The following is a 109,859-nucleotide window of genomic DNA, read 5'->3' on the forward strand; positions in this document are numbered from 1 at the left end:
AATTAGCTTGAGTATGCATTTGCCTATAAAACAATGTACAGAAGTGAGACAAAAAGTGATTGGATCATGAAAATACTAATTTGTCAATAGTCCGTAGATCTCAGATAGCTAATCTAAATAGTTAAAATATTTTTGTAATTATGCACCAAGAAAAATAACTCCAAACTTTTCTTGCTTTTTTCCTTCAGAAAATTATGTATTTTATAACGACATCGGTTATCAATAGAAACAGTCCAAAATTTTGTCCTCAAAAAGAAAAGCTTCCACCTATGAGCACACCTCCTCAGATGAAAGGGACTACTGTAGTCTATAGGGTTACCCATTTGACAGAGGAACAGGCTTTTACAGCTCCCTCTAGAGTCATTAAACTGGTTATGTCAAAAAGTTGGTTTCTATTTTCTTAATTAAAAGGAAAAAAAATCACGTCTGAGCAAAGGTAGAAACAAAAAATTAAATATATTCTCTCAACAAAAAAATTGCACCCAAAGCATTACTTCTCCATCACGTTGAAATTGAAAAATTTGTTGTACCGGGTTTTACAGTCTCATTAACTAGTTGCTTCAATATTTATAAATTCAAATATGTGAAGGACTATAAAGCACTAAGTTTTATTTTGTAAGGTGCCTGTAGCGGGGGGTTACCGGGTAGTAGAAAGCAGCAAGGAAAAGGCTCTGTTAGCCAGGGGCACGAGTGGGAGCTCTCGGTCTCCAGCTGCAGGACACGGAGCCCTGGTGAGCGCTCAGCTGAGCGGCACCAGCTCCTGAAAGGGAGGATGCACGCTCCTGCAAACCTCCTCCGGGACTTCACCCGCGGGGAACCAAAGTTCGGGACTGGAGCCTCGGAGCTCGGAGGAGGCGTGTGCGCCCCGCACCGCTGCCGGGACAATGCGCTGCAGGGCAGGAGCTGAGCGAGGCGCTGCCACCGCCACGTGCTGAACCCTCACAGCTGAGCCAACGGGGAAAGAGCCGGGGGAAATGAGGGAAAGGGGAATAAGAGGACCAGAAAGAAAAAAGGTGCTATCCGGAGCTCCTGGGGGTCCACAGACAGCTGTGCTCCGGCCGGCTGAGCCCACTGCCCCGGCTGAGGGACCCCGGCCAGGCCGCCCCGCCCGCACCTTCCCCGGGCCCCGAGGCACCCGCCTCCGGCCCGCGCCTGCCGCCGCCGATTGGCGGCCAGGGGCGCTGTAAAGCGGCCGACGATTGGCAGCGGTGAGGGCCGCGCTGTAAGGCGGCCGGCGATTGGCAGGCGGGCGGGCCCGTGCGGGCGCTGCCCGGCTTTGTACACGCGCGGCCCTTTAACAATGGGCGCGGCGCGCGGCGCCGCGTGATGGCGGCGGAGCCCCGGGGCCGCCGCGCCGCGCTCGGGTGTCCCGGGCCGCGCCCCGCCGCCTCCCCCGCGGCCGCCGCCACCACCTCCGCGACCCCCTCGGCCGGCCGTGCCCCGCGGCGGGAGGGGGCGGCTTAACGAGCCGCACTTGTGCCCCGCATGGCGGCCAGCTGGGCTGGGGGGCCGGGGGTGCCCCGCGGCAGCTGATCGCGGTTAGCCGGGGGCGAGCCAGAAAGGGGCGAGGGTGGCGCTGCCTGTCCCGCCCTCAGCGAGTGCCGCTTCCTCCCCGGTGCCTGGGCCCGGGCGCCGCGCCGCGCCGCCGATGGAGCTGGAGGCGCAGTGGTGGACAGGACAGCTGGCGGCCGACATCCACCAAGCGCTTCGATACAAGGTACCGCGGGGGGAGCCGGGCTGGGGGCGGCCCCGGCGTCTTTGTGAGGCAGCGGGCGGAGGGCGCGCCTGGGGCGGCCGCGCTCGGCGGAATTGGCTTTGTGAACTCGGAGCTCGCCGAGTCGTCCCGCCGTGGGCGCCGGGGCCGTCTGTCCGTCTGTCCGCGGCCGTGACAGCTGATCCGAGCGGCCGGACTGTGCTCCCGCTGCTCCCCGGATACGGCAAGGGCTCACGGTGCACCCGGTGCCGGTCTTGAGACGTTTGCAAGGTTTAAACTGGGCAGAAAGCATTGTGGTGTTATTGGAGAAAAAAAAAAAAAAAAAAAAAAACCAAAAAACCTACTAGCCAAACAAAAACCCAGCGAAAGAAACGCTGGCAGCGTTAACAGTAGAGGGTTAAGGTAATTGCTTAGAAGTTGCTTCGATTGTTTCGGAGTTGTTCTTCGGGAGTGTTTTGATAAAGCACCTCTTAACACCTGGGCTAAAAACCGTTTACAATGACCGAACCTGCTAAAACAGCGCTTTTGTTGCTTGATGATACTCGATGAGCGGGTTACTTTTCCCGGAGTCTGATTGCTTTACTCTTTTTCCGGTGATGGAGGGAAATAAAGGAAGGACAGGATCATTTATTTGCTACCAGATTATCTTTACTGAAGCTAAGTTGGTGCTGTGAGAAGTGAATTATAAAGCTTAGTAGGTGAGAAGTTTGTTTGTGGGCTTTTGTTTCACTTCAATAGCCCGTTTCATAACTTTGGATTTAAATTAAAACTTTGAAAAATTTGTGACTCCATTGCAGCTTGATGTCATTAAGTGAAGTTAATCAAGATAATTTTCGCTGGAAATGTTCTCCAAATCCTACTTGAACACAGCGTGTGGGTGCACAGTCCATATCGTAAATTTATTCATAATAAAGGGGACAGAGTACAGCACTGCTGTTCTGCTGCATACATGAAGAGGTACTGGCTACTCGGCAGGAGCCTGGTCGGTTTTTTTTTTTACCAGTCCAAATTTTGTATTCAAAATAGATCATGGCACAGATTTTCTCAAATGTGGTGTTTCTAGGACCTTTGTTTTGAGGGGTCCTCCCCCCAAGTCTGAGACCCTGTGAGCTGAGGTGCCTTAGAGCACTGCAGGCAGTGTCAGTGTGCCATCGGTCACATCGGGTCAGTGCTTTAACGTGCTCGAGGCCAGTGTTGGTTCAGGCACACCCGCTCCCCTTCCTGAGCTTCAGCTGGCTGTTAGTGGTCCTTCCCTGGAGGCATCGGCAGGAGATTTGGCAGCTCTAGAACATGCAAACACTTAAGTGCAAAGTCTGGTTGCCCAGATCGAGCCGTAGCAAGAGAGGGGTTGAGTTAACTATTGAACTTTGCATTGAAGCAGCTGAGGAATACTTGCATGCCCTTCCCTTGTACAGCCTTTGCGGCAGAGACAATACAACAGACATGGTAAAAGCTGAGGTCACTCTGGCTGACTGCCCAAATGAAAGATGTTAAATTTTAGTTTGTTAATATTGTGCAGAAATAAAGTATTTTTTAGTTGTTCTGTAATACAACAAATAGATTTTTTTTTGCTGAAAAGGAATTCTGAAATTATGAGAACAGAGGGAAGAAGGGAGAAATCCTTTGAAACTTCTGTTATAAATATTAAAATATCAGCTGTATTAATCTCATACCACTTCAAACTAAATCATGATTTTAATCAAAGTACCTGCTGCTGTTCACCTAGGAGCTAAAGCTGCCCTCTTACAAAGGCCAGTCTCCCCAGTTACACCTGAGAAGATACTTTGCAGACCTGATTGCCATTGTGAGCAACCGCTTCAGGCTGTGTCCTGCTGCGCGCCACCTGGCTGTGTACCTGCTGGACCTCTTCATGGACCGCTACGACATCTCCACACAGCAGCTGCACGTGGTTGCTCTGTCCTGTTTACTTTTGGCAAGTAAGTATGTGGTACCAAACTTTAACTGGACTGATCGATTCTACTGCCAAATGCAGAGCGTGTCTGGGTGGGATGGAGCAGGTGGAGGAAACCAAGTGGTTATATAAATGATATAAAGTGGATATATAAATGATAAGCAGTGCATATCGGTTTGGCCCAGTTGGTAGAACATTTCTTTAGACTTGTTTTGATTTCTGTTGGCACCTGATGAAACTGAGGGTGGGAAAAAACAAGCTGAGATTAAAAACGAATGTTTATATTTGTAAACAAATTATTCTAATGTGAACTTAAGACATGTGTTGTAGAAACAGAAACCCCTAGAAAGACAGTCTGCCTCAAAATAAGTCTGTCCTGTGCTGGAAATGAGAAATTTGCCTATCTGTGATAAAGAAAGAAATTAAATAAACCATGTGTAGACTGCACTGCATTCTTCTGATTGTGCTGTGTAGTTCTAGAATACTCCAGATTTTTGTAAATGGCAATGTTAATTATAAACAGTGCTGCTTATATTGACATCAGATTCTTGTGGTGTGTATCCACCTTTCAACATTCGGGGACCCCTTTTCAGTATCCCTGAAAAAATAAGGGTGCCCTTTGCTGGGAAACCTGCTGGCACTTGGTCACAGGCAAATAGAAGTCAGAGAAAATGGTCCTGGCAGCAGAACTAACTGCTGGTTCAGTTTCTGCTGATCTGTTTCTCTGAATCTCTTCTCATTTTTCCCAGTAAGGGCTCTAGGCCCTCTTTGCTACAAAACTGGAGTGCGGTGGTATTGGACAGATTTCATCTTTCACTGCATCCCAAGTCCACCAATACAGCTATTCAGCAGAGCAGTTAAACCAGAAAAGGGTTATTCCATGTTCTTCTGAGGGCAGACTTTGACTAGGTGCCACCAGCTAGTAATCTTCTCTTGGCAAAGGGTGTCGTGCTGAGTCTGAAAACATTGCCTCAGAAACCACTGTAATCCATTTAGGAAAATGGATTGGCTTTGAACTAATGCCGGATTTTCAAATTAAATTCATGTTCTGAAGAGAATTTTTTTTTTTGGTTTTAAAAAAACCTCTGCCATAGCTCATGGCAAGCTGCAAGTAGAGATCTAAAAGCCTGGAGAAGCTGTGTATGGATTGGTTGAGAGAGAAGCAAAATGCTGTTTTAAACTTTTGCCCTGTGTGGCTCAAACAAGCAGTTTAATCAGTGGTGTAATAAGTTATAACACTGTGATATATCTGATAAGGTTAAAGAAGTAATAAGAGGAATTATTATGTGACTCCTGAAGTTTTATTTCTGTAATTACTGGAGTATGGGAAACAAAAACTAACACACTGGCACCAGTATTGGATTAAGTCCTATATAAGTACCTCCACTATTGAAAAAAGTAAATGTTCATGTATGTTCACTCCTGCAAAACTCAAAGAATTTGCATTTACAACCTATCACGTAGCACTGAATAGAGAGTGTAAGATGGAAAGAATTTGCAATGAAATTGAAACAGCACAACCATATGGCAAACTGTATGGAAATGTGACACTTGTTTCTCTTATTAATGGGTTTTCTACATACACAGTTTTGCTTTAGGCTAAAACATACAGGCCTGACAAGTTGAAAGTCCAAGGAAGGTTGCAACAGTTTACGTGGCAGAGGAGGTTTTCAGATGCATGTTGCTGAACTCCACTTGTTTGCCAGATCTCAAGTACAAAACTGCACCTACCATTGCAGGCATTAAAAGCAGCCAGGTTGGCTGGAGCTCTAGCTATGCTCTAATGAGTTTTAGACATAAAAAGGGTGTGCAGGGGTGGGAGGGTGATTAAAGCCAAATGCTCTTGTGGTGTGTTTGCCAAGTCACATCAAAGTGGTATTTCATTGATGGTGGGGACACATTATACAATAATTGGGTGACAAAAACTTGCATATGTAGTGTCAGTGATGTCCTAATATTCTGCTCTTGGCAGCTGGCTTCTGTGTGCCAGCATGGGAAAATCAACAGGAAACATGGCACTGCACTATATCCTACACAGTGTTTGACATTATCTGCTGAAATTTAGCCCATTTTAGTACATACCCCTTTTTGTCTCTAATAACATAGTCTATTCGAGCTTTGCATCTGCAGGAAAGTCTCAAGCTTGTTTGACATAGTAGAATTGAAATATGACCAACAAGACATTAGCTGTAATCCATTTTATAGTGAATATTTTTTTTTTCCCTCCTCTTTCTGTTCACCTGAAGGTAAATTTGAAGAAAAGGAAGACAGTGTTCCCAAACTTGAACAGCTGAACAGCTTGGGTTGTATGACTAACATGAATTTGGTACTCACAAAACAGAATTTGCTTCATATGGAGTTGTTGTTGCTGGAAACATTTCAGTGGAATCTGTGCCTTCCAACTGCTGCTCATTTCATCGACTATTATCTTTCTATTGCTGTCCATGAGACTGATCTTCATGATGGCTGGCCAATGGTTTGCTTAGAGAAGACTAAGTTATACATGGCAAAATATGCTGATTACTTTCTGGAAGTATCATTGCAAGGTGAGTTACAGATTTCAGATAATGACTTCTTTGTTGTCTTGACAGACAATATCAAACTGCAATTATTTTTTTTTCTTATTCTTTCTTTCTAGATCATGAATTTTTAAATTATGCCCCTTCTTTAGTTGCTACTGCATGTGTAGCTTCTTCAAGGATTATCCTGCGTCTGTCACCCGCGTGGCCCACGCGGCTGCATCACCTCACTGCCTACTCCTGGGACTTCCTGGTGCCGTGTATTGAGCGACTCCTAATGTGAGTGAACACCAGTGGCTTTTTTAAGCCCATCTCTGTATCTGTTGTTATGCTTAATTGCTGCCAGCAGTGCAATTATATTTCTTTAAAAATTTCCGTTCCTCTGTTCTAAAAATACTTGTGTATAAGTTTGGTACATATTTTTAGGCAATAACTGTTTTGCTCTTTCCAAAAGAGAAAACTTTATCAGATCTAATCTCTTTCTTGATCTTTTAACAAATAAACTTCTGCCTTGCATTTCCACTGAACATCTGGGATGCTTTGAGCATCTTCAATAGCTTGTTCCCAATCTCTGTAGTCTGATCTGAGAGCAAAGAGATAGTGAAGAGTGCCAAAGGCAAAGGAGCCTATGACTGTATGCCTTGGAAGTTCAAGGCATGCTCCAAAGAGATGATAGATCAAACCTGCAGACTGTTTGGGTGACCAGCTTTGGCAGGAGGAGGTAACCACGAGTTTGTATCTATTCTTGCTGTATCCATTTTTGCATTACAGCTGACATAAGATAAAAATTCCAATGAATGCCAAATGAACCTTCCCGGGTAGCCATGTTACACAATCTGCTTTCGCTCTACAGAAATTTGCTGTTACCCAAGTCTAACATAGCTGTGATCAGAAGATGCACAGCTGTATCTGTAAGAACCACATCAGCCTTAGAAATGTGACACTATCACCCTTGATGACCTCTGTTGGCTTCACTTATGTGTATAATGAAAGGAGTAGTACCTAAGCATGCAAGTGCTGTTGCAAAAGTATTTTCAGTATTGCTCTGGAACAGAGGGAGGGCACCATCAGAAAGTTAGTAATGAAATGTGTAGGTGGCATCTGCTTAACCTCAGCATAGAATTGAGAAAGAGAGTATGTCTAGATACATTTCAGACAGTTGTAAATCAAAGGGAATTCAGATGAGCCATACTGGATAGGGTAGAAAAAAGGTGAGACAAAGGAAAAAAAATGAAGTGGTTTTGCTCTCTAGAACAGGATCTAATACTATATGAATATGATCTTTAAGTACTGTAATGTAGATACTGCAAATCTTTCTGGTATCTTTCCTTTAGGAACCTTATACTCAGTTTAATTTAAATTAGGTAGAAGCAGCCAGTTCAGGTTCTGGTAATCCAGCAATTTGTTGGCCAATGTAAGTACAATAGCAAACTTCACTGCACTGTGATTCTAGATCCCACTCTCTTGCCTGTATTGTACTTGGCTTTTATCTGTGTTTTTTATTGCTGTACAATGAAGTGAAATGCTGGAAAGAGAGTGTACCCTAACCACATTTTGAAACCTTAGGTGATTTTAAAGGGTAGCTAAAACTAATTTTTTTTTTTTAAGTTTTGGAAGCTGTCAGATACTTGCATCATTTTTTAGAGTGCTCTTAAAGTTAACTCAAAGGAGTTAAAATTAGATGAATATCTATTTTGATGTATTTTGTCTTTTGTTTTAGTGCGCATGATAACGACGTGAAGGAAGCAAACAAGCAGAAAGGACAACAGGCTCAGTCTGCCCAGCACGCCGTGTTTCAGCCCCCAGCTCCCAGTGGCCAGCAGGCCAATGCTCAGCAGCACCAGCACGTCCCACAGTACCTGCAGGCTCACCAGTCCTCCTTGCAGTTCCACCACCCAGCAGCACAGCAGCAGAGCTGCCAGCAGATACTGTCATCCACTCACACAGGCTCCTACGCGCTGCAGAGCTGCCCTGCTGCCCTGCAGAGCAGCGCTCAGGCCCGAGGCCACGCGCACGCGGGCGCTGCCGTGTCCCTGGCTGTGCCGCTGGACGTGAAGCCGTGCATAAGTGTCTCCTACAACCGCACGTACCAAGTGAACGGACGATATTCCTGCATTACTCCCTGCTTTGAGAGGTGATAAGTACAAATTGCTTTTGTGCTTGTTTGTTTTTTTGGGGCAGAGAGTTGTGTGGAAAACGGTTTCATTTTGTTAAACCTCAAAGTTGGAGGGCAAAAAATTGAATTAAAAAAGGTGTCTTCCCAGGAAAGAAAGCAACTGGACTGGCAACCGGTACCACAGCTCAAATAACAGCCTGCAAAAAGTTAGCACACAGACCATCCTCTGAAAAAGAATCTGTATGCTTGGGGATAATGCCTTCTTCCTCTGACACTCAGAATATTCTGCTTCTAATGTGTGTCTGTGAAATACTACTCAAAAAAAAACCAGCTGTGGACTAACTACAGACTTATCTTTTAATGAAGGAGATATGCAGTATTATTTTGAAGACATTTATGTCATCCCACCGTACAGTATTAACACTTACTTTATACTTACTGAAACTTAAGAATCCACTGAATGCCAGACTTCTACAGGTACATGGAGATCACAGGAAGAAACAAATCTCATGTGGCCAACTCCATCATCTTGCCCCTTTTTCACCACTGGTGTTGGTTATTAGGCTAACACACGTGAATTAACTGGTATTTTGGCTAGTTTTTTCAGTTTTGTACCTTACAGGACAGACAGTATATTTTTGCCTCTTTTATCCTCCCTATCTTTTTTGTGTTTAAAGTAACTCTTTCATACTAACTCAGGGACTTTTCTACTCGTTACTCTGTGCTGCTGGTTTGTACACTAATTGGATTTAACTCGGGGAAGGAAGGCAGAGGGGGAAGAGACTATAGCAAGTGGAGTGGCTTTTCTTCAGGGCATCTATGCAGAGTACCAAAGGGATATGTTAGTGTTCACAGAATGTAGATGTGAACTACTGCCCAGCAGTGTGATAATTGAAGAAAAGAGAAAGTTTCAACTGAACTTGTACTGTACCAGAACTACTACAGTGGCTGTGATTCCTCTTTGTACACACACACAAACACAGGAATACTATTAACCAACAGAAAGCATCCTCCAGTTGTACTGACAGTACCATCCCTACAGAAAAAGTACACTTAAATGCTGATAGAAATCCAGTTCTGTCACGTTTATAGTGGAGGGAAATTCTCAGGTAATAAAGGGGCAACTTTTTCTTCTACTATTTGGGAGTTCCAGAAGAAGATGTAGAGATTTGCTCTTCCAAGTGGGTGGATCAAAAATATTTAGCAGAGTGAACTCCTTCAGCACAAGTAAGGTGCTAATAATATGACTTTATGGAATTACACTGTCTCCTGTGGAGTGGATAGTCTGAGGGCAGAAAGCTTCACTCGTCCACCTCTTGGATGAAAATTATGGTAGAGATATTAACAGAGATGGTTTTTGGGGTCCTTTTGTGTGTTTGTTGGGTTTTTTTTTACGGGGGTGTTTTGTTTTTTTCTTTAAATACAAGAAGATATCAGACTTTCTCCTGTGGTAGAATGTGGGAGGAAGTGGTATGAATAACAGGATTCTTACTGCTTTGAAATATCTTTATAGTATGTGGGCTTAAGGCTTTTTTTGGTAGTTTCATTTGTTTTTTCACCATCTTCTTCCCTGTCTTAGTGGCAGCACTTAAAGTTGTGTTCCATCAAATGACACTGAATTATTGTGAATCTTACAGAAACTGTTTTGAAAGCAGGGGCAATTAAATTACATTATCAATATGAAGATGAAAGCTTTATCACCACAATGTTCAGAATGGAGGAGGACAGCTGTGTTCATTCTTTCTAGAGCTAAATTTTAACATGCTACAAAAAACCTATTTATTGCTGAGGAGAAGAAATCCTGTTTCTCTTGTTTTGTCTTAAATTCCAATTTCTGTTGTGGGCTTTTGTAGCATAGATGTGCAAGTCAAGAAGAATAGGAGGATGAATGGGAAAGATGACCCTCTCCCTTTTATCTTAGAGAATCAACTTTGAAATAGGCATAGTGTGGTCAATTCCTTATTAAAATGAAAGTTGGTTTGGTTTTTTCATCTCCTCTCTTCATCTCTTAATGAATATTTCCCTGTGTCTGAGAGTAGTGTTAAGTAGAGACTTTCCACCTTATGAGATGCCATGCTTTTCACTCAGCACTGTTACCCATTTTAGAGGGAAATGGACTTCTTTCTGCTGGTTTCATTTTGTTGCAATGCTGTATCCAAGTCCTCAGTGTTCTAACTACCTCTGATGCTATGAATGTACAGTCTTGTAATAGACCATGACTTGAAATAACAGCAGATGCCTGTAGCAATTTTTTTCTGTAAAATCTTCAAATCCTTTAACTTGTCATCTTTTTTTTGTGACACAGCAGTATAGGCTCTTCTTTTTTGGGGTATTAGTAAATTTATCCCATAGGCATTTGATATATAAAAATTTAACTAATACTTAACACTGGAATTATAATGGGTGGGGGGCTTTTTCACTTAGTTAATACCACAGCTTTACATTTAATAGGGTATTTTTTATTTGACTATTTTAAGACATTAGGTCAATTGTAAAAAGATCCACTACATACTGTTTTAATTTATTACTTAGTCTGAGTTTTTTTTCTGACACTACAGCTGCATCATGACTACAGAGAAAATGTACACTGAACAGTTTCAATCTATATTATTTAAAAGGGCTTTATCAGTGTACATTAAAATACACTGTTCTTACTATCAGAACCAAAATGTGTTTTTTATGGCATAAATAAGAATGGTGCTTCTAAATGCAAAATGTCCAAAACAATGGAATCTTTGTGAGTGCTATGCATTCAACTTATTTTTTAAAATAAAACTAGTTTTGAGTAAGAAGGCTCCAGTGATTGTGATGCTTTGTATTGTGTTTTATAAAAGCATGTAAACTGTCTTGCCCTGTGTAGCTGGCTGAAGCTGTAAGGACTTTTTCTCTCCCTCCCCCCTTGTTTTCTGTGACATATCATAAGCTTCACGAACACTCAGGCTTCACAATTGAAAAAAAAGTAGGAAGGAAATCGTGCAGGAAGGAGCTTTAAAACTAATTGCAGCCACAGCATATGCTAAATATTGTACACTTCAACAATGAGTCTAGTACACAGCTGTAACAAAGAAATAAAGAACAAAAGAACTCGAGTAGCTCAAGAGCCAGCGGGGGGAATTCATTTTGTTCTCATGCAAAAAAGCAACCATTAATGCTGGCAATCTCAGATTTCTAATACTAGAAATCATTTAGGAGATGTGGCAATAGCCTCTTGTCAAGAGCCACAAGCACTTGTGTTATTTACAATAGCTGTGAAGGGTCAGTCACGCTGCAGGCACTGTAGAATCACATGATGTATCCTAGCACAGATATTTTTGATTGTTTTGAACTTCTGATAACTGCTGCTTGCTAGAAATAGTTCTGTTTCTTTCTAACACTGTGCACACTGTATATTTGTAGCAAGGCTGACTCAGAAAAATTAATAAGCTTGCTTAAAATCTAATTTGTCTAAAGTTAAAAAATGAAATTATAAGGCCTCTTAACTTTTACCCATCCATTTAGGAATAAACCACTGATAGTGAAAACATTTCTGGAGGATCTAGGGCCAGAGGGAGAGCAAGCTGTACTCCATCCCTGTAAGGAACAAAGGCAATGCTCTAATACAATGATAGCATGCATATTACATGGATACTTTGATCTGGGAAGTTTTGTCCTCACTCTCAAGGCAGCAGAAGTCAAGTCTGTCTAGACTGTGGCCTTGAAATCTCAAATTTTTTTTTTTTTTTTTTTTACTGTAATTACAAAATAGGAACTACCCGTGACATTTCTGAGTCTCCTAACAACTACAAGGATTGCCAAATACTTTTCAACATTTCAGTAGAAGTCTCAGCTTCAGATTTGAAATTGCAAGTCCAGCTATTTTTGTGTTTGTACGTAACAAGAAAAGCCTTATCTCTGCTTCCCATGACCCAGGTTCATTATTTACTTTAAATGTGAGGCTATTTACGGTCTTCCAGCATTGCAAATTTAGCTTAAAATCTGAATTTTAAAGTCAACATTTTAGTGACTGACACATCACCAGAAATAAAAACTTTTTCCAACTCTAATACTGTGGTTAAAAATATATATAAGCCAGAAAGTAATGTAGCATATTCCTGCAATAATTTATTGACTCTGCATTCTGAATGTTCACAGGAACAAAACTCTTGTGAGTAGATAAGGCCTTATCTGAGTGAGTGCAAGTGCCCAGTTGGTCATCCTGTATTAAAAGATGGTCAACAGCAATTTTTTGAAACAGCAAGTAAAGCAGCAATAACAAAACACACACTGTTTTTAGTCTCCATCTCAATGATAGTTTAGAAGTTAGGGCACAAGTACAATTGTGAAGCTTACTTTAGACTGTTTGCTCTTTCCTGGAATTAAAGGTAATGTAAGAAATTTCTCTAACTTCAATAAACAAGGCATGCATTCTGACAAAGGAAAGCATTGGCTACTGGACATTGAAAAGAAAAACCCCAAACCAAACAATGTGTAACTGCATAATTATTTTCTCCTTAAACTCCTCCTTCTATGCACCCTCAGGTATCTAGATATCTTTATCATCTTGAAGAAAACAAAGAAAATACGTAAAGCATTGCCTAGAAACTTAGAAAATTAAAACATAAAATTGAATAGAAGTAATTGAAAATTATTGTATGCACAGTTACACTATGGGTATTTCAGTACTCGAGCTCACCAGACTGGGAACTTCAACACTTGCCCTCCCTTCAGTCTGACCTACAGATTTATTAATGAGACTCCATGCAGAGGAGGACAGATTGTCAATCTGCCTGTTGTTAACATGATGTCATGAAAGATTTTGCCAAATGGTGTTCTGCTTTACCCTCTCCAACAACTATCAGATATGTTACTTAGAGTTCTCTATTGATTTGTTTATTTTAAGAACACAAAGAGCAGCAAGGCTTTGCTAAGTGCTTCTGTATGCTTGGATGGACAGATTTTGCAGGAGGATGGATGACACTCCAGACAGCACTGCTGCAGATCTCCAGAGGTGTAGAAATTCTTCAGAAATACCACAAAGCCTGAGTTTCCAGGCCAAGTGCCTGTATTTTGGAGAGCAGTTCTGTGCTCCTGACTTGCATCCCATCTCAGCCCTTATCTTAGCTCCTGTTTGCTGTGGTGCAGTAAGGACAATCTCCCAAGGGCTTCAATATTCCATTCTCTTTTAGCAGAGATTATGAATACCTTGAAGACTATCTGCACTGACAGATGAAGGAGTAGGTGTGTGGCCACACATCCAAAAACAGCTGAATGGCAAATGGGAAAACTGGATAAGGCCCTACTGGGCAATGGGTTCTCTAACTGGTAGGAAAGTCCCCTTCAGACTTCTGTGCCTGGGTTTGGGTTATGTGCTCCAAAGGGATCCTCCCACTACGCAGAGGTGGTTGTAAGACTCCTTTGGGAGTTCCTTGTAAAGTATCCTCAGGCTTGGGAGAGCTGGTTGCTAAAAAGGCAGCAAGTATGCAGCACTACACCTACAAGAGACCATCAAGAATTTTTTCCACTTCCTTGATCAGCCAGACTGTGACAACACAAAACTAGCTTGGCAGCACTTCCATTGCCACTTTCTCCTGGAAAAAACTGCCTGTTTTGTTTGTTTCCATAAGCCATCCCTGTTTATATGTTCCTGTTTATACTTGATATTAGTACATGCCTTGGGTTTTTTTAACAGGAAACCATCCTATCACCACATTCTTAAATTCTCCCCATTCACAATGCAGTCAGTATTCTGGAGAGGATAAAAAAGTATCAAACTGCTCATAACATCCCCTTGCAATACAGCCCCACTAAGAGATTCCAAAAGAATTTTTCTGGAGTTAGTACAAATGCAATTTTCCCTCCTATATCAACACAAAATGGGTAACAGAAATTATGTATACTTCCATGAGAAAAGAAATTAAAAACACTATTTAGCTTCCTTACATACTTGCAGTAATATAAAACAGATTTAAAGAAGCATTTTCTTCTACAACCTTTTGCAAGTTGTTCTCTTTCCTTTGGAAAAAAGGTGCAGGACAACTCTGAATAAATCTAAGTCTTTCATATGTCAAAAGAATAATTACAGCAAAAATCATAGCTGTCTCAAATATTCCTTTAGGTTGAAAAAACAGGATTAAAGACATTAACTACCATAAGTATTTCATTTTACCTCACTTACAATTGCAGTGACTGCATTGACAAATTGAAAAAAGTGGTATTGTTTAAAAGAAGATTCTAAGACTAAACAGCAGAGGGATGCAAAATAATAAAATAAAGAAAAAAATTGTGTTCTTATTCATCTTGTCATTATTATTAAAAAAAAAAAGCCAAGATGATTAACTAGAACTGAAAGGCTATATATTTAAATCAAAATTAACTAGAACAAATTATCACAGCTTTCAATGAGGGCAAGAGCTTAGCAGGATTTTCAAGAGATTAAGCCCTTACATAGCTAATGAAATCATTCAGGATTTAAGCCAAATACTAATGGAGGTAAGGAAGAAATATCTCTTAATGCAAATTAGTCAATAGGGTCTATGATGGGATTTCTTGCACCTTCCACTCAGTAAATCTGATTAAATGCAGAAAGAAGAGCACTTTCCTAGACTTGATACAGTTACTTTTCAGTACAACTTTGTGGTATAATAGATGTGTATGCTCAGTTCTGCTGAGCCCTGCATGTGCTGTATGCTTTCCCAGGCACAGAAATAAAGATGTGCAAACATTTATTGAATTAAAGACTTAGCTCTAAAACACAAAAGCACATATCCTTGAAAAAACACCTTTAGGAATTGTGATAAAATTACATTTTACTGGTTCAGCTTCCACAGCCACTACTAGCAAGTTGTCAATTACAGTATTAAATTGTCAGTCAAAGAGTGGGACTTGATCCTTGTGGGTTCCTTCCAGCTCAGAATGTTTGGGGAATCTGTGAAATTCACAAATTCTGCTTTTTTTACTGGATGCTGAAATAACTTATTTTAGACCAACATTCAATAGCTCTTGTGGCACATTCAACACTTTTAATACAGTTCATGACTAAAACTCTTTCCTCCTTTGTTAAACCACAAGTTATTATTTACTCTATTTGGAAATTGTGCTTTACATTTCTTTTAGAAATACATCTTCTTTGAAGAACTATTTCTTTCAGTATCCTATGAACTAGAACAGACAAATTACTTTGATTTGTAACTTCAAAGCCTAACTACAGAGGAAAATTATGTAGGTAAATAATATTACATGCTCCAAGGCATTAGGAAATAAATGTCTAATTCAAGGTGTATCCAAGTAAAACTTGTGCTATAGTCACATAAAATCCACTACAATTAGTTATTTATATCTTCCTCAAAGGATTCTACTTGCTAAGTTCTGTAAAAGGACACCAACACTTGACAAGAAGAGCAGTAGTGGACTTTTCCCAGGAGGACAAATTATCTTGGGAAACACTCTTCTAGTCTCAGAGAAGTGGAACAGGTACCTTGGAATGATGCACTTAAACACTGACAATCTCAGGAACTTGTAAAATGAAATGGAATTGGCAGTCTTTTCCAACCTACACCATTCTATGGTTCTATTCTATTATGTTAAGACATTTAGTATTCTGCAATTCACTTTCCATGCCCCTATTCAAGTTGAAAAAGTTATTTAAAACTTATTTCAATAAAAGGATTCTAAAACAGCCTATTAAACATTTTATTTCAAACAGCCATATGCTAAAAACCCCTTAAATAATTTTTTTATTCCCAACTTCCTACTGTGTATGTGCTCAAGACAGTCATCAGCTGTGGCTGAACACAGAGTCTGGAGCTTGAATAGACTAAAATCCAAATATTGTGACTGAACTTTATATTCTTGGAATTCCTTGTGTTGCTCAGACAAACTTAATTTCAGTTCCTCCTTGAGCCTCCATGAGGGAAATATGCCAGCACCTTTCACTGTAGTCACAAATCAGACAAAGAAATGCTTCTTAAAAAGGTTTTGGGAAGAGCCTTTTTTGGAATCATGCTAGAAAAGTAGGGAGCTGTCTTCATACCAGCTCCAAGGCATCCAGGGACACCAAGAGTTCTCACAAATTATAATACAGTGGAGCTGCTGTTATAATATGTACTACTGGACTCTGCAGAGTGTCATCCCTCTGAAAACCTTATCACCTTACTTTTATAACAACAAAAGCTCCTACAGAGTTTTACAAATACCACAGAAATATTTTATATTTAAGTTTGCATTACTTTCAATTGCTCCAGAGGAGCTGAGAACAGACTGATAACTGATCCAATCCAGTTCTTTCTCATATGAGTGGCCAATGTGAAACTGAAACACATTCTAACAAAAGCAAAGATGATATAACTGTGAACACAAAGCTAAAACTATTTGTTGGCAGATTGAACAAGAACCAACAGTGCTGCTGGTACAGATAGCAGAACTGGTTTCTCATATGCTAGCTTGGATCTAGCCAGTTTCCTTAGCTCAAGATGGAGCACAGAGTTGATGCAGTCATATCATTTCCAAAGCCCACAGAAGTCTGCCATGATTTTCATATATTACTGTACTTTGAAGTAAACACTGCTGGATCCAAAATGATGCTGTGCAGATCAAAGACTCAAGAGTCCTAAGCTCAGAGTTCACCTTTTCAAACTGATACAAAAATGACATCTAGCAAAAAAAAAAAAAAAAAAAAAATCAAAACCACAGAAGAGCAAAATAAGTATTCCAAATGATGGCTGCAGTATCCTAGAGCAATTTTGGTATCAGTTCAAGGGTTCTTAGTGTTGAGAACACTTTCTCATTTCACCACCCCTCAAACTTCCCTTCTCATGGAAAGAGAAGCTGTCTGCTTCACATCAAAGCATCTGGAAAATTCCCTCTGATGACAGATTTGAACTATTTGAAGAACAGTAACACAGCACTAGGCTGTCATAACTGAAAACATGGAAACAGAAGTCTTGCAAAGGGGTCTGGAGCTCAGCACAGGGAAAGATGAAAACTTTAAAATATTATAAAGGCAGAGATGTCAGGTGCTGGTTACACAGGTAAAGCCACAATACCAGTGTTTTTCTGCCACCTACTGATACCTTCCAACTCCCTTTGTACCTGGCAGTTCACTCATAGGATGTTCTATAGATGAATAGGTAACTCAGCTGCTTCTGACATCTGCTCATGCAACTATAATTTCTTTGGAATTACCAGAATTTTTTAATCTACACCTCTTCAAATAAGCATGTGATGAACAGCCCTGTGTACAGCTGCCACTGACAGCACTCATGTGGACACATCTGTTTACAAGAAGGGTATAAAATAATTTTATAATATCTATAAAGATAACAACTGCATCATTAGTCAGGAAGGGATTTTTTTCAAGGTTGCCATGCTACAAAGGGTTTGAGAATTGAGATAGTAGATACTTCAAACTATCAGTCTATGTGTCAGTTGTTTGTATCAAACATCACAGGTTTTATTTCCATTTATGTTCTCTGTATGGTTTGGGAACTCACACAGTTTTTTCAGGCCTCATCAGCAGCTATCAAGAAAAGCATAAACACTGGCAGGAAACTATAAAAAAATCTCTATAAAAATAGACCTCAAAAACTAGTAACTCCCAGAATATACCCATCCTTTGCATGAAAACACTTTAAAAGCCATTAATTTCATAGCTAATCTTGCCATAAAGACTGAGCACTATGAAAATATTTATTACCAAAAAAAATATCCCTAATTTATTAGTTCAATGAATGGGAAAGCTTCAGAAAGAGTTGCAAGAAACATTTACAAGAAAACTTGCATTCTAGAGACAGAGTGAAGAAAGTCAATTTAACTTCCCAAACACAGAGTGCCACCAAGAGCCTATCAGCTCTGCACAAGAAGAACATATCGAGTATGGGATCCTGAACTAGCAGATATGGGCACACCACAAAGGAGTCCAGGAAGCTGATTCATTGTAAATTGAAACTGGAGTACATGACAGAAATAAAGCATTGTGATATCTAAGTATTAGGACAACTCTTCTAGGGGTGTGATAGATATATTCTCATGATATCCAATTTTTGAAACAACTAATTGAAAGAGGAGCAATAAGAATTTTTAATGAAGGAAAAGACAGAAGTTCATACCAGTTGGCTTTTTGAAAAAAAATTTCCAGCATTTCAACTGCAAAAATATTTCAGAGGATGTCAGAGTCCTTTGGAAATTTCTAAATGTAGCTGAAGAGTTCACACTTTAGAGAACCCAGAAATTTTCCCAAACCATTAGAAAGGAATAATGCCCATACTGCTGTAATGCCACTGCCTTTGCTGACTCTTGCTCTGCCTCAGAGCTCCAGCTCATGATAAATTGTGGCAGCTCCATGTGAGGGGTCACAAAGTTTCATAAATATACAATCCCACCAGTCAAGAATGTGAAGGATTGCAGTCTACAAAAATCAGCATGCCAGATGCAGTTATCTAATCAAAATGTTGGGTATTAACTACATTTTAAAGTTTTTACCCAGAGCTTCACTTTGCGAATATTTGAGAGAAAAATTGTGAATTTTCTTCAAAGTACCATAGCATTTCAATATGTATCTAATACCTATAAGTAACATTTTGCAAGCTATAATAAAATTCTTACTGGATTTTTAATTTGTACTCTTAACTAATATATCTAATATGCTCGTAATTACAGTAAATCCAAATGTGTTGAAAGTATAGATAGCTCTAACTTGGCATTTAGGTTGATAATGAACAAAATTCTCTGCTACATAAACATATAAAAGAACAGGAAAGATTGACTCAGAAAATATTAAAAAATCAGAGATTAAATGTAACACAACTTATCAAATATAAGTTTAAAACAAAGACTGTATCTGAAACACCAAATTCCTGAAATACTGTATGCTGTATCTCCCTATAAACACAAGTTTTACTACTGCAACAGCTGGAAGCATTTAGACTTTTTAATATCTTTTTCAGTAACAAAGTTAAATTCTTCTTGCAGCTGTTCAAAAGTATTTTGGAATGTTTTGTTCCCTGGATCCTGCATACTGTGAAAGAATGTAAGGGCAAAGCTGGAGGGTTTTTACAAATTGCCTCAATTTCAAAATAACTTTTTCCTTAATTAACCTTTACAGACTTTACACAAACTTCTTCAAGACTTCTGATATATCTTTCTGACTAGCAGCAGTAGCATAAGCATATGCCAGAACATGGCTTATCTGAGCCAGAATTATTTATCAGGTCTAATTGCAATGTCTTTTAGTTTTAAACAAGTTCATACTTTTTTTGTTGAAGTGAATTTCTGAAAAGTAGAAAAATATGTATATTTTTACTTTAAATTGTACATAAATATTTCTCTGCATTACAAAAATTTTTAAAACGTCTTTTTCTAAGAAGTAGTATTGCAAATGAAAGATGTTTCTTACAAAACAATTTAATTTGTTTTGTCTCTTTTCACTGGATTATCAGATATTACTGCTAATAACCTGTGAGTCACGAGGTGCATCAGACACAGGGAGCACAGGCAGCTGCACAGGACACACAAATATCCAGCACAGCCCTCAGAACTGAGGCCTGAGCTCCCCAGGGCTCATCTGAGCTCATGCAATAAACCCACTGTGCTCAGAGCATCCCAGAGCTACTGAGTGCTCACAGGACATCTGGGGGTCCTGGAGAGGACAGGACCTTTATCCCAGGCACACAAGTGACCCCTCTGCCACTGCAGCAGGAGATACAGCTTCCTCTGTTGGGCTATTCTGGGATGAGACCTAATCTCAGGCAACAGTTCTGCTCTGGGGTTTTAAATAACTGTGATAACTGCTTCAGTTTGTTCCCATGCTTTTATCTGTTAGACTTTCTAAAAACACAACAAGCCTTAACTTGGTCCCTGTTATTTGTAATCTTGAAGCCAAAGAACTTGCATGAAAAATATTAAGAGTATCTACAATTACCCTGTAATACTCCTACTGCAGTATGGACAATATGTATTTCATTTTAAAAAACGTGTGAAGATGGACTATCAAAATCTGCTAAACATTACCATAATCAATTCCATCATATATGGATTCCCTCATACATGAATACTTAGGATATTTGGGATCAAACTCAACTGCTTGAGCCTATTTGATAAATTTGCCTGTGAGTGAGCCATCAAATTCCAGTAGCTATTTCTGCATTGATATTTCTTGGCACATTAAAATAAAGCCATCTATCATTAATTGCAGAACATTTAAAGGAACAAATGGCAACAGAAATTTCTTATAACGTAGGCAATTTTTAGAACACATTTCAAATTCTGACAGATTAATCAGGTCACCTGGTTTAACATTATAGCTATTTAAAAAAATCAACTAGGAAGCACTAAGAAACCCTAAACCAACTGACAAACAGTTCCCACAGATCTAAGCATGAAATTCTAACAGATGAGAACGCTGATAAAACTTAAAAATATACAATTCATTACCAGCTGCATCAAGCAGAATTTATCACCTGTGAAACAGGAGCTACAGGAAAGCACTTCCTTCATCAGGTGCCCGTGATAAAGCATGCATGAGTTTGCCATCAGAGGATGTCATTTCTTCTTCATCTAGAAAGAAAGGTACATCTAAATCAAAATTTATTGACAGAATAGAAAAAGCCACTCAATATGATTGTGTGTGGATATATATATATTCAATATATTTGAAAAGTCACCTTCTCTGCCCCTCCAAATAAAGTAAAACTTCCACTTGATTTTAATGGACCACAAACAAAATTTATACTTTTCTGCCTCACAGCCATAGCAACTCACCTGCATTCTAACATCTGAATTGCTGATGAGCTTGTATTTCCCTGAAGGAGGATGCTTTCTTGAATTTAGAGTTAATGGAGGAGAAAAAAATGAATTCTCTAAAACCTTCAGAAAACATGCTCCACAAACAAATACTTGACAAAACAGTTGGAGGTCAGTATCAACAGCCTGTCAGATCAGAGTTCAAAGGGACTCTTTTTGGTGAGGAAATACCATATTCCTTGGTGTCTCCTTTCAGGATAAGAACATGGTGTTCCAAACCCAGCCCAGACTTCATCTGGTTTTTTTGAGCTGTCACTTACTGTAGCTGTAACAGAAATTATTACAGCAAGAGTACAGTCAGGGGCTTGGGCACTATTAGTACAAAGCATGCTACGTTCACTTCAAATCATTTTACAAACTATATTTAAAAAAAAAAGTAAACTGGCCCACCTTGACTGGTGTAATTTTAAAACCACCTGAGCACCTCACAACCTTCCCTGTGGCTATTCCAGTAACACTTCATCAGTTAATGAAGTGCCACTCACCATTTCTACAAAAGAGCAGAAAGATGCTCCTGTAAGAGCATTAGCTGCTTTTATTCAGGCATTAGTCATTTGACATCTAAATTATTTTCAAAGTGACTATGAAGAACAATTATACTTTGTAGACATACTCCCCATTTTTTAAGTAACAATGACTTTTTAATGGCTACAAATGCAAATTTTCATAACTGAGTCATTAAGAGATCTGCACCATTATGTATGAGTGCCTCCTTCCAGCAGCAGATTTTTCTCAGCAATTATTTTAGATAATTTTCAGGTAAGTGGGAGGAAAAATACTCAAATTTCAGATTATTAAAAATAATGAGCTGTGGATTCCCCATCCTGGAAGTGTTCAAGGCTAGGTTTGATGGGGCTCTGAATGACATGATCTAGTGGAAGGTGTCCCTGTCCATGCAGGGGCTCTGGAACCACATAATCTTTAAACCCAAACCATTCTATGACTCTGTGATTATATGATCCAGACTTACTACTGATGTCACAAAAGGTGCTTCTGTGTGATAACAGTTTATCCATCTGGTGACAGTTACATTAAGGTCTAATTTTTATCCAAATTTTCATATGCTTAATATATCATTACTGATACTACACATGATAATTCTTCCTGTACTATTATCTGATACTAACACATTAGTAGTCTTAAAAGATATTTAATTAAATTTATCAGCTAGGTTTGTAATTTAAGTGATTTTTAAAGTAAGATTTATATCAGCTGAATAATCATATTCTGTCATTCAGTCATCGATACAATCTCTTATGTTTTCAGTCCTTGAGGGTTGATGTCAACCCTCCTACAAGCAATAGTATTTCTCTGAACCTTATTACATCAGGACCATGCAAAGCAGAGATATTCACAGTGTGAGTAAATTAGATAACTGTATTTTGGGATTAAGATCAATTTGGTACCCAAATGCTAAGCATTTGATGAATATCTGATATTGATCAGATAGCACTTTAAGAAAAGCAGTGATGTTCTGAAGACATGCTTGCAATTTTAAAATATTTTTATAAAATATTTGTAGAATTTCCAGTTTATCTGTGTTCCAGCATGTGGTTTACAATCCACAGGTGCTAGAGAAGAAACAAAAGGAAGCTATTTAGTCAGGAAACAGAAACAAATCACCACAAGATAAATGAAGAATGTGTGGACAGAGGGGAAGAAAGTCAATTGGAAATTGCAGAAGACTGAATTTAGTTCTGGTCCCCGCTTTCAGGCAGGCAGATGTGCCCAACCTGACCTGAGTGAAAAAAGCACAGCAGCTGTAGCAGGCACTGTCATCCTGGACTTGCTCCAAGAGCTGGAGGATTGTGAAGAGAGGTTGTTTGTGAACATAAACTTAGAGACACTTAAATGGGGTCACAGGCAGCTCCAGCAGGACCGAGACATGAGGTTGTCTTAGTAAGTTCCACACACTTCCTCCAACTACTAACACAATACAAGTGAGCAGCCATTTGTATACTTATTTTCTTCTCATAATATGTTTAATAATATACCTGAATACATATACAGGTTTCCTTACTGATCTCAGTAAAATAAATACTTACATGTCCTTACATGTCCTTACATGAAAACTTGTTCTACCAGATGCTCCATTCACAGTGGTTCCATTAAGTGTAGATCAAGGTACAGAACTGTCACTCTAAATGCACCTCATGTATGCTAGACCAGATTTTCCAGTTAATAGCAGTGCAATTTGCCTTATGACACAGCGTAAATAGCAGAGAAGCTACAGAAAAAAAAAAATTAATGGGTCAGATTACAGGTCTGTCTAGGCACTATTCAGTCCCCAATAAAGACAATACAATGGATCTGCAGAACAAGTAAATGATACTTTCTTTAAGTACTCTTCCAACATTAGGCAGTCTGTATTTTGCATACTGCCATACCAGCATTGCTCAGGTAGGTGCAAAGTTGAGGCTGAGGTGATGAGGATGGCCAAGACAGCAGCACAGGTTCCTCATTTAGGGCAGTGAAAGTATTTACAGAGGTTTGGGAGAATCCCTCCCCAGCAGAAAGACCTCACACAGCATCTGCAGTCACTACTGCTGCTGCTGAGAGAATGAGAAAACTAAACCCAGAAACCTCTACCTTAAACCACGGGAAATGCCACCAAGTTCAATGGGACTGTTCAATGTAAGCACGTAAAAATAAAATTAATACATTCCTAACAGACTCGTTAAGTTTTGCTGCACAATAGCAGGAAATATGTAAATAAGTATTTTTATTGTACTACCTTCCTGCAGGTTCTGTTTTACAAGCCATTCTATTTGTCGTCTACCAACATCCTCAGTACAAGCTTCCAGCGGAGCATAACCCCAGATATATTTTTCCCTACACACTAACTGCTTGACCAGCGGCTGTCCCGCTTTCCCAGGCGAGGTTGGCGCGGGTGTGAAGGGGCTGCAAGGCCCGGCCGCTCCGCCCTGGGGTGCCCGCTCCCTCACGGCCGGCTCCGGGCCGCGCCCAGCGCCGAGCCCGGGGCACCGGCGCCCCCTGGCGGCGGCGGGCAGGGCCGCGCCCGGAGCGCCCCGCTCAGACTCGCCCCCACATAGAAGAAAGTAAATTAATGACTTTATTTAATCTACTTTGCTTCTGGGTATTACTGCGTTCTTTCAAAAACCAGTGTAAAGCGATTTCGGTGAAATGCTGTAAAGAATCTACCACATTCAAACCTTTATTTAACATTTATTGGATGAGAAGTATTGGGTAGTGTCACACTGTACTGCTGAACAGAAAACACAGATGTTGTTCAGAGGGCTGTTTTAACTTTTTTCTGAAAGTCAAGATCGCCTTTCCAAGATCTTTGGTTTACAGGCACGGCTCAGCCACGATTACTTCGTCTTCCTTCAATCTATCAATATAACCAAACTGCTTACGAGCATCCCTCAAAAAAACACAAATATTTATTTGTAAAAAGTCCAAGCCAAATCACTTGATGCAAGTTTTCCCTTTTCAAAAAGGACTCCGCTCTCAGCTATGGTTATGCAAATCCACACATTCAAAACCAAGAGCTATTCCTGATCTATAGCAGCATTGTTATTAACAAAATGTTCTCTCTTGTCCTTTTCAGTTTCTACTGACATCCCAAAGGCTCAGATTAAAATGAACTTCAATGAATGATTCAATTAAAAATATAAGTGCTGATGTTTAGTGATTATGCAGGAAATTTTAAAAAATGGTCAAAGGTTAAATAATACTGAAAGAAATGAAGAGGCATGATCTATCTGTTTATACTGAGCACCAAGAGACTCATCCAATACATCCAATGCATCATGAGCAGCATATAGAAAGGGGATTTGTAAATTCCATAAATGAGGCACCTCAGAACTGCTGCCCCAAAGAACTTACTGAAGACTGAAGGACGTCTTTGAGGAAAAGAGATACCACAGAGCAAAGAAAAACACAAAAAAAGATAGGCCAAGAATATTTAATGTACTTGCTCCATGAGCTGTGGTAAAGGATTCCGTATCAAGCAGAAATAAAAACATATTAACAAAAAAATTCTGACGAGCAACACTGTTACTCGTGAAACAGCTGTTTCACAGTAAATCATGGTTTAACTTTTCAGAACGTGCTTCTGATACTGACAACCATCCCGGCTGCCTCCCACAGACACCACCTCAGAGCGGCGTGCAGGAGCACACGGCAATAACAAATGTCAAGAACTTTTAAAACTGGCTTAAGCAACAAAGATGATTAGCTGCTTTTTAAATCGACATCACTTGCACATCCTTGACTACCGGAGGTGGTGTACCTCCACACATCCAGCGGAACAAACCCGCACCAGCATTCCCGGGGATGCGGCGCTCCCGGGGCCCGGCCCGGCCTCTCCGCGCCCCGCCCCGCGCACGCGCGGAGCCGCCACCGCCCCTCGCCCCATTGGCCGCGCTCCCCGCGCTCCCCGCCCCGCCCCGCCGCCGCCGCGCAGGCGCAGTCGAGGCCCTTTCGGGAAGGTTCTGTGTCGCACCAGCCTTTCCTTCCTCCGCCAGGGAAATCCTGTCCGGGTACGGGCCGCCCGCAGCCCCGCTCCTCTCCGCCCCGCCCCGCCGCCGCACGGGCTCTTCCCCGTCACCGTGTGCAGCCCGCGCCCTTCCCCTCACAGCCCGCCCGCCTCCCTCCACAGCCGCCTGCCCGCCCCCGCAGCCGGGCCGCGACTTCCCCCGCCCCGGTCTCTTGTTTGTCCCTGCCCCGAGCTCAGCCGCTCTCGAGCCCTGGGCCGGCCCCGCAGCCGGTCCTGCCCCGGGGACATGCGGCTGTGAGGGGCAGCCTCATCAGCATCATCCGTGCAGCGGGGCCATGGGGGCCGCTCCCCTCGCCCCCCTCCCAGCCCGGGCCCCCCAAGGTCGGCGGGCGCCCGGCGTCCAGCGGGGCCGGACCGCTGTAGGTTAGGGGGGAGCAGGTGATGGTCCTTCCATTGCTGAGGTGCCGGCCTCGCTTCTTGCAGCTACCTGGAGGTTCTTCTCCTTGAGACGGGTTCTAACTGGGAGCGCAAGGGCGGAATAGACGGCTCCGAGCCGCAGAGTGGGGGACTGCCGGGAAGATCTTCGTGCCTGCAGCGCTGCTGCCAGAGTTACAGAGAAACCTGCCGCCTCTCCTCTCTCTTTCTTGTGATCACCTGGAGAGGAGAGGTGAGTTGTCTTTCCCTCTTGTCGCGCAGTAGCAGTGGAGAAGTAGGCTAGCTTGCAAGGTGCAGAACTTGTTCAGGACGGCTTCAAGCCCCAGCTGGCTGCTTGGTTTGTTTTACTTGAGACTCAGCCCTATACAAAGGCCCGCTGATGGAGAAAGAGATTAGCACCGTGTTAACCGCGCGGTTCTCTCTCCTTTGCTGCAGTGCCCACTTTCACCGCTGCCTCCTGCTCTGCCTGCTCCTGCTTTCAGCATGGTAAAGAAGAACACTATCCCTGATGGGTAAGTATCCCTCACACTAAGCAAGAGGCAGGAGCGGGCATCTCACAGAGAGGGGCACTGACTGCCCCAGGCGCTTTCTTGCCTCAAGCGTCTTCACCACCTACAGACAGACAGGTTAAGGTAGGTATCTTCTCCAAGACAGGAGCAGCCCAGCCATTCATTCCCCAGGTGAGTATAATGCTCCAGCCTGTCTGTAAACACTTCTCCTTCACCGGCCGCACACAGTCCTTCTTCCTAATCTTTTTACCCCCAAGGGTATGTTTACTTGGGAAATGGGAGAGTAGTCCATACTCCTGGCTACTCGTGTTTGCTACTAGGAATGGCCGAAGAGTTGATAAGATGGGAGCAGGTGGTTGCATGCACAAGATCAAGGAATATTTTTGTGAATTCAGATCCAGAAACATCTCGTGGTTTTGTTTCTAACAAGAGTACGACAGAAATGTTGTATCAGCAAAAATAATCCCAAATTATTCCAAATGCACTCTACAGGCCTTGTGATGACTTGATTGGAGTGCATATATGGACCACAGAATGATGTCAATTAAAACAGATACAATTCTATTCTTCAGCTCTAATAAAGCACAAGAAAAGAAGTCCAAATTAAGAGTTTTAACCCATGTGTTCTTGATGGCATCTGTACAAACTTTTGGATAGGAGGGTATGCTGAGATAACAGCACACTGTAGTGGAGCAATAACTTGCAGTTTATACATTATTTGAGGAAAGAATTACATTATGCTGGTTTCAGGGGGAGTATTAAGTAGGTTTATTAAGAGCATTCTTAGGAGGAGCAATAAGATACAGAAAACGTGCTCCTGTAATATTTGTTGGGCCAAAAACCAGTAAATAGAAACAAAAGATGAACAGAATTTAAAAAATAAAGAAGCGGAAGAGTTTGCATGGCTGACAAGCTCAAGGATTAAAATTAGAATAAACCTTCAAAAAAGCTGTTAAAACGTGTTTCTCTGAAAATTTCTATGAAATTTCAGTTACATGTTAGATGTGAGCTAATTTGGTTTAGTTTTTAAGCAGCGATTCAGAAATTGGAAAACAATTAGTTGTCCTTGCTTTCTTCATCCTTGAAAATTTTTACTAAAACTTTGAGAATCAAGTGCTCGTTTCTCCTTTCTTATCCCCCCCCTCGCATTTGAACTGGAGGAGCTGTGAGGTTACACGGATTTCTTAAGTATGGAAGAATCTGTGGACTGTACTTTTGATTTCTACGATTGGAAACTAATACCTTTCAGGGAGAGAAACAGCTACTGTCAAATATTTGGTTATAAATTTAGTATCACCTTTTGACAAAGTGCCTGATACTGAAGTGCTTTCAACTTCTCCAGATAGTTTTTATACTGCTAAGAAATGAAGCTGGACATCCACAGTAACAGGGGCTTGGCAGTAATGAAGTTGAAGGCCTTGTCAGCCCCTCAGTCTCATGCAGCAGGATGTGGATGTCACCCTTGTGCTAGCACAGCATGTTGTTCTTCACTGTCAGTTCAGTAAGTCAGGAAGACCTAGAAGTGAGCCCTGGAAGGGACTTAAGGAGACTAGTTTGAGTCTAGGTCATCCTGCATATGCAATTTACTGGCCCCACAAATAGGGGTTGGCAGAAGTGGGATTGTGGTCCCCTGGAGCATAAGGACAAGTGCAGACTGGAAGCACAACCTCAGTCTCCATCTTGTAATAGCAATACTCTAACTCTTTTGCTTTAATGCCTCTGCAAGAGATAAGGAGAGTGACACTGAATACTGGCATCTTTTGTCTTCCTCTTAGTGCCTCAATTTTTAACACTTTTAATCCAGACCTCATTATGCTAATTCAAGCAATACAATGAATTGGGGGTTTCAGTTAAGGTGGTAAGTAGAAATAGTGCAACTAAACAAGAAATGGTGAACCTTTTTTTAGGACAAGGGGTAATGACTTTAAAGATGAAGAGGCTTACATCAGATGTAAGGAAGAAATTTTTCACTATAAAGATGGTGATGCACAGGAATGGGTTGCCCAGAGAAGTTCTGTGTGCCCTTCCCTGCAAGTGTTTTCAATGCTGGTTGGATGTGTCTTTGAGCAACCTGGTCTAGTGGAGGTGTCCCTTCCTGTGACAGGAGAGTTGGAACTAGATGATGTTTAAGGCTTCTTCCAACCCAAGCCATTCTATGATAAAGGAAATTATATATTTTTTTAACACTAATGTCTTGGAGCAGAGCTGTGGTGTGGTGCCCACTGCAGCCTTAAACCTACAAAATAGTGCTGGCACTAATTTTGTAGCAAAATGAGACATCAGTGTAGAAGAGGGGTTCAAGTGATTCCTTGCACTGCAGTTTGCACATGGAGTCAAGTTCTGGTTCTTCACAGTGTCTGAAATGGTTTTAACCTTCAGTAGTTGTATACTCTAATGTTTTAGTGAAGAATCAGACAGTCCAAGCTGCCTAACAAGTCACAAAATACTATGATGTTTTTACAAATTTATACTAATTTGTGCTTCAGCATCCAAAATCCTGCTGTGTGTATAATTACATAAACTCCAATTTTGAAGAGCATCTGCAGAAATGTCACCTTCTGGCAAGTTTCCCTTGAATAGTATAAAAAATACTGAGTGGGGTCTTTTTGTTAGAAGGGCAAAGCTGAATTATTTTTGCCAATCCACTATAAATATACTTCTTTAACTGAGTTTTTTCTGTCCAGACTTAAAGCATCAGCATTTTCATTTAGACAGGAATATTAAATACTGTGGCATAATGGATTGTGCATGTTCAACAGTGAGTGGGAGAGAAGGATGATATTTTATTTGTGAAAGTATTTCCTATCATCAGTTTTGAATCTGGTGTCTATAGAGGTGTGGAAGTCAATTGGAAAATCAGGTTGCATGTATATCATGCAGTATCAGTGGCCAAAAAAAGGGAAAAGAGGTTCCAAGTAGTATTTTCTAAATGGTCTTGCTAGAGGTGACAGTAGTTGTAAAAGTAAATCTTACAATGAATCAGTTCTAAACCAGAACATTTTACTGGAATTTAAAGCTTCCATATGACCTTAACAATGTTAAAATAAATTATGAGAAAAACATTTGTTCCACATCTGGCTATATTATTTAAAACCAAAGCAGATAAAATATGCAGCTGGATGTAATCCATAATCAGTTTCTTCATGCCCAGCCTGGTTTCCACTCAAGCCTCTGTGGCTCTTAGTCCCTGGTACAGGGATGGTGATGGTGCCGGCTCTTGTGATAACAGCTCTGACTCCTGCCCTTCTTGCTGCCACTCAGTTCAAGCAGGACACAAATCACGTGTCACAAGTCTCACTCACACTGCTAAAATGCAAAGTTAAGGCTTTGCTCCTGTAATTGCTGTTTATGTGACCATGTGCAGATGATCACCTTGGATCATTCTGCCTTTATCTGTACTTACCCTGTAAGAGTTTGACGTTCTTTAGGCCAGGCCACTTTTAATTCCCAACCATGTTCCTTTGTTGAGAACAGAACAAATGTGAATTTATTTCCGTAGCTAATCTTTGGTTCATTTCAATCTGCTGGTTTTATTTTTAATTCTGCAGCAGTGTGCTGAAATTTCCTTTTTAAATACCATTTTAAAGATAACATGGAACACATACCCTTTATGTTTTTGATGAAAAGTGCTTTCTGCTCATTTTCTACCATAGAGCTGTCAGCAGCTTTTGAGTTTCTTGCTGATTGTGCAGATTTTTTTTTTCTGGGAGGATTGAAATGGCTTTAAATACAAGAGAATAAAACCCCAAGTTTATTAAGGTCTGACAACAAATTGGCTAATCCTGGGGTATTGTTCTGTAAATCCCCTAATATGAAAAAAAGTTCAGAATTTTTACAAAGCCTTTTTTACATTGTTAATGAAAGAAAATAAGATTTTAAAGCCCTTTTTGATACTTTGTTTTTGACTTTTAAATGCTCCTATCTGTAATAATTATGGTTTATTTCCACTCATAGATTTCCAAGAGAAAGCAGGTTAAAACAGCACTGAATTTCTGATTGAAATTGATTAATGTACAATTTACATCTCTTAAATAGGAGTAAATGGAACAGTCTCAGATTTGTTTTCATACTTCACAGCAAGCATAAAGCTACCAGACTCCAGAGTTTACAAACTTAAAAATTCACTTAAGAGGACTTATCCTGCAAAAAAATTAGAATTTAGTAAAAGGTTTTATTTGAAACAGCTCTCAGTGATCTCATCTCTAGCTTGCCCTTACACTTTCTCTCCTTGTGTCTGTCTTCTACAGAGCAGCTGTTTGCAGCAGCTTTGCTGAGGAGTTGTGATTACTCCTGTGTCACTTCATTTGTTGTCCATTAAACTGAGCACTTGTGTGTCTGCACTGTGAGCCTTCATCTGTTCTTTGCCTCACGATGAAGGTTACAGAGAGAAGTTAGTGCTGAAGACATGGCTGTAGGAGATTGTTATGTGGTTTGTTAATGTCAAATACACTTCAGTCACCCTGCTTTGTGTTTCCTTTGTCACTTCCAAGCATCTCTGAATGGTGATGTTGTTATTTATATAACATGACAAACATAATTACAGATATTTCATTGAGAATTTTTCCAGCCAGCTTCTAGTTTTTATGGTCCAATACAGGATTTGTGAACAAAGCAAAGTAGTCAGTGGTTAGAATATTTTAAAATTAAATACTTTGTTTATTTCATTAAATGTTGTAGCTTTATGAACATCAGAAAGGAATCTAGAAGCTGTTGGATGCTCTCTTGAAAGAGAGAGATTAATTTAAGCATTATTTCAGAAAATTGCAAGGGAGCGGACAACAGCGTTAAAGAATCTCGTGGAAATGTTTTGTATTTTAATAGTTGAGACATTAGCCAAAAATGCAAAAAGTCTGTGTAGATTTTAAGTCATCCAGCTGCACCTTGTTAGGTTATAGAGACAACTTGCACTTGCAGAAGAAGAAATAATAGTTCTGAGTTTAGAAAGTAAACCTCTTTGAAGGTAAAATTGATCTGCTGATTAACTTGTTTTTCTCTTCAGATAATGCTTTTCATCCTTTTTTAAAAATTGAAATCTCTGAAATATTATATATGGAGAGCTTTTTCAGCACAGTGCAGAACTTGTGCATACCAGCTCTTTGTGGTTTTGGAATTACAGGTGTTTTGAGTGTTGTAACAAGTCTTCTTATTGGTGATTTGTGATAGGTTTTGTTGTGATGGAATAGTCTCGCAATTTTTCAAAATGGTGAGAGAAAGTTCAATCAAGAGTGTTTCTTTGAAAAAGAAGCATATTAAAAAGGAAACATTTTTGGAAAATACTGATTATCTGTATTGTTAATGAAAGTAAACTTTGCATTTCATTGTCAATTAAATGATTGATGTGTGCCTATGGCAACTTTTTTAAGGTGTTTGATTCAATCAGGTTGAAAAATGCCCACCAACTACAACAAACATTTTTACCTGTTGAACTTTACACATCTGCTTTGCCTTATATTGGTGCTACGTGTTTGTATATGTTATTCTGCCATTTTGAGGAGAGGAATTTCCGGGAAGTTGAAGAAGAAGGAAGGAAAAAGACTCTTTTCAAGCGTCCTGATGATACTTTGAAACTGCTTCATGGAATTATTGCAAATCTGGGGACCTAATTATACTTTATGATAGCAGCAATTTTTATGTGCTTTGTGCTGCGGGTGTCCTCTGTTGAATCATGCAACTTGAAAATCTTTAAAATGTAATATTTCAATATTTCTTTCCTTCCAGATGGCGGAGTTTGACACCAGTTGGACAGCCTATTCCAGGAACGAGATTTATTGCATTCAAAGTACCTTTAAAAGGGGTATGTATAAAAGTAACTGCAAATTGGCTGTATTAGATAAACTGCAAAAGCAATAAAAAATAGCATGACTATACATGCAAATTTCAAGAAAGTTTTTTAAAAAGTAATTTATTCAGATTTAAGCCTTTCAACCATCTGGCTTTTAAAAAGAATATTCTATTTTTTTTTATTATCTTTCTTTATTTCTGATGTTACTCTTTTTATTTATCTTTTAAAAATAATCAAGCTTCTAAATCAATCAGCCTGCTTCATTTGATCACTATTAAGTGCCTGAATTCATAATCTTATTAAATATCTTTTCATGGCTGCTTTAAGAAAATCATATGGAAGAGTTTATGATATGAATAACAGTCTAGGCAATGTAAGCCAAAGTATAATTTTATGGAAATTAAGCACTCATTGAAGGATACCAGCCACTGAAGAACTTGTAAAACTATAGATCCAAATTGGCAATTTCATAAGCAAAAAGCTTCAGTGAATCTGGTGGGAATGTATTATAGCTAAAAAAAGAAGTCTTCCTAGATTTCTCCTATTTTACTAATTAATTAGTTTATGAAGTACTTTTATTAGTATTGCCTTTAGAGTCTTACTAGCTTGAAGTGCCATCCTAAGCTATTAAATACACTGAGTTAAATCTTTAAATTCTTTGTTTCTACAATATGTGGAGGTTGTGTTGTAGAGACTGTTCAGTTCTTTAGTGCCTAGGCCTTTTTGGAGGCATAGGGCAAATTAGTGTTAATTTTTACAGAAGGGCAAATAGGACAAGTGCAGCATAAATTGACTTCTACAAGTCCTTGCTTTAGATACAGAGAAAATAAATGTTTCCAAGCACTTTTAAAGTACAGTGGTCTGACATAACTCTAGCAGTTAAAGGGAAGTGTTCTGTCCAAGCTTTTGTCTTCAGATTGCTCTCTAGTATCCATACACAAAAATTTTGGTTCTTTGGGTATATTACTACCCATTATGTTTTCAGTCACCGTTCAGTTCAGTTTTATTAGGAATGACTGAAGTGAAATGCAGGATTTGCTTCCTGCAGCTGCCTTTACAGCTTTAGGATGATGGTTTGGTTCCTTGGACACCAAGGATCTCATACTTAACATGTCATGTTCTCCAAGATGTGGATGGATTGTACAGCAGTTGTGTGATTTTCCACCAAGACTGCCAGTCAGCAAATCAAGCTGTGAATATAAAATCCAGTAGAGTTATAATTGGCTTCTTTACTCTTGTCACAAGGAGCACTCCACATCAGCCTGTTACTCATTTCCTGTCCTACTGATCTCACTGGGGCGTAGATCTCTGTTCTGGGAAGCTGTCTTGGCCAGACATAAAGTCTGGTACCCAGGGATGCAAAATCTGTAACATTTCTGTCCCTTCAGCTTGTTCAGTTTCAACTATGCAAGACAGAGAAATGACAAGTCTGCCAGAGACTGTGCTTGAAGGCCACAGAGTTTATGGCAGAACACACATAAAAAGTGTGACTGGCTTTGCAGAGGTGGTCAGTAAATCTGTCTGAAGATGCTGAAGACCTGATTGGTTGTAGTTTGTTGGAAGTCCTATTATTTATTAAATTGGTGGAACAGACCTCTTAAATATGCAGCAGTTTGCTTCTTTGCTGTGTATTAGGAACTTGATTGGTGATTTCTTCCAAAGGGAGACAACATATTTTCAGTATTTGAAGATACAGGGTTGTCATCTTAGAAGATGTGCTGTCAGTAAAGATCATGTGTTTACTTGGAAGGATTTTCTGTCTTTCCTTTCACATCACCATTCTAATGCTAACAGTAACATTGTAGTGTAGTAAGAATTGGGCAAGTTCTTTCCCGTGCCATTAGGAGGATTTTTAGAATTGGTTCGGATTTCTCACATTCTCAAAGCTCTATTAAGCACCTAAACGACTGAATAGTCAGCAAGAGTTTTTCAGAAAATTCCAGAGCCTTTCGAAACATAGTGTTTCATAACACATATAACTGTCTACTCAATCAGTATGTTTGGAGATACCTTATTTTTGTAAATTACATTCCTCCTCAGTTTCTGTCATGTCATGTAGTAAAAATTCTTTAATATTCTACCATAGACCTTTTGCAGATTCACCTTTGTCACCTCAAAGTTGTTAAATTCAGTTTCAGATTAGACTAAGAGTCACTGCTGAGTAGCAGTGACATAACTGACTCATATTCATTTTGTTTAAATTTCTACAACATCCACTTTTTTCAGCAATGCACTGTCTGAAATACATAGGACTGAATACTTTATTACTTCCTTTCTATCCTCCTCCTCCTTTCAGCTCAAGCTTCCTAATCACATACCAGCTTTGATATGACTGCCCTGCTGTTTATTCTTTACTTCAGTTTCCTGTCTCTATTTCCAGACTCAAGTTCTTGCTAGCATTTTACATTGGAATCTGTGCAGTCAAAACAAGGAATGGTTAGTTACCCTATAGCATCTGTGGTTCTAAGAAGTATGTGGTCTGTGGCTGCCTTCCTTTCCAATAGTTCTGAGTCCAGTCTGCTTGAATTTCTTGTTGACAAAGGAACTGACAGGTGGTTGAGGCTGCTGCATCTTTTGCCACTGTCTTTATTGGTTCTGGCTGAGCCTGTGTCAAAAGGCTCTCACAATGGACAAGTGCACTGTTCAGAGAAAATCCAGTCTTGAGTATATGAGCCATTTTCATACCTAAAGTGAAGAACACATTTCAAAAACCACAGCTACAATAGGGTGAGTAAACATTTTTCTCACTGTTTGTCAAATGAAATGAATTATTCATTATCCACCAACACACAGCTTTCTTAGTCACGATATTTGGTCTTGCTTAATATTCCCCAGTGCTAAATGATATGCAAGTACACTCTGTCAAGAGATGAAGGAGGGATAAAAATGTCTGCACAACATTTGTGGGAAGAAAGTTAAACCTTTAGAAATGAACTCTTGTATCACAATTTCTTATGTTTTATATGAAATGCACTTCTAGTTTTGAGTTAACTGTGCAGGACAAAATTTGGGGGAAGTAGATTGTAGTGCTTTGCTTTTTGGTGTGTTTAGTTATATAAAAATCAATATATACATGCTGCAGTTTCCAGAATTTTTGTGTCTGTCAAGTTATAGCTAATTTTAATAATGTTTGTTACACTGTACAAGCAGAAATGCTCACATTGCCTTGCATTTTCATCTAAATAGGAATACATACATTTTTGCTTTCTTTTTGGTTCCTCTTACCTGTATAATACATGGATGTGGTTCTGATAATTAAACACTCTCTTTTAAATATTGATGTTTCCTAGTACTAATTAAAACAGCTGAATATTACAAATGTCTTACTATTAGAATGTAAAAAGAATATGTTTCTTTTCCATTTTCTTTTTAGGCAATTAACCAGAGGCTTACCCCAACCCAGAAATTTACACCAAAAGACTTAATTGCTGCAATGAAAGCCCTAAATGTGGAGCTTGGATTAATTATTGATTTAACATACACCACACGATACTATGAAGTTAAGGTAACAAAAGCCTAACAAAAATGTAAAATAGTTTCTGCAACTTTTGTTTTAAAGTGTTTATACATTTTCTTACCTGGAATTGGGATAGACAACTACTTTTATGTCTCCAATAGAAAATAAATGTTTTATCACAGAGGGAATAGCTCATTCTCCCAGCTAGTTGCATTTATGGCTGATTAGGATTATGGTAACTCAGTAATGGATGAAGATTTCAGTGCCAGGCACTGCACAAAAAGTGCAGAAGCGTTGTATCCTGTGTCCTGAAGATATTCTCATTTATTCCTAGGTGGTTCTTTTTACTCATCCTCAGTGAAATCCACTTAAGAAGGTGTACATTTTTAAACTACTTTATCAATTTAAAAGTTTTGCCTGGATGATTCAAACAATTGTGATTAATCAGCCTCCTGTTGAAAAGGAGAATAAATGACATTGTTATATCAGAATGCAAATCTTTGTATGCACATGGGCTCTAGGCATTAAGGGAGTGAATTTGTGAGTGTGTACATGGTTGTGGGTAGGAGGGACAAATACTGCTAATAATTGAAAAATGGGTTAGAATGGAATGCCAAGAAACCACTCACTACTCCCTTGGTTAATGTGCAGCCTTATTAGCAGGGTTAAATAAATCTTATGTGGAAACTGTTCCTTGTCTGACATGGTCTTTAATGTAGAAATGTTAGTGGTAGTTTCTGAGAGTTTATTTCTATAAAATTGTGTCAAGATTGTTTTCAGTTCCTATTCAGGATTTGAACAACTGGTTTACATTGTCATTATGTTGGATACTGCTTAAGGTTTCTCATTGTTGCAAGACTTCAGTATTTTTTACCATTGCTTTTTTCTTTTTTTTTTTTTTTCTGTTAGGATTTACCTAAAAGTGTGCAGTATAAAAAACTTTACACTGTTGGACTGGAAGTCCCTGATAATGCCACTATCCTACAGTTCAAAAAGTGGGTCAGAAAATTCCTTTGGGAAAATGCAGGAAATGGTAAATATCAGCATCCTGTTCTGTAAACAAACTCACCAAAATTTTATTTCAGTACTAACCATGTCATTTACTAGTTTCAATATTCAATAAAATGTATGACACCAGGGAACTCGGGCTTGGGCTTTTTGCAGCACTTTCCACTTCATTATCATGATAAGATCCATTATGCAAACCTCTGTGTATCTTTTTTTTCAATCAAAACATGTTTTTTTCAAAAATGACTGGTAACTTAATTGTGCTTCCTCATAGTGTTACATTTGTGTTCTGTGTCAAAGTAACTGCAGCAAGGCCTTCCTCTGTGTGACCCAATTGTTCACCATCAGCTGAGTGAGTGTTGGAGCTGCCAGCCCTTGGTGGGTGTTTGAAGTAGCCCTGGCTCTCTGATGGCACTGGGCACATCTGTGTGAGCACCTTCAGTCCATTGAGTCTGATGTAGTGTTCTGTGCCTTAGGAGTCCATCATTGCCCTCAGATCTGAGCAGTGCTTGAAAATCTGATTACAGACCCCGTGTCGGTGTTCCCACAGTGTGGCTGTGCTGCTGTTTCAGTGTCTGTGCTACAGGACAGTTCTTGGCCGAGATTAGATAAGGTGCTTTTTGTGAAAATAATTCAGTGTGTGTTTTGCCACAGTGTGTTTGTAGCTTTAAGCTTCCCACTCCTTTTGGTAGTGAGCAGATCAGGCAGATTTTACCTGTTTGTTAATCCAATAATGGTGGACCATTCTTTCACGCCTTTTTGTGATGTTTGCTGTGGTTCCTTTGGCATTCTCTTTGAGAAAGCAGAGATATTAACTGCCCAAGTGCATACAGTTTTTACTGCAAAGCATAACCAGGGCCTTCCTGTAGCTGATCAGTTGTTTTGTGAAAAAGTTCTGACCTTAATTTCAGACATAAGAGCCTGAATTAGAACTACTGGGAAGATGGAAAATATAAGAAAAAGCCTTTGTCCTTGCTCAGGAAGTTAGTTCTTCCTTTGCTCTTTTTTGGCTTAAGGAAATTAGCTGGTGATTATTAGTTTTCTTTTGGTTTGGATCTAGTGCATTTTTGTGTGATAAAGAATAGTGTGTATCTGAATCTGATCTTGAGAGAAGCAATTCTTGATTTGTTACTGGATGTTGACATGCAGTTATAGCTTGTAAGGGCATTTTGGCAGAGCTTATGTAACTTCTGACTTGAGAGAACTTTCCTCCTTGTAATTTGGCCTCTGTTTTAGATAATCCCTAAAATATCTCAGAATTCCTTTTACAAATACTTTTTAAGAAGGTGGTTCTTTTTTAGTTAGGACATCAACTTGGAATGAGCTTCTGTGGCAATTAGACTGTCGTGATCTGTGGCAAGCACATTTTCTCTCAGTTATATTTTATGTCATTCAAAAGTTTATCAATGTCCTGTTTCAAAGACCATCTGTCACTACTGTCTCTGCCAAAACTCTGTTCTTCTGATGATGATCATTTTTCTTCAAAAATCTAGCCTAAAACTTAATCAGTTATGCATTTATTCTTCTACCAGCTTTGCCCTTTATTGTTGTTCTCTGTCCCCACTATTACATTCAGTATCTCAGATTTGGTTTTACAGACTAAGACAAGCTTCCTTCTTTTATGACCAACATAGTAGCCCTTTCTATATATATTTTTTTTAAACTTGTTTGTTTTTCATTACATTTCAATATGAATGTAAATAGTGTGGATGGGGTTTTACCAGTGCCTTGCATGACTGTATTAGAGTTTCCCTGTTTCTCTCATTTGAAACACTCTGGCAATAGTAAGTTATTCTGCTTTTTAGCCTTTGGCCAATAATCTTTTTTTAAAATATTTCTGTAGAGATTACTGATCCTTTTTTCCTCCATGTATTTTGCTCCTAAGCTTTTCATACTTTCAGGTGCATTATGTGTAAGCTAAGTTCCTCAGTTCTACATTTGCTTGTTGAGATTTGCTTTCAAACCTGTATTTTATTCTTTTTCTCCTGTTCCTGCAATGGCTGAGGTTAGGTGCTTTACCTGCCATCAGTGTCTTTTTTTCTACATTCTGCAGAGTGAATCTCAGCCATCACAGGTTTGGAAGTAGTGAGCTAACAGCTGCTAGAGATCCAGCATGGAGAGGACATGTGTCTTGTCTGGACGGGTCTCTTGTTTTACAGGCATGACAGTAGAATTTGTAAATAGCAAGCATTATTTATTATTACTTTGCTAGAAAAGCAGAGGTTTGGGTTTTTTTTTTTTTGTAAAAAAAAAAAGTTGTGCTAGCTTTCTATTTTGCTTTCTGGACTATTAAAGACTCTTTCCTTTTTTGACAGAGAAGCTCATTGGTGTGCACTGTACTAACGGAATTAATAGAACTGGCTATCTTATATGTAGGTAAGGCTGTATGAAAGCAGAAATTATTCTTCACATAAAGTAGCATCCTTATATTGCTCTCTATTCCCTTTGGGACAATAACATAGTCATGCTTTTCTTCAGGTATCTTATAGATGTTGAAGGCTGGGATCCAGAGGCAGCAATTCAGGGTAGGTATATATTTTGAACTAAGGCACATGTCAGGTTGTACTTCACAATTACTAAAAACTCACAAATACAACAATTCTATTTTAGTATCTTTTCAGCAATTGCATGTGCTGACTTATATAGAAGATTTTATAGCCAACTGTTGATTCTATTCCAGGCAGGACTTGAGCAATAGCAGATTGACAGCATAGGGGGAGAATGTTTTAGCTGCTTAAATTTTTTATTTTTACTTTAAAGAGTTTTCACTCATAGTTTGTTACCACTACTAGTTTCAGGGGTCTTTTTAAGAAATGCTGCAATGAAGCCAGCTTGCTGAAATATTTAATACCAAGTAAGAATTATTTCAATTCAGCATCTCATGTGGAACAGAAACTTGCCTTTCACATTTTTGTGGCTCAGTTTGACCACATTTCATGAGACTGTATTTTTTTCTTTTCTCTAGCTTTTGGTGATGCCAGAGGTCACCGTATGGATGGCCTTGTGTATCTCACTGATCTCAGGACGCAGCCCATGCGAAGGTGAGCAAAAGCTTTTAGTTGTGTGCTGAAGATCTTCCAGTATGTCTCCTGGCATTTTTAACAGTTCATTTCCAGTCCTAAGCCAAACTTACTCCTCTCCTAAACCTCTAATATGAAACTACACATAGATGTTTTTTGTGTATTGTCAGATGAATAACATGAAGTGCAGTGTACTTTGTTCATCTTTCCAGTGTATATGGTTTGAAAGATTGTTTTTAATCTGACAGCTACTACTGAACATTGTTGTGCTTTTATCATACTGTGACAAGTGTATGATGTACTGAGTCTGTATTCTCTCAGAAGCTGAAAGGAGCCACTGCAAAGGTGTCTTTGTAAGCTCTGTGATCAGTCTGCTGTTGTTGGCACTGTAGAACAAGATATTACAAAAAAAAAAAAGTAGAACAGTTTTAAGAATAAAAAATATAGGAAAGTGGAACATTGTTCTTGTCCCCTCTTTTCACAGTAGTTGTATTTCTGGTGTTTCAGAACATTATGTTTATCATCGTCTCCTAAGAGCAGCCAACTTTTAATGTCTTCTTAAAGTATTTGTGCCAATGATGCCTTGTAGCAGTAAATGAATTTTAAAATTATTACCTGAGTGATTTGCTTCTTTTCCAATTAATTGAAGGTCCTTTGTTTTGCTCTTATTGTTGTTTCATAGTCTGTGCAAGATTCAGTTGGAGTCATGTCAGATTTTTAAAATAAATTTACAAGATTAATATTTTCAGAGGTATCTGGAGATTTTACTTAACATAAAATTTCTGTCATTCAGAATGAAGAATTTTATGGGAGTGGGTTTTTTCTCTGTCAGTAGTACGCTTTAAAAAGGAAGCTTATGTGAGATTTTTTTTTCCCCCTTAGTAACCTTGGAATGGATGTATGGGATGCAGATGAAGATATTATCCCACCACCACATGCAATGGAAGGATCTGTAGAGCGGTTCCCAAATGAAGATTTTCACGGGTAATGGGCTGAAAAATGGAATTCAAAACAAAACAAAAAAACAACCAACCAAAACCAACCAACCAAACAAAAAAAAAAGACAAAAAACCACAAAAGAATTGTTTCTTATTGAAAATACCATAGATACTCGAAAGAGATTTTATTAATATAGCCTGTCCATGTAAAATGTATTTACAGAATTTGACAAAACAGCAACAAGATACGGGTAAGAAAGGGAATGTATGCTATTAGAAGTCTGTAAGTAATTAGTTCACTTAGGAAAATGCAGTTTTACTTAGCCTGTCATTCTTCATTGTTCTACAATAATCTGCAGTTATTTTTAATTAATTTTGAATCACTGGTTTTGCCTGTTTAACAAGTACTGTAGAGTTAAAACTGAATGTTTGTCACAGCTTCTGCTTTAACACTGAAGGTTTTATAATCTTACATACAGTTTGGATTATTAATAATTTTGATACCTTAATATTTGATTAAGGTCTTCCATATAAATTCTTGGTTAAAAATGAATTGTTTTCATTAATGACTTGTAGCACTTTTAAGTATGATATTCAATGCTTCTTAACAGGCCTGGGAAAAGATTAAGAATTTATGATGACCACTCTCACAATGATTTGCAAGGACAGATGCAGCTGCGAGATTTTGACTTCGTTAATAAGGGGCCTGGCCAAAGACGAAGGCCATTTCATGACCATCAAACTCAGGATGAATTAAGAGCATCAGTGCAGATGAGAAATTGGGACTACAACAGGGGACCAGAACAAAGAGCCTTTACTGATCACCAGTTTTATGATGATTATCAAGAAGACACGCAGCTGAAGGACCTGGACTTCAGCAGCAAGGGACATGGACAGAGTTTGAGACCTTTTCATGGGCACCAGTTCCATGATGATTTGCAAGCAGACAGGCAGTCTTTTGACTTCAACAGAGGACGGGAGCAGAGGCAGAGATCCTTTTCTGACCATCCATCTCCTAATGATTTCCAGGAAGACAGGCAGTCAAAGGATTTTGATTTCGGTGGCAGGGGCCGTGGCCAGAGGCGAAAACTGTTCCGTGACCACCAATCTCATGATGAATTTCAGACTCAAATGCAGTTAAAAGAATTGGATTCTGCCAGTAGAGGTCCTGGCCAAAGACTAAGATCCTTCCATGACTACGAGTCACATGATGGCTTGCAGTCACAGATGCAATTGGGAGATTTTGAATTTGTTAAGAGGGGTCGTGGGCAGAGGTCGAGACCTTTCAATGATCACCAGCCTCGTAATGACTTAAAAACAGAGATGCAGCTGAAAGATTATGATAATAAAGGTCCTGGACAAAGGTGCAGACCTTTTCATGACCCTCAGCCTTATGATGGCTTACAGGAACAGACTCAATCAAAAGATTTTGATTATGGTAATAAAGGGCACGGACAAAGGCCAAGACCTTTTCATGATCATCCAGGCCACAATGACTTGCCACGTGAATGGTGTTCAGACAGGTAAAGCATCCTTGAGCTGTACGAACAGAAATGGAGAATAAAAGTGTAAACCTCAGCAGTTTTAACTTAAATGAAGTAATTTTTAAAATAATTTTTTAAAAAATCAATCATCCTTTTTCTATATAAATGATCAGTTCATTAACTTTTCTTGTTTTGACTTACTTGACTTAGGGTTTGATACAAGCTGGAGTGTTGCAGCTTCAAAAGCCAGTGTTTCCTTGATTAGAAGGTTGTGCGTCTTTAAAATTTGTGTTTCCTTTGCCTTTTCGTCAGCTTGAAACAAAACTCTTGTCCCACTTTGTTTTGTACAGAAACTTATGCTTAAAAAGAAGTCCTTTGGGCAAAAGAGGATATGAAATTTTATTTATGCCTTCAGCCAAACACAGATAAACAGGAGTGCTACAAGGAAGTTTGATTTGCCTTTGTTTATCCCATGAGTTAATAATTTGTTAGAAATCTGCTTCAGAACTTGCATTATATTCTCACAGATACATACATCACTTACTAATAAACCTATAGGGTTCTGACATATTTCAAAATACTTTTAATATTGCAGAATGTGTTTCAGATTCATTAGACTAGTTAAATTTGTTTCATTGTACAGCTAAAACAGAGAAGGTTATTACAGTGAAGCATATGATTTTGAGGTATTAAATTAATACAGTTATTTCAATTTTTATTAAGTAATCTATTTTAAAAGAAGAAATATTTTATTTCATTTGATGTGTATTTTTCCCCAAATCTTACAACTGTCTTCTTAACATGCAATTCTTTTGGTTATTTGCAGAAATCAGTCCTTTCCTTCCCATGAAAATGTACCAGAACCTCATTTCTCCTCGTCTCCTTCACTTCACAGAGATTACGGGTCTGATAATGATGACTTTAACAGAAATTACAGGTAAGTGTCAGACATCCTACATTGTTTTCTGACTTACCTTGGTAGTATTACTCCCCCTGTTTCCAGCTCAGAAATACAAATTAACTGCACAGTGTAAAAATCTGTGTTAATATTTTTGCTTAAATGCAGTTTAACCCATTGGATCTGAGCACTAATTTTTCCATTGATACTGAGTTTTGAGTGTTATTATTGTGTGGATCTCTGACATAATCATTGACATGGCAAGCACAGTTCAAGCTAATGAAGTACATAATATGAAAATGGTGTGTCAGTGAGCAGAAGAGCAAAGGACAGATGCTATATTTAACTCAAGTGCTGTGTACAGTGAGCTGAGGAGTTTTACTGTGCAGGAGGGGCAGGCACTGAACTGGGTTGCCCAGAGCCATTGTCCCACATCCTTTAAGAATGGACATAGCCCCTGTACAAACTCATCTAATGAGACTTAGTTTGAGTGACCCTGGCTGCTTCTAGAGATCCTTTCCAGTCTGAGTGAATCTATGGTTCAGTAAGGGAGAAGATTTTAAAATTTTAAAGATTATTTTGAATTGGCTTTATACACCACTTACTTTACCAAGCAAGGAAGGTATTTAGAGTAAAGAGAATTGAAATATAAATATATATATACAGTATCTGCATTTTTAGAGCATTCCATGTGTATTTTATAGGAGAGTGAGTCTTCTATTGCAGAAAAATTAATAATTAAAATATTTTCCAAAATACATTATTGCCTGTTGAGGCTATGTACTAGAGAGCTATTGTTACATATTGTACACAAAAATGAAAACACAAACTTAGGAAAAAAAGTCCCCTAAGTAAAGATATTCTCAGTAAACCAGTAATTTTAATTGTAAACAGCACTTGAAACAAAACTTCATCTAGTAGAATTACTTACTGTAAAGAGCTTTAATTTTAATCACTAGAATTGGAAAGTTAATACAAACAAGTTTGCAATATCCACAGAGAGGATTTTAATTTCAGGGGTTAAAAATGAGAATGAGGGTTTGAATTGTTCTTTCAGTGTTAGACACAGTTCATTTCTAGTGGTGGCCCTCAGCAATAAATCAACTGCTTTATTTCTATGAATTTCACTGTTCATATTTGTTCTTGCAGTAATCGACCACATTGTCCTGAAGACAATAGGAGAGTGCATCCCTCAGAGGAATTTCATAGAGGGAAAAACAGATTTGCACCATACTCTTCACGAACAATGCACCCATCTTCATCCATACACCAAGAAGATAGTTCAGTAGACTATGAAAGAAAGCATTTTCAGGGAGAAACTACCAGAAGCATGGAACAAAATAAAAGATTACCAGTTGTAACAGTTGATTACAATTATGGTCTGCCACTAGACTATGGACCTGAAGAGGATGAGAGATCCCATTATGATTTACCACCAAGAGACCACTACAACTGGAACTGAATAAAAAGGACAGTGTTTGCTCAGCTTAGAATTGCTTTCACCCATTTTATTTTGTATGTGGACCAATTTTTTTTAAAGCAAATTAGTTAAATGAAAATTTCAGTAGTAAAGTGCAGGTCTCTATTGTAAGATTAGCTTCCACTGATATTTGGGTCTTTAAATTTATTAGGCTGTATTTGTTAAGTGTCATTGGAGACAATGTCTCTGTACACATGGAATTAAAGCAGTCCTTCCTTTTAGTAAAATTGCAACCCTGAAAGAAACAAACCCTTAAAACAAACAACTTTCTGAGTGATTGTGTTTGTTTTTTGTTTTACAGTTCTTTAAAATATATGTGATTTCCAGATGCATAATAAAACACTGCACTATCAGGTAGACTAGCATTGCAAGTATAGGGAAAATACTTAGAAATGAATGAAGCCAGGTTATGTACAGTTTTGAAAACAGAACTTTGAATTACTGCTAAAAGTCACTGCAGCACCACAGTTTACTTCCATATTATCTGTACCATCCACTGAACTGACCTAGTTGCATTCTTTTCATAGCAGAACTTTTCCCAGATTGCTAAGAACATGTAAACAATTGGAATTTGAATATTCTAAATGTCAAACTTGCTTTTCAGTAATTGGAATATTTCATCCTGATTGTGTATTTTTTCCTGATCCCTTAGGTTATCTATGTTTCAGAATAGCCCACTGCAGGTAAATGTCACCAGTTTCTCAGCAAGAAATCCTGAGGAAGGTAGGTCATGTCTGTCCCCTTCACTGTCTCGACTGGCCAAGGACACTGGTGCCCCTGTACTGGCACCTCCTTGTTTGTCAGTCACATCTGCCCCACTCCTCAGTTCTGTTGTTTACGAGTTTCTTCTTACAGCAGAGCAATGTAATCAGAACAGCAAACTTATTTCTTCAGGTGAGCTCCTTCTAAGGGTCATGCATTGAGCAGTCTCCTGAACTGCCTGTGGCTCTCACAAAGGCAGTGCAACAAACAGTAACTGAATTTATGCCAGCAGCTGCCCAGTAGCACCTAGAACTCCTGCTATGGATAAGGAAATCATTCCCTAGGATGAAAAACAGTATTACTATTACCCTTAGGTAAATTGAAATACCTACAGCTTTCATTACTATTACATTTTAACAAAGTAAGACTTGAAAAGGCATCACAATAAATAAGGATAAAGGTGGAGCATTATATTAAACAATTCTATGCAGGCTACTTAGGTCATACAGTTAAGACTGCCTTAAAAGCAAAGCTTTAAAGCATCAAGCAAGAGAGCAAGAGGGTCTAGGTATACTCTAGAAAACTGGGAAAAAAAAGTGTTTGTACCAAAACTCAGAAAAGTTTTTTTTGGCTTTCAATGACAGCATAAAACCCAGATTTCTGAATTCGTGGTTCTGTACTAAATAAGAACTAGATTGGAGTATCTTGTAACTCCTGTTGTTTGGTAACACATGCAAACAGTTCCCCTAGTCAAAGGACTCCATGGGTATAAATTCATACTGCAAATGCTTCATTGCCTGTGCAACTGGTAGAACAACTTTGGCTTTGTTCATTGTACAAAGTAAATAGTTTTCTTATTTTCACAGCAGCTTTGTATTTCCCATTAAATTGTATTTGCCATCAAATCTGATGGTGAGCTCCATTCATGTGGTCTCAGGAATGAAGCCCTGACTATATAAACCAGTTGTGGAACTGAATACTAAAAGTCATGAAAAGGCATTTGTTCCTTCACTTGGCTTTCTTTTTTTTTTTTTTTTTTTTAACTTGAGCTGTAAGATGAGAATCTTTATCTACACTTCTTTATTTGCAAGCAAGAAAGATCTGTAACATGGGCTACTATAGATCCTTTTAAAAAATCAACAAAAAACACCCTTCCTGGCATTTTCCAGCAGGGACTCAAGAATTACAGAGTGATATTATAACCATTTGTTTGAGGTTTTTTCCTACTATGTATGCAGTATTCATAAAGTGAATAAAGAGCAGAAAACATTTGCCCTTTGTATTTCTGTTTTGGGGTTTGTTATTTAGGATTGCAGTGACCCTAGAATCCATCCTTTGCTACTTCAGAGTGGAGAGCTGAAAAGCTGCTGCACTGGAAGGCTCAGTGAAGAAGAAATATGGCATAAGAAGTTAAGATCAGCAGCAGCTCTTACCAGCCCTTGTCAGTTCCTGCAGGACCCTTTGAGGGTCAGGTGCACACAGCCAGGTGGTGCAATTCTGTTATCTAACAAAGCAAATGTCACTTCGCTGCCTGTGTTGAATGCCTCTCTTCAGGGAATATTGTTAGACATGATGTTTCCACAAGTGGTTTTGAGAAGTCTGTATGGAAATAAACATTGTTTTGTTTGTGTATTTATTTATTTATAATTTAGGATAAGGCTCTCCACCCTATTGTTCCTAATGGAATTATGCAGAACTAAGCCCACATAATGTATTACAAACTCCAGCTGACATTTATTTCAAATTCCACAGATTGGTTCATCACTGTGTATTCACATCTGTACTATTTAATTGCTAATTAAATTCATGTGATAGAGAATGAAATTAAATGTTTCTTGTTTTTAAAGGGAATATTATATTACAGCAGCACTCATAACTAAAACACAATACTTTTATTTATTTCACAGTTGTACAAAAAGGCCATAAAGTTTTGCTGGTCTCTTTCATGTATGTTCTCAGCAAGCACAGAACTAGCTGTTGTTGTTGTATCACAGAGCATAAAAAGCCAGATAGTGTTGGTTTCCCACTGCCCTGAGTGTGAAATTCTGAAGAAAAACACAAGAATACAGAAAATTCAGACTGAACATGAAATTATTTAAAGAAGTTGTAACAGTTCTAATATATAGAAATGTTGAACTCAACTCTCAGAAAACTTTTCTGTTGCTGTCCTGATGTCATGTTTTCGTAGGATTTTTATCAGATGGTGAAGCCTTCATGCCAGCCTGCCCTGAGCTGTGATCTTCTGAGTTAGGAAATGTTCAGGTGATTCCTGGAAAACCCTGAAAATTCACATGAGCTCTGTGCAGAAGGCTGATTCCCAAGAATGGCTTGGGAAAAGAAGAGGTCAGCTCCAACAGGAAACCAGAACACAAAGATAAAATTAAAATTTATATGTAGTAATCTAACTGAATGTGTACAGCATTCAGTTTCCTGTGTGAAGAACAAGGTTACCTATAAAAGGGCTAGAAAGGTTTGCATGTGATTGTTTTTTCTCTCAGCTGAGGCAAAAGGTAAATGACCTACAAGAAGCCACAAGTGTAATTGGGATCCTTCCCTGTTTATTTGCTCTGCTAGCAAGCTGCAGGCTTTCTCTTTGTGTGTGCAAGAATGGTCAGTGTTACCCATCAAATCTGGGGGGCACTGCTCAACCAGTGTGCTGGGACCAGCAGTTCAGTGACTGGAGCAGCATCTTCTCAAAGATCAATTCTTTCTTCAAAGAAAGAATTCTTATGTGAAGCATCCAGAAATGCTTCACACCCAAGGCACCCAAAGGTCATTTGTGGCCTAAGAAGCTGCTCAGTGCTAAGAAGGAAGGTATCCCCCATGTGGGGTTTAGCAAGGGGATAGGAGTCCTTGGCTGCTGTGAAGAGCAGTTTATTTAAAATGTGTGTGCAAACTAAAAGCAATAGCTTCCATGCTGGCACCAACCACTAGAGCTTGTTTCCTCTCCAGGCTGACTGTTACTGGCTCCAGTTGTCAGCAGACTGTGCCTTACTGGTTCCAGTGGACAGCAATTACCAAACCAGCAGCTCCCTTTCTTCCTCTTGTGGACAGCCAGAAAAACAGATGACAAAAATGAACCAGGTAAGGAAACAACTTGATTCTTTGTCCTCCTGAGATGAGAAGACAATGCAGGGGTTGTGGGGAAAAGACAGGAAAAGAATTGCTTTAAAAAAGAAAAATGAAGGAGGGAAAATGAAAATGCAAGTGTCAGGGGGAGAGAGTCACCATTGTGAGGGAAGAAAGGTGCAAAAGGTGCATGTGTAAAAAGCTGGTGAAGGATTAGTGGGTATAAAAAAGAGGACACATGCTGGAGGAGCAGTTCCTGGCAACTTCTTATCTGGGTCTTCTGAGCTGTGCATGCGGCTCTGTGTGAGCTGATGTAAATAACAGTTATCAAAAAATACAGGAGCACTCAGACCTCTAATCCTAAAGTAAAGTCATGTGGGATCTTAAAACTAATTAAGGCTTCTCTCTAAGCCTTAAATCTAGTCTATGTGTAGTATAATATCCTGATGATATTCCCTGTAGAATCCAATGAGAACTTTTCAGACCATCAAGTAAGTAACTACTCCACAAACCTAATCCACATTGAAAACAAGCTCAGTTTTTACTGGGTATCAGGAATCCATGAATAAAATTCCATTTGTCTATTACAGGTACATACCTATTTTATCTCACTCTTTCAGGACAGCATAAAAACACACTATAATGTTGCTATTACTGTACCCATCACACAAAACTTACTGTTATAAATTAGTTAAAGTGTAACAAACAAATCTGAAGTAACTCTCTAAGAAGTACAAGCAGGTCAATACAATACATACTGAAAGCAGGAGACATTTATTCCTTTATGAGGAACACTCAGGACTGAATGTTCCACAAAGGAAGATGAAAGAACCCTCAACAAAGATAAGTCTGATAAAGTTGTTACAGATGAGGATGTTCCCCATGTAGTTCTTCAAAGGGCCTCCTCTAACATAAACAGAAAGAAGTTTTTACTTTCAGAGTTATACTACCAAACAAAAATCCATAAACATGATTAACTCTTTCAGGAGAAGAAAAGAGATATCATTAATATCTGTTTATCTCAGTCCATCTTTGAGATGTACACAGTAAGTTTAAAAGAAACAAAAATGGGTATATCCAAGACCTGATTGATCCTTGTCTGCAGACTTCAGATGAAAAATAGGATGGTCCCATCCTAGTATCAACATCATGTTGTAGATATTCAGTAGCAATTCTGGTATACAGTAAATGGTAAATTATGATATTCACACAACATGCTGGAAATCTTTTATAGGCCTAAAAAATATTCTGAGAAACAATATTTGCAAATTAAAGTAAAACAGTTATTGTTTTCTGTCACTTAAATATAGGAGTAAAAATATCTAGAGAGCAAAGGGTACGTGCACCAGACTTGTTTTTAAATCTAATTTAAACTCATTAACTGCTGCAGAACTTGTGATGATGGCCACAGATTAGCTTTCTTTTTTATCTTTGAAAAGCAACAGCTTTTGGAAAGAGCTGGACTAGATGTGAAACCTCTGGCCTTGTTTATTCAGCATTATAGTGTGCTTCTGAATCCTTATGTCCCTGATGACAGAGGTGCTTTTCTATTTATGCTCTTTGTATTCAGTTTGTGCACACTGGAATTATATGCACTTTTTTTTTTAACTGCACAGACTAATGTCCCTCTTGCATTAGGTCATGAAAAAATAAAGAACAATCAGACTACTGAAATTAAATAAAGAAAAAAGCCCTTAAAAGCACACAACTTTAGATAATAGAAAAACTTAGTAAAAGGACTCTAGTTGTTTCTGTCATGTTATTTTCATGTTGCATTTCTCCACGGGGCTATGTAGAAAGACCTGCAGACTTATAGGAAGAGTTTGACCTCATTATTTCCCTTTCTCTTTGTGTCTGACTGGCTCCTTTGTGTCTGTTACCTTGATCCAAACAAGCCCAATTAGATACTTGACATGAGCTTTTCTCCCCTTCAGTTTTCTTTCTGGATATGAAATACTAAATTCATTTTTATATAGGTGTATATATGCATGCATATCTATGTATAAATGTAGATGTATGTATATGATAAACATTAAATATATATATATATTTCTATGTATAAATGGAGATCTCTGCTATCATAAATATCAGTGAAAGAGCAGGTATATATAAAGATGCAATTGTCCATGGAAGTTATTACTGTTAATCCCTTAATAATGAAGTATTAAGTTTATTTACTGAATGTAAATTTACTTTAGTTACTTTCTTGACATAGGAAGTGGTGCAGTTCCATGCACAGAGGGGTCAGACAGGGAGGCTTTAAATGTAAACATAACAGCTTGTTTGAAAAAAAGACCAACAGTATGCAATGCACAGATAATACCATTTCCTAAAAATGCCACAGGAACAATAAACTACCCAAACTATAAAATATTTATTAAACTTAGGATAGCACAGATAACTGCTAGACAAAACTAAGAAACTTGAAGTTTTTGTACATAAAAGGTTTCCAAAGGGTATCAGTAATTTATGTCTCCGTGTGTTGTAAGATAGGGTGGAAAGTAGAGCTGAGTTAGAAAATGGGAAGTTCATGACCATGGAACTAAATGCTGAAGAAATGATAGTCCATGGCTACCAAAACCAAGGTGGTTGTACAACCTTGTACAACAAGGTTGATCAGTTGTACAGAATTTCTCTTTAAAATGGAGATGAGCAAGAAGCAACACTTCTGAACAAGTCTGTGCCACCTCATGAGATAAAATTCCTGAGAGCAGAAATCCACAAGAAAAGAAACACAAGTTTTCCCTCTCTGTCATATCACGAGCCTCTCACTCAGGAAAACTGTCTAAAATTGACAATGTAAAATATGATCAGAGGTAATGAAATCTAATGAGATAATTACACAGCTCTGGTGACATTGGGAATCTTTTAGATGTTGGTGATTTTCACTACCTACTGGTTATTGCAATCCTGTTTGATGTTGAGAAATTGAAGCCCATCAAACATTTTTCAGAGATGTTGCTGCTGCATGTTGTGGGCGATGCTTTGCCCTGGTTTGTGTCAGAATCCAGCACTTCCTTGGTATCTGAGCTGTCAGTCAGCATCCAGCCTCCAGCCACCAGCACTTACTGTGAAGAACTTAAAAGGAAGGCCATGAACAATATGACTTTCTATTAAGAGGCTTTTGAGAAGGTTGTGCAGCTACTAAAAAAACTCCTTGGAATAAAAATAAGACAATTAAAAGCCATGAGAGTTGGCATGGAAACTAGTGAAAAAATAAACACACCTTTAAATAAAAATCAAGCAGAATAGCAAGAGACACTATTAGCTAGCAAGAAAAAAGAGATTACTCAAGAAGAAAAATCCTTCAGCAATCAGAACTCTGATTTTAACAACACTGCTAAAGAGGGGCCTAACCTACAGAGATAAAATGTCAAATAAGAACAAGGAAGATTAAATAATACTTGAAGAAAAAGCAGTTAAATATATAAAAACAAATAGGAATTTTAAAGTTTAAATGTTAGAAATAGTCTACAAGATATCTAGTTAGTTTGCAGACCTCAGAACAGAAAGTATTTTTAAGAAATACATGTTGGAAAGAACCTGCACAGTTTACCTGCATCAGTTCATTCTGCAGAAAGGCATCTCCCAGAAATGGCAGGGACAAGCTTCTAAGACTAGCTTGTTTTCAGACAAGATTTCCAACGGAATTTGGAAATCAAGTAACATAGACACGAAGATACATGTTAGCTATTATGAAAATAATAATATTTTTTTATCAGACCAGAAGGCAGCAAATGTTATACCTACCACTACAGAGAGGCTGGTGTGATCCTGAGCAATACAAATCTACAAACCTTCAGGACACAAAAAACTAATTGGAAGTTAGTCTTCTAAAATTCCAGAACATGTAAAAGATTATGTTATGTCAGGTCTAATCAGGGGGATTCCACCTGAAAAACAGTGCCTCTGTCATCTGCTATTTGCACAGCTGGAGCTCTTGGAGGCTGCACCTCTTTCTGCCTGGGCTCTGGCAGCCAACAGGGCCCATACCCGAGCTGCTGTCACTGGGAATCTGCAGCCCAAGCAATGAGAGTCTGCAGGTGAACACAGCTGGCAGGAGGAAGAAAGGAAAATAAAAACGGTTGAGATGAATGCAGGAAGTACTGATTAAAACATACCAAAGGAGTGAAATTACTGAGTTTTATTTAATTTAGGAGCAGGTTGGAGAGAGTGTACTGGCACACAACAGATTTTCAGGGGGAATTCTTTTAACAGAAGAGGGAAGGAAATGTGTAGGTACTCCTTGAAAAATAGGTCAAAAAAAATTGCAAACAAAATTGGTGTGACTTACAGAGGCACTGAACAGATGCATGGACAAAGAAGAATTAGTTTTCATAGGGTGTGGAAAGGATTGAGGAGAAGATACAAGTGAATAGTTAAGTAATGATGTGCTTTACATAAATGTCACATCAAAATACAAATATATATGATGTGATACTTGAATGAATTGTGTTTGTCCAGATTGCCTGCTATAACAGATCTTTCTGTCTTTTGCAGATTGTTTTGCTGGAAGTGCAGTTTATCATAATTTCAGTAAGTACTCAGAGCACGTGACCCACCACCAATATCTTCTCTGCATTTATTTTTATCAGGTAGGAGCTGTTCAAAACAAACTTTATTTCATGTTTGATGTGCCCTCTGCCTTGACTGCTATTAAAACTGTTTCTAAAGAACCTTAGAGGAAATAGGATGTTAGAATTGGAAACATCACCTGAGGATCATTTCAATAACAGCCACAGATGATAGGATGGCTGCTGATTCCTGGCTAAACAAACACGGATATACTATCAGGGATGTTTGCTATACATCCATGTCAACAGCATCAAACATACCAGGAAAATATCTCCACCCTCAGTCTGTTCCTTGCTACTCCCTGCCCCAATTCCCTGCTTCCCTCCCATACACAGCTAAATCAAACATGTACACACAGAGAACAGGGGCAGGCATGTGCCTGGGATCATGGGCAGGGACCCAGGCAGGTGCACCTGCAACGAGGGTATGGCATGGCAGAAAGGAAGGTGTGGGGAGTTTATGGAGTACTCTGGTGAGAGGCCCTTGGCCTCCAGCTAAATCCACTGTACTTTTTGTGTGTATTCAGCTACAGAAGGTATATTGAGTTATTTGAAGGTAGTTACTGCATCAGAACCATGACAAGCAAAGGGCATTACCTGGGTCATTGAGCATAGCAGTGTGACAAAACCCACGTCCACCACTGCAAAACAGGTCTGTGCTTTGCTCTGGCCACACTCTGTGCTCAGAGGCCTCAGGCTGACTCTCATTGCCAGTGTTTGGGGCCACTTCAATGCCAGTTTCCAGCTGCCACCGTGCTCCCACCAAAGGACAGAAGAGACAAGGCAGGAAAGCAGCACCCCGAGCATACTTTGGGAAAGGCTGAAGTCTAGGCTGGACCTGCATGGAGAAGGGCAGATTGAAGCATTATCCCAATGTCCTGACAGAACAGTCAAAAGACAGTGATAGTGCACACAGCATTAGAATGTCTGTTTGGAATATGTGCTCGTGGGAACGGAATGAGTGAGCCCATACATGAAGAGTGAACTCTCTGGGGAGAGGGAGACCAACCAGAAAGGCTGGGTGAGCAGAAATCCCTGGAGAAGGTTTGGGTGTGAAACACGCACAGCACAATGGGCTTCAGAGGAAAACTTTATCACACAGCACTATGCAAATTCATGTGTTTATCCAAGTTTATGCCATCACAGGAAGAAAAAAAAAATCTATTACTTTGTTTCCAACTTATCACATGAAAGGTTACCTGCGTCAGCTAACTTTATGTACCAGTCTGGGACCATTAATTTAAATGATTAGTCGAAGGCTAATTTCTTAATCTGGATCTGATGGAAGCTGATAGCGAGCACTTGGGAGCCTGGTGTGCCTGCCGGGAACAAGGGGCACTGCCGGGCGGGATTCCAGGATCCTTCAGCATCTCCCGGGGCTCGCCAGGCTGGGAGGGAGGACGGGCCGCTGTCCCAGCCGGGGCGACGGCAGAGAGCGGGAAAGAACGTGGCCCCTCACAGAGCCGGACCAGCCGTCCCGTCGTTGCCTGGCTTGGCCGGCGACGCTTAATAACCCTGGGGTGTTGCCACCCTCGTGTGCCATGGCCCCTCTGCGGTACCAGCCGCAGTGCCACAGCCGCCCCTCACTGCGGGGGCTTCACAGCGGCGCCCGCCCGCCCGCAAGGGCGGTGGGGCCGCGCGACCGAGCCCGGCCACAGTGCAGGGCATGCCGGGAATTGTAGTCCCACCGGCAACGACTTCGCGCCGCAGCACCGGGCATGGCTGATGGACGGCGGACCTCGGCAAGAGGGAGGTACAGCGTTGGTTCGGCGAATACCGACCACGCTGTCCGGCCCTGTTGGTGGGGCAGAAGGGCCACCACCCAGTGGACATGGAAGGGAAAGCGTTTACTCCGCGTTCTCGAGTCCTGTTCTCCCCTCGGGGTTCGGGATTGGGGTGCTCTCCTTTGAGTTCACCCCCCTCCATCGCCCTGCAGATGGAACGCGCCGGCACCAGCCAGCGCCCCCCCAGCCGGCCCGGCGGGCGCCATGGCCGATCCTGCTCAGTGCGGGCGCTGCGCGCTCCCGCCCTCCTTGCTCTTAGAAGCGCTCCCGCCATTGGCTGCGGCTGGGCGCTCTTGCCAATCAGGAAGCGGCTCTCATGGAGGAAGGGAATAAATACAAGATGGCTGCTCATATAAAACCAGGCATTGGGCTTCGCCCCGGTGATGGGGGAATCGAGGCTTTAACCCGCGCTCCGAGGGTCCTTCGCCGCTGCCGCCCACGCCGCCGCCGCCCCGCCCGGGGGAGCGACACTCCGACCGCCGCCGGCCTCTGCCGCGCTCAGCCGCTGCCCGCGGATCGCCGGCGGGGCCGAGGCCGGGTGCGGCGCCCCAGGCCCGAGCGAGGCCCAGCGCCCTCCGCCGGGGCAGCACCCCAGCCCCCCCGTCCCGCCGCCCGCCGTCAGCCCGGCCCGGCTCCGGGCGGCCATGGCCGTCTCCAGGTCGGTGGGAGCTGGGAAGAATGGGGGAAGTAGGGCCGACAGCGGCGACCCGGCACTCCCGGCTCTCCGTGTGGCCTCGTGCGGGGGGGGGTGGAGAGGTGCCCGCGTTCCGTCTCCTTTGGCTTCGGGAGCCCGCCGAGACCTCGCCAAGGCCGCCCCGCCGGGGTCTGGGGATGGCTCTGTGCTCTTGAGCCTGGGTTTGTATCCTGGCCTGCCATGACTCTCGTGCCCCCTCCTCCCTCGGCCCGCAGGGGCTCTGCCTGGGGCGTCTCGGGCTTCCTCCTGAATTCGACACCTTCGTTTTGTTGGCCAGTCTTTCCTAGGGTGGTTAAACTGCTAGGGAGTAGGAAATTAGCATATTGAATCCCAAAAACTGGCAAAGAACTGTTTTTGCGTTTCAGAGCCCTGAGTTGTAAAGTAACCAAAATAAAACAGGCTTTCATGGAGAAAAGTGATCCGTGGATTCTGGCTCTGCCTCAAAATGTTGGGCAGTATCTGCTTGCACACATGTGCTCTGGGGTGTGCCAGCGTTTAAAGCATTCACAGATACAGAGGTGTGTCTTAACAGCGCTGTGTTATAAAAAATGCTGAGCACAAATTCCTGGGGTTGTTTTTCTTTTTTTTTTTTTTTTCCTTTCTTTTTTTTTTTGTGTGTGTGTGAAACGGGCGGGTTAAGCTTCCGAACAGGATAATTGAAAGGAAACTATAAATCCAAATTAAGCTTGTGATAGATTAGCTCCAAGTCACGTGTTAGAGTATCTTTACTTCCAAAGTGCTATCACAAAAGTAAATTCTGTTTCAGTAGCTCTGTGTGAATAAGTTTGCGATTCTATGTAGCAAGGTAAAGGTGTGCACATTTATAATGGAAACCCATTCTTCATCAAAAATAATGGCAGCAATGCACCTTTTAGGGACTTCTAGTAGCAGGTGTTTTATTTTAAGCTTTGTAGTTTCTACAAAGTATCCCTTTGTTTTATTCTACTCTTATTTTTTTATCAACTTGTTATATGTTTGTTGTGGCTTTTTCTCATCCCCCAAATCTGTCCATAAGAACGTGGAAGTAGTGAGGATTGCTGTAACAAGATTACCGTGTACATTAAAATAAGTCATCGTGTAGAGGAGTTGTCTAATTACATTAGGCCTGGTCAGTCTGCTTAACCAACTTTGCTAATGTACATGTGATATGGGGGCTAACAGGAATATCAAGATTGAGCTTTTCACTGTGTGCTGAGACTGTGGCTGCTCTAAAGGCTGCTTTCCATTTCAGTTACCAAGGCTGCTTTAGTGGAAAGCAGCAGTACAGAGATTTACTTAACACCTTTTGGGAACTGAAAGTAAAACTAGATGTGGCTCGTTCTAAGATTCAGTGTGAAGCATTGAAAGTTGGTGTGTTAGTATTGTTCTGTATTGCTTCAGATGATAGTTGTAGTATCCAAATGTTGCACAACTGAGCACAAGGTACTGAGCGTCAGTAGAGGTGCTGTAATACTGGTGAGTCGGTTCAGAGTCGTTTCAGCTTCACGTGTAACTTAGGTAAAAGAATACATGTTTCACAGTGCTGTAACATCTTGGCTATTCCTGGTGAGCACCACTGTTTATGTAATTGAAAGAAGTGATAATGTGTAAATTTTGTCTGTCTCTCTCCCTTTGAAGTTAGACAGCAGCTCCTGATAAGTTGAGTTTCCTTTCTGCTGCTGGACCATAGGAACACCGATACAGTGTCAGTGCTGCTTTTGTAAATAAAGATACTTTTCTTCACCTTTTACTTCAGAACATTGAACTTCAAAGGTCCTTTCCTTTCAGACATATTACAAATAATTGTTTGTGCACTTGTAATAAACCACATATCTATTTTTTGTTCAGTTTAGCTGGTCCATCATCTGTTCTAATTCCACTTTTCCTCTAGGTAGTTACAGTTACTTTTTTTTATGGACTACTGTAATATTTCATTGTTGAATGCCTCTGTACTTATACAAGTTTGGAGAGTGAGGAAGAGCTTGACTAAATCTTTCTGAAAAGCCCACAGAACTTGTGGACTGCATACCAAGCATTACTATTAACAATCATTTCATTAGGGGTAGTTCTATATTGGAGCAGCTATTTTAAAAATATCTTTTTTTGGAAGTGAGAGTTGGAGAAGTTTTACATTCTTAAACCAATAAATTATCAGGTGGTTGTTTTCCCAGAAAGTTTAGTTTTTGCTTTTTTGTCAATCGAAAACCTTTCTCAAAACTCTAATCTGTTGAGGGAGATCCAAAAAAAACCATAGTGAATGCTTTGAAATACCTTCATATTAGATTGAGAAATTGCAGCTTTGCTATTAGTAAGGTTATCTTAAAAGTGATTGTAACTAATTGTAACCTATTGACAAAAAAGTCTGGTATTTAATTCTGCATTTTATGTTACATGGATTGAAGACCTCCTTCTATAAAACATTTGTGTTGATGCTCTAGAAAACAGACATAAAGTGAAACAGTAGATCCCTCATCCCAGAAGACGCTGCAGAATCTTTGCACTGTACATGTTCATCTCTTTGGTAGTTTGTGCTGGAGAGACTGATGAACACCATCCTCCAGACGCAGGGATAGGTGGGTGGGAAGGTTGGTATTCCTTCTGTGAATGTGTCATTTGGTCGGCCTTAGCTTCTGTCACTTAACATTATCTTACAGATGAAGTGGTATAATGTTTGCATAGCTAATAAAAAAAATCCCAATGTTTTTGATAGTGGAACTGAGAAAGAAAAAAGGAAGTGAAAGGTTGTGGTTCAGCTTCATTCCTACAAAGTGCATGATCCAAGTGCACAATTGCAGTGGCTCACCAGTGATCTTTTGAGATACTTCAGAAGGGAAAGTAATACTTCTAAGAGGATGACAACTCATAGATTACTCAGGATGGTAGAGTTTCAGTAGGTAATAAAATGGTGATAGTCCTTCAGTATCTAATAAAACTTTTTTCCAGTTTCTTAATGTGTTCAAAGGCGCCTCATGTTATTCTAGCACTAAGGTGTTAATGCCTTTCTCCTGTTTTGAGTGCCTTTGCAGTATGAGGGAGAACCAATGTACTTTTAAAATGTAACAAAATTAGGAGTCTGGTAAGGCACATTAAGAGTAAACAATTTTATTTTAGTTGGTGTATCCTTTAAGTTCTCCCTGAAATACCTTGAAGTCAACCTCTTCAGGGTATATTCAAGACAGTTCCTTACAGAAATATTGAGAGCATTATTTGCTGCTCTTGCAATCCATTCTTGATTTGATCTGTGTAAGATTAATACTGTTTTCTAGAGTTTTCAGTGGTTTTGTTTACTTGAATTTGTGTATGACTTGTAATATGTAGATTAGGAACCTAGTTTTTATATTGAAACAAATAATGTCAAAAGACTGTGAGAGTAAAGCTCTTGTGAACTAAGCAGGCCCCATGTATTGCTCTCAGCTTTTGAGGTGTGGGGCTGTGACTTCCCAAGAACAAGTGGCTGCACTGGCTGGCATCATTACTGTTGGAACATTTAAAATTGAATACTGCATCCAAAATCTCTTATGTGCACTGCATACCTTTTAGAAATTTTTTTGAGGTTGTCACAGACTTTCTCTGTGAAGAATTCAGCTTTTAGCTTCTGTGGAAGCTATTACTTCATGGCTGCTCTTGCATAAAAAGCAGGAGTTAACCTGAGCAAGTATGTGTTCACTGCTGCTTAAAGGCCTGTGCCCAAAGCACTGGAATAGATGTTCTAGAACCAATGTGCTTATGGGAGTTCAGACTCAAACGGGGGGAAGAATAATGTAACTCTTCCCTTGTTGGTGGAGATTAACTTGAGGACCAGAACAGTGGACTGCCTTCTGTGCTGTTCTTTGTGGGAGGGCTGATGCAGCCATGGGAAGGGGGAAGCAGAGCTGGCATGTGCCCTGCTGCCCAAATGAGACAGAGCTCAGTTTCTCACACACACTTTTCTAATGGACTGAAAATTGAAAGTCAGAATTGTGTGCTGATAAGAATGCCAACCTGCTCCAGCAGATGGAATTTGAATAGTTACTGAGGTGTTCACTTTGTAACTTACTGATACACATCTTGTGTTAGTCTGTCCTGACAGCTGCTTCAACTTGCAATTCTCTCTCCCAGGTTTTGTAATGTAATTGGTCCCATTTTGGAGTGCATTGTTAGTTGCAGATACATATGTAATAGTTAACAAGTAAAACTTGTACAGCACTAAGTTGTAGGTCATTCATGAAATACATAGTCCATATGGAATCAATTATACTAATTTTAGCATTTGGTTGGATTCCATATGCAGTGTATGGTACTGTGACCTGGTGTGGTCTTGGAGCTGTTGTTTCATTCCAGATGTTACTTCAGCTGCTGTGTAGGAAACAGGATTTTTTCATTGTCCACAGTCCCACCTTCATAGCTGTTTGCACACCTAGGAGAAGTAAAATCCCAATCCAGTCTTTGTGTATCATTGCACTTCTGGGTCTTGTTCTGAATTCTGTTGAGTGTTTTTTTTTCCTCTTACTGGCTGATTCTATATTTGAAAGTTGCTTATTTGATTACTTAACTGTTCATGTGAGCGAGTGTTAAGAGCTGACCAAGCTGGGATTTGACCAAATGATGAAGTGACAGCAGAGGGCTGTCAGGTCAACAAGAAAAGTCAGACTCCATTAGAACTTAGGTTGAATTTCACCCTTGTCAAGTCTAAAGTTTAATTTAGGGATGTTTTTCAAGGTGTCTGGGCTATTTCTGTATTAAGAAAGAGTGCCTGGGAGGAAGTTTTCTGCATGTTGGAAATATCAACTCCTAAGAGGATTCCCTTGCCTTCTGATAAGTGCTAGCTAGCAGCTTTTCACAGAGCTCTAGGCAGAGCTTGACATTACTGTTCCAGGGACTATGCCACTGAGGGTTTTTTGTAGTCACACAATTTTCATGGCTTGGAGGATATGCAGAGGTAGTTGCAAGGTGTTCATACCAGATGTCCTTTGCTATTAGAGATTACTCTCAGAACAGTTTAACATGCTGGGGCACAGGCACGTAAAAGTCCAAACAGATTGTTTCATGGGCAGCAGTGATCAAGTCACTGTTCCTTTTAAGCCTCCACTCACTGAAAGCAAGAAATGGAAAGTTTCATAATCTGAAGTCCTGTGGGCACCCAGTCCAGCCAGAACACTTACACTGAGACAGTTGGGATCTTTATACAATGCAGCTGCAGGTATGTTCTTTAGCAAGCATTTTGAAGAGACTGTAGCTTACACCTGTATCTTGTAATTAATTATGCAGCTACTAGCTTTGTAGTGCCTCTGGAGCTGAAGGGCTCTCAAATCCATGCCATCCTGTTTCCTCAGGAGTGCCATAAAGTTCACTTTAAATAGTATGACAACTGCCCCTTCAAATGGAGATCAGCCCCCTATTTGGGGCAGCAGCAAAGATCTGCAGATCAGCATGAGGAACAGAACATGCCATTCATTGCAGCATTTGCCTCCTGTGCCTGGCTGAGGGTCATGTCTAGCCTGCTTCAATGCTGAGTGTGCAAAACTGGTGACCAGAAGATGGAATCACTGTGGTACCTGGGGAGTGCCCCCACCTAGGTGTGGTGGCTCTTCTGGAGGTGAAGCATCTCAGATGATAGTGGATGCTTCTTCTGAGGCACCTGCATTGATGTCTGTGTCAGAAACATTTCTAATGGGCCCAGTGTAAAAGGTGTTTCTTAGAAGAGAAAATTGAGTGGAGTGCTGATCATAAGAACCTTGAGTTGTTGCTCTCAGTTATGTCTTGCTGATACACTTCAACAGAGACTAGAAAAATCTTGAATTTCTAAAGTGACAGGAAGAAATTATCTCTTTGAGCCAGGTAGTGCTTTGTGCTAGCTCGCACAGCACGAGTTCATATCAAAGGTGTCTATGGTTGCTGTCCCGTTGATGAGAAGTAGTTAACATGGTATTGGAGGATGACAGAAGGATATGAACCATTGTTTAAGAATTAAATGTGAAGAACTTGGTATTTTAAAGTTCTGATTGCAGCAGAAGTAGTTTTAGAGATATCTTTAATTTTTAGCATGCATTGGTATTTACATTTTCATAATAATTTACAATTATTTTTCATAATAATTTATAAACATTTTTTGTTTTAATATTTTTCCCCAAAGTATTCCTTGTGTCTGTTGTTTGTTTTTGTCTTCCATAGGCTTAGAACAATTTTTTGATGGAGTTGACAGATTTAATAAAATAATTAAAAACCTTATCTGAATTGTAGAGCATCTCACTCTACCACACTGCTTCACACTTCTGGGAATGATGTGAGGCACGTGGTGCCCTGCTTACAGCACTGTCTAGCATCAGAAGCAGAGAACCACGTGCCACTAGAAAACTTGGTTCTCTTTGGCTTTAGTAACTTGTTCAGAGGCTGCTAGTTTGTTCTGAAAATGAAAACCTTGTCAGAACTTACGAAACTTCCTTTTTAAACTGCAGGTACTCAAAACTAAGTAGTTAGCAATTTTTAGTGGTTTTTTTTTCATTCTTAATGAAACTCAGACTGAAAGCTTTAATTTGAAAAACAAACCAACTAGCACTGCTGATCACAGACAACTTTTTCAGTGCTCCCCTTCCAACTCTTGCAGAATTCAGGCTCTGCCATACTTTGCTGCAGCAACACCAACACTCAATTTGAAAATCTTAATAGCTCTAAAATATCAGTTTGGGAGTTTTGCATCCTTCTGCGGGAGGAAAAGAGAATGATTAGTGTGACTGCTGTTAGTCAGATGTTGGCTGTGTTTGCTAATCTTGTTTCCATGTATTTTTCTGCAGTTGAAAGCTGAAACCTTCCTGTAGTGATGTCAGAGAAGTGAAAGATTTTTTTTTTGTTTGGTTTGCATTTGTGTGTAAGTTAAGCAGATTACAGTTTAAAATAACAAATTCCAAACCAAGCACACTGTGGGTTAAGGAAAACTCCAAGAAAACAAGCTGTATTTTGCAGGTAACACAGCTTCAGAAAGTTGTGGGTTTTAGGAGTGGAGATGTAGTGTTGTAACTACGTCTGGAATTCAGGTTGAGTTTTTGAGGGTAGGCTGACTTAGTGGTTTCCTCCTGTTTTGACTCATGAAGAGTTCTAGCTGGGGAAGTGGTCACAGTTACACATGGTGCTTGGTTTTGAGATAAAAAAAGATAATTTGATAATTAAAGGAGCGTGTGGTACTATATGGCAAACCTGAGTATGGAACACCAAAGTTTCACAGAGAGCAGAAGAATGAAAGGGGTGAGAACAGGCAAGTTGGAGCAAACAGTGGTTCTTCTCAAAGCCACTGTGTTTTGTATTGAAAAATAGTGACTGCTGCAAATCAGGTTGGGTTATTACTGCCAAAAGTACAGGAGAAAAAATACTGACAGCTAATGAGGTACCTGGTATGTTTCTCATGACTACTCCACTATCAGAGATTCAGAAGTTTTGAATCTATAAAGCTTTTTTCTCCTTGACTGTATGATCACACAAAATTGCTGGATTTCATATATCTAGGGTTTAATTTTTGGGACTTTAAAACAACTTTCTAACTAGTAAATCATAGCAATTGAAACTTTAGTTTTAATCTACAAAGACTGAAAAAAGCTCACCTATTTTAGTAGTAGGAAGATAATTATTTCTGGGATGGCAGATAGCAGAATTGTCTAAAAAGTTATAATTATTTTAAATCTAATGAATACTTAATCTAATACCTCCAGTTATGAGAGTATTTGGGTTTTGGTATTACCTTGGCCCTGCACTGCAATTCCGATTGTATTGTGAACACATTAAGATAAACTCAGGATTAAGTGCAGTTTAAGCATGCCAAAGAACATACAAAATCCAGTGATGTTGGAAAGAGGTTTTGGTGGGTTTTTTTTCTTTTTATATTTTTTGATCTAATGTCAAAGGCAATTTACATGAAATGTAATTAATAGCAACAGACTAACAGGGACAAGGCATTTGTTATTTCCTGTGTGTGCTCAAACCAAGGGTGTGTGGTTATGAAGACAGGTTGTCCAGGATACCTGTATCTTTATTGTGCCAGGCTGTTCTAGGGGAGCTTCACTGCTGTGCAAGGTCTGGTTTTGTATTGTTGCAGTTCTTGGAGGAGTACTTTTGTGGAAAGCTGGAATGAACTATTTTAATTGCACTGTGTGAACAGGTTCTAGATTGATACTCAGTAATAACCTCATACTGCCCAATAACTAAAGCATAAACTTGGCACTCATTAGAGAGCTCTGATCAACCACTGATAGTAAGGGAATAATGAGTACTTGAAACTCCAGTCATGGATTGGAGTATCTAGATTGTTACGTGAATATATACCTAAAGACAGACTTTATTTCTCATTCAGTAACTAAACAAGGAAGAAATGAATTGTTCTACAAATAGATGATTGGAGTCTTTCACTAAATACAGAGTTACTGTGGAAACAGATCTGCTGGTTAAATCCCTGTATTTTGAGGGAAGAGCAGAAGCATCAGATGACTTGCAAGCTGTAAACACAAGAGGTTTGGTTTTGTGTATTCCAGGTAATTAGGGGGAAAAGATGTGAAAAGTGAAAATTTGTCATCCTGGAGAGGCAGAGTTTGGTGTTGCAGATAACAGGCTGTGTTGTCAATAGAAGTGATAATGTGCAATAGGAGCAGCTGAGCCCTCTGCTTTTTCTATCAAAAAGAATTTGATGATCACTCACAACATATTTGTTTCAAGATTGAAAATGTTCTATCACAGAACAAAGACAGGAGCAATTAATTTTTTTCTTGTGACTGAAGATTTCTTAAACTAGCCTTTCTTACTGTTACTTTTTTTGTTGCCAAATTAAATGTGCTTTTAAAACAGCTATGCTTAGTGTTAGAAAAATAGTACATTATTCACTCTGCCAACTGACAGTCTTCAGACAGACATCTCTTCTCTTTGAGTTACATAAACTGCAAAATGTGGGGGAATATGAATAGAAATGGACAACTGAGCTATGAATAGCATAACTTTTCGGTTTTTGTCAATCACATTTAGGCTCGATCGTCTCTTTATTTTACTGGACACTGGTACAACACCTGTAACAAGAAAAGCAGCTGCACAGCAACTTGGGGAAGTAGTGAAACTGCATCCTCATGAACTGAATAATCTCTTATCTAAAGTAAGCATATGTTTTTCCCTAGTACTTGAATGGTGAGAATCAAACTAGTTTAAAGGGATGTGCTTCTGTGGGAAGAAGAAAATACATTGTGGCCTTGGGTTTTTCAAAAGTAAGAGAATGAAGAAAATTGGGGCTGCTTCTGTTTAAGGTACTGTTCTGTCAGCTTCTGAAATGATTATGTGAGGTTTCGCTTAGTATTCAGTATTGATATTCAGCATTTGCTGTAAGTTCAGAGCTTGTTCTATAAAGAGAAGCTCTGCTGCCTTACAAAGATTTTTTTTCACTTGCCTTTAAAGGTTATTACTTGTGTGATAAAACATTAAAAAAGAGGCTGCATGTCTTTAAAAGGGCTGGAAATTGGGAAGACTTTTCCATTAGCTTGAGACTTCAATCTGACCAAGTCTAGTAAAACCACCAAAAACAGTCCATCTCTGACAGGTGGGGATGGCTCAGTGACCTCAGTTCTGTTCTTACGGAACAGGTGCTGTTGCCACAATTGATGCTATCAACAGAGTGGGCAAGGAATCACGAATATCAAACTGCTTTCAGAGAAAGAAATAGTTTTTCCAGATATGTGACATAGTGATGAATTAGTTTAGAAGACCATATATTGTTTCAAGTGACCCATGTTGTATCTCTTCTTGGGTTAAATTACTTCAGGGTTTTAAGGTCTGTTAATCAATTTTGAACACTTCCTTATAGAAAAAGACAGCAACAAACCAACCAACCAACCCAAAAAATGAAAACATGTCTCAAGCCTTGTTCAGTACCTGGAGGAAATAAAGTTTCAGTTTAACTGATTGGACTAAATATATCTTATAAAGTCTTAAGGTCTGACTCTGGCAGGTGTTGTGCTAAGCAGTGAGCAATATAGAGAAGGCTGGTGGCATTTCTTGGTTTGTTTTTTTGTCCTTTATATTTTTGTTCTGAATGTTTTATTAAGTCATAGCATTGAAGTAATTGTGTTTTAATAGAACATAACAACTGATGGATTGTTTTGGAAGTACATTTTGAGCAAATACTTGTTATTAATCTCTCCTTCAAGGTGTTAGTGTATTTAAGAAGCACGAATTGGGATACTCGTATTGCGGCTGGCCAGGCTGTCGAAGCAATAGTGAAAAATGTACCTGAGTGGAATCCAACTCCAAGATCAAAACAAGGTGCTCCTTAAACTCATTGTGTATAACTCATTGTTTGTCTTATGCAAACCATCTGTGATATGAGACTTTTCAAGGCAGCTGTGTCATTTGGTTTTTTATGAGCGTAAACTTTTATTTGCACATAAGTTGTTTGGAGCAGGGTGCTAATAATGCCAAGGTCAGGGGTTCAGTCTCTGTTTGGGCCACTCACTTAAGAGCTGCACTCAATGATCCTTGTGGGTCCCTTCCAACTCAGACTATTCTATGATTCTGTGAAGTAGGACTGTAAGTAAACCTCTTTGGCTTTAGATGTTCCTGACCTTTATTTCTTTCAGAATTCCTGTTCTTGTCCTTTGTACTCTCATAAAGCTTTTATAAAGAAAAGGAGTAACTAGTAAAATGGTAATATGTTTAACCAATCAACTTTGTCATGATAGTTTGCAGAAACTCTTTTCTTCTCTGTTCCCTTAATCTGAGCACCTTTCTGAGGAAGGTGAGATGGCAGTTTGCTCAAGACTGTTCTGTTTCTTTTCATCTGAAATCATCGTGTTAGGGATGTTAGTTTCCTTAATTGTTGAATTATGGACTAAGTGATTTTGTCCAAATCCATTGGTACTGTCTGTGTTCACAGCTTTGTGGTGCAGATTCCAGAAATTCACCGACTTGTTTAAAAACAGACACATACACACCCTAAAACAGTATCAATGAAACTCACATCTGTTTGAGGTGATCTCATATTTGTTTCACTTGGTGCCTCCCAGTTCTGTTGGCTTTGAATTTGACAAGCAAGTTCTGCATTTTCCTTGTTCATTGTCTTTATTTTTGTAAACCATCATATTTGCTCTCCTCCAGCAACTGCTCTTCATATTGAAGGTTTGCATTCTCTTCAATCTTTCTTCACAAGCTGCTTTGTCTTTTAGATAACTTTTTTCCTCTGTGCTTTCTCTTACTTGTGTCCTCCATGAGATGCACAGAACTCCACACAGTCTACCTACATCTCTAGAGTACTGAAATTTACACATAGTGACAAAATGATGTGCTTTGTCCTGCCATCAGTGTCCTTCCTGGTGAGACCCAGGACTTTGTTGTCTGCCCTGGCTTTCACTGCTCAGTAAACAGATGAGTACAGAAAGCTGTCAGAAATGCCTCCAAGATTTTTATTGAATTGTGTTGTGTAGGCATGGTTTAGGTTATTCATTTTACACCTTGTGTACTTATTTGCCCATTAGTCTGTTCTGAGAGTCCTCCTTGGATTCCTTAGTGCCATTGTGACCTTAGGCTACCCAAAAGAGTTTGGTGTCACCTGTGTGCTTGGAGAAGAGTGCATTAGTGAATGTCTTTTCCATCAGTGAAAGGATTGGTGCCCCAGAGGACTCCAGAACTAATTTTTACCTTTCAGTTTGTAAAAGGATGTTCTCCCCAGCTCTGTGCTAACTTGGTTCTTTTGATTTATTCTTTCACATGAATCCTTGCCAAAAGCTTTTAAATATATTATGTTCACTGGATGCCCTCTATCCACTTGTGGCAGCTCTTTAAGGACATTGATAATCAGGTTATTAAAAGGTGGTTTTTTCCAGAGCAATTCTCTTTCCCAGTGAATAATATTTATCCATATGCTTAATCAATTGGTTATAGAATCATAGAATAGTTTGAATGGGAAAAAACCTTAAAGATCATCTAGTTTCAACCTCTTCTACTACAGGTGGGGATTTTGCTACTGTCTGCTCTGTCTTACCAAGGAGAGAAGTTCATTTCACTTGTCTAGCTCAGGGATTACTTCTAGCATGCCTTTTGTACATGGAAGTTGGGTAACCTGTTAGTCTTAGAGTACAGCACCCTTTTAAATGCATTGTCCAGTTCTGGCACCTCTGCCTATCAGATTAATGAAATTGCTAAGATTGTGTGTTTAAGAAAAAGGTACTGTTTGAGAAGAGCTCACAGCTAGGCATCAGCAGCCCTTTCTCCCACACCTGTTTAGGCACTCTCTAGCTGCCCTGCTTTGGATGCTTGGCTGGTAGGGGCACACAGCAGTGTTGGTGTGTTTGTGATACTGTTTGTGAGCTGTGTGCAGTTCAAAACTGTAAGCTGGCCCTGTGTGTGCAGAGAAGGCCTGTAGGTCATTGTCCAAGATTTTTAAAAGCTAAATTTATCAAGGGAAAAACATTTTTTTTTTCTCTTCAGGTACATTTAGTGACCTATTTCAGTCTGTCTTTGTGAAAATGGAGCCTTTATACTTTGAATTAAAATGCTGTATGTCTGCTGATTCTTTGGAGGAGAGATATTATATCTTGTTTTTCCTTTATCTTCTGCCAGAATTTTGAACAAAAATTTCATCATGTTGTCCTTAATATTATTTTTATTTCCTACCTAGAACCAGGCTCGGAAAGTCCCAATGAAGATTCACCTTCCACAGACCGGTTGCGCTTTGACAGATTTGATATCTGTCGCTTGTTGAAACATGGTGCATCTCTTCTTGGATCTGCTGGGGCAGAGTTTGAAGTCCAAGATGATAAATCAGGTATCTAGATTTTACTTGCAGACAAGAAAACTTAGTGATTTGAAAAAGTTTGTTGTGGCAGCATTATGACTCTAGCCACCCATGGATTCTCAGAATGTCAGGAAATAATGGCAGAACCTATTCCCCAATGTGTGGTTTGCATTTTCTTCCTCAAGTAACACAGTTTTTTAGGAGTAGGTTTTTGCCATAGCAGTATTACTGTGTATACAGTAATACTGTGGGGAAGAAGGGGTGGAAACCTGAAAAAGCATCAGAGATTTCTGTAGACATTTTTAGAAGGGGCAGGCACTTCACTGCTTGTTCTTTACCTGAACAGTGTTCCCACATACAGAAGTAGGATGTGGCTTATTTAAAAGCTTGAAGGTTTCAAGTATAGAAAGACTGCATGAAAAATACTGTGATAAGACTGACAAAGTTGGAAGATCAAATACCAGTGCCTGTGTGATGTTTTTTTGTTTCAAGTGACTTGTCTAACATTTTTCTGTAATTTTTTTAGCTGAGAGTTGGTTTGTCAGTGTAATGGCACTGAATTATTTTAATCTAAGCTATTTTTTGCTATTACTGTACTTCCCTGTTCTTAGTTCCAGGCCATCTACCAGTTTCTGCACCAAATTAAGTGATGCTTTTGATAAGAATCTGACTGTGTAGCCCTGATTCCTTTGTTCCCTGTGTGTGATGGGTTCTGTGCAGGGTACTCAGAAGATCAGTAGCTCAGCAAGGAGCAGAGCATGTGGCTGCTGAAACTTGAGCAGTGTCCTGTCTCTTCAGGCAGGTTGCTAATTTATTGCTTGCCATCTTTTAAGCTAGATTAATAAAGTGGTGTACGAGTTCCACCTCGTCTAATGAAACCCAACACTTCAGTTCATAGAAGCCTGATATTTATTCCAATGTCACATGATTTCATCCTTGAAGTTTATGTGAAAATAAATAAGAAATACAATATCAAAAAATAAGAAAATGAAACAAAAATCCTTAGTTGCTGCTTTTTTTATTCATGAGAAAACATACAGCCTGCTTTCTCTTCTGTGTTCTGTGGCAACTTCCCTTTTCAAGTAAGTAGACAACATAAATGGACGTAATGTAACTTAATCCTTAGAATTAGCAGTCTTTGATAATTATTCCTGAGATGATGTTAGAAAGCAAAAATATTTTTAAAGAATGGAAGTTGCTTGTCTTTGCTTGTCAGTTAAATGCAGTTTAACAAACTTACTGGTATACACAATATTAACTACTAGTTACTACTCAACCTGGTGTACACCCCAGAATTGTATCAATATTGGTCATCTACTTAAAAGTTTGTGCTGGTAATTGAAAAAAAAAATCCCACCACAACACCAACAAACCAAAACAACAACTCCTTCTGACTGGTTTCTGTACTGTGCATGTGAAGTGAAGTCTGACAGCCCTACCAGCTGCAGGTTTTGGGTTGCTTGGAGGTTTTATTCTACTTGGGTGCTAAAATCTCATATTTCTAATGCAATTGTTGGTGCTTCCGAAGCCTAGGTGTTCTATAGTTATTGTTGAAACATCAGACATTCTTGAGGTGGCATCTGTTGATTTCCAAAATGAACCTTGCTCAATCACAGTTGAAGTACTTGTGTAGTTACAGTAGCAGAGGAGGTCTTCCTGGTATCAGTGTGATTTGTCTTAGCAGATTGTATTAGCCAAGTGCAATTTAATCCTGTAAATTTTGGCTTTGTTATGTACATTGAGCAAGTCATCAGTAAAATATCCAGTTGGAAATCTGACACATCTTCTTTTCCAATCCCTTTTTAAGGTGAAATTGATCCTAAAGAGAGGATAGCACGACAGAGGAAACTGCTGCAAAAGAAACTTGGCTTAGATATGGGTGCTGCAATTGGAATGAATACTGAGGATCTGTTCAATGATGAAGATTTGGACTATTCTCCTTCTCCAGTTTTACTAGTAAACAAACAACCTGTAGGTAAAACCTTGGGCTATTTGACTGCAAGAAATAATACAGTGGGTTTGCTTTATTTGAGCTTCTGTGGTTACAGTATTTCTGTTTTAAGTAAGATGATTGGCATCTAATGTGATGTGCTTTGGCTTCCTCAGTTTTTACATCCCATAGTTGCTTGTTAGTATTATTTCATGTCAAACTGCTGAAATGTTTGAAATGGAGGGTTGGGGAAGTTGAGAGCGTTGTGGGTTTGAGAATTTTTCAGGACTTCCATCATAAGAAGAATTGACAATGAATGACTTTTCTTTCAGACTCTTCAGGCTGCTGAGTTAATTGACTCAGAATTTCGAGCTGGTATGAGCAATAGACAAAAGAATAAAGCCAAAAGAATGGCTAAGCTATTTGCAAAGCAAAGATCCAGAGATGCAGTGGAAGCTAATGAGAAGAGGTATAATAGTGAACTGGTTTCCTTTTATTTCTGTTAAGCTGGGATTGTGATTTGATTTATCTGTTGAGAAACTTCCTACAGTCTTTGCATCTTAAATCTCTTATGTGCTAATTGTGCTGATGGTGGAAAGTTTGCATGCAGTGCTTGTTCCCAGGAGAGCTTTGTTGAGGACCCAGCTTCAGAGGCATCTTGACATAATGGGATGCTACAGCTGAAATGTGTGGTTATTAAATATGGCTTGAGAATAATGCATGAAAACAGGGGATTTTAAGAAAATGAACAACTGAAAATTTAGGATACAGTTTTCTGATGTGTGCTGTGTTCTTCACTGTAGTTTATAGTGGCACATTATTGTATCTACTGTGTTCATAATGAATGATGAACAAAATTCTTGATCTTATTTAGGAATTGCTGGGTTTCTTGGATAAATCTGAGACAGATTGTGAATTTGGGACAGCGTTCTACTGTCTCCTCACTGCATTTTTTGGTTTTACATATAAACTCAGCTAACTTGCATATTTCACAGTGCTAAGCCTCTTTGTTTTGTGTTCTTGCCATACTTTATTGTATCTGAAGACATCAGTTGTAGATGTAATTTCTTGCCTTAAAGCATACCTTGAGTTCATAAACATGTACTTGCTCCTTCTCAGCAATGATAGCACTGATGGGGAGCCAGAAGAAAAAAGAAGAAAAGTTGCAAATGTTGTCATCAACCAGCCTGCCACAGACTCAAAAACAGTGGTAGAAAATGCTCAGGAAGAGGTATGATGTATTGTTCTGCTGTTAGCAGGAGAGATCATTCAGTTTTTCAGCAAAGTAATTTGAAACAAAATTCCTTCATGTGCCCAAATTGTTTAGTCCATTTAGCGTTCAGGCAAGTGGAATGAAGAATGTCATGGCCAGCTTACTTTTAACATAATGAAGCAAGTGAGCTTCTAACTGTTACAGCATTGAGGAAGAAAACACATTTAATCCTTTGGTAGCAGTTTGTGACCCAAATTAACACGAGTAGGTGGCTACAGGTGTCAGACCTGGGTATTAAACTGGAAAACTGTGCTAAACACTTACATGGTAGGATTACAGTGAGCCACAAATAATTTGATCTAAATGCTTATTTAATCTTTATTTAATCTTTGCTGTACTTTAATTAGGCTTAATTTAGAGTTAGATTCTATCTTTAATAGTTGAAGATTAAAACAATTACCTTAGTCTTGGAAGAAACTTTTTATTTGTTTCAACAGACTGAAAAGCTAAAAATTAAGACATGCTAAACCAGAATATAAATGATGCATAGAAGTTTATTTGAGAAGACTTTATCTAGAGAAGTCTGTATCCTACAAAAATAGCTTTCCAGACATAGTTCAGTAATTAAAATTTTATTTGCATAAAAAGTGGTTGGAAAATTAATCTGAAGTATTAATAACTACAGGCTGAATAGCTGCTGGTTTTTAAATGTCTTCCAGTTGCTCTGTGTATGTGATGATGTGAACTTACTAATGGTAGTAAAAATTCCTTTCCACAGCCATGTCGGTTTCCTTGTAGAAAATTTTGAGATAGTGCATATCCTTTGGTTTTCAAAAAGTAGAACGTGTTTGGAAAAGGGTGCTGTTTATTGCTGGATTCATTGACCCAATTTCATTCATGTAGTGTGTTTGCAAACTGAGACTTACCTGTTATGCTCTTTGAAGGCAAACTTCATAAATTTAAAGGATCACTGGATAGAATAAGAAACTCTGCTTAATTTTCTTCTTTAGCATGGTTTCTAAAGGAAAGGTGAATTCCAGAGCATCAAAATTAATTCCCATAGAGAAGAGGTTACACTGTTAACAGAAACTTCATAAACTTCTTAAGAGATCCAGTACTAATCAGTGAAGTTTCTGAGCTGGGGAGGAAGATTGTTTTTTCAGTTCTGTCCAGTAATGAAAAAAAGTACTTATGCTTTTGGAGTTTTTTGTATGCCATTGAAGTATGCACAGACAACAATATAAGAAGTGTTTGTTCATGATTCCTCTTTTTCAATCTCATACTTCATTTTTTATGGATTTAGGCAAATGAATGGCCTCTGGAAAGCTTTTGTGAAGAGGTGTGCAATGATCTCTTTAACCCTTCTTGGGAGGTAAGACACTTGGACAATTTAAGGTGGAGCTAATGGTTTTTTAAAAAGGGCTTCAACAGAAATGCAGATGTTGTATGTGTAGAACTTGAGAGAATTTCGCCAGATATCAAAATTTAAATCATTTATGCATACAGATTACATAGCCAAGACAAATTTGCTTCTAGCAAACTGAAGTGTTTTTTAGACTCATTTAAAAGGGAATGGAAAATGTGTAATGTATACTTGTGGAGAGTGAGAAAGATATGAAAAGTAATCATTATATAAGTGAGAACTATGGGAGTGTTGAAATTCAAGCAAAATAAAATCACATCAATCTATAGTTAAAAGACAAAGCAATTAAACTTGGGTTCATCAAGACTTTAAGGAATATTATATGAGTCTGTTGCTGGCAACAGTGGTATGTTTGTCTAATGCTATGCTAGTAGCAAAGGAAGGGGAATCAATCCTTTAATTAGAAAAGCTATATGTTTGGTTGCTTAGACAATTTTTTTTCAAGATTCAACATGGTTCTATTCACCTTTTTATTCAGTCCTTATACAATTGTCCACAAACTTTGGTAGAAATTTCAGATAAAAACATGAAGTAGCTGATAATGATCTAACAGCTTGTGCAGAAGGTGGACATAACTGTTGTCAACTAACTTCATTTTCTTGAGTTGATCTTGTGAAGGGTTAAATATTAACAGCAACTCTAACATGCTTATGTGTATCTGTAGCACAGTCTCGGTGATGTCAGTATGGGCAGAGCCAGCTTGCTCTCAAACTTGGAAACAGAGATAGATCATATGCAGCCAGAACAATTATTTTGGTCCCAGAAAAAGAATCATTATATTTGTGTGGCACATCACTGCACCTGAGCTAAAAAGCCTCACCTTATTTGAAAGCAGGCTGTTTGCAGTTGAAGGCCAGGTCTACTTGTCTTCTGGTATGTAGATGTTCTCATAGCTTTCTTAGTACATTTGATATAAGGCACATGTATCTTAATAGGGGAGGTAGATCAATACAGAATCATTATTTCAGTGTGTTCTGGGTGAAAAACAGGCTAACCTGCCTCAAAATGTATGTTTAAAGTGGCTCTTTGGCAGCATCTTGCAATGTCTAGAGGTCACCTGGGTGACTACTTCAGACTGCTTGCCACGCTCACAGGCAGCTGAAGTCAGGCAGGATGAATCCTACTACTGCTATTGCCTTTATACATCTGTGTCTTGCTGGTTTGTATTTGCAGAAGCTGAGACATCAGCTATCAAAGTCTCCTTCTTTTGACTTTTAAAACCTAGCCCATGATCTGTCTTGGATTTATGAACAATTAGGATTTTAAGACTGGACTCTGGTTTTTTATTGGCTTGCTTATAGCTTTAACCAGCAGGCACTGAGCTGTACATAGGGGTCATATGTTTGCATTTCATGTAAGATGTTCTGGTGAAGGGAGGAGCTACCAAGTACTCAGTTCTAGTTGTTACTGCCATGAAATGAAATGCAACCATTTTCTGCTAGCAACAAGCATGTATCTCAGCTGTTCTTAAAAAAAAGTGTTAATTCTCTTCTAACTTAGGTAGTGGCCTCTCAATGAGAGCCCAGTTCAAAACTCTGCTTTTGCAGCTTTGCATATCTCTTGAGTCCAGTTAGGTATCAGAAATCCCAGAAACAGGTGTGTCTTTAGCACATATTTCTACTGGTCTTTTCTTACTTCCAGAACTCTTCCTAGTGTGTTCAACTGTTCAAGTTTGGTGAGAGCATGCAAGTGCCTGTAATTTGCTTTCCCATATTGCTTGTTCACTTATTTCTAAAATCCAGTCAAGCAAGGCAGGTTTGTAAGTTATGCAGAATAGTAATTCCCAGAAATTTGTTTTGCAGACTCCAGAATACTCAGTGAGGATCCAAACTCTGTTTAAGCAATACAGAGAGTGATAGAAAATATTAAACATGAAGTGCTTGAAATTATAATACTATGTATTTGCTTTAGCTTATAAACTTAATAAAAACAGTAATATCTTCAAACTTCTCTTTGACAACTAGTGCCACTATGGCACTAGTTGTCAAAAGTAAATAAATGTTGGCTATGTTGCTGTAGATGTCATAATGTGTTAGAAAATAGAAGCAGTTCTTAATTGCTTCTGTTCATTAGCTGGCAAATACCTGGGGTAAAGAAGGTTGATTTTTGGACAGGTGAATATTTTAATAGGTGGTTTGATCTTAAAATTCCCACAAGTCTAAGTAGTGCTAGTTCTGCAGCTCTTGAAACATCTCTGTTAAGAATACAGTAGTATTATTTCAATTTTCCAGCATGGGTTTTGTCTTCTGTCCCCTAATATTTTATTTATTGACTTTTTCCTTCACTTTCTTAGGTTCGACATGGTGCAGGTACTGGACTGAGAGAGATACTTAAAGCTCATGGTAAAAGTGGTGGTAAAATGGGAGACAGCTCTTTAGAGGAGGTAAGTTTCCAGTCATGTAGACTTAATATTTTACTTAAATGAAGCTTAGAAAAGAGACTTCTTAAATTACTTTGCAATAGGTGTGTGATATGGGGGAATAATATAAAGACTTCTCTGTTCAGAATCACCTGTATGACATCACTGTGTACACTGACAAAACATTGTTTGTTTTTAAAAGGCTTATGCAGAACCCAGTACTACTGTATAATTAGCCATTAATATGTTGGTTGTGTATAAGGTTATTAAACATTAGCTTCCATATTAGAATATACTGTTTTCAAATCCTGGTAAGACTGTACTGAAACAAAATTGACAAGTTAATTGTGTTACTCTGGTAGTGTCTCAGACCATTTAACTCTACTTGCTTAAATAGTAAGAGGACTCTATTAACCGGCTCTCTTTATTGTGAGAAAAAGAATTAAATTGGTCTTCTTAAAAGGACAATAATTTTTTAAAAATATCCTGATAATAATAGCTTGTTTACTAGTAGTGGATTTCATCCAGATTCCTACTGACTCCCTTGCTGTAGAAGCAGCTGGAAGAGCTTGTGGCTTAGAGAGTTAAGAATGAGATCTAAATCAGTGTAATTCAGCATACTTTGTAAATAGTGAAAGCAAAAACTTCTCCCTCCTTGCTTCCCTGTAGAGTAGTATTTGTTCCATGGAGATGGCTGGGTGGGTAATAACAACACAATCTGCAATAATAAAATGCTTTAAACCATTTCTTAACTATTTATGGAAAGTGTGTGTACTCCAGCTAGCTTCAAAACCTGCTGTGTATGCCCTCCTCACTGGCAGAGCATGAGACATTCAGAAGTCTCTGACTTAGGTCAGCGTAATGTAGCAGCAACCAAAACTTCAGTGTGGTGTCACCGTTATTCTTACACTGACTCCGGAACACAGCACTGTACCAGCTACTGAGAAAAAACCCAACTCTGTCCCAGCTGAAAGCAGGACACTAGCCTTTGATAAAAGTACTGTTTTTAGAGAAGAAAACATCCAGGTTATGATGTTTATAATAATTGAGTCAATGTGAGCATTAGTTGTCATGTCTTTTACAGATTTTAGCTAAAGTAAGCGTATCAGAAATGCTTTATGGATAAGTGCAGTCAAGGTGTTAAACTTTTCTCTTCTTACAGATGATTCAGCAGCATCAGGAGTGGCTAGAAGACTTGGTTATTAGACTTCTTTGTGTGTTTGCACTAGACAGATTTGGAGACTTTGTTTCAGATGAAGTAAGTTTAAGTTACCTTTGCATGAACAGGTAGATCAGCAGGCTTCTGCAGGAGATAACACTGCAGCAGCTTAGCTGTGCCTTGTGTAGGGCTGCTGCATGTGCCTGTTAGAACTGCTCGGAGATGCTTATTAAAAGGTAGCTGATACATGAACTTCACCTTGTTTGTGTAGCAGTTTGGTCATCTCTCTTAAAGCCAAATTTCATACAGAAGTATCTGTTTTATCGTTTACTTTTTCCTAGGTGGTGGCACCAGTACGTGAGACTTGTGCTCAGACTTTGGGAGTAGTATTGAAACACATGAACGAAACTGGTGTTCATAAAACTGTGGATGTTCTCCTGAAGCTGCTTACACAGGAGCAGTGGGAAGTGAGACATGGTGGTCTCCTAGGAATAAAGTATGCTTTGGCAGTACGTCAGGTAATTACCCTCATGACAAATTGTAGAGAGCTTGGGATCAAAAATCTCTGCTCAAAGTAGAGGATGTGGATGAACAGTAGCTAGGTGTGATAAAGCAAGATTGCTTGCAGTGCAGTCCTGTGGGTTGAGATGTGTGACTGCACTTCTATATCCATGCTGCAAGTATATAGTGCAAGCTGTGCTTGCAGAAAACATTAGAAATAGAGATATGCCTGCCTGGTCTTGGTGGTATTCTCATATGTGAGGTAACAGAGCAGAGTCTTACAAGAAGGTGAGACTGTCTGTGGTATTATTCTGTAGACACTGAGCTTTGTTTATACCAAAACTGAGCTGATATACAGTTCATTAAATGTATAACCTATGTTTGATTTCATGAATGGTAACTTAAAATACTTAGATTACGCTGTTGGACCTGTACCATCCCTTTGATACAGTCAGGTTCATTCACACACACAGAATGCATCTTAGTTGATTGTATCGTTATAAGCTTTTTTGGTTTAAAAATGCTTTTGATCTTTTTGGCAGGACATGATCAACACTTTATTGCCTAAAGTGTTGCCTGCAATAATTGAAGGTCTGCAAGATCTGGATGATGATGTCCGAGCTGTTGCTGCAGCATCTTTAGTGCCAGTAGTGGAAAGCCTGGTCCAACTTCAGTCTCAGAAGGTGACTGAACTGTTTTAAGTTCACTTTTGGTTTAAGTAAAGAAAATAATAGTTAGAGGCAGCACTGCTTTTGTTGTTTTGCTTTTTTTTTTAAATGATAAACCTCCTCTGCTTATTTGTGTAGGTGCCTTTTATTCTTAATACCTTGTGGGATGCACTTCTGGAGTTGGATGACTTGACAGCTTCCACAAACAGTATCATGATCCTTCTTTCATCCCTTCTGACTTACCCTCAGGTCCGCAAATGCAGGTAACTTTTCAGTTATTTTTTCTTCATTATTACAGGTCTGAGTGTCCACTTACTGTCAAATTGGAGTTACCAGTTTCTTTCAAATCATGTACCAAGGAGGTGATTAATGTAACTCAGTATTTTATTTCTACTCTGGTTTTTCCATGAAGTGCAGGTTACGACAGTGCTTCTGTTTTGATGACATTAGTGAAATGCAACAAAGGAATTAAGAAGTGTACTAGACATGGTTTATATGTGGCTTTTTCCCCCCTTCTGTCTCTGTCCATTTATCTTGGTTGTTTTAGTAAATGATATTTGCTTCACTCACATGGTGGTCCTGCCCACAAACATCTTGTTTTTTAACAAGGAACAGACAAAACTCCAGACGAGACCAAACTGTTTATTACAACACATTCATGAGCCTGTAGAACTTTACTATTGGAACAGTTCTGAAATAAGCTACAAACATAAATTCACATCAGTAGTACAACCAGTAATTCTGTGTCTGGTTGATGATGCTGCCTAGTTGCTATCTCTTTGGGACTCTTAACATATTAAGATGCAGTTCCTTTAGTTTGTCCATTTTTCATAGTACACATGGTAAACTCACAGTATCTGCACTTAAGGTAGATACTATACACACTTGGTTTTTCTCATCCTATATGGTTAGCACTGCTGAAGCTGATGGTTGCCCAAATCTAAAATAAGGAGTGAAGTTTTGTTACTAATGTAGTCTTAAATTCAGCATGTACTACTTGAATCAGCTGGTATGCCAGTTGCATCAGTTGATATGCCAGTTGTTGCAAAAAAAGATGCAAGCTTGTTTTAAATTATTGGTAAAGTCATAACTGCCCAACAGCAACTTCAGAACAGAAACAGCTCCTCCTTTTTTCTAAACAGTTGAACAAAGCCTTAAGTATAATCTGGGGAAAAAACACGGTAAAAATACATGCTTAAATTGACTAGTTCTCTATACCAGTTTTACAAACCCAAATCAGTATTTTCCTGAAAAAAGGATACCAACTGGAACTATTTTAAGTGTGTAAGCTGTAGTAATTTAATCCTTCACTTAAAATCCCCAAGTATGTTAAATACTTTCTTTTCTTAAAGAAAGTATTTTCTTCTTTTGAATAAAATGAGAATAAACAAAATGAACTTAGCTCTGTGTGTATGTTTTTATCCCTGACACTGCCTCTCCCTCTCCTGTAGTATTCAGCAATCCCTGACAGTTTTGGTCCCACGTGTGTGGCCATTCTTGCACCACACAATATCTTCTGTGCGAAAAGCAGCACTGGAAACATTATTCACACTGTTGTCTACCCAAGACCAGGTAAGAATTAGAGTTATTAATGTCTTACTGTGATGCATATTGGAGTATACTTGGTCATATGATTTCCTTGTTTCAGAGTTCTTCAACATGGCTGACTCCAATTCTGCAAGACATGTTGAGGCACATATTTCAGTTTTGTATCTTAGAAAGCAACCAAGAAATTCTGGATCTTATTCACAAGGTATTTGCAAGATTTCTCCTGGATATAGTGCTTGTGTATCCCACTCTTTCAAATCCTCTGTACTTTTTGTGCAGATGAAGAATAGTGTGCTAATGTTAAATACTTCAATGCTTTACTGTAGAGTGGATGAGAGAGTTCCTGCAGTTTCTCAGCATGTGTATGATGTTATGTAGACCATGTACAAATTTGTCATTATTTCTGTTGTGATTCTTTCCCAAGGTGTGGCTGGAATTGTTAAACAAGGCATCTGTACAGTATGTTGTTGCAGCTGCTTGTCCATGGATGGGAGCCTGGCTCTGCTTAATGATGCAGCCATCTCATTTGCCCATTGACTTAAACATGTTGCTAGAAGTAAAAACCAGGTCCAAAGTAAGTGAAATGTGGTCTCACTGGCTGTTCTGAGGAAAGTAGGAAATTGCTTAGCTGTATATAAAATACGTTCTAAGGGTGTTAGAGGGGAGTGGTGGTGCCTTTCTATAGTTCTAAATGTAAACTGTCTTACAAGTCTCAGTTCTGTAGAGCAGAAGGTTTCTTGTCAGGTTATCCATGAAGAATTCAGTTCTGCTGTGTAGTGGTCTCTGTGTAGATACTCAAGAAGTCCTTATTTGCATGGCTCTAGAGCCATCTGTTTGCAGGACTGAGTTAAATCCAGAAACATTGTGTTGTTTCTGAAAAGATGCTGAGAGAGGTTTCCTTTTTCCTCTGTGTGTTTATCAGCTGTATGTCAAGTATTAGCCGTAATATTATAGTGAAGGAATGTAGCACGCATTTAACTGGACTACAGAGTGATAACTACAGAGATGATTTCCAGGTGTTGACTGCTTTAAGAAATCTGTTACCCAAGAAGTGTTCTGTCTTAGTCCAACCTTTTCATGGTGTGGTGATTATTTGTACTGTTATGGAATATAAATTTATCTTTTCATTACAAACACCCTTTCAGCCTTTCCTGTATTCCACAGGAAAAAGCAGGTGCTAAACTGCGTCAAGGTCAAGCCCAGAACAAGGAAGTGATCCAGGAATACATTGCTGGGGCAGACAGCATTGCAGAAGATCCAGCAACCAGGGACTACGTTGTCATGCGTGCTCGGATGATGGCAGCAAAGTCAGTTTACTGGAAATATAAAAAAAATACTTAAAAGCAATGTATTTTTTTCATAAAATATAGTGGTTTTGTTAAAATCTAATTATCATTTTTGCATCTTCACGTTGAATCATTGATTGCAGAGTAATTATGACATTGAAGTGACTGTTTTTTTTCATCTTGTCAGGTTGCTGGGAGCACTTTGTTGCTGCATTTGTGACCCAGGTGTAAATACTGTTACCCAAGAAATAAAGCCAGCTGAATCATTAGCTCAGCTACTGCTCTTCCACTTGAATTCTAAATCTGCCTTGCAGAGGATTAGTGTTGCGTTAGTAATCTGTGAGTGGGCAGCCTTGCAAAAGGTAGGACGTTTCTGCAGCAAAAATATATTTTACTTACTATCTCAATCCACTGCTTGTTGTGTGGTACTAGGCTTGAAATAAGATTTCAGTAGGTAAGCTAAAATGGTGTTTATACATCTAAATACCAAAGTCTTGATCGTTAGACAGTGGAGGAATACAGGACTCAGTAGATAAATGCCAGCTGTCAGAACTATGAATCAGTAAATATGCTCACATTTTTTCTACAAATAAATCTATTCTCAAGATGCCTTTATCTAAGGTCAGTGATTCCTTTTAAGATGACTGTCTTTTATCTGCTCACTATCATTTCTAGTGGCAGACTTTTTGTTCCTAATCCTTTATCTTTAATATTCTGGTTTATGAATGTTAATGGTCCCTCTGGAAACTGGATTTTTGTAGCTAGATTGAGCTGCCCAAGACTGAACAAAGAAACTGTGATTATTCAGAAATGCAAATTGTGTTTTTCTGTTACAGGAGTGTACAACTGTGGCTATTTGTGTTCAACCTCGTTTACTTGGGGTCCTTTCTGAACATCTCTATTACGATGAAATTGCTGTTCCTTTTACGCGGATGCAAAACGAATGTAAACAACTCATCTCATTGCTAGCTGAGTCTCACATTGACATTGGAAACAGAGTGAACTGCAGTGTATTTACAATAGATCAAGCTAATGAGCTGGTAAGTAGAGGCATGCCTGCCTTTCCTCCCAATCTGTTCTTGTCTTGAAAAACACCTTCAGCATAATTATTACATAGACAGTAACTTGCAGAAATAATGTGGAGACCTTTGCATATCTCATGAAAAAAAATGTGTAAAGATTCTTACTGTTTCCCCTGAGGTGTGTTTACAGTCTGACAAAAATCGAGTGCAATGCAAGGTACATAGTTAATTGGAGAATAAAAGTGAGTGTTCTGATCCCAGGTGTGGATTTACTATTGAAATCTACACACAAGTAAACAAAGCAGGCTTCAAAACCATTGTCAGAAGACTTGTAAATAGACTATGTAAAATCTAGACCTTCCCCCCACCTTGCCTCTGACCTTTTAATCTGCTTTTAATCTTTTTCCAGTGAAAGATTTAGGCAACAATAGTCAACCACTTATGAGTGGGGAAGGATATGAAAGGTTCTGCAACTACTTTGCTGTGCTTTTTTCTTGGATTTTTATCCCAGTCTCTTTCCTCAAAAGAAAGTCAGCTGAGAAGCAATTTGTTCATGTACAGGACCTTGCACATCCTTTCTGGATTGTTGTAGTCACATTCTACTTTGCTAATCTGTCACATGCTTAAATATTTCCAGAATATCTGGGTAGAACCAGCATGGGATATGGGACAATCTAAATTTGCAGGAGTACATATGCTGTTCTTGTAGCTTTGGGAATCCAGACTTTAAATGTCTATGATGTACATGATTTTCCTTTTGATCTGCAGTTCAGGATTCCCAGAAGTACATTTTGGAGCATTTCCTGTTATTTACTGGGAAATTAAGATAGTGATATGTGGTCAAGTGACTCATGTTGTGCCATGAGGATATCCTGTTTTACAGTCAATGAAGCAGATTTGTAATTCCTTCTTTTCCTTTCTCTTAGGTTACTTCTGTTTTCAATGAGGTGACATCATCCTTTACTTTGAATCCTAAAGTTCTGCAACAGTTGGACAGTAAAAGGCAACAAGTCCAAATGACTGTTACAGAAACCAATCAGGAGTGGCAGGTGTTGCATCTGCGAGTCCATACCTTTGCTGCATGTGCAGTTGTGAACTTGCAGCAACTTCCAGAAAAACTAAATCCTGTTATAAAACCCTTAATGGAAGCTATCAAAAAAGAAGAGAATACACTCATACAAAACTATGTGGCTTCATGTATAGCCAAGTTACTCCAGCAGTGTACAACCAGGTCTCCTTGTCCCAACTCAAAGATTATAAAAAATCTTTGCAATTCCCTGTGTGTGGATCCGCATCTGACCCCACTGGCAGCATGTCCTGCACAGCCTCAGAGTAGCCATGAAAACTCAAAAGGTAGGACATCTAAGATTACCAGGATTCTTTATATGTTTGTGCTTATTTCTGAGCTGATGAAATGAATATTTGAATGAGGCTTCTTTTCACTGATTTTTAAAATGCCAGCATTTGAGTATTTATTAATAATTATTTCATTTAGATATTTTAAACTGTGTGCAACTAATGTGCATTGTTTTATATCTATATATCTATATATATGTATAAAATACTTTAATTCCAATTTCCAGGTATGGACTCTTGTTTGGTTAATATCTAGTTCTGATGTTAATGAGTAAAAATGGAAATTAAAGCCTGTCAAAAATGTATGGCTTGTGTTACATTCCATGGGCTAATCATAAGATGAAAAGATGAGGACAGTGTTCAAAATTAATAAAATAATCCTATGCATGCAATGGTCATGTATTTTTTTAAATGGCTGTCCATTATTGAAAATGTATGGATTGAATGAACCCAGATTAACCCAATTAAGATCTTAATACTCTCAAACATTCTAACCTTCTTTAAGATTTGACCATTGTACATTTTACTCTTTCTTAATGAATGTGTCCTCCTTTATCTCAGAGTAGAATAACATTCACATCTGATTGAAAATGAAGCTCTCTAGTGTAAATGGAAACACTAACAAATGCAGACGTACTGATGGCATCTTTTGTTGTACCATGACAGAAGTATTAAACTGTTTTAAAGGACACAGAACATAAATTGGTTGGAACTTTAGAATAGAATGTGTTCACAGGTAACGTACATGTTACCTGTGCCTGAATTCTTCCTGAATTATAATTTCTGGCAGTTTGCACACTTAACTTCTCATCCAGAGTCTGTAATGTGGTCCTAGCACAGTAGCTGTTTGTACTGAAGCTCCATCGTCCTCAAGAGTGGAAAAAATTAGGGGTTTTTTAAAGCACAATCAGCAGATGACTTGTAGGTAGCTCTCACTTCCCCCTATGTGTTAAACTACAGCTTAAAGTGTTGTCAGCTGTTCTCCCTTTTCTTTTAGGGCCCAACTCTGATAAAGATGGTATGCAGCACACAGTTACTAAGCACAGGGGAATAATTACACTCTACAGACATCAGAAAGCTGCTTTTGCCATCACAAGTCGGCGAGGTCCTGCACCAAAAGCTCCAAAAGCCCCTATTGCAGATCTCCCCCCAGGCAGCAGTGGAAGCATTCCTACAGAACTTGATGAGGTACATTCCAAAAGCTTGAATTTGCAACTTCACATCCACCCCTCCTTTCCATTACTTTGAGTTCACTGCAGTTGATACCTTTGTAGTAGGGATGGCAGGGGGGTTTTGCATCACAGAACAGGAAGTTTTGTGATGCAAGCAGCTTATGTTTGATGTTTTAAATGTTTGTCATTAAGAACATTAATAACTCCTGAAATGTTGTATTTACTATAGAATATGAATATCAATATGAGTTCATGGAGATGGATTTCCACAATGGGTGGAACAAGCACAAGATGACACGAACTGTGTCCTGCCCATGTTAGTGTTGGTCCATCTCAATGCATGGTGGATGCTCCTGAAGCATTAAAACCAGCAGTTGAATTATGATTGTGTAAAACAGCATGTCTGTGTGACTTCCATACTTGGTGTCCTAAACTCTTCCCTTTTATTAATTTCAAACTTCAGCATGTTTTAATGAGGTTCTAGGCAGGATTGTGAACTCCTAAACAGTGTTGTGGATTTTATTATTAATGTTTTTTATTAATTCTGCTTGCCAGAGAGAGCAGAGAGAGGGATAAATAACAAATCAAGTATTTTAAGTTTTCTAGTAAGTACTGTTCTTGGTATCACTGTATTGGCCATATCTGAGGTTCTGGAACCAGAACCAGTTGGAAATATTTGTTGAAATGGACTGGTACCAGCAAAGGCCAAATCTCAAATTTATAGACTCTAAATAATTGGCTGTGAAAGAATTTTTCTTTTTTACACCTGTATAAAGAATAAAGGAATTAACTCAGGAATGGTGAATGTGTTGTGGGTAGGTATAAACACAATCAGAATTGAATGCCTATGTAATGAGAGGTCACCCTTGACAATAATTGTTATTAAATATGTCTAACTTTGCTGCTTTGTTGAATTGTTTCATTCTAGGCTCAGAAACCTTACGTTGTACAGAGAAGAGGAGCTGAATTTGCCTTATCTACTATAGCTAAACATTTTGGTGCTGAAATGGCAACGGGATTGCCACATCTCTGGGATGCTATGGTTGGTTCGTTAAGGAACAACATTCACATAAATAATTTTGGTAATTGCACTTCTGATTTAAGCTGGGGAAGGGTGGCAGGCTGGAGTCAGTATGCCAGTCTGAAACTGAGCACCGTTTCTGTCTTCACCAGACCGAAAGCTGTTACTGGAAAAAGGAGATGCTCCTGCCCAGGAGCTGGTGAATTCCTTGCAGGTTTTTGAAACAACAGCAGCTTCAATGGACACTCAGCTACATCCTCTGGTAATCAGCTTTTGCATGAAACACTTCAGTCTCTTTATTGCTAGTTTAAGTCTTTATTGTGTCTTGTTGTGTCACACTGGAATCAGCATCTCTGCTCTGCTTTATTCGAACTCTGTATTTCCTAGTCCTGGAGAACAGACTGGTAATATGATGCCTTCTGTTTGTTATGAAAGTGCAGATTAAAATGTGGTTATGTAGCACTGTGTGGCTGACTGAAAGACTTTATTACGTGCCTTTTATGTATATATATATACATAAATGCAGTATGTGGTTATTGTGTAAATTGATTTTGGTGCTGCTAATATTGTGTGCAGTTTAAAAGAAATTTGTAGAATGTCAGAGAGGCTGAACTTGGTTCATCAAAGCTAGTACTTAGGGACTTGCGCACTAGGAAAAACCTGACCATCTGTTTAGGTATCCAGTACAAAGGCATATCTGCACTGATTAAAAGGAAGACACATACACCCATCAGAGACATTGATGTATACCCTGCTGGGGAGATGCAGATTTCCTTCTGGGTGTCCTCCTTGTCACACAGAATTATTGAGATTCCCAACATGAGTAATTAGTCTGCATAAACACAAAGGGAATGAGTCCAGGACAAATTTGCTAGCTGGAAGGAATTCTTAAATCTGTGTATCTGTATTTAAGAAATAATTATTTTCTCTTTAATAAAAAATTCTGGGTATTTAGTACCATCTTTTCAGTGTGAAACACTTCCTTGCTAAGTAAGGGCTCAATTAGTTTTGATTTTGACTGAAATGCTGAATATTTGTCTGAATTTTGTCTGTATTGGGGAGTAATACATGTTCAAAGTTTCAATTGCCTTTTTCTTCTGAAATACTTTTTTCATTTTAAACAATTATATCTTGCAAAAGAGCCATTCCAAGCATTCTTAAGTGACTTTAAAGATTCTGTAGTTAAAAAAAAAACACTAATTTTTTTATTATTCATATTAACCTTTACTCCCTGCACCTTTTTCTTTTGTTCAGTTAATACAGCATTTGCCTCATCTTTACATGTGCCTTCAACATCCCAGCACTGCTGTGAGACACATGGCTTCCCGTTGTGTGGGTGTTATGAGCAAAATAGCAACCATGGAAACAATGAATATCTTTCTAGAGAAAGTTCTGCCGTGGCTGGGAGCAATAGATGACAACACCAAACAGGAGGGTGCAATTGAAGCACTTGCATGTATCCTTACTTGGGTATTCAAAAATGCAGAAGATTCTTTGTTGTTTCGCTTGGGTGAACAAAAGCAGTTGCCTGAAAAAACTGGGAGGAGGAATGAAATAAAATACTAAGCTGGTTTTTGTTCTGTGGAAAGAAACAGAAGAAAGTCTAATTTACATTGCTCATATTTTATCTGCCATGTGACATTTTGGTGGAGGTAATTTGGTTTCTGAAACCATGCACTTTGCTGGCTAAATGTAATTGGGTAGATCAGATTTCTGCTTCTGCATTGCTTTGTTACTGGAAATTTCATTACTCGAGTGTAACAATTAATGACTCTTACTGAGTGTGAAATCTCCTGGATGTATATTTGTCAGACAAACCTGAACTATTAAAAACTATTTCCTTAATGAGCACTGCAGGTGTAATGGAGCAGCTGGATGTTGGTATTGTCCCATACATTGTTCTCCTGGTGGTTCCAGTTCTGGGCAGAATGAGTGATCAGACAAACAGTGTGCGTTTTATGGCCACTCAGTGCTTTGCCACACTGATCAGACTGATGCCTCTTGAGGTAAGCTCCAGCTGTAAGTGTATGGATGTGTGAGCTGTCCTGCATCCACTCTCACCAGCTGCAAAGTCCAGGCTTCTGGCTTATTAAATGCTGAATGAGTAACTGGTTTTATAGGTGTTGAGTCCATGTCAAATAATAGAAGATGTGCCATTTAAAATGAGCAAAATTGGACCCTGTGTTAGCAATTTTCTAATTTAATGTTAAAATAAAATTTCTCTTTATAAGAAGCTCATGCCAGCTGTATGCACAAAATTAAACGGTAGATTTATTAATTTTGTGTGTAATGCTGCTTTTCTTAGATTGGGTTTAAAACCTTTAGGCATTCTGTGTGCACTCTCCTTAGGTATGTGCTGCTAAGTATGTTGTCAAGAGAAATGCACAAAAGCAGTACTGGTTTAAAGGCAAAATCAAAAATAACAGTAATAGAAATAATGTGTGCATAAGTGGGGTCACTTATTACTTGTTCCTAAAACCAAAAAGCACCACCCTACATATATAGGTAAAATATGGTATATTATGATGCAGTAGTGCTTAATCAGTACAGATCTGCTTCAGTCTTTCATTCCTGCTACAACTTGCATAGCTCAGACAACTTCTGATGTGCATCAAGGACTACAATGCTGCTAAGTAACTTAATGTGACCACCAGATGGTAATAGAAGACAGTTTAGGATTTCCACAGCAATAATGAAAAACAATTGTCAGCTTAATGCATTTTTTTATTCTTTCACTTTTTAATTTAGCACAATAGAACCTCAGAATCTGATAACTAGTGATCTGCCTTAACAGGAGCAGACTTACTTTGTGTGCTTACACTGAGATGTTCAACTGGTTGAAAGGGAGCAAAGAATTTCGAGCATGCTCATTGCAGTGCCATTTGCACCAGGCCCTTCTTCATATGCATCCTAAACACAGTCCTGTGGAATACACCTAGCTTAGGGCTTGGAGGAGGGTTAAAGCTATTCAATAAAGTTCAGTGAGAATCTCTTGGAATGTACTGTACTTGTTTTATTAATTGCGTGCATATGCATGATCACTTCATATTTATTTTCCATAGTTATGGAAGAAGTGCCTTCAAATTTCCCTTTCTGGTTAAGTTCAGTATCAGATACTGAACTGCAATAAATATGTGAGCATAGAGTAAAGCGGATTAATAGTGAGAGAAAATACTCGTATTGTCATGGAACAGTATTTTATTTAACAATAAATAAATAGCATTAAGTGAATTGGGGCAACTTAACTATGCTCTGTTTTCTGCATCTTTATGCTCAAATATTCTTGCAACCATAAAAATGAAAGTATTACTGAGAGAAGGATTGTAAGATAAATGGTTCAATTTGATCAAACTTGTATTGATAAGCAATTCTGCTGCAAGCTGACAACATATTTGAACCAAATGACCTGCCACAGTTCATACTGCAGGTGGGATCTTCTAAAAGGGAGTGGAGGCAGAGCGTTGAACAAGGAGGCTGTTCCTGTCTGTGTGTGTATTGAAATATCCTGTGGGGCAGCACTAACGTCCCCCTTCCTTACTAACCACATACATGGTGGCAGTATTTGCTAGAGGGATTTTTTAGTCAGGAGCCCTCTGTAAGTGCTCAGTAAGATGGGTTTTGAAGTAAAGCTGACTAAATGAAAGGGGATGAAGAGGATGGAAGAGGCCCAGAAAAATGGGATGATAGATGTGATGGTGGTAAAATGGCAGTGCCTCTGCTGCTGCTGTATGTTATTTGCAAGCTAGAATGAGTATATTTGGCCCCCAAATCCCTTCTTTGGGCTTCTGGCCTGGTATGGGGAGTACCTAGGAAGTAAAGGTCTGCTGTTACAGACCTAGAGGGGTTCAGGTTTTGGTTTTTTTCTCCCAACAGTTTCCAACTGCTTGAATTCATCCTGTGGGTTTCAGTATCACTTTAGATCTAATTCTGCTAAATAGGAGAAAAATCCATCAAACTTTGGATGGTAGCTTGTGGCTCAAGAGGAGTGGGTGTCATAGGATTTTCTAGCCAGCCAGATAAACCCTCTGATTAGAGGTAGAATAGCTCAGTCTTTGTAGAATCTTAGCAGCTTGACCAGAATTTTCTATCTCTTGTGTAGTTTTAATCAGTCTTTTCAAAGTGTCCTTTTGGGGCAGGATTTGTCTCTTGAACCTTGCAACCCTGCATGTGTTGACCTGCAAGTAATCAGACAAGTACAGCTAAATATAGTATTTAACTTCTGAGTTTAGAATCATACAGTTGAGAAGATTACAGATCTTTAATGTGCCTTTAAAACATCTGAGTAATGTGAGGTTTGAGTTCTTCTGCTCTGTGTGGCAGTTTAGTCCTGTAGCCCTTACATGACTGCTTTAAAATGTTACCCTAGGCTGGTATACCAGACCCACCAAACATGTCTGAAGAATTAATCCGGATGAAGGCTAAAGAACGTCACTTTCTGGAGCAATTACTGGATGGAAAGAAACTGGAAAACTATGAAATTCCAGTACCAATCAAAGCAGAGCTCAGAAAATACCAGCAGGTAACAGCTTATACTTTTATTTTTGAAGTTCCAGTCTGATATGGTTTCATGGGATAGTAGTTGTTCAGACACGTTTTTCTTGTGAATTTTTTGAGTGTTTGGTTTTTGTTGTGCAGTGTGTATCTTGGACTCTGGGTATGGAAGAACAAATGAAGTAATTCATCCTTTCTGTACTGTTCTAGTGATATTTTTCCCCTTCCTGGATTTTGCCTTTTTTGGGAATGGTCAGTGGGCTGTGCCTTGCTAACACTGACTGTGGCAGCCCAGCACTGCAAAGCCAGGCCTCACTGTACTATTTGGATGTTTGGTTTTCCCTTTATTCCCCCTGCTTTGAGTGAATGGGCTGCAGGGGATGCATTTGTGGTGGAGAACCAGCTCCTGGTTTGGCAGTGCTGGGTCACTGAACACAGGGATGTGTGAACTGAAACTCAGCTCGCAAAAAGCCAGGTTTTATTGAGTCACTCTCCTTTTCTGATTTCAGGATGGAGTGAACTGGCTTGCATTTCTCAATAAATACAAACTTCATGGAATTCTTTGTGATGACATGGGTTTAGGAAAAACTTTACAATCCATTTGCATTCTTGCAGGTGATCATTGCCTCAGGTAAGCTTAAACAAATCACATTTTGTCTTAGACTTTAATGATAAGTCTTATGTGGTAATGAATCTGGACATAGTCCTGAGCAACTGTGACTCTGGGTGGCTGTGCTTGGATGGGGGGTTTGGACCAGGTGGACTCCACAGATCCCTTCTCACCTCAACTCTTCTGTGAAAAACAGTTTTTTTAAACTCTTATTTTATATTCTTCAAGGGCTCAGGAATATGCAAGAACAAAACTGGTGGACAGTGTTCCTCTTCCCTCCTTGGTGGTGTGTCCTCCTACACTCACAGGACACTGGGTGGATGAAGTGGGCAAATTTTGCTCAAAAGAATATCTTAATCCATTGCACTATACAGGACCTCCTACTGAGAGAGCAAGGTAACAATCTTGCACTTGTAACTGGTTTACAGTAAAATATCACACATGGAATTTTTCAATTTACTTTACTACTACTGAAGCATAGTTTGTGGGCATGGGAACATTTGTGGTGGTATCCTTAAAGGATGAAATAATAACAAGATGTAAGGAACACTTAAATTAACTCCTCATTTTTTTTTTTTAAAGATTGCAACACCAGGTGAAAAGACACAATCTCATAGTGGCTTCATATGATGTTGTAAGAAATGACATCGACTTCTTCAGGTAAGAATTGGCTTGTTTTCTGAGGTTTTTAATAACTTAAAATTTTAAATGCTACTTAAGTCTGTGTTCTTCTTTTCCAGAAATATTAAGTTTAATTACTGCATTCTTGATGAAGGCCACGTAATAAAAAATGGAAAAACAAAGCTGTCAAAAGCAGTAAAACAGCTGACTGCTAATTACAGGATAATTCTTTCTGGGACACCAATCCAGGTAATTGATTTTCTATTTTGGATGAATAGTGGAAAACAAACAAGATAGGTCTGTCTTGCACTCAGCTTTATTGTACCTTTTAACAATCATCTTGTTCAAATTATACATTGTAAAACAGCTTTTCATTTCTAAATGCTCAAAACATCATCTTTCCCTTTCCTGGTATACCTGTGTGTAGGGGAATAAATGCAAGTTTTGTGGTATTAATGGAGTTCAAAAGTTGGCAGCAAGACTTTCTCTACCACTTCCTCAAGTAAAATTAGCAGGAAACTCAATTCTAAGATCTCCAGATTTTGAACTTTGTCCGAATGACTTGGCTCTGCAGTATCTGCCTCGCCCAGGAACAAGACCACTGGTGTGTCCTAGGTTTTGTTAATCAGGAAAACTCTGGATGTGGCTTAAGGCACTGGACACAGTGGGAAGTCCATTTATTCATTCAGGTGCATGCAGAGGTATTTCTGTTACTCGGATGGATGAAAGAGCCACCAAGCTCCAGGAGCTTGGGACTGGTGTTGTACTGTGAAGCTTGTAGGGTTCTAAATACGTATGGAAACATTTTATGATACCTTGCAACAACTTATTACTTATGAAAATAATTTATCAAATGTTTCTTTTATGTGCAGAACAACGTGTTGGAGTTGTGGTCGTTGTTTGACTTCCTAATGCCAGGATTCCTGGGCACTGAGCGCCAGTTTGCAGCTCGCTATGGCAAACCTATCCTGGCAAGCAGAGATGCCCGCAGCTCCAGTCGAGAACAAGAGGCTGGTAAGGATCAAATGTTTCATCTTTGGGTCTTTGTTTTAGCCTTTTAAATGAGATCTGCTAATGAAAAGAAGTGTGGTTATTTCTAACATCAGAGATTGAGGGGGAGCTGAATGGTTTGAAAAATGTTTTTCTTCTAAAACACTGCTGCTGTTGCCCTCACTAGGGGTACTTGCAATGGAAGCTCTGCACCGCCAAGTCCTGCCATTCCTGCTGAGGAGAATGAAAGAGGATGTGCTGCAAGATCTTCCACCCAAAATTATTCAAGATTATTACTGTATTCTCAGTCCTCTACAGGTATGCTTAAAGAGTGGCTGAAAGTTTATTTCTCAGCAGAGTTAAGACCACAAAGGCATGAATTCTGTATTCCTGTGTCAATTTGATATCAGCTCTGACAGTCTCTGGATGTACTAAGAGAATTTTGTAGTATATGTGTTTAAAACACTAATTCCAGTCCTGTATTAATAGCGTGTTTCTTGAGTTTGATTTTGGGCATTGTTCAAGAACAACATGTATGTGTCTGCAGATTGTTTTTCAATAACCCTTTCCAAGTTGAAAGAGAATAAATGGCAAGAGATTCTGTTGTTAAAGTTTATGTTCTGTTACATATGAAATAGCTTTCTTGATGTATGATAATTCTGAATATTAACTTGAAACTAAACTCTGAATAGAACTATCTTCTGTCAGAAAAAACACACTTATTCTCTTGTCTGGTCTGCAGGTTCAGCTTTATGAAGATTTTGCCAAGTCTCGTGCCAAATGTGATATTGATGAAACAGTTTCTTCAATTTCACTGAATGAAGAAACTGAAAAACCAAAGCTTAAATCTACAGGTCATGTATTTCAGGTACAGTTTTTTTCAGTAATTTTTATTACCTAGTATATACATTTTTGGTAACTGTATTTATAGGTTTAGTAGAAAATTAAAATCAAAATTGTAAACTTAGACATTTGTGGTCGTATGATCTAAGTAGAGTATTTATGGCTGGAATGTGAAGTATAGCTATTATGTTTAAATTATGAGTTTGTGTCTTATGATGTATAACATTGCCTCATATTTTAATGTGATCTGCTCAGTTCTGCTGTTTTGTGGATCTTGTAAAAACTGAGTACTGAGAGAGCAAAACCTCAGAATGAGGGAAGTAATTCTGATTGCATCAACTCTTACACTTCAACATTAAGATTCTGAAACAAGCACAAAATGTTTCCTTAAGGGTAGATCTGATTTTTTGAAGGTTCATGATCTTATAGAACTGAAGATTAACTCTTGATTAATTGGAAACAATTATTCTCAAAGTGCTCCCAAACCCATTTCCTCTACTGCAGACTCAGATCAAAGTGTGGAAAATGGTAATCCTTGCATTTTTCCAGAAAGAAGGGACCAAGATCACAATGAGTGTAACAGTGTTTGGGTACAATTTGAAATGCAGGTTTAAAATGTGTAACTTTGATGAAAATACACCATGAAGTCCAGATTGTGGAATGTGGCAGAGTGACCCCTGTACTTATAGTTAATTCTGTTAATCCTTTTTCTGTAACTGTGTTTTTGCTTATCATTTCTTTGAACTTCATTTCTTAAATAATTCAAGGCATTGCAGTACTTACGGAAGCTCTGCAACCACCCAGCATTGGTGCTCACAACCCAACACCCAGAGTACAAGAGAATTACAGAGCAACTTGCAGCTCAGAATTCTTCCCTTCGAGACATCCAGCATGCACCTAAGCTGTCTGCTTTGAAACAAGTGAGTAGACATTTGTTGTGCCTTAAATTCCCCAAATGTCTCTGCTGCTGTTACAGTTTAGGATGCTTTATTTAAGCTTTCATCAATAGGAAAACTCTTTTCAATAAAATTTAGTAAATGAAAAGAATGCAAGAGTGTTTCAGGGATATGCCCTATTTTCCCTGATAATTTAAGAAGGAGGGGGAACCACAATCTTCATGGTGATGATGTCTATATAATTTGTTGGCATATGAAAAACCTTACTTCTGTTTTTTTCTTGTCCCTCTTGTTGCAGTTTTTTTTTTCATTTTTATTACACAGGAGACAACTTGATAAAGTTAGATTGCATTTCCATAGCTTTACTTACAATAGAGTTTAAGAAAAGAAAATGTTTTTTTTTTCATTTTTTAATGACTCTTAAGTTTTTCGTAGTTTAACAGGGAAGCCAAACTTTGCCTTCTTGTCATTTAAGTGACTGTCAATTAGACACTTCCTTCTGCAGTTTTTCTCTAATTTCTGCTTTTGATAATCAATGAATGTCAGTATTTATATGAGCTCTACAGTCATTTTAATGACACACTTTAATGTTCTTTTACTTAAAGCTGCTGCTAGATTGTGGTTTGGGGAACGGTGGATCTTCAGAAAGTGGTACAGAAGCAGTTGTGGCCCAGCACAGAGTGCTTATCTTCTGTCAGCTGAAGAGTATGCTGGACATAGTGGAGCACGACCTTCTGAGACCTCAGTTGCCTTCAGTTACATACTTGCGGCTGGACGGCAGCATTCCTGCTGGGCAGAGACATTCCATTGTTTCCCGGTATGCCTCATCCCCTGGAACCACTGTGAGGCAGCTTTGATGAACTGTGCTATTTAGATGGTGCAGAATTGGGTTTTTTGTCTGCCTCAAAGCACATGAGGTTCATAAATTCTTTATTTAAATGAAACTTACCATGCTTAACCTTTTCTTGTATGCAGGTTTAATAATGACCCATCTATAGATGTTCTTTTGCTCACCACTCACGTTGGTGGGCTGGGACTGAACTTGACAGGGGCTGACACCGTTGTGTTTGTGGAACATGACTGGAACCCGATGAGAGACCTGCAAGCCATGGATCGGGCACATCGCATTGGGCAGGTGAAAACCTCTGCATTTCCCATAAGGGTGGCTTTTCTTATGCGGAATTTGCCTGAGAGAGTTTGTAATGTATAACAAAGTGACATCTCTGGGTTTCTATCAAGCTTCCATTCATACTTACTTCTTACAAATATACCAGCTGCTGAAGTGCATTCTTCCTTATTCTGCCCCCAACTTGATAAGTCTTCTCTTCTGTACTTCCTGATCTGCTGGGGAGAGGCCGGAGAAGAATCACCCTTTGGTGGAGGAAGAGATAACTCAGGACTGAGACAAGGAACTGAAGGACAGCCTGCAGGGTTGTGCTTCTCTGGTGCAAGAATGAGTGGTGGTAGTATTCCCCTAGAGCTGTAAAAATCAGTGAATTCTTCCAGAGTACAGAGGCAACTGAAGATGTTTCTACGGTGTAGTGGCAGTCTTGTGCTTTGTCTGTCAGACTGAGTAGAGTTACCAAAGGGTGGCTCCAGTCCAAACTGTTTCTAGACTGTCCATGATAAGCACTAAAAGCTTATGCTTTCCTGAATATCTGAGATGATACTTGTTAGCTAAGTGTGTTTTTTTTTTTTCTTTCAGAAACGTGTTGTTAATGTATATCGCCTGATAACCAGGGGAACTCTGGAAGAGAAGATCATGGGTCTTCAAAAGTTCAAAATGAATATTGCAAATACAGTGATCAGCCAAGAAAATGCAAGCCTGCAGAGCATGGGAACAGAGCAGCTTCTTGATCTGTTCACTCTCGACAAGGTAAAGAAACAGTTTTACAAATACCTACCAAAAGTAGAGTCAGCTTAGGGAAAAGCTTTGCTTTGAAATGTAAAATTTAATCACACAAATGCTTAAGTTGGACTGATGAATAGTAGACAGCTCTCTGAACAACAGGAGGAAGTGATATTTCCCCAGAAGAATTATCAGACTTGAAGAATTTATTAGATTGTTGAAAACATTATTCTGTATATTAACAGTAATTTTTTTCTTTTGTGAAGGATGGCAAAACTGAAAAAGCAGATACCTCTACCTCTTCTGGGAAAGCATCAATGAAATCAGTACTCGAAAACCTTGGAGAACTATGGGATCAAGAGCAGTATGACACTGAATACAGTCTTGAAAACTTTATGCATTCATTAAAGTAACCACCACATATTTGTAATACAACTGCTGCTAGTTCACATATTTTTCTGCTGATATTCAGCAAACTTCAAAGCATATAGAGTGAACCTTTAGCTTAATGTGTAAATAGACTTACTGAAAGAAGAATCTTCAAAAGACTGGCATGAAGTAGTGTCAGCTGTTTCACTGGGAAGTTATTCTGTCTTAAACGTTTGCACTGTATAAAAACTTTAAATGTAAACATTGTGAGGTGGTTCAAATTTTACTTGTTCTGAACAGCTGCAAATTCTTACTTGGTAGAAGAATTAAAACATAGCAGGTTTTACATCTGTTAACAAGTGTGACTTGTGTTTGCAGTTAAGTCCACCATTCTTTCTTTCTGTATCTATAATAGTTTTGTACAGTTGTTTCAGTGAGTACTTCAGGTTGTTCAGTGTACATTTTTCTTTTAAACACAACTTACTTTTATGGTATATTTAAAAAGCAATTTTCAACTTAAGCTTTCATTCAGATCATTTCAGGAGTTACATCACCAGAGGCAAAGCCTAGAAGCCTTGGAAGTATTGCAGAATGGAATGGCACTAGGCCTGTGCACCCACCTTTGTATATTAACTATATATATATATATCATGCTCTTCAGTCTTTTGACACCATCTTGTGAGAACAGCTGACTTGAACTTTTTAATGTAATGAGCTCTATTAAATACAGGTAATGGCCTATTTGAGGCCATGTTTGCATCCTGTTAGCAGGGGTGTACTTTTTTAATTTATCTATAAGGCTAGAATATAGCCACTTTGAGAGATGCATGTATTCCATATGTTTCAATCCTATATATTTTTTGTAACTAAAAGAAGAAATTAAATATACAGACAGACATTTTCCAGAAGTAGATTTTACACTGTCTAGGATTCTAAAATCCATGCTAAAAGTGACTGTGTACTAAACCAATGCATGATTTAAAGCTTCTTAAAGGAATAGGGAGGACTTTTTTTCTTTAGGAGAAAATATACATAGAAGTACCTACATTCAGTTTGAGGTAATTGAATAGTTAAAGTTGTGTAACAAAGATAGTAAAAGATTTAATAGCAGTGAGTGAGAATAATATGGCTGTATGTTATGCAGCTTTTTATAAAAAAGGGAGGCAGTATAAAAGTGTGTTTCTAGATGTGCATATGTACCAGTATATGCACTTTTTTATAAATATTAAGTTATAGATAACTTACAGCAGTTGTCTGAATACATAGAATATATGTATAAATATAAAACCTAAGGTTTATAGCTTGCTGTGTGCTTAAGCATCAGAGCTTAAAAACCACCAGAGACCTCAACTATTGTAAAATAAGATTGTTTTAAAACTATATAAATCAAGACAGTTCTATAGCATTGGAGAAGAATTAATGTCACATTTCAGTAGTTATGAACTGCCAGATTGTAACTAAATTAGCATTCCATAAAAATAAAACAAACTGGGAATATATGAGTTGCATGTTGGGTTTGTCCATGTTTAGTTTTGTTTCTCTAGGGAAGATTTATCTGGCTGTGTGAAAAACCTAATGCTTTTGGAAATTACAGCTGGATGAGTGTTATATTGGTTAATTTCTACCTTCAGACCATTTCTGTTGTGCTTTCAGCTGATGATCCAAGCAGGGGAGACAAGGTGGGTCTTGGTGGTGTTTGCAGAGAAGTTACAATGCTGGAATAATGCGTACTTGAAGATAACTTGGTGCAGTAATTTGGTGATAGTGCCTAGAAATAACAAGATATTTGAATAAAGAAACTTCTTTAGTGGTAAAAATTGCATATGTTTTTCTTCAAGAGTTTTATTAGGTGCAGTGATAAGAAACTTTGGGTTCTGTTGGGAAAGAAATAGCCTAGGACTTTTTAAAGCCATTTATTTATCACATTGTGGTTGCTATGCAACCATAATAATTTTAGCGATGGCTCTCTTGGATATCACATCAACAAGATCCTGCACCTGAAAAACAGGGGAAGGCAGAACCTAGAATAATTGTTTCAAGAATATTATATGTACTGGCTGATGTTAAGTGTTCTGTGAATTAATGCTTTGAAATGTAACCCAAGAGGAACACTGCACCAACTATATAAAAAATTGGATTTTGTTACCTTAATATTTAACAAAAAGCTGTTGTGTGCTTTTCAAACTAGCAGAGCATTTGCCAAGATCTGGCTTGTTTGTGCAGTGTCCTCAGTGCACAAACTGGATTCACTTACAGCGAAACTCCAGCAAGAAATAGCTCTTAGAATGTTTCTAACTGCATTTGATCTCTTTAATGGGTATTCAGCTGGACCCCACCAGGGTCTGGGCTGGAATAGGAAAGTTTATTTATTTCTAGGCTGAAATGAAACCTTCAAATAAGTCAGATTCTCAGCACCAGCCATTTTGCTCCCCAGCTCTGCCCCTAGTACAGGTTGTTACCTGCTCATGAGGATACAGCCTAAGCCTTGACTGACTGCAGGTGGAGTCACTGGAGGCCCAAAGAAACCTGAACTGAGTAGAACCATGCACAGGCTCAGAATGCTTTGGGTTGGAAGCAACCCTGAAGATCATCCAGTTCCAAAGCCCTTCCATGGGCAGGGACACCTTCCACTACACCAGATTGCTCCAAGATCTGTTCAACCTGTCCCTGAGCACTTCCAGGGATGGGGCATCCATAACTTCTCTGGGCAGCCTTCTCCGCTGCCTCAGACTCAAGGTTTGATGCATTGTGTGTCATTTGCACTGAGTTCAGTTAGTCTCTCTCATCATTTAATAACATCAAAAAACCACTAATAGTCACCAAAGCCAGACCTCCAAATTAATGTAGTTCCTGATTCAGAGCTTGCTAACCTGTGAAAACTAAGTACCTCTGACTGGTGGCCACATTCTGGGCTGGAAAGAATGACTTTCAAACAACTGTACACATAATGCTGCTTTTCAACCAATCCTAAGGACTGCTTGAAATCCTACTTAAAAACTAATAGGAGACCTACCTTCTGCAAACAGGTCTGCATAAACACACCTGCCCTGCTGTGTCTGTTGTACTTAGATAAACTAAGAATTCAGTCTAACAAGTCTGTCTTTCTCCATGCATGTTATATTTGGAATTCACTTAGGCAGGAAGCTGCTTGCTTTCTGCAAATTTACTTATAACTATTGCAGGTTTCTAGGGGTTTTTTTATCCTTCTCCCTGATGCTTTTGTAAAGTTTTTTTTCCCTAAGTTTACTGGAAGCGAAATGACACTGAATATCCAAGGTATACATAGTAATTTAGTTTAACTGAAATTAGTTCAAGTTGAGTCTTTTGCTTTAGCCCATTATCTTTACAAATCTTATATTTTACCTTAAGATTACCAGATTTAAAGAGAAATGCTTGCATTTGCTATTAGTGGTATCCCCAGCTTTCCTACTGTCTCGTGGTTCTGCAGGTTGTAAGGCCAAGAGCACATGTTTCTAATTAAGCCTTAATTCAAGCAGTAGTAGGGCAGCTTTTGGCCATATTAGAAACTGTGGAAAACTTCGAAGATGAAAACACATTCACATACCAAAGCTTTTATTACCTTGCTTACAAATGGTAAATAATGAAGTGTTAAATCTAGCTTGGTGTGCAGTGTTAATAGAGCTTTGGCATAGGACAAGCTTTAAAGCTCTTAAGCATCACAGCAGCAACTGACTTGTGCTAAGTTGCTTTGTAATCAAAAGCTTGGAAGATGGAGTTCTTTCTTTAAACCAGACAGAGAGATGCTTTAGAGTAAGCATTATTTTTCAAATCTTATTTAAGTGAATTACTCTCAAGGAAAGTTCTCTGAATATAAGGATTTTTATAGAGATGATAATCCATCTAAATTCTTTCAGTGGTCTATTAAAAGACATGACCTTTGAATTTGTGTCAGGAAACACTTTCAGTTGGCTCCTTATGTTCTAGTAGCTTCATTCCTTCTCCAGTATTCTCTTCTACAGCAGGTTTGAAGTATCTGTTCAGTTACACTGTTTTTAAGGCCAACTCCCTGTTCAGGAATCAGGATTTAATTGATTCTGGCAGCCAGACCAGACTCTGGTTGTGCCCAGCAAGGGAAAGCTTCCTTTGGTGTGAAGCTGACAGCACCACCCTCTCCAGTGCAGGAATGCCACCCCCCTCCTGGGAGGACCAGATAGCAGCAGGGTAACAGAGCTCGAAGTTCACACTGACAATCCTGGGATCTTGGATGTCACTCAAAAGGAGATGCTCTTCATCTGTGTGTGTGCATGGGCAGAGCGTGCTGGTTGGAGCAAGCATGGTGCTCATAATGCCAAGTCATTTCCATTCATAAGCCTTATGCAATAACAACAAAACCTTAATTTTCTTCAATTGCTAACAGGTGCCTTTAATTTAGCATAAAGAGTAGAAGTTCCAAGCTCCTCTGTATCTTTTTTTCTTGGGCAACAGCTAAATACACTGCTGAATACACTGTGCCTGTGCTGCAGTAGATAGGCAAGAAGACAAGAGAGAAAGTTGTCCTTTGCCAAGGTTAAGACATTTTTATTAACTTGTTGTAGACACTGGGATCCAAACTTGCAACTTGCTGGAGGGTACATCTCAAGTTGTACCCACCAACCTTCCATCTGCACAAACCAGCACATGAGGGTTTAAGAAATTTGTTAGGCTATTCTTCCTTAAGGCTGTCAAACCTTTAAAAGTCATGTGTTCAAGACTTGTTCTGCTTTCTTAGCTCAGTCATGTGGGGAGCTAACTTGGAATTGGGGGTTTGACAATTTACAAAGTAATCAACAATCACAAACTCTTTCAGATAATGACCTTCAGTATTTTCTTTTAAAGTAAAATTCAGACCAGGATTTGCTAAGTTGTAAAAGGTATTCCACATACTAAAAGAAAACATTTACTGCTCATTTTCCCTTTTCAGATGAGGCAAGGAAGTTGATCTAGAGAGCAGAAACTTCAAACCCATAAATTCAGCCTCAGGTGCAAAAGCTGCAGGAAGGGGGAGAAAGGAAGGATACACTGCATGCTGCCAAATGGCTGTTCCAGGGATGCAGCGAAGGGAACTTCTCTGCAGTTCAGTGAGAGGCTCAGAAACAGCTGAGCTATCGGAACATGCTGGCCATGTCTCCAGTGCACTCCGGTTCCAGGGGCCTTTGCAGGACTATGTGTGCTGCCCATGCCAAGGCTGTGCCTGCCAGAGTTTTCCCATATGTCAGGGTAATTACATTTCACAGTTTATGCAGGCTGGGTGCTTAGATACTCCATTGAGAAAAGGGAATAGTGCTCAGTGTAGCGGCCCAGGCGTTTCATGTGGTTAACTTGTGTGCTTTTTGCTGCTGTTTCAATGTTAGCTCTCTCTGAGTAAATACTGTGCTCTCCAGATACACATTTCTGTATTCTGACCCTGTTTCTCGTGACTCATACTGCACTTACAGGGATTTAATTATCAATCACAGCCCAGCATCTGAGAAATAAAGCCTTCAAGTAGAAATCTGTAATGGTAAGCCAAGGGAAGAGCTAACGCAGATGTTAAAATCTGCTTTTGCAACAACAGAGCTTGAAAAAAGTCAGTTGAATTTGTCATGGTCTCTGCTGTAGCCAGAGAGGGAAGACATTAAAAATGCATCGACTCCGAGAAAATTACACTTTCCAATTCCTGCCTTTCTTCTGAATCAGAGCTGCCTCACCTAACAGCAAAACTGACCTTTAACTTTGCATTACCAAAACAAGTGTGTGCCTTTAGGAAAATGCTGCACTGTATTCTGATCTATTTCTCCATGCTGTCCTTGCTTCCACACAGTCCAGATTATAAAACTTCTGGGACACTTGTAACTGTTCATTCTTGGCCTCTAATTTGCAATTATTATCAGTCACAAAGCACAACAATCAAACTGAATCAAACTTGTCAACTAAACTTTAGGTACTCAGGTGCTATTTCATGTTCATTTGGACACATTTGGATTCGTATAAACACAGGCAAAGTTCACTTCTTGAGCATAAAGTCAAAATGTAGCCCATGCTCATATTCAAGAGAATGTGTTTTCAGGAGATGGCAGAGGAAGGAATCATGCAGAATAAGAAAACCCACGGTAGATGCCAGCCCACCAGTGTCTGTCTTCATTTATGACTAATTTAAACTTCACCCACTTAGGCATCATATCAGTTAAATCATCAGTTCATTTGCAAGCTGGAAAGGACAACATGGCAGAATTCAAAGTTGGTACTTCTGCTTTCTTTGCTGCCCTGGTGAGAGCTGCAAGATGTGATCAGCATTTCAGGCTTCTCACAGCCGACACAGTCAGCAGTAGTTAATTATTGTTTATAAAATGCAGAACTCTGTGTTCTCACAGTTAGAAGTTGCATCACTCTTTGGCTGTGCCTATTATTTATCAGCTGAAGAGCAAGGCAGCAAACAAAGCAAGGAGAGTGAAAAAACACCAAAACCCATGACAGTTTACATGGGCTGTGTAGGGGCAGGAAAAGTAAAGGAGGAGGAAGGGACATGGGATGCACTTGCCATCAGCCTATTTTCCCTGGCTCTGTTTGGTTTATTTCTCTCAGTTTCCCACTGTGCAGTATTTTTGCCTCCAATTTAGATGTGGTCACAGCTGGCAAAGCCACCGAAGTACTGCTGTGGAAGAGATTAGAATGCCTTACCACTGGGAGCCTGGTGTGTGCCGCCTCATCCCCTTCCCACTTAAGCAGGAAAAGTAGCTCCAACCACCACCACAGGAGCCTGCTGTGCCACCCCGAAGGAGAAAACAAAACAGCCAGACTCAAAGTTCTGATAAGTTTAAGTGGCAGATGGCTACAAACACCCCACAGCTTCTTGCACCTGCACAGAAACCTAGAGAGAAACAACAACCCTTCCACACGAGCTGAGGCCCAACACGGGCCGTGGGATGTGGCGCCCAGCGCTGCCTTCACAGAGTCATGAAACCACAGAATATCCCCGATTGAAAGGCACCCACAAGGCTCAGCTAGTCCAACTCCTGGCCTTGCCCAGGACTGCCCTGAGAGCCACACTGTGCTCCTGAAGGCATTGTCCAAAGAGCTCCTGAACTCTGTCAGGGCTGGTGCTGTGGCCACTTCCCTGGAGAGCCTCTTCCAGTGCCCAGCCACCATCTGGGAAGAACCTTGTCCTAATACCCAGACTAGGGGCGTTGCCTTCATGCCCTCGCTGTCCCTCACTCTCCAAATGGCATAACAGAAGAAAGGGCCTCAGAACCACCACTCTGCTCCTCGGGCTCCTGCCATGGCCCTCACGGGGGAAGGGATGGAGCCCCGATGGCCGCGGGGCGGGCGCAGTGCGGGATCCCCGCTGCGCCCTCCGTCCTCAGGGCTCCCCGTCTTCCCATTTCAGCCCGCTCCTGGGTTTGCCATTGTGAGCCCCAGAAACCAGCCCTCTCCCCAGACCGCTCCTGGGTTTGCCATTGTGAGCCCCAGAAACCAGCCCTCTCCCCAGACCCCGGGTTTGCCATTGTGAGCCCCAGAAACCAGCCCTCTCCCCAGCCCCCGGGGCAAGGCGGGGCCCGGCGAGGCCTTTGCGCTGTTGGGGCGTTCAGAGCAGCTCAACCGAAGGCCTCAGCTGCGGCTTCGTGGATTCCTGCCAGGTGAGGATCAGCCCGGGTTTGGGCCGAGTTGGACACCTTGTGGGCTTTTCTAGTTATCCACCCGAGGTCTCTGAAGGAAAGGAGGGCCCCTCTCCGTTTCGTTAGTCTGCTGCTGATCTGTCACAGAGTAAGATTTGCATCCGTGAGAGATGTATTCAAGGCACTAAATGGCTTTTGCAATTATTAGATGCCTTTATCAGCTTTGCTTTGGCACTTAATCAGCCGCAAAAGCTATTTATTGCCTCATAAACTCCTCTGCAGCAAACATTATCCTTTAATTAATCCCTGAAAATTACAAAGGCTGATGAGGTAACCCCATTTTCACACCACCCAGTCAAGATGAGGAGGATTTGTTGCTGTTTTCCCCTTTCATTTTGTTTTTAGGCATTTGTCAGCTGTCTCAGTCGGAGGGCTTGTCAGGACAGGTAGTAGCAATTAAGCAGCATGTCCCAGGTAACAAATACCAGCCAAATCACTGAGCTGTGAGGATTATTCACAGCTGAGAAAGTTAGGAGATGAGTAAAAGTTAAACCTTAATTTAGCTCACATTAAAATAGGAAAGGCAATCTGAATGGCATGTTGCTTCAGAGTTAAAGGATGTTACAGACTCATTAAAAGATTGGACCGGTTGCTAATTAGGATTTTTTGAAGCTAAGGACACAATCGTAGATCTCTTGCATACTGAGAGACTTCAGATGCATTCTTGCTTTGTATATCATTAACTTTTGTATATCAGCACTCAGAGGAATTCAAAATAACTGCAAAGCATCAAGATCTGTCTCTGCAACAACTCAATACCTTAAAATTTTCACTAGAATAGTGGTTTTTAATCTGGATACAAGTTTTCTTTACAACACAGACATAAAATGATGCTATTTCCACATACCTCAACCCATGCCCCCACCAGATTCAGACATTAAAGTAAAGCAGTTCATAAAATAACAAAAATGTTAGGCATCACTATTTCAAATTTAACTGACCTTATAAGAACTAGAATTATAGCTAGAAATTCAATGCTTTTGTGTAAATGTGCCCATTCTAATTTACAGGGGGGTGAGAGGAGCAAGAAACATTCCCATAAATATTTGGGAGTTGGCAGTTCTGAGTCCTATCTCTTCGCTTGCCATGGATGACTGGTAATTGTTGGGGAATTGCCATTGGCTGCTTGGAAACCTGATGTCAAGAGAGAAGGTGTTTCATCCAGGTCAGTTGCTGAGTTGCAAAAAGGTGGTGGGACCATGTAATCAGCCTGTTCTCTGCAGATGTGCAGAAAATGTTTCATGAACTGTAAATTGTATTTTAGGAAGTACCTAGTGATGCAGGTAGTTAAGGTAGAATAAATTTGGTAGGGGACTTGAAGTATAGGAAGGAAGGTTGCTCTAAAAATTATTGCAACAAGTTTCCCCATCAGCATTTAAAGCTTCCAAAGCAAATTCTGAAAGGGGGAAAAAAATCTCTTGTGTTTGAGAAATAGGCAAAGAGAAAACTGGGAAAAGAGAAACTATGTCTCTTAAAGCTCTTTATTTTTCCTCATCATTGAAAGAAAAAACACAACCCAAACCCACAAAAACCTCAACCTTGTTCTAATCCTAGCTCACAGCTGCTAGGGAATTTACATCTCCTGTGGCAGGTGTTAATCATGGTGAGACTAAAGAGCAGTTCCACTTCAGTGAGCCTTTCTGTGTGTTGGTAGGTGGTAGCATAGTCAGGACTCAAATTATAAGAGATTATGTTTTCAGAGATGTGTTGAAAACCCCAACCCAGCAATTATGTTTTCCAAAGTGTCCATTTGTTACTGCTGGAGACATCCTGCATTGCTGAGTGGTGCGTTCTTGCCACCTGAGTTTCTGAAACACAGCTAGGGGGGAAAGGATTAAGGAGGTGAATACTGTTAAAGCAAAACTTTGGAAGCTAGAAAGTCTGAGGCTTTACATGCTGGGAGGAGATGTGTTGAGGTGCAGCTGGTGCAGTTTTTTGCAGCATTAGATGGTCCAGCAGCCATCTTGCTGTCCTGCAGGGGGGTGGAGGGCAGGGCTCTGCAGCAGTGCAGTCACCTGCTCTAGCCCCAGGAACAGTCACACAGGCAGAGGGACACACCCCAGGGTGCAGGAGCACCTCAGTACCTGGAGTCCACAGCTTCTTGAAATTAAAGGAACCACAGTAAAAAACTTGAGTTCACTGGGAGTTACAGTGGGTAACTAAGTTAGTTCTAATTTAAAGTACTTCTGAATTAACTGTGGTAGTGAGAACACATGCTCAGGAGCAGTGACGTTCAGGACTCCAGGTCTGTATCTTGCCCTTTGGCTAAAGATGAGGCCAAAACTCCAGACCTGTGAATAACCTCACCTGAGGAAATGCCAGCAGAGGTCCCTCACTGTGACAGGTGTGGTATTTCTATGCATTTAGTTGCAGCTTTCTCATATCCTGTAACTTCCTTTCTGAGCAGTTTGGTGGTTTTGTCATGTCTAAACCAAAGGATTTGGATTCAGGAATAATGTTCCTCATCCTGGTTGCATAACAGAGCACAAATACCAGCTGCTGTCCTTTTCTTTTAGAGCACAGCTGGAGCACCAGGGGGAAATGGCAGTCCCAATCCTATTTCCATTTTTATGGACAAGAGTGATTGTTCAGTGATGTTGGTGTAAAGGCCTGCAACATGCTAGCATATGAGTGGATTTCTGTGGGATTCCTTTCACCCTGAAACTTTTCCACAATCTGAAGTATCATGGGGAGTATGGAATGTGAATGTGTAAGGATATCAGGCTGCTCACTCTAGTCTGGGTTTTATGTGCTTCCCTATGGAAGAGAGGGAGAGTGGTTGTGTCTCTGCATCACAGAGAAACTGTATCACAAAAGAAACTGTGGTTGTATCTCTGCATCACAGACTGTTCATTTTATGCATGTTAAAGCAAAACTTCCTTTGGCTAAAATGCAAAAAAAGTCCTGGTAATGTAATTGCTACTTACCTACAGCTACATGAAAAACATTCTCCTGACTCTTCAGGGGATACAGAAAAAAAACAAAGAGAAGGGATTTTGTTTTCCCCAGATTACATCCCATCACACAATTTTCTATTAATCTTCTTTTCAGTGTAAAGAATATCCCTGTTGTTTCAAAAAGATGATAGCATGCTGCTCAGTGGGCCAAAGGAATGATAATGCACTCTTAGAGCATGAGGAAATCAGCCTTGTTAGCTCTTCTTCCAAGAATAAAGCTGAGCAAAAAGGTTAACACAGGGTTGAATCCTTTAGAGTAATTAATCAAATATGTTAATGAGAGCACCACTTTGTTATAACTTCTAAAAAAGAGAGGTTAGATCAGAACAACTTGAAATTAGAAACAATCTCAGCATACTGACTCTAGGACTTAGTGAGACAGAGCTGCCTGAAGAGTGCCCTGCATCGCTGAGCCCAGCCTTGCCCCAGCAGGAAATCCACAGGAGGAAGCTGCAGGTGGAGTTTCTGTGAGTGTCCTGGGTGGGGGGCAGTGTCTCCTGCAGCTCCAGCAGCAGTGAGGTGCAGGAGGCACACAAAGGCAGAGCTGTTATTCATGCTTTATTTGGTACAAACAATACATTTTAACCTGCCTAACAGAAACTGAGCCAGACTGAGTCAGAACTGTTGTCAACTTGTCTTCCTGAGTGGTTCCTAATGTCTGAGCAAACCTTTTCTTCCAGTTTCTGCCCATCTGATTTGCAATCCAAAGGGGTTTGTAGAGTTAACCTAAGTGCATTGAATAGGTTTTGACTAGCTCAGTCTCAGTTGGAAATGTGTATGTAATGGGATATTGCTGAGAAACAACTTCTTGTATTGTGCTTTTCTGTGTACAAGTTTTGTTTGAATACTGCCAGGCCTTATTGGACATCACAGCCGTGCCTTTGAAATGTTGACCTAATAAAATCCAGTGCTGGGGATAGAGAGCCAGTGAAATGTTCATAACCTCTCTACCCAACAGAGTCCTTTCAAAGAGGGATCAGACTTTCAACTTCAGTTCTTTACACAGTGAGAAGGAACCAGCAATTAAAGCTCCTTATATCCTTGTAGTTGTTAAGTATAGAAATTAAATTATACCAATATGTGTTCTCTTCAATGGAGATGGAGGCAGAAAAATATCATCACAATAATTAGTTTTTTCTTTTGGGAAAAGGACTGGCTTTATTGAGTATTACAACTGACACCAGTGCATTCCTGACTGGCTGTAAGATCTCAGACAAGTTATTTCTTTTTGGTTACTTTTTTTGGTTACTTTTACGTGCTCATTTTGTTTTTTGTGCTTAGACTGAAAGCACTTCAGGACATAATCTCACTCTCTCTGCCTTTTGTAATGCCAGGCCTAACAAAGCTTTGCTTTGCTTTGGGGCCTTTAGACACTGATGAAACATAAATACTTTCAAAGATAATTAACTACACTGACTTTGAATGGAAAGTCATAATCAGGCCTGAGAAAGAGGAATCTTTGGTGCTCTACCCTATCTGCTGATGAGTATTCTCTTGGAAAGGAGGAGACTGCAAATTTTTGCAAACATTCTAAATGTTCAAGATGCTTTCAGAGTTGCAGCTGAGTCTGAAGGAGCTGGAATGTGAGTGGTTAAATTGTGTTTGGCTGAAAATCAAATTAGCTTGATACCTGCATGTCTCACTAGCACCCAAAGCCTGGAAGTGGTTTAGTGAAAATTGAAGAACTCCTTGTCCTACACAGACAGCTGTGATTGCTTATAAAACTTCACCATCAAGTGCCTTGAGGGGCACAGGGTTGCAGTGTGGTAATATTTAGGCTCTAAAACAAACAAATCAAATCAAAATAGGCTTTCCTTTGAAGAATTATATAAATTTTCCATTCATTCTTTTTTTTCCTATTATTTTTATCACAACAGCACCTGAAAGTCCAGTCAGCATAAAGAGCAAGGCAACATATAAACTCTGCCATAAAATTCTGCTCTTCCTCTGAAGCACAGTTGGTCTTTGGGCTCAGTAAGAGGGGCAAATTAAGTTGCTTAAGAGATGCTTGGTCTGACTACATTTTGTGACTTTTGCTTCTCCCGAAGTTCTTGTCATGTCAGTTCTACCAGCTGATCTACTTTATTAATTATTTTTTCCAACTTGAGTTTTTTGTAGAGTGAGATTGCATTCTGTAGTAATTAGATAGATAAGAGCTGAGATAGCTGGAACTCTGTCAGAGAAGCAGGATTAAGTGTCCAGGGAGTGGAAACTTCTTAACCATGATCAGCAGCAGAAGACACAGCAAATGAATGTGCACTGATTAGATGAAGTCAGCCCTGGTGGCACAGGTGTGGGAAATAAGTGCAGTGAGAAATTCCTTCTCACTGAGTTAGTGCCAGGCCATGATGGGGAGTACCTGCAAAGACAGTTACTGTTGCAATTACTCTGGCCTTTAATTTCTTTGTTTTAAAAGCTAAAGGAAGTCCCCCCCTCAAACACTTTAATAAACAGAGTGACTGATGTAATCATAGAAGGGCACATTTAAATATGGGTAGAGTATATACAGTTTGCTTCGCCCCACTTCTCCTGTACAAGGCACTTTAAACATAGGAAGTGGCACTAATTAGTCCACAGATACAACAGAAAAATTGTGGTCTGTGTGTTTTCCCTCAGAAGATTTGTGACTACCAGAATGTCCTCTGTAATCAGAGAAAATATTTCTGTCATGGGAGTGGTCCAGGTTCAGATACTCTGTTGGTATCATCATGGTGGACTATTCTAATTTGCCTTCTAGTTCAGTAACAAGCATTCCTAGTAATTGCAAGTTTTTTTAAGAAATAACACCAGGTCACTAGATCTGCTGATCCTCAAGGCAGGCTCATAATTCACTTACCTGCAGTCCATATAGGGGCAGCTAATAATACCTCAGAGACCCAGTAGGGCAGGTACATCTTTATAGGCTGTTGGATGCTGGTTGGTTGGTTGTTTGGTGGTTGGTTGGTTGGTTGTTGGTTGGTTGGTGATTGGTTGGTTGGTTGGTGGTTGGTTGGTTGGTGGTTGGTTGTTGGTTGGTTGGTGGTTGGTTGGTTGGTGGTTGGTTGGTGGTTGGTTGGTTGTTGGTGGTTGGTTGGTTGTTGGTTGGTTGTTGGTTGGTTGGTTGTTGGTTGGTTGGTGGTTGGTTGTTGGTTGGTGGTGGTTGGTTGGTTGGTTGTTGGTTGGTTGGTTGGTGGTTGGTGGTTTGGTTGGTTGGTGGTTTGGTTGGTTGGTGGTTGGTTGGTTGGTGGTTGGTTGGTTGGTTGGTTGGTTGGTTGGTTGGTGGTTGGTGTTGGTGGTTGGTTGGTTGGTGGTTGGTTGGTTGGTTGGTTGGTTGGTTGGTTGTTGGTTGGTTGGTTGGTTGGTGGTTGGGTTGGTTGGTTGGTTGGTTGGTTGTGGTTGGTTGTGGTTGGTTGGTGGTTGGTTGGTTGGTGGTTGGTTGGTTGGTGGTTGGTTGGTTGGTGGTTGGTTGGTGGTTGGTTGGTTGGTTGTTGGTTGGTTGGTGGTTGGTTGGTTGGTGGTTGGTTGGTTGGGGAATTGTGAACCTGCCCAGTGTTAAGGGCAGTTACTGCTTTCAGCCTTGGCAGTGCCACTTCGCCAGGAGCAGCCAAGAGGAATTGGTGTGGACAGCAGTACACCTGACACCTTGCCCTTCTGTAGCATGTGGGATTGTCACGTGGCACTCACACCTGTGTGACCTTGCAGTCAACTATTTTTTTTTCCTTCTTCTTTAATATATCATTGCAGCTGAAGCTTTCTTATGAATTGTGAGAAAAGGTGGAGGCTTGGTGGTGGGAAACAACGCAGGCCTGCAAAAGCACTTGCTCTTTGGATTTTGGTACTTTTCAGGCAGCTATTATATAGTGACCTACTCTGCTTTGCCAAGGCAGGTAGTTCTGGGTCTGTG

The 109,859-nt window shown here is 39.5% G+C and overlaps 3 protein-coding genes and 1 long non-coding RNA gene across 8 annotated transcripts; 3 read left to right on the top strand and 1 right to left on the bottom strand.

The window, feature by feature from the left end:
* The first annotated feature begins 1,390 nt into the window (after window positions 1-1,390).
* CCNJ (cyclin J) lies at window positions 1,391-11,056 on the top strand. The gene is made up of 5 exons (XM_064716203.1): window positions 1,391-1,717; window positions 3,441-3,651; window positions 5,873-6,172; window positions 6,265-6,424; window positions 7,866-11,056. The coding sequence occupies exons 1-5, from the start codon at window positions 1,649-1,651 to the stop codon at window positions 8,281-8,283; spliced, it is 1,158 nt and encodes a 385-aa protein (XP_064572273.1). The 5' UTR covers window positions 1,391-1,648; the 3' UTR covers window positions 8,284-11,056.
* A 1,923-nt stretch (window positions 11,057-12,979) lies between these two features.
* On the bottom strand, window positions 12,980-25,348 carry LOC135449328 (uncharacterized). 2 transcript variants are annotated; one of them, XR_010440724.1, is made up of 4 exons: window positions 25,291-25,348; window positions 23,081-23,262; window positions 20,693-20,789; window positions 12,980-13,732 (listed from the first exon to the last, which is right to left on the bottom strand). It is a non-coding gene; the product is annotated as an uncharacterized LOC135449328 (long non-coding RNA). The 2 variants fall into 2 exon arrangements; XR_010440723.1 differs by lacking the exon at window positions 25,291-25,348 and adding an exon at window positions 23,770-23,901.
* A 111-nt stretch (window positions 25,349-25,459) lies between these two features.
* On the top strand, window positions 25,460-44,774 carry LOC135449326 (uncharacterized). 4 transcript variants are annotated; one of them, XM_064716198.1, is made up of 13 exons: window positions 25,466-25,540; window positions 25,981-26,164; window positions 26,368-26,444; window positions 32,160-32,235; window positions 35,597-35,728; window positions 36,590-36,713; window positions 39,004-39,064; window positions 39,167-39,213; window positions 39,654-39,729; window positions 40,591-40,692; window positions 41,258-42,169; window positions 42,957-43,067; window positions 44,178-44,774. In XM_064716198.1, the coding sequence occupies exons 3-13, from the start codon at window positions 26,416-26,418 to the stop codon at window positions 44,488-44,490; spliced, it is 1,983 nt and encodes a 660-aa protein (XP_064572268.1). In that variant the 5' UTR covers window positions 25,466-25,540; window positions 25,981-26,164; window positions 26,368-26,415; the 3' UTR covers window positions 44,491-44,774. The 4 variants fall into 4 exon arrangements, with proteins under 4 accessions (XP_064572272.1, XP_064572268.1, XP_064572271.1 ...); XM_064716199.1 differs by lacking the exon at window positions 25,466-25,540 and adding an exon at window positions 25,551-25,878; XM_064716202.1 differs by lacking the exon at window positions 26,368-26,444 and having other exon boundaries at window positions 25,460-25,540.
* Window positions 44,775-54,992: 10,218 nt separating this feature from the next.
* On the top strand, window positions 54,993-97,178 carry BTAF1 (B-TFIID TATA-box binding protein associated factor 1). Its single transcript, XM_064716743.1, has 38 exons — window positions 54,993-55,295; window positions 64,290-64,413; window positions 65,459-65,573; window positions 67,924-68,070; window positions 69,848-70,011; window positions 70,303-70,439; window positions 71,090-71,201; window positions 72,487-72,555; window positions 74,900-74,989; window positions 76,128-76,223; window positions 76,466-76,642; window positions 77,168-77,308; window positions 77,432-77,556; window positions 78,745-78,865; window positions 78,942-79,046; window positions 79,266-79,415; window positions 80,006-80,148; window positions 80,315-80,489; window positions 80,964-81,167; window positions 82,076-82,502; window positions 83,503-83,693; window positions 84,606-84,759; window positions 84,851-84,960; window positions 85,953-86,154; window positions 86,556-86,704; window positions 89,065-89,217; window positions 89,699-89,820; window positions 90,028-90,195; window positions 90,382-90,459; window positions 90,540-90,669; window positions 91,293-91,434; window positions 91,598-91,728; window positions 92,153-92,278; window positions 93,021-93,173; window positions 93,755-93,966; window positions 94,125-94,284; window positions 94,855-95,025; window positions 95,265-97,178. Exons 1-38 carry the CDS (start codon window positions 55,282-55,284, stop codon window positions 95,409-95,411), a joined length of 5,535 nt encoding a protein of 1,844 aa, XP_064572813.1. The 5' UTR covers window positions 54,993-55,281; the 3' UTR covers window positions 95,412-97,178.
* Window positions 97,179-109,859: the final 12,681 nt, after the last annotated feature.

This window comes from Zonotrichia leucophrys, chromosome 6 (assembly GCF_028769735.1).
Source record: "Zonotrichia leucophrys gambelii isolate GWCS_2022_RI chromosome 6, RI_Zleu_2.0, whole genome shotgun sequence".
Classification (NCBI taxonomy): Eukaryota; Metazoa; Chordata; class Aves; order Passeriformes; family Passerellidae; genus Zonotrichia; species Zonotrichia leucophrys.

Excerpts from the sequence above, each read along its gene's own strand:
- CCNJ (XM_064716203.1), top strand. The coding sequence starts at position 1,649 with ATGGAGCTGGAGGCGCAGTGGTGGACAGGACAGCTGGCGGCCGACATC. Across the intron at positions 6,173-6,264 it reads TCTGGAAGTATCATTGCAAG|ATCATGAATTTTTAAATTAT; the intron begins GTGAGTTACAGA and ends CTTTCTTTCTAG. Across the intron at positions 6,425-7,865 it reads TGTATTGAGCGACTCCTAAT|TGCGCATGATAACGACGTGA; the intron begins GTGAGTGAACAC and ends CTTTTGTTTTAG.
- LOC135449326 (XM_064716198.1), top strand. The coding sequence starts at position 26,416 with ATGGTAAAGAAGAACACTATCCCTGATGG. Across the intron at positions 32,236-35,596 it reads TCAAAGTACCTTTAAAAGGG|GCAATTAACCAGAGGCTTAC; the intron begins GTATGTATAAAA and ends TTTTCTTTTTAG. Across the intron at positions 39,214-39,653 it reads TCCAGAGGCAGCAATTCAGG|CTTTTGGTGATGCCAGAGGT; the intron begins GTAGGTATATAT and ends TCTTTTCTCTAG.
- BTAF1 (XM_064716743.1), top strand. Across the intron at positions 68,071-69,847 it reads AGTCCAAGATGATAAATCAG|GTGAAATTGATCCTAAAGAG; the intron begins GTATCTAGATTT and ends TCCCTTTTTAAG. Across the intron at positions 72,556-74,899 it reads TCTTTAACCCTTCTTGGGAG|GTTCGACATGGTGCAGGTAC; the intron begins GTAAGACACTTG and ends TCACTTTCTTAG.